A 144,179-nucleotide genomic window follows, 5' to 3' on the forward strand; every position below is an offset into this window, starting at 1 on the left:
AGGCTTCAAGTTATCTTTCTAGCCACATCCATGACAACCTTGATTCAAGTGACCTATGCTCCAGAAAAGATGACTAATGCAGTGGTTTCCCTAAGACCCCCTGTTTTCCTCTTTACCTATATCCATGCTATCCTCTGTGAACCGAAACCCAATATTCTTCAAAGCCCAGACTAACAGCTACCTCCCAGAGTCCTTTTCTCAATTATCCCATGAAGTATTCGTTTTTTAAAAAATTCTTTCTACTCATTTATTTTACTATTTACTACGTGCTGCCTATGAGATAGCTATTTGAATATGTAGCTTTTCAGAAAAACATGCCAGAGGGGTAAATTTATTAAAAACCAACACTGTGATGTATGTTATTAGCAGTAGAGTTGTCTAGGAGTCTAAGGGGGAGAGAATCATTCTATTCTGCAAACTACCTTGAAGAATCAGTTTTGAAAATAGAATAAAAACCAAACTGGCATGTGGGTAGGAATTGGAAGTTATTAATTAATTTAATTAATATTGAAATATAGTTGACATTGAAGATGTGGAAGCTATTTTAATCAGAGTTTTCTTTTACCAGAAGTCAAGAAGAACTCCATGTCCTTGTATTAACACCACTTCTTTGCAGAAACCAAAGGCAGAAGCCAACAAAGTGCTCATGGACTCACAATGTGAGTGCCATACTATTGGCTCTGAGGCTTTTTGCAGCAGAGGTCAAGAGGGAGCTTATGTGCTAAGAGTGATAACACCTCTGCAGGACTCTGCCTATCTATCATCAGTGATCAAGTGAGTGCCCCAGAATTCCACCTGCTCCTGGCAAGGCCCCTTGCCTCAGTGCCTTTCCTACAGGCTTGTCACCTCTTTCTGCCTTGTGATTATCATGGTTAAATTTCATCCTGCCTTCTCTTCAATTAAAGGTGTCGGGAAACTGGATATCCCTGTGCAAAAGAATAAAATTAGACCCTTATCTTATACCACACATGAAAATAAACTCAAAATTGATTAAAGATTTAAATAGAGGACATGAAACTATAAAACTCCTGGAAGAAAGCACAGGAGAAAAACTTCATAACATTGGTCTTGGCAAAGATTCTTTTGTATGTGGCACCAAAAGCACAGGCATCAGAAGCAAAAATAGAAAAGTAGGACTACATCAAACTAAAAATCTTCTGCACAGCTAAAGAAACAAAAAAATTAAAGGAAACCTGCAGAATGGGAGAAAATATTTGCAAGTCATATATCTCATGAGGGGTTAATATCCAAAATATATAAGTGATTCATATAACTCAATAACAAACAAACAAAAAGCAAAAATTTAAAAATCTAATTTTAAAATGACCAAAGGACCTGAGTAAACATTTTCCAAAGGAGACATACAAATGACCAACAGGTACATGAAAAATTGCTTAATATGACTAGTCATCTGGAAAATGCAAATCAAAACCACAATGAGATACCACATCACACTTGTTAGAATGGCTAGTATCAAAAGGACAACAGTTAACAAATGCTGGTGAGAATATGGTGAAAAGGTAACCCTCGTGTGCTGTTGGTGAGAATGTGAGTTAGTATAGCCATTGTGGGAAACAATATGGAGGTTCTTCAAAAATTAAAATAGAGCTATCATATGATCCAGCAATTCTATTTCTGGGTATATATCTGTAAATTCTGATCTTGAAGAGATATCTGAACTCCCATGTTTATTGCAACATTATTCACAATAGCCAAGATATGGAAATACCTTTGTTTGTCAATAGATGAATGGATTAGGAAGATGTTTCATATATAAATATTTTCATATATGTTACATATATCAATTGTATGTGTTATATATGTTTTATATGTGATATATTTATATTTATGTTGTATACTTGTTATATATATGTTGCCCTTATAATGGAATATCATTCAGCCATCAGAAAGATGGGAATCCTGTGATTTGCAACAACATGGGTGGAACTCGAGGGCATTATTCTAAGTAAAGTAAGTCAGAGAAAGACAAATACTGTATGATATCATTTATATGTACAATATAAGAATCCAGAACTCATGGAAACAGAGCGGAGTGGTGGTTGCTATGGGTTAGAGGAGTGGGAAATGGGGAGTTGTTGGTCAAAGTTTATAAACTTCAGGTATAAGATTAACAAGTTCTCAAAATCTAATGTAGAGTATAGTGATAATAGTTAATAGTATTGCACTATATACTTGAAAGCTACTAAGAGAATAGAATTTACAACATGGGTGAACTTCAAGGGTGTTATGCTAAGTGGAATAAGACAGAGAAAGACAATACTGAAAGATCTTTCTTACTTGTAGAATCTAAACAAACAAATAAGCCAAGCTCATCAATACAGAGAAGATTGATCCTGTCAGAGACATGGCAGGGGGATAAGAAAAATAGAGATACATTTATCTCTATAATAACAGGTTATATAATTCTTTTAAAATACATTTTGCATAGTTCCAAAATGATGCATTATTAGAAAAAAAATGTTTTCTGATGAGAACCTGAACTGTTATGATAAGAACATTTATAGCTTTATTTTATTCTCATATATTTTGGTCCTAAGGACATTTTCCCTATGATTTAAGATCCATTATAAACATTGAACTATTTGTGTTAGGATCTCTATAAACAAAGCCCCTTCCCAAATATTGGGCCAAATGCCTGAACTATTCTGATTCTTATATAAAGCCCAGCATTGGAAGAGATTATATCTCTACTGGAAGAAAGGGAGATTTATCAGAAATCAGCAAATGTTCATTAAATCCTAAAAGATTAAACACACAGGCTGGGGCTTGGTAGTTGTGCTTGGTCATTTTCCCGTTTGCTTTCAGAAACATTCTTCATTCAAATATAGCATCATCATTCCTGTAACAAGAACAATGCCATTTCCTGAAGTTATCCTGAAAGTCAAAGGCAAAATTGGGTTATAAACTTGGCCCAGCTTTTTCTTAGCCATGTGATATTCACAAGTCACGGACCTCTCTAAGACTCAGTTTCCTTATATAAAATATTTTTAAATACTTAATATAATTGTCAAGAGGATATTTATAAATAACACAAAAGACTGTTGAGTAACATGTAAGGTATTAACGCTCTCCAGTGTAGTTCCATGAAAACAAGAGTTTTTCTTTCTTGTGCTTGCTGATGTAAGTACCCAGTAGAATACATGGCATAAAGGAGGTATTCAATAAATATTTCTTGGATGAATTGATTAATTTGACTTTATTTTATCTGGCTTTTAAAATCCTTCAAATTGCATGCTAAATAAAAAGCAAAAAATAAGACATGTGGAAAAATATTTACATCAAGAAAAATGGACAAAAATACTTCATAGAGGCCATGAGATCACAATAAATCTAGTTGTTGAATGGGAAACATCAAATCGGAACAAGTAGAAAATCTTGAAATACAAATGAGGTGAAACTCCCCATGCCATAAATTCTAGTCATCTCGATTTTAAAATGAGCTTACAGTAAGAAACAAAAATAAAAACAAAATAATCTTTTACCAGGAGGTAGGATTTTTTTTTTTTTAACAATTCTTTTTATGCGTTCTTGGGAGTGTTTTCCAAATTCTGTATTTTCTTCCATTGCTTTCATAAGCTAAGAAACTGGTTTTGCCATTATCAAGTATTTCTTACCTCTCAACTCTACCACCTGTGATTACTATGCAGCAGATGGTTTTTAATTTGGGAGGCTTAGGTACTGGGGAATTTTTTCATTAGTGAATGTTGCAAATGGGCCTATTTTTAAATTATCTGTATATCAGACTGGAGATAATCAACACCATTTTATAAAGATCTTTTACTTTTCATAAATTTGTTTTCCCTTGCTTTTGTTTAAATGTTGACTGCCTGTCCTTCTTAACAGGTTTATCTGTTTCAGTGGTTCAGATAGGTTTCCCTGAATTCATTTTAATTTTTCCTCTTCCATTGAAGTATACTACATTTTCTCAGTGTCACTTTGTTTTATAGACAAATTGGTGTATTTAGACCATTTATATTTAAAGTGATTATTGTTACATTTGATTAATGCCTACGATGTTTGTAACTGTTTTTATTAATTGCACTGGTTTTTGTTGCTTCTCCCCTTTCCCATCTTGTTCTCCCTTCTCTGGTTTTATATGATTCCATTCTCTCTCCTCTCGTACCATACCAATTGTACTTTTAAAAAATTGTTTTAGTTTTTGCTCGAGAGTTTACAGTATAAATTTATGACTGATCCAAGTCAACTTTCAAATACCATTCTATCACGTATGGATAGTGAAGGTCACATAATAGAATGTTCTCAATTTCTCCCTCCTGGCCCTGATAACATTTGCTGCCTTTTATTTCACTTATCCATATGCTCTAATTACCTAATATGTTGATGGATTATCACTTTGGACAGTCATAAAACAGATCAATTAAGAATAAGAAGAATAAGAAGGCGGTTAATCCATTCCAAACCATGTGAATGCTATATAGTTGGGAACAGGTCAAATTTATGCTACAGCAGCAACTACAACATTCAATGCTTAGACAAAATGCCAAAAGCTTTTCATAGGTAAAAAGTTGTAAATAAGGAAAAGGCAAACACAAAATGAGAAACAGCAACAGATGTAATCAAGACCTTCACCAAAGAATAAATACCAGTGATCAACATCAATAAAATATGAAAAAATATTTTCCCTCACTAGTAATCAAATATACATATTTTAAGGTGAGATTACTTTTTCACACATCATATTTGCAAACATCAGTACTACTGCTCCTATAAAAGGTTGGCAAGTACGTGAGGAAAATGGCATTCTTTTCTATTTTCAGGCAGACTATGAATTGGCGATAAAAGCTCTTCTGAAAGGCAGTTGCCAATTGATATAAAAAACCTTAAAAGGAACATATATTTTTTGCTTAACATTTTAACTTTGAGGCATTTAATCTAAAAACATTACCGCAGCAGCATTGTTCATAATAGCAACGATTGTAAAGACAACTAAAAATTCACAATTAAACATATTATTAAGGGTTTTTTTAAGGTTCTAGATGCTGCTAGATGTTAGGGACGCTGCAATGAAATAGAAATGCATGATACTTATCCTCACGAAACTTGCATCCTCTATGGGGTTGTAAACAATCTGAATGCTATAGCAATCATTAGAAAAAATGACGGATATATATTTTTTGACATGGAAATAGTTTCCCAAAATATTTTATGGAAGAAAGGACTTCAATACAGCATGTAGAGTTTGATTCAACTTCGAGGAAATAAAAATGTACATTCATTGATGTATATGGACCCATCTAATTGTAAATAGTATCTACATTATAAACATTTAGGGTAGAAAAATAAATACCAAAATATTAACAGTACATACTTCTGAGATGGCATTATCAGCACTTTCTAATTTTATTATTTAAAGCTTTTGTTGCATTTCCAGATTATTTTGCACCGAGTACAGGTTTACATTTAGAAAACATTAATAAAGCTATTTCCAAGCAGAGTAATACAGCCATTAAATTCACATATTCCTGGTGTCCCTTCAAGTTCTGACCTCCTTATATCTGCAGGGCCCCCCTCCCCTCCGATTCCCCCATCCTACCTTAGACTGTAGTCCTATTCTACACATGTCCTCCCGAACACCCAGAGTTTTCTTGGGACTCAGTGCCTTTGCGAACTCTCCCCGCCTCCTCTTGTCTGAAAATCACTTTCCCACCCTTTCACTCGTGTACCTGCTTCTGGCGGTTGAGGAGTCACCTCAGCTGTCTTTCCTTAAAAGCACCGCTCCCCTATCTCCTTGCCTTCGGACTATGACAAATGCCTCTTCTCTTTACTACCACAGCACAGCACACTTGTGTACTGTGGACCAATTCATCATGTAAATGGAAAAATAAATTTAATATTACTTTCCTCCTTTTCCTGCCTGCTGTCTCTCACCAGCAGCTCCTCTCGTTCTAGTCTCCTCCTCACTCACCTGCATCCATTAGCACCAGCCGCAGAAGGGCACAGACAGTACCAATTTAGGGCTTTTGTCCTGGCTGTTCCTTCCGCCTAGAATTTATGCCCCAAGATACCAGTCTATGCCTGTTGGCTTCTGTTGTGTCCCCTGCAGCCACAACAGTACCTGAAACACATTAGGGGTTTAATTAATTTCTGTTAAATAGGAATAAACATTAAACCACAGAATTCCTGTTCATTTTTACTGCCAAGTAAAAACATCTAGATTTATGTTAGAAGGAGCTTTATTCGAAAAGACCACAGTTATAGAGAGAATGCTCTGGTCGCAAGTTCTGCAGGTGTCTCATAATTGAACGGAGAAAGGTGTTTTTTAACTTTGAATACAAAGTTGTTCCTGTGTGTTATTATTGCTACAGTTTCACTCACATATACTGATTACGACATTCACCCACAGTAACTTTTATTTTAGACAAAACTGGGAGGAGGATAATTGTGAACTGTCATACACCAGTATTTTGTAGCAAATCACCAGAGCTTATGAATATATACCTCTTACAATTTTTACAGTCATAACTATCTCTTATAGCACAACTCTTCAGTGAGGCAAAAATGAATACGTTCATTAATAGACCCAAAGATATAGCTTTAAAAGTATGCTTAGTAATTAGCATTTAAATATTTATCTTATTTAAAAATGATCTGTTTATTTAATAAATATTTATTAATTAATTTAGCATAAGTCTGAGGTTTTAATTTACCAGAAGATTTTGAAAACTGTTTTCAAGTTGACATATTACAAAACACAATTAGTGTTAAAATAAGGTTTGTTAGGATAATGATTTAATTTGGTTAAACACAAATTTCCATTTTTTATAATCTTAAATATTTATGTAGCGTTAGTCTATTCAATCAGTAAACCTGAATAAGTTTAGGAAGAATATTCCAAATAGAATTTTAAATGTCTGCTTACATTTTACCTAAACTTGATAACTCAGAAAACATACCTGATGTTATTAAACCAATAATATTAAACTAGTCTTGTTTGTCAAGATTTATTTGTGTGAACTTGAGTTTTAAAAATATCTGGGTTGGGGTGCCTGGGTGGCTCAGTCAGTTAAGTGTCTGACTCTTGATTTCAGCTCAGGTCATGATCTCAGGGTCGTGGGATTGAGATCTGTGGAAGGCTCCAGGCTGGCTGTGGACCCTGCCTAGGATTCTCTCTCTATCTCTCTCTGCCTCTCCCTCAAGCCCCACCCCATATGTGTGCATGTGTGCTTTCTCTCTCTCTCTCTCTCAAACAAATAAATAAAAATAAAAATATTTGGGTTAGCACCTGGTATTGTATGCAAGTGTTGAATTACTATGTTGTACAGTTGAAACAAATATTCCGCATGTTAAATAACTGGAATTTAAATAAAAAATTTAAAAATATTTGAGTTAGTTTTCATAAGAGTATTTTAAAAAATCCTAGATGTTAAAGTTCTTTAATTTTTGAGAATTGTAGGAATATTTTTTTAATATAATTTTTTATTTTTTATAAACATATATTTTTATCCCCAGGGGTACAGGTCTGTGAATCACCAGGTTTACACACTTCACAGCACTCACCAAAGCACATACCCTCCCCAATGTCCATAATCCCACCCCCTTCTCCCAAACCCCCTCCGCCCAGCAACCCTCAGTTTGTTTTGTGAGATTAAGAGTCACTTATGGTTTGTCTCCCTCCCAATCCCATTTTCTTTCATTTATTCTTCTCGTACCCACTTAAGCCCCCATGTTGCATCACCACTTCCTCATATCAGGGAGATCATATGATAGTTGTCTTTCTCCGCTTGACTTATTTCGCTAAGCATGATACGCTCTAGTTCCGGAATATTTAATTTAGAGACGTGCTTATTTATCTTTAAGCCAATTATAATAGAGTCCTTTAAGGCATTTTATAATCTAATATGTTAGTACTATCTGGGTGTAGGAAAAGAACATACGTAAATATATATACAGCCAGACACAAAGAGAGAATTAATAGCTTTAATTTAAAATGTTTAACTCATTGGTTAAGAAGAGTTGGCTCTTGCCCCTGGACACCTTTACATTTTTATAAAACTCAGGACTGCATTTCTGGTAGATCGGGCAAGTGGAAGTTATCTACTCATAATGAGAGCTGAAGCATTCCTGACAATATTCGTGGAGGAAAACCCGTAAAATTTTCTTTGCCCTGATATGTAATCTCACAGAGGCTGTGGATTAAAATCTTGGGCAAGGGACTGAGGAGATGCCAAGTGACCATCTGGGTGTCTAAAGCTCATCCGACTTGATAAAACATCTAGCGTCTTGCCAGTTAGCTTTTTCAGCATTAGGTGTCTGCTGAATCCCTCAAGAACTCCTAAGAGGGAGGGGGGGCATAAAGCTTAAGCGACTATAGGATGTCGAAGGGCCCAAGGGGGATGGGAAAAATTTGGCAGACGTGGATAGAGGGATGGAGGAGGTAGGAGTGTTAACGAGGGGCAGACCAAGGGATTCAAGGGAGCGGAAGGAAAAGTTGAAGGTCATGACACAGAGGAAGGAGGATGGGGAGAGGATGGGGGATAAGGAATTGGTGAGCCAGGATGCAGAGATGACATGTTTCCCAAAGAGGCCACTGAAATTCTAAATGGACTATAGGGAAATTTGCCATTTTTGAAGATATTGAACTGAGTTAATGCCACCATGGTGGGGAAGATAGTCAGCAGGGAAAATAGAGGGAGAGTCACCCATAGCATTAGTCAGTGAAATCAGAGATAAGACCTTAAAGAAGCCAAGAGTCCTGCTTGATTATTCCCCTGGTACAGTTCTGAAGGGCCAAGAAAATTCCCTACCCCAGTTCCCAAAGAAAATGAAGGAGTCCTCACACAAAAGAGTAGGGAAGGTTTCTTCTCAAGAGTTAGGGAATGAGGGGCGCCTGAATACAGGGTGCCTGGGTGGCTCAGTGGGTTAAGCCTCTGCCTTCAGCTCAGGTCATGATCCCAGGGTCCTGGGATCGAGCCCCGCATCGGGCTCTCTGCTCAGCTTCCTCCTTTCTCTCTGTGATCTCTGTCTGTTAAAAAAAAAAAAAAAAAGTTAGGGAATGAGACCTCAAAACGCTGAAGAAAAAATTCTTTGCCCAAACAGTCAAAGTAACTCCTTATTGAGCATAGACATGATGCCCAGAGCACTGGCTTGAGAACTGAACTTACCAAAGGATTCCCAAAATCATGAACGAGAGAGGAGTTCAAAGAATTTGCAAGGTGCCATTAGATATTGGACAGGTAGACAGGGGGAAAGTGAAGTCCAGTCTTGTGTTGAGTCATAGCACTATAAAACTGTCAAACAATAAATCAAATCCAGAGTTAGGTAAAGAAAGAATTTATTTGAAAAGACTGTTGCAAGAGGGAGAATGCTCTGACCACAAGATCCACAGGCACCTCAAAATAGAAGAGGAAAAATGGTTTTTCTGTTTTTTGTTTTTGTTTTTAAATAGGGAAGGGTAAGCAGGGCTAGCAGGAACTTTGCCAGGGGCTGTGGGGGTGAGTGGCCTGCGTGATTTGGTGGGGATGGGAGTGAGGGGTTCATGGAAAATGTTTCTCTTGAGGACAGCCCCGAATGAGCTGCATCTCAGTGCCTGCTTAAGCTTCAGAGTGAGACAAAATGTAGGGATCTGTGGGAGAAGGGAAGTTATCAAGTCAATGGAAACAAAACAAAGAAAAAAAATCCAGTGGGCTACTTATGAGTAATTGAGTGAGTACTTGGTCTTTATCATTCTGAAGACTCCCTGACTTTGCCCTTTGCCTCTCTCAAGTTGGTATTGCTCAGTGTTCTCAAGAATGATTTAAAATATCATACTTTAGGGGGAGCCTGTGTGGCCCCTTTGGTTAAGTGACTGGCTCTTGGGTTCGAATCAGGTCGTGATCTTAAAGGTGGTGAGATTGAGCCTCACCTCAGCTTCTGTGCTCAGAACAGAGTCTGGTTGAGTTTCTCTCTCCCTCGCCCTCTGCCCTTCCCCCAACCCCCCCCCCCTTTCTCACTCAAATAAATAAATAAAACCTTAAAAAAATCATACTTAAGAAAGTCAAAGCCTCAGAGTAACCAAGTTTTCACTGCGCCCATGTCTTCAGCTTCTCAGACTTCTGTGTTCCCTGGTCAAACTAAATGAGATCCCAGACTTTTCATATGTCAGAGATATGTTTATCTAGAGCTATTTCTGCCACTCTCTTAGCATAATTATTATTAGTAGCTATAAGTAAGTAGATATTTCACAACTTTTTCTGAGATAACCTCAACTCCCTTGCAGACCCTGTCACTGAGATTTCAAGTGAAATTATAACCACTTCCCAGCAAGAAGAGGAAATCATGGTGTCCCAAACTTTGGGACCAGGAATCTAGCAGGAATTGGTGGAGCCAGGATCATAGTCCCCTTCAAAATGGTTCAAAGGAAAGGGAGAATTTATTGGAAGGGAATGGGGAGATACAGCAGAAGCCAAGGGCAGAATGTCCAGGGTTCAGATGGCCCCTTTTCCACACCTGCTGACCGTGACCACAGCAGCTACTATCTCTCCAGGAGATGGCTCTGGGTAAGTCACTTTTTTTCCATGTAGGTGTCATATGTGTAAAATGACTTGGATATATATCACGATATGGAATAAGACATATCTGGAAAAAATTTCTAACTATACAGGCGGGGGAGATTTTTTTTTTTTCCTGAGGGAACTAGAGGCTGGAGCCACCCTTGTCTACCTGCTTCAGGACCCCTTGGCATGCCTCCTCCATCTTGGCAACCATGGTCCTGTCTGAAGTCTTTTCTCTTTGTCCCTGAGAATACTGTATTGAGTGAGTTCACGTTTATTAGCGCCCAGACTCTTGGCCTTTGCCTGGAGCTGGGGAACTACATCACCCAGAAGGCTCTCCTCCATGAGCGGCGGCGTCGCTGGCCAATGAAGAAGCCGGAGAGGGACGAAACCGTGCCCTACGCGCCGTGTCGGGGCGGGACTTCTGGCATTGTCCCCGCGGCGGTGATTTTATTTGTGCCGGGCGCCGGAGCCCCGCGTCCGGCCCAAGGTGACGGAAGAGAAACTGCTGTCCTCACTGCACAGACCCGGGTCCGAGGCTCGGCAGTGTCGCTTCCCCGGATCCCCCGCCGCGGGGGCCGAGCTGGGGACCACGGAGTTCGGGTCCCCGCCCGTGTCTCCCGGCCTCGGTCCGCCCGCAGGCTCTGCCGGCGGCGGCCGCGCTGTCGGACCGGGCGCAGGTGGGGGCCAGGGGGTCGCCCGCCCGACGCCCGCCCGACGCCGCCTCCCGATCCTAAAGCTCCGAATGAGGGCGCCTGCTGAGGTCGCTGCAGCCCGGGCGGACAGTGGGGTGCCCCGAGGGACGTCGCCATTTCTGACGGCCAGTGGGAGCCGGCGTGGCGGGTGTTCCCGGCAGAAGGACGAGCGTGCGCCGAGGCTTGGGTGTGCCACTGGGTAGGGGGCGCTTGGGGGACTTCGAGGGAAGCCGAGCCTCCGCGCGCTGTCTGCCCGGACTGGAGCGCGAGGGCCGGCTCGCCCCTGGAAAGGCACCCGGACAGCTGGACCTTTCTACCTGGGGCGCTACCCGCCACGGAGAGTTGTGAATTCAGCCGGGACACGATCTGCTTTAGGATTTTAAGTTTCCCCAAAGGTTGCCCAGGGGAGATTGGGGGGAGCGGGGAGACTAAGGAAGAGGCTGCTGCAGTGGAGTCCAGCGGCATCAGGATGGGGTCCAGACCCGTGATGGCGGCAGAGGAGGGCCACGTACCCCGAGGACAGATCGAGCGTTTAGGGATAGAGCCCTCTTCCTGCTGCATCAGAGGCTGTGAGGGAAAGGAGGGAGTGAAGGCCCACCCCAAGGTTTCTTTCTGAACATCTGGGAGAATGGAGAAGACCATGGGTGGAGGGTGCAGGTTGCCCCGGGGGTGGGCAGGCAGATCAGAGGTTCCATTTTGGACTTAGTGATTCTGAGATGTTCCAGAAGAGTGTTGGGGAGGGGGTGGAGAAAGAAAGAGAAAGAGATGGACAGAGGGACAAGCAAGTCTGAAGTTCCAGGAGGAGTCTACACGGGGGAAGTCGAAGGGAGTTTTAGATCTGGACCAGGACATAGCCCGGGGAGTGCATTTAGGAGAGGCAAGCTTAAGGTCGTTCTTTGAAAGTGAGAGGTGGAAGTGCTGGAGGGTACGCGCAGGGTTGGACATCCCCGAGGCCGCCTCCAAAGAGGAGGGAGCCTTTAGTCCCATTGGGTTCGGGCTGTTATCTGAGGGAGAGGAGGCCACGGTTAAGGTGTAGTGGGTGAAGAGCTGGACAGGGTTAGAGACAGAGCTGTGGGGTGGTGTCGGTCCAGTGCCGCGTGGGCTCCGCAGGACCTTGTGTCTAATCCCTGGGAGCAAGGGAAGAGTTAGCTAGGCCAGTGGAACAGCCTAGACCAGACTAGGGCACGGGTTCATCAGCTTCTCCAGCTCTTTTAGCCTCTCAGCAGGAGGGTTGGTCCATTATTCTAATGGACATTTCTTGAGCAGGTTCTCCTCCAGACCACGTGGTACACACAGGCTGCATTGTCTGCTTAGACCCCTCCCCCCCAAGAATTTATTTACTTATTTAGTAAATGACTGCTTCTTTAAATAGTTCTCTAAATAGAAACACACAACAGAAGTTTAAAGTTACAGATTTAACTAGTTAAATTCACATAAATTCCTACTAATTGTTTGAAAAGTATACCTCTAAACATTTGATTAAAATAAAGTATTAGCTATCACACCCTCTTAAACGCTTAAAAGCAAGAAAGCCACCCACATTTTCAAAGGCTCATCGCCTCATTGCACCAAGGTGTTAATCCTGTAGACAGTAAAAGCTGATATGCCGCTCTTGACATGTACTAAAGTGTTTGATATCAACAGCAGCCCTATGGGATAGGTACCACTGTGCCCGTTTGACAGATCAGGACATTGAGGCACAGGGAGGTTGAGTCCTTCTGTAAGTTTGTGCAGTTGGTACGAGGCAGTGCTGTAGTTTGAACCCAGTTTTCGTTTATGGTTTGGATGTAAACATACGCTGGGCCCGTTCATTCCTCTAGCGGACATCCTGTTTACTCTCATCACAGCCCTGCTGGCTGTCAGGTCTTGCCTTCTTTTTCCCTTTGCTGTCACATGACTCGATCCAAACCCTCACTTCATTGCAAGCTTGACCCAGTGTCCCCTCCTTCAAGATGACTTCCTTGGTTGCCCCATGGAAAGTTGCCCCCAGTTTCTTGTTTCCTTACTCTTTTGTTGTCTTTAGGACTTTCTTGATCTTTTGTTTAGTTCCTTGTGGATGATCTGTCTCCAACCCTGGAATGTAAGCTTCTCCTTGTGCTCTACCCCAGGCCTAGAGCAGTGCTGGTTTGTAACAGGTGCTCGGTAAAGGAGTAAATGAGCGTACGATGCTACCCTTCACGGACTCCCTACCATGCCTTGGGAAGTTCCATGCTTGGAGGCGATCTTGCCCCCTTCTGTTCTTCCCTTGCTCACTGCCATCCAGCCAGGCCAACCTGAATATGCCAAACTCTTTCCCACTTCCTCCCAGCTTTGACCTTCGGAGTTGCCTCTGATGGGGACACTGTTGCCAGATCTTTCCTTGGCGGCCCTTTCACATCCTTCCAGGCTCTGCTCAAATATCACCTCTTTAATGAGGCTTTTCCTGGCAGTTCTAGCTAAAACAGCCCCTGTCCCAGTCTGCTCTCATTTTGGCATTTTTGTGCAGGGGACATGGCACAGTTACAAAAGCAAAGATGCGCGTTAGGTTGAGCTTTTCCAGGTTGTGCTGAGGGAGTAAATAGGAAAAATAGTAGTAACAAAACAACCGTGAAGTGTTGGCCTTCATCAAGCCCTTGATATGCACTGAGGGACAATTATTATGTACCACCTCATTTAAGTCTTACCTCCTTAGAATTTGCTTCTGGGGGCGCCTGGGTGGCTCAGTGGGTTATGCTTCTGCTTTCAGCTCAGGTCAGGATCCCAGGGTCCTAGGATCGAGCCCTGCATCGGGCTCTCTGCTCAGCAGGGAGCCTGCTTCCTCCTCTCTCTCTGCCTGCCTCTCTGCCTGCTTGTGATCTCTGTCTGTCAAATAAATAAATAAATAAAATCTTTAAAAGAAAAAAAAAAAGAATTTGCTTCTGTTCTTATCCTTACTTCACAGAAAGGAAACTTGAGGCTCAGAGAAGTCAATTTCCCAGCCCAAGGTCACCCAGCCCTTAAGTAGCTGAAGCTCCAACTCAGTATGCCAACCCCCAGAGCCTCCACTCCTAAGCACAACAGTACCCATCGCGGGCTGGGGAGGCCTGGAGATGACACCTGAAATCTACTTTGCAGAATGGGTGTAGGCTTCCTAATGAGGAAGGCATAAGGAGCAAGAAGGGACATGGATTGGTCAAGAAGGCACGAGGGGGCTGGTGTGGTTGCTGAGGGCCCCTTCCAGCTGCTGAGACCCGTCCCATTGGGCAAGACTGTGCTATTGGAATTGCTGCATGTTCATCTCACTCTCACTGTAGTGGTGGAGGGGTATGGGGGTTATACACATAGACCCTGAGCCAGAGGGACCTGGGTTCAGGTGTCCGCTTTTTAGATGTGACTCTGCTTGACTTGCTGGATCTCCCTGAGCCTCAGCACACTGGCTGTGACGTGGAGATGTTGACAGTGTTGACCTGGGCTGTGGGAAGATGAACACAAGTAGTAAAAACATAGCAGGCACAGGTGTGGGCCAGGCATTCCAGTGTCTGCCTTATGAACATTTTTCTCTTGCATTCTGACAACAGCCTGCTGAAGCGGGGAAGGTTAGTACTAATGCAGAACTCACTGCTCAGAGGAATGAAGTGACTTCCCCAAGGTCACACAGCAGGCAAGCCCTCAGCACAGAGCCAGGTGCACAGCGAGGACCGATGAGACTCAGCAGCTGCTGCTGTCACCATCACTGGTGGGATGATTGCTCTTATTATTTCCTCCTGTGACATCCTCTAGACATACTCTCTGCTCCTCTCAGGCCACCGAGGCGTGTTATTGTCTTGTGCCATTCTCCCCTGGCTTCCCCCCCCAGCAGACTTCTGTGTCAGACCCTGACAAAATTGCATTCTGGGCCAAGGCAGCATCTACCACCGCCCTTGAGCCCAGCACAGAGCGAGGCCCTCAGGAGGTGCCTAGTGATTCAGACCTTGGGTACCCGCTGGATCTTTTCCAGTGGTGGAGTGACAGTCTCTAATCCCTGCCTCTCTTTGACTTCCTAGGGATCAGCGACCTTTGAGGATGTGGCCATGACCTTCCCTTGGCGGTCCTAGCTCCACACATTGAGCCCAAAGGCCACTGTACCAGGAGGTGATGCTGCAGACCTGGATGCCCTTCTCTCACCGGGTAGGTTTTCACTTAAGCTGTCTCCTGGGGGGACATTCTGCCCTTGCACTTCAGGCCTGCCTAGGCCAAATGGTATGGGGACCTTCCGTCTCTCTTCCCCACAGCTCCTGCTGTGCTTGTGTCTCACATCCTGCCTGGTCTCCCTGTGTGTCTAGCAGGGATTGGTGGGGCCAGGATCACAGCCCCCTTCAAAATGGTTCAAAAGAAATGGAGAATTGATTGGAAGGGAATGGGGAGATACAGCAGAAGCCAAGGGCAGAACGTCCGGCTGCGGCCCATGAGAGACTGCAGTCAAGAACCGGAAGGAACATGATACACCTTGGCCTCTGTGTGTCTCTTGTCATGGCTTCTGTGTGTCTTCTCTGTGCAGCTGATTAGCTCTTTCTGGTGCAGATCACTCTCTGAGGACCCTAGATTCCTTGCCTCTACTTTTGTCCACGAGTTCCACATTCTTGTTTTCAGTTTCTCTCTGTAGTTGGGCTTTTCTGCATGGACGTCCTGGAGGCATGAAAGGGCTACCTCAGCCTCTATTTCCCTCAGCTTCTCACCCCAGTGCCCTTCATAGGCTGGCCTCAATCTGAGATCCTCATCCCAGACTTCCACAAGAAGGAAGCTGGCTGGCCCAGGGGTCAAGGGGTCCTCAGAGCCCCCACAGCAGGGGCCCTTGGTGATGAGCTATTTTCCAAGGAGAAAGGTGAGTTGACGTTCAGAGGCATTTACCATCACTGTTACCTGGTACCCTTTGGAGGAAAACACAGTCTCAGTTAAAGGTTTAAAGCTCTGTCGTTCCCAGAGGCCTACCTTGAGGGCTGTTGCTCGTTTCCTAAGGTATGGACCAAGCGTCTCCAGTTACACAAGAGAGTGCACAGACCACTCATTAAATGACACTGGCATCTGGAAAAAATGGTTCCTTTTCCCTCCGTCTCTTGTGGGTCAGTGTCAAGAGAAGCAGCTACCATTGTGCGAGTGTCACCCACTGTCACCCACGTGTCACCCCTGCCCCACTCATTTTATTTCCCTAGACTCTCGGGCTTTGGCAAGCAAGGAAAAGTTGGGCAGTAGAGTGAGTCCCAATTTAGAGATGGCCCTTGACTTTGAGATGATATCCACTCATTCCCAATCTGCACTTCAAGGAGCAGTTTTCACTCTAGTCGCTCTGTCCGCTGCCTGAGTCTATCTTCCTGGATTTCCCTTTAAAGATGTCAGAGATCCAAGGATCAGAAAAGAAAGAAATTGCAAACAGAGGTTTCAGAAATGTCGAAACACAGCAGGCACAGAGACACTATTTTCATCTTCATTTCCCCCTGAAGTGGTAATTTTGCTGCTTCTCTGTCTGTCTCCTAATAGCTGGCTTTTATATACAAGATCCCCTTTTGGCGACCGAGCAAAACCTGACACAACAGAGCCTACCACCAAGGAGCCTTGCTCCATGGACAATTGACTTTGGGAGCCTCAGGGGGTGTCCAGAGTGGGCTGAGGCAGGGATCAGCACGGAAGGGCCTTCAGAAGTGCAGGAAAGGTGCTTGAGTGCATGGCCAGTCCTCCAGGAGACTCCCTGGAAGAAGAGCCTCGAATGCACAGTCTGCGGACAGGTGATAGCACGCGCTTAAGAGCTTTACGGCAGAAGTTCTCTCCGGGAGTTTTGGCCTACGAACAGGGTTCATCCCCACCAAGGGAAGACCCCAGGCTTCATCCAGGGAAGAATTCTTAAAAGTTCAAGGACTTCAGGGAAGGGGATAAGGGGAATTTCCTCTACAAGATCGGGAGACTGACTCCAGAAACACGACCTGGCCGCACAACGAGCCCCACAGAGTTTCTCAACAGAGTGCACCGCATTTGACCCGGTCCATAGTACGGAGAAGCCCAATGAGGGGAGTGAATGTGGAGAAGCCTTCACCTGCCACACTGCTTGCATCCAGCGTAAAGGAATGCACGCCAGAGAAGAGCCCTTTGGGTAGAGGGAATGCAGAAAAGCCTTTTGTCTCAGCTTTTCCTTAGTTTCTTACCCAAGGAGGACACTGGGAAGCCTCTGGAAGCATCGAGTGGGGCACAGCCTCTATCCACGAGTCGCACCCCATGCGGCACGAGCACATTCACGCTGGGGAGAAGCGCTATGGCTGTCAGGACAGCTCTCCCAGCCGGCACGACACTGTCCACACTGGGGAAAGCAGCAAGCGTGGAAAGGCCTTCGAGGTAGATCGCGCGTCACGCAGCACCAGTGGAGTCCACTACACCTGCACATGAACCCCGGGAGCACGAAGAACGTAGCGAGGCCTTCACCCAACGCTTCAGTTTCCTCCTGCGTAACAACTCCGGGACGAAAACCCTCTGAGGGCAGAGAAGGCAGGAGGGCCACAGGGAGCCACACTGCTGAGAAGCCCGAGGAGCACATGGTGTTAGGAAGCATTTGGCTTCAGCTTAGCCCTCACCAAGCACTAGAGGGTTCGTGCCTGGGATGGTGAAGGGAAGAGACGCGGGAAGGCCTCGTGCTGGTGAGCCCTCCGTGCCTGACATGACATGACTCACACTAGGGGAAGAATTTTGGAATGTAACTACCACGGAAAGTCTTTGGGCCTGTGAATCCTCTTGCTTGGCATCGGAACATTCATGCTGAAGGGCAGTCCCCTTAAACTGTCATTGCCATGAGACAACTTCTTGTGACAGATCATTGCTTACTTTTAATAACTTCTGTTAGGAAAGGACCCAGCCTGGAGCCTTTCTATCTACGAATTCGTCCAGGAGAGAAACTTAGTGGTTGTTGTGAGCTGGGAAAAACCTTCATAGTTTGATCTCTAGGTTGCCCCGGAAAGCTCTCTTTAGAATATTAAACGACAAAGGAGAAAGAGATGTTGACAATAAAGAAGAAGAAATGCACACATGACTTCTCCCTGACATGGGTGCCGTGCCTTGGATGATTTATCGTTGCTTACTTTTTTGAGAGAGCATGCTAGGCAAACAGTGGCCACCGGTGTGTGTGTGTGTGTGTGTGTGTGTGTGTGTGTGTGTGTCTTAATCCCTGGAACCCGTGACTAGGTTTACCTTACATGGCGAAGGAGGATCAAGGCTGCCGATGGAATTAAGGCTGACCGTCAGCCAGGGAGGTTGTCCTGGATAATGTAGGTAGGCCTGATACAATCCTAAGGGGCCTTAAAAATGGAGCCAGAAGAGCAAATGTCAGAGTGACGTCAGGTGGGAAAAACTCAACAGGCCACTGCAGGCTCGAAAACAAGTTGGTCCTTACAAGCCTTCGGAAAGGAACCCCGTCCTGCTGACAGCTTCAACCCTGTGACCCCCGTGTTGGGCTTCTGGCCCACGGAACTGTATCACAATAAATGTGTGTTGTTTTCAGCCAATAAAGGTGTGCAACAATAGGAAACTAGTATTGAGGGTGGGGTCGGGGTGGTTGGGAGGCCAAAAGGGCCGGTTTCCCTCTATCTTTTAGAAGCGTGTACTGCCGTCCAGTGTCTGGTGTGCTACCTGAAGGCAGCTCGACAAACATTTCCTGAAAGGCTTCTTTCTTCCAAAACGTTGTCTGTACCCTTGAGGAGCATAACTCTTTGTAAGGAATATGAAGTCCTGACTTTTGAAATTTGAAACTTGTACAAAATTAGAATACTAAGTATGGTGTTTTATGAAGAGAGCTTATTGTAGTTCGGGAGGTGAGGATCCCTGGCACAAATCAGCACATTATACTACAGCACCGAACACAGTTGAGGGCTTTAATTTAAAAAAAAAATCAACTGTCACTTTCTTTATGTGATTTGGAATGCCCGTCACTCACTCTCTTTTGCTCCTGGTCCACTTGTTTGACCATCTCTTGTGTGGCATGGGGGTGATTGTGTCACCGTGTGGGCTTCCCTGTTGATCGCCAAGTCTTTCTGCTGACCGGTGTCACTCAGCTTCCTTAATCCCCTGTGGGGGGGCTTCTCTATGCCCGACTCAGCAGTTATTTAGGGGTGGAATTAGAACTAAAACAAAATACTACAGCCAAGTTGAACTTGTGATCAACTCAGCAAAGACACTGAGAAGAAATCTCATTATTTGATCCGGTAAAGAACTATGAGTGTCACTGTAAAGTGACTAGAAATTTTTAAATTGTTTTTTAAAGTCTCTATTTTAATTCCAGTTGGGGATCATACCGTATTGTATTAGTTTCAGGCATACGATATAGAAATCCAACACTTCCATGCATCACCCGGTGCTTATCAGGACAAATGCCTTCCTTACTTCCCATCACCTGTTTCATCCATCCCCCCCACCCGCTTTCCTTCTGGTAACCGTGAACTTCTCTGTAGTTAAATGTCTGTTTCTTGGTTTGCCCAGCCCCCCTTTTTCCTTTGTTCGCTTTGTTTGTTTGTTTGTTTTTTAAAATCTATGTATGAGTGAAACCCTATGGTATTTACCTTTCTCTGACTGACTGACTTCACTTAGCATTATACGCTCTAGCTCTATTCATGTCATTGCAAGTGGCAAGTTTTCATTCTTTTTTATGGCTGAGTAATATTCCATTATGTGTGTGTGTATATGTAATATATAATTTATATATAATATATAATATGTATCTTCATTCATTCATCAACTGAGGGACACTTGGGCTGCTTCCATATCTTGGCTCTTGTAAATAATGCTGTAAATGCAGGGCTGCATGTCTCCCTTTAAATTGGTGTTCTTGTACTCTTTGGGTAAATGCCCAGTAATGCAATTTGCTGGGTCATAGGGCACTTCTATTTTTGAGGACCCTCCATACTGTTTTCTACAGTGGCTGCGCCAGTTTACATTCCCACCAACAGTTCACGGGGGTTCCTTCTTCTCCACCCCCTCACCAACACCTGTTGTTTCTTATCTTGTTTATTTTAGCCGTTCTGACCAGTGTGAGGTGGTATCTCATTGTAGTTTTGATTTGTATTTCCCTGATTATGAGTGATGTTGAGCATCGTTTCATGTATCTGTTGGCCATCGTGATGTCTTCTTTGCAGAAATGTCTGCTTATGTCTTCTGCCTATTTTTTAATTGGATTATTTGGTTTTTGCATGTTGAGTTTCGTGAGTTCTTTATATATTTTGGACACTAACCCTTTATTGTATATGTCGTTTGTGTATATCTTCTCCCATTCCATAGTTTGCTCTTTACTTTTGTTGATTGTTTCCTTCACTGTGCAGAGCTTTTTTTGCTTCTGTTTCCCTTTCCTCAGGAGATAGAGCTAGAAAAAAGTTGCAACGGCCTATGTCAGATAAGTTACTGCCTGTGTTCTCCTCTAGGACTTTATGGTTTTAGGTCTCACATTTAGGCCTTTCATCCATTTTGAATTTATTTTAGTGTCTGGTGTGAGAAAGTGGTCCAGTTTCATTCTTCTTCATGTAGCTGTCCATTTTCCCAACACCAGTTTTTGAAGAGATTTTTCCTATTGCATATTCTTTTCTGCTTTGTTGAAGATTAATTGATCATGTAATTGTGGATCTGCTTCTGGATTTTCCATTCTGTTCCATTAGTCTATGTGTCTATTTTTGTGTCAGTACCACGTTTACAACAACTTGGTAATATCAGCTGAGGTCAAGGATTATGATGCCTCCAGGTTTGCTTTTCTTTTTCAAGATTGCTTTGGGGGGTGTGGTGTCTGGGTGTCACAGTCGATTGAGCATCTGACTCTTGGTTTTGGGTCAGGTCATGATCTCAGGGTTGTGGGATCAAGCCCTGCATTACATTGGGCTTTGAGCTCAGCAGGGCATCTGCTTGAGATTCTCTTTCCCTCTGCCCCTCCTGCTCATGTTCTCTCTCTCTCAAATAAATAAATCTTAAAAAAAAAAAAAGATTGCTTTGGCTATTTGGGGTCTTTTGTGGTTCCATACAAATTTTAGGATTATTCTAGTTCTGTGAAAAATGTTGTTCATATTTTGATAGGGATTGCATTGAATGTATAGATTGCTTTGGGTAATATAGACATTTTAACAGCATTTTTTCTTCCAATCCATGAGCATGGAACATTTCGTTGCATTTCTTTGTGTTGAAGCGATGAGCACGTTCATAAATGGACCAGAATGAATACGCACAGCTCTGTGTTGGCTTCACAGTTATCATCATGGGTTTTCTCCGATGCTGCTCTCACTGGTTAGGGTGTTTTGGAATTTCTTTTTGTGATTAACTTGAGGCTAACTTTCAGACTATTGAGCCCTCTTCAGAGCTGGTTCAAGGATCACACAGTAGCTTGATTAAGTGACCAGAGCGGACACATGCTGTTCCTGTGTACTTTATCCACCTATCATTTTGTCTGTACGTGTATAATTTTGTAAAAACTCGGTGCCAAGTTTTCTCTTCATGGACGACGATCAGTGCCTCTTTGGGCCTCTGGCCCTGCCCAGCTCGCCCAGGAGTGCCTCTGTGCTGTGGCTGTGGCTGTGCTTGTAGCAGACCACCTTGGGCCGGGGAAGAGTTGGAGGCTGTCTCTCTCCTGAAACACTTCATTCTCGCAGAGTATCCCTTCCAAGGAGGAGCTGGTCCAGAGCTTCCTTCCTTCTAGCCTATAGAAGAAGGAGAAGGGGAAGGGAAAGGGGAAGGACTATCATGCCAGAGTCTGGGCTTCCTACCCCTTTGGAGGGACTGCAGGAGGAACAGGTGCTGTGCTGTTCTGGAAGGTTCTGGTGGGAAGGCTGCCCTTCAAGACGCCTCACACAGTGAAACCCACAGGCATGTCCTCTGAGAGCATGGACGTACCTGAAGCATTTATCGGGGAGTTGCTCTAGGACAGTTGCTGGGTTTGAGTCATCTGAATGCAACCAGCGGGGGCCTGCATGGTCATGAGCAGAGGTCTGAGTGGGATCAGGGAACAGGGAGACACAGATGGAAGGAAACTATCAGACTTGTCTGCTTCTTCCTGAGACCCCATCAGTAGCTTTTTCATTTCTTCCAGCAGTGCTTTACCCAGACTCTGGCCTCAAGATTGTTCAGAGCCACATCCTCAGAGCAGCTGCCCCTGGTGAGGGGGGGTAGGACATCCCTGAGTCTGGGCTTACTTCATCAGGGTAGTGGCCCCTGGACTCAAATTGCTTTTTGAGCCCTATATGTCCGGTTCTTTGTGATTCCGCAGGGAGCTGCTCTGGTTCTGCTACCTCATCTGTTAGGTTCTCGTTTATTGAAAACTATTTAATAAAACTGTTTGCATTTTGTATTGGTGCATGTGGATGTGTTTGTGTCCCCAAGTAGAGTCACTGCTTATATAGGAAGTTGTTTCCTGTGAAGATTAGAGATGGTTGTTCACTCTGGTTCCCAGGCCAGCTCCCTTTATGGCTCTCCTTGACACCATGGCTAATATTCAGCGGGGAGATTGTACTGTTCATTAGTTACTGGCCTTACTGTGCCAACTGAGAGATATACTCATTATCAGCCACTTTACAAACCCTTTCTAGTCTCTGTTTCCATTTTTCCAAGTCAACATTCATCCCTGGAACAACACAACTGTATTTTATTTAATCTTTTTTCACTTTTTCCTACCAGGTGTTTCCTAAGGCCCCAGGGGCTGCTGGCCAAGGTCATGTCTGGCTTGTTACTCTGCACTCAACTATGACAAGTCTTAGGTAGGAAATTGTCCTTTCTAATATTGCCCTTGAACTTTTTCTCTCCTGTTCCTATTTGCTCTCACATGAACACTAGAAACTACATTGTCAGACTCCTTTAATTCCCACCTCCATTCGATGCCCAGAATCCTTGTAGCTCATAAAACCCTTGTAAGCTTATGCCACAAGCTACCACTTCCGTGGTATTATTGACATCTTGCTCAAAATTCCTTCTTCAGTGGAGTCCTGGACTCTTGGCTCATGGCCCCTCCCTTCTCCCTTATTCCTGTTACCACCTGCCATGTCTTAAACATCGTTGGTGGGCAACCCAACCAAAACTCTATAACCTCAGTTCCTCACCCTCTTTACTTCTAATGATCTTTTTTCCCATTCCTATTCTGCTGTAGCCAAGACATCGGGTTCGACTCTGGATGTTGCCGTTATGACATGTTGTCAGTGTGAACCTCCAAAGCATGCCTCCTTCTCTCATTACTTCCACTTAGTTGTTCATGCTTTTAGCTTTGTGCCTCTATACTTTCAGATATTTTATAATCTAAACTTCTAAAATTTTAAAAAGTTTTATTTAAGTAATTGCTACACTCAACGTAGGGCTCAAACTCACAACCCCAAGATCAAGATTTGCATGCTTTTATGACTGGGCCAGCTAGGTGCCCCTATAAATCTAAACTCCTAAGCCATTATATCCTTATTTTCAGTGACTTCCTTTCCTCTATAGAAATCATAGATTGCGTGTTTTGTTATTATTGCAAGTCCCTTAAAAACATGATTGTATAATGCATTGTCCAAAATAGAAGACGCATGTTGCTACTGAGCAATTGAAATGAGGCCGTTATGACTGAAGTTTTTATCTTTTTGACAAATAAAAATTAATATATATATATTTAAGGCATACAAAGTGATGCTTTGATATATGTACACATTGTAAAATGACTTTCACAATCAAATTAACAAACACATCATCACAAAACATAGTTGCCTTTTTCTTGGTGTGGTGAGAACACTTAGTATCTACTCTTTTAGCAAATTTCAAGTATATAATACAATATAAATTAAATATAATTACCCTCTTACATATCATATATCCAGAAATTATTCATTGTATAGTCTTGCAGTTAATTTAATTTTTTCTTTTTCATTTTTTTTTCTTTTTTTTCTCGCCTTCGGGTAAAATTTTTTTTTTAACTGTTACCTTTTTCTTTTTTAACGATTTTTTACTAGTTTATCTAATATATATATATATTTTTTTACATTTTTCTTAGGTGTTTTCTTTTTTTAAAAATTCTTTTCTTTTCTTTTCTTTTTTTTTCTTTTTCCTTTCTTTTTGTTTTTTTCTTTCTTTCTTCCTTTTTGAACCTCTTTTTATCCCCTTTCTCCCCACTCACGATTTTGGATCTCTTCTAATTTGGTTAAAGCATATTTTCCTGGGGTTGTTGCCACCCTTTTAGTATTTTACTTGCCCCTTCATTTACTCTTATCTGGACAAAATGACAAGACGTAAAAATTCAACACAAAAAAAAGAACAAGAGGCAGTACCGAAGGCTAGGGACCTAATCAATACAGACATCGGTAATATGTCAGATCTAGAGTTCAGAATGACAATTCTCAAGGTTCTAGCCGGGCTCGAAAAAGGCATGGAAGATATTAGAGAAACCCTCTCGAGAGATATAAAAGCCCTTTCTGGAGAAATAAAAGAACTAAAATCTAACCAAGGTATATCACATTTTCTTTATCCATCTGTTGACAGACAAGTTGTTTCCATATCTTGGCTATTGTGACTAAAGCTGCAGTGAACATGGGAGTGCAGATATCTCCTTGAGATCCTGTACCAATGTTCATTTCCACCAATAGTGATACAAGGGTTTCCCTTTTCTCCACATCTTCACCAACACTTGTTTTTGCTTGTCTTTTTCATACTAGCCATTATAATATGTATGAAGAGATTTCTCACTGTGGTTTTGATTTCCATTTCCCTGATAATTAATGATGTTGAGCACCTTTTTTTTTGTATTTGTGGCTATTTGTATGTCTTTGATAAAATGTCTATTCAGGTACTTTGTCCATTTTTTAAATTGGGTTGTTTGTTTTTTGATTTGTTTTTTGCTAAGTTGTGTGACTTTCTTATGTATTTTGGATATTAAACCATTTTTGGAGATACGGTTTGCAAATATAATTTCCCTATTCTTCATGTTGTCTTTTCATTTTGTTGAAAGTTTCCTTCACTGTTCAGAAGCTTTTTAGTTTGATGTAGTCCTACTTGTTTATTTTTTGCTTTCACCATCTGCACTTTGGTGTCAAATCCTCCCCATGCCCCCCAAAATTGCCAGGAACAATGTCAAGGAGCTTTTTCTCTGTCCCCTCTCCCACTGCCATGGGAGTTTTAAGTTTTAAGTCTTTAATGCCTTTTAGTTTCTGTGGATGGTCTAAGAGAAGGGTCCAATATCATTCTTTTTCATATGATTATCCAGTTTTCCCAACACTGTTTCTTGAAGAGACTCTTATTTCTCCATTGTGTATTCTCCATTGTCATAGACTGGTTGACCACATATGTGTGGGTTTATTTCCAGTCTCTCTCTTCTGCTCCATTGGTCTATGTTTTTATGCCAGTACTATACTGTTTTGATTATTATAGTTTTGTAATATGGTTTGAAATCAGAAAGTGTGAGGCCTCCACCTATGTCTTCCTTCTCAAGATTGCTTGGCCTACTCGAGTCTTTTGTGGTTCCATATGAACTTTAGGATTATGTTTCCTATTTCTATAAAAAATGCCATTGGAATTTTGATAGAGATTACACTGGGTCTGTCGATAATTTAGGGCAGTATGGACATTTTAATAATGTTAATTCCTCCAATCCATGAACACAGATATCTTTCCATTTAACTTGTATCTTCTTCAATTTTTTTCATCAACATCTTATAATTTTCAGTGTATAGATCTTTTACCTCAGTTAAATTTATTCTTATGGATTTTATTCTTTATCATGCTATTGTAAATGGGATTGCATTCTTTCTTTTTCATAGAATTCGCTGTTGGTGTATAGAAACACAATGGATTCTTATACATTGATTTTGTGTCTTGCACATTTACTGAATTCATTTATTCTAAGAGTTTCTTTATAGAGTCTTTGGGGTTTACTACATATAAGATCATGTTGTCTTCAACCAGAGACAGTTTAACTTGCTCCTTTTCAGTCTGGATCCCTTTTATTTCTTTTGCTTAGACGATATTTAGATTATACTTTATGATAGATATGAATCCTTGGTAATGGCTTCAAGCTCTAAGCAACTAGTTTCTTTTTTTTACTTTTATTTTTTAAAATAATTTTTTTAAAGATTTTATTTATTTGACACAGAGAGAGAGATCACAAGTACGCAGAGAGGCAGGTGGAGGGGGAGGAAGCAGGCTCCCCACTGAGCAGAGAGCCCGATGCGGGGCTCTACCCCAGGACCCTGAGACTGTGACCTGAGCCAAAGGCAGAGGCTTAACCCACTGAGCCACCCAGGCGCCCCAGGAACTAGTTTCTTCACAGGCAAAATAAAGTGAATGAAAGATTAAAAAACATAGTGTAGTATAGGCATTGGGATGAACACCTAGGAACCTGGGCTCTGATTAACTACCAATCTGTTGCTCAGCAAGAAATTTTATGGTTTTGTCCCTCTTTCTCTAGTTACTTGATAAATGAGTAAAGTGTATTACATATATTTGGTATACTTTCAAACTCAGTTTTACTTTCTATTTTTTTGAAAATATCCAAATTCTTCTTTGTTAAAATTGCTCACTAATAAATGCTATTGACCTAATAGGTTATGATCTAAAGCAAGATTAAAAGAACAGACATACCTAAGGCAAATTTCATATTTTTACTTGCTAATCCTTCAAATCAACCCTACTTAATATAATCAATGTAATCTTTCATAAATAGAATGTTTATTCTAACTCTACCCTTTTCCTTAAAATAGTTCAAACTTTTGCAAGAATGGTTTTAGTCCTGACATATTTGGCTAATTTTCTGTGAAAAGGTTTTGTAGTTTAAAAATAGATGTCAAGAGGTCCTAAGAACTGGTCCTGATGAGGGATGCTACACTTGGGAAATTGTTATTTCAGTCACCTTAACTCTGACTAAATAGGAGGAGGGCAGAGAGAGAGAGTGAGAAAGAGATTGCGTGTGTGTATATGTGTGTATGTTTTGTTAGTTGCTGGTACCCAGTGAATGGGCAGGTGTGGCTTGTGTTCAATCATCAGAATACTTGGTAAGAACTGGGAGTTTATATAGAGCCTTTCTGAGATCAGGATGGGGTAAGACACTTCTGCCAGTGGAATCTTCCTTATGTATAAGAACTATCATTGCCTCCTGCACATCTCAGTCCCCTCAGAGATGTTTCTTGGCCTCCTTTCAATTATAGGACTGTTCTCAGCTGTTGACTGTGCAGGAGGAATCTTCCCTCTATTGATAAAGACCTCAGTTCCTCAAATAATCAGTAACAAAATGCTGAATTTCTTTCCCAAAGTTCAAAATTAGTTAGATGAATGCTAAGCATATCTGATTCTTTATTTCAATTTGTCAAGAGAGGAAAAAAAAAATACTCATTAGCACTATGCCTCTACACTCTACCCTTGATCACCCTTTCACATTCAGGAGGACATTCCCCAACTTCCTGATTGCATCTCTTAACCTCAACTCTTTGTCAATTGAAGGTACAGCTTTGATAATTCAAACATGCATTGACTAGTCCCTTAGCAACCATTGAACTCACTGGGTTAGGTACTAAACTGTAATGTGGCAGATAATGTCTCCTGAAAAGAAAAGCTTTGAATTACACAATCTAAACTTATTGGAAGCTAAATCAAAATATGCCACATTTAATTGGTGTAAGAAGGTTTTTCAAACAGATGGAATGTAGTGTCACTACAACCTCCAGTAAGCTTAAAGTGGAAAATTCCTCCTTCTTTTCTTCACCTAAACTAAACCAGATTTGTCGTTCAATGTCTCTTTGCTCTACTTGAAATCGCCTTGCTTCTTTCAGCTCCGCTAGGGAAGTGTACACAACAGGCACTCCACCACTTAAGAATTCATTATTAAGGCAAGCAGAATCAGAAAGTCAACAGTGCTCTGAAATTCAGGGAAAAAGCACAATTACTCTAGCATTTTGAGGATTTCCCCTTACATTTGTGAGACTGAAAATCCAGTAAAGAGAGCTATTTAATTGGCATTCTACACCCGGGAAGGCTTTGGTTGTCTTTTCTGTCCTGGAGCACAAACCCCAAAAAGGTGGCTGCTACACTTTAATGTGCAAAGGTGCATGTTTTCATTTAAAATACAGATTCCTGGGGTGCCTGGGTGGCTCAGTGGGTTAAGCTGCTGCCTTTGGCTCAGGTCATGATCCCAGGGTCCTGGGATCAAGCTCCCCGTATCGGGCTCTCTGCTCAGCAGGGAGACTGCTTCTCCCCTTATCTCTCTCTGCCTGCCTCTCTGCCTACTTGTGATCTCTGTCAAATAAATAAAGTCTTTAAAAAAAATACAGATTCCTCAGAGCCATATATATTTTAGTTGGTCTGGCCTAGGGTGGCAGGAATAGGCCTTTTTGAACAAGCATCCCAGGTGACTTGGTACAAGTCGTACTTAGATTACAACGTAAGCAAAACTGACCTAGACGACTTCCTAGAGTTTGGAAAAATGAGCTGATGCCAATAGGCCCCATCCTGCTATAAACACAGAAATACTGGATAAGATTTAATAGAAACTGGGGCATCTGCATGGCTCAGTTGTTGGGCCTCTGCCTCCGGCTTGGGTCATGATCCCAGGGTCTTGGGATCGGCTGGTGTTGGGCTCCCTGCCCAGCAGGGAGTCCCTTCTACCTCTGACCCTCCCCATTCTCAAACTCTTTCTCTCTTTTTCAAATAAATAAATAAATCTTAAAAAAATAAATTTTAAGAAAATGACTTTGTCAGCAATTTATATACACAAGATCAAGGCACCAAAAATGTTTCTATATAACCACCACAGCCAATTAAACAAGGTAATAATGATTTAACAATTCACAGTAGCAACCAAAACTATGGGTGGATGATGCTTCATTTTATGTCTCACTTTCCCTGGGCCACAAGGTGGCCAGACATTTGACCAAACAGAATTCTGGGTATGTCTCTGAGGGTGTACCTTGATTAGATGAACATTGAATTGGTAGACTGAGTAGAGCAATTTGCCCTCCATAATGTTGGGCCTCGTCCAATCAATTGAAGACTGTGATAGAACAAAAAAGGCCAAGTAAAAGGAAACTCCTCCTGCCTGATTATTCAGCTAGGACACTGGTCTTTACTGGTCTTTAGACTCAGACTGAAACCAGCTCTTCTTGGGTCTCCAGCCTGCTGACTGTTTGAATGGAATTTACAACATTGACTCTCCTGGTTCTCAGGTCTTTGGACTCAGACTGGAAACTGCATATCAGCTCACCCGTGTCTCTGGCTTATGGACTGCAGATATTGGGACTCCTTAGCTTCCATAATTGTCTCAGACAATTGCTTATAATGAACGGCTCTCTCTTTTTCTCCCGATGAATATATACACACATATACACACATCCTACTGGGTCTGTTTCTCTGGAGAACACTTGACTAATATGGTGTGTCCAGGCATTACTAAAATAACGTAGAAGACCTGCTCATGTATAGGAAGAAATTATATTGCTAGCTCTTCAAGGCTGAACCCACTGTACCTGCAGGCTCAAGCGCATAATCATCTTCTGTTTGAATCCTGAATAAAACCGGAAGTATATCTATACCCTCTATTTTGCTCTCTCCAGCCCCCATATATGAGGGCGGTGTTTCTCAAAGTACAGCGCATGGACCAGCAGCATAAGGATCAGCATCATATGAGAACTTACTAGAAATCCTTGACCTCAGGTGTATTAAATTATAAACACAAAATTAGATGTCCAAAATCTGTTTTTTAATATATTAAAATGCAGATGCTGTTCAATAGGTCTGGGGTAGGCCTGACAATCTGCATTTCTGGTAAGCTCCTTTGTGATGCTGCTGCTCCAGGCCTTCAGTAAAATAGGTCTGGGATTTACAATTAAATCATCCTCCCATATCTGAGGTTCCAGTTAAGCTGGTTAGATTCTCGTATGGCTTCCTCAGTGTTGACAACCAGACTTACCTTAGGGCATCAGTCTTCAGAGACATTCCTAATCCCTTCTCCCCCTTTTATCCCCAAAGTCACATTTCTTCCTCCCTATAATCAAAATACTTCTCTTCTTAAAAAGAAAAAAATTATGTAGAGAGAGAGAATGCACAAGCTTTGGGAGGAGCAGAGGGAGAGAGAGCATCCCAAGCAGGCTCCACACCCAGTGCAGAGACTGATGCCATAACCTGGAGACCACCACCTGAGCCAAAATAAGTCAAATGCTTAACCAACTGAGCCACCCAGGCACCCCTCAAAATACTTCTTTGTACAAGTGTGTGTGCACGGGTGCACATGCATATCCTCACTCACTAACCCAGGCACCCCAGGGGGCAGGAAGTGGTGATTGTACATCACTACTCTCAGACTTTTGACCAAAGTACCTATCCGGTGGGCCATGCCTGCAGGATACTGTAAGTCTACTGTGAATTTAAGTCTGGCACATAATATCCCATTTTTATCATTTATTCAAAATAGTCCTTCATCCTAGGCCAGGTAAGTGTTTTATAAACTTGGCAAGTTAACTCAATTCCCAGGAGCCTGTGGATCATAATTTGAGAAAAAGTGCAAGAGAATATAAAAGATGTTACTTTAGGTTAAAGGTCATTTAGTGTGCCCTTTAAACACAAATGGAAATGCAGGCGCTCTGGTACATGGGCAGAACTCTTTCAAAGGTAATAATCAAATAATTCATAATATGCTTTTATTAACATTTTAAAATTATTAACATGGAAATAAAGTATTTAATCCTCATAGAGATCTCAGTATTAAAAAAAAAAAAAAAAAACACTGGCCTAGAGCAGTCCCTTTAGTCCCAGTATGGTGGGTCAGTACATCCAGAGGATGGCTACTCTAATGTCTGTATCATGAGATATACTACAGTATAATGGTTAAGATTGTTATTTGTCACAGAACTACAACAAAAAACTCTTAAAATTTATATAGGACCACACAAAAAACCCCAAATAGCCAAAGCAATTCCGAAAAAGAAAAAGCAAAGCTGGAGGTATCACAATTCCAGACTTAAAGCTATGTTACAAAGCTGTAGTAATCAAAACAGTATGGTACTGGTACAAAAATAGACACATAGACTAATGGAGCAGATGGAAAATCCAGAAGTAAACCCACAATTATGTGGTCAACTAATCTTCAATAAAACAGGAAAGAATATGCAATGGGAAAAAGATGGTCTCTTCAAAAACTGGTGTTGGGAAAACTGGACAGCTACATGCAAAAGACTGAAACTGGACCACTTTCTTTTTCCATATACAAAAATAAACTCAAAATGGACTAAAGACCTAAATGTGAGATCCGAAGCCATAATAATCCTAAAAGAGAATACAAGCAGTAATTTCTCTGACACTGGCTATAGCAACTTTTTTCTAGATCTGTCTCCTGCGGCAAGGGAAACAGAAGCAAAAATAAACTATTGGGACTTCATCAAAACAAAAAGCTTTTGCACAGTTGAGGGAAACAACAAAATAAAAGGCAACCTATGGAATAGGAGAAGATATTTGCACATGGCATATCCAATAGTGTTAGTATCCAAAACATATAAAGGACATATAAAACTCAACACGCGGAAAACAAATAATCCAATTAAAAAATGGGCAGAACACATGAAGAGATGTTTCTCCAAAGAAGACATCCTGATAGCCAACAGATGCATGAAAAGATACTCAACATCACTCATCATTAGGAAGATACAAATCAAAACCACAATGAGCTATTACCTCACATCTGTCAGAATGGCTAAAATCAACAACACAAGAAACAACAGGTGTTCGCGAAGATTTGGAGAAAAAGGAACACTAGTGCATTGGTGGGAATACAGACTGGTGCGGCTATTGTGGAAAATAGCATGGCATTTCCTCAAAACGTTAAAAATAGAACTAGCCCTACAACCTAGTAATTGTACTACTAGGTATTGACCCAAAGAATACAAACACACTAATTCAAAGGGATGCAAGCACCCTTATGCTTATGGCGGTATTATTTACAATAGCCAAGATGCAGATACAGCCCAAGTGTTCCATCAATTGATGAATGGATAAAGAAGATGTGATTATATCTATATCGATATCGATATAGATATATCACAGCCATAAAAAAGAATGAACTCTTGCCATTTGCAACAACATGGATGGACCTAAAGAGTATAATGCTAAGAGAAGTCAGTCATTCAGAGAAAGACAAATACCATATGATTTCACTCATATGTGGAACTTAAGAAACAAAACAGTTGAACAAAGGGAAAAAGAGAGGGGCAAACCAAGAAACAGACTCCTAACTATATATAGAGAACACACTGATGGTTGCCAGAGGAGGGGGGTTAGGGGGATGGGTGAAATAGGTAATGGAGATTAAGGATGGCACTTGTCATGATGAGCACTGGGTGATTTATGGAAGTATTGAATCACTGTATTGCACACCGGAAACTACCATAACATTGCAGGTTAATTATCCTGGAATTTAAAATAAAATTAAATTTAAAAACCTATAGGCTGTTGAGCCAAACTACCTGCATTTGCTTCCTGTTACTTTTTTTAAAGTAAGCTCTATGCCCAGCTCTGGGGCTTGATTTGCATGCTCTACTGACTGATCCAGCCAGGCATACCTCCTATTTTTAAGTTATATCTCTTTCGGTTACTAGCTGCCTGACCTTGGGCAAGTTATTTAATTGGATGTGGTGATCACTGAGTAAACATCATTTTATGCATACATGTGTATATGTACACACACATATATATAAGGTCATTATGTGAGAGTGAAGAGGTTTAGATGCTTTCTAGACTGTTCCGCGAGAGGGTAGATTTCCGTATTGGGGATTACTAATAATGTCAGTATGATGAGGAAGTTGATTTGGCTTATGTTCTTTTCTCCCCCCATCAGGGATGAAACTTTTGTACCATGTAACAGCAGCTGAATGCACAGCAGTGAACCCAGCAAGCTGCAGAGGGGTCCATTACTGTGTATTATGGGCCAAATTTTGTCCCCTCCCCCCCCCAAAATATATGTTGAAGTCTTAACCCCCAATAGCTTACAATGTGAAACTTACTTGCAGAGTTTTTTTTTTTTTAAAGATTTTATTTATTTATTTGACAGACAGAGATCACAAGTAGGCAGAGAGGCAGGCAGAGAGAGAGAGAGAGAAAGAGAGAGAGAGAGAGAGGGAAGCAGGCTTCCTGCGGAGCAGGGAGCCCGATGCGGGGCTCGATCCCAGGACCCTGAGATCATGACTCAAGCCGAAGGCAGCAGCCCAAACCACTGAGCCACCCAGGCGCCCCATGAGTTTTTATAGCAGTAATAAAGTAAGGTCATTCATTAGGGTGGACCCTAATCCAATACGACTGATATCCTTATAAAAAGAGGAAATCTGGAGACACACACACACACACACACACATAGAGGGAAGATGATAGAAACAGGCACAGGGAGAATGCAGCTATCTGCAAGCCAAAGAGAGAGACCTGGAATTAAATCCCACAGAGTCCTCAGAAACAACCAATGCTGTGACACCTTGCTTTGGACTTCTAACCTTCAGAACTGAGAGATAATAAAATCCTGTTTAAGCCTCCATGTTTGTAGCACTCTGTTATGGAAGCCCTACGAAACTAACACACTGTACACTATGTCCATTCCCTGCCTGCTCTTCCTAATGGCTTGGACAACCTGCTCCACTTAGAAGTGCTTATCAGCCCATTCTCTCAGATCTGTGTGCATTTTACCTTTGTTCACATAACTCAGCAGTTCTAACCATTCCACTGCCTTCCATCAAGTTACCTTTAACCCTTCTGGGTGAGATTAAAGTATATATCTAATATAATGTCCTTTTATTGTCAGTAATTTACCCTATCTTTTAAAATTTCTCAGGATTTTGTTAGTTTTTATTTGTGATTTGTGTGTACTTTTATATTCTATGCATTAATTCACCAACTGTGAGGTTTTCCAGGAACACATATATTGCATCAAGTTAGTTTTCCTATTGTTGTCTGAGAAATTGGCACAAATGTGGTGTCTTGGGTTCTGTGGACCAGGGTTGGGTCCTCTCTTTCAGAGTCTCACAAAGCTGCACAAACAATGTTTGCTGAAGCCGAGAAATCTGGAGTCTTGCCTGGGGAATCTTCAGAATTCACTTTCTTGAAATTATACTATTAAGAGCCCTGGATATTTACTATTAGCTAGAGGCTGTCTCTAGATCCTAGAGGCCAACTCTAGTTCTTTCCCACATGGGCTTCTTCAACATAGCTGCTTACTTTGTGTCCACAAGGAGTCTCATTGAAGTCTTTTAAAATGGAGTCTTACATAATGTAACAATAACAGTTGTGACATCCCATCACCTTTGCCATAATCTGTTGGTTAGAAGCAAGTCACAGGTTCTGCCCACCTTCAAGGGATTATACAAATGCACGAATACCAGGAGGTGGGAGTCATCAGAAGTATGGCAGGATTACATTTAACGTAAAAGACTCTTGTACCCCACCCCTGCATAGTGGGCCACTTAGACCTCAGGGATCAGTGGTACCCAGACCAGCCAACCTTGGTGAACTGATGTCCAGGCAGGTCTCAACTCTGTTTTCTTCCAGGCCTATACATGTTTCAGGATTTAGGCATATATTCTAATATTCAAAAATTCATACCCAATATCTAACAGAAAAACTGCATGAATCCTATAAAACCAATGCTCCTTCCCATTTTCTTTCCTAGGCTTAATTTCTCTTCTCTTTTCCTAATGGAAGTTGGAGTTCCTAATTTCAGAAACAGGGATGGAAAAAGGGAGGTCTGACACCTGCTTCTTCATTCAGTGTTTCTGTTTTTGTTTTGTTTTGAACCTCCCCTGCCCTGAATATTTTCCCGGACCCAATAGTTTGACACTCCAAATATGGACTAGCCAGATTGCTCATTGTCTTAAACTGTGTACATTGATTTTTTTTCATGTCCTAAGGTGTTTACAATGAAGGACTCCCACATGATGCTTGTAAAAGCAGCATCTTGAAAGACGTGTCTAGGAAAACGGAAATTGATTTCTTCATAACATTTTATACAATATGACATTCTAAAAGTACCCGTTTTCAGAAAAGTCCTGCTGTTCCTCACAAAAGGAAAAGCTGTGGCCTATACAAATAAAACATTCAGCCTCTCGTTTAGTCATCCTTTTTAATTATCTAGTCTCGAATAGCTTTCCCATATGTCAAATTATTTTTAATGTTCAATGTATTAGTAAAATGGCTCAGTACTAACCACTTGGGTATTTTCAAATAGGAGAAGTATGGTTGAATCTCCCAAATTGCATTTACAATGAAAGATGCTTCATGCCAGTGACTCAGATCTTGACAAACGAGGCACGGCATTCATTAGTTTAATGTTTTTCCCCTATTGTGATAGAAATACATAATGACACTGCCTAAGTAATGTGAAATTATTCAGCAATGTAAGAAAAATTTCAATAAGCACTGTCTACCAGTTACAGTTCTTAAGCTCATCTTCAGATTTCTTCAGTAGAAAATTACTTAGGAGATTCTGGAAAACTCACTACCTTTTCTATTACAATCTTAGGTAAAATCATTATCCCTTATTTATCTTTCTCAGTTTTTCTCAAAATAGTAAAATTAATACAGTGAATTCTTAGCATCCATAAGCCTTTAGGATAAAGGATACAAAGAGTCATGAGGAGGCTAGGATAGCTTATTGTGGTAAGCATTTCACAATGTATACAGATATCAAATCATCACATTATATACCTTAAATATATAAGTTTTTTTATCATTTACACCTCACTAAATCTGGGATAAAAGAGGCTAAGATGATAATGTTACTAGATATTAGTGTGTATAATCTTGTAGCAGGTATTTTAGAATCAGGGAATGTATCTTAAAAGAAAAAAGGCAATGTCAGGAGGTCATCTGTCCAATCATCTTGGCATTAGGTGGGACTACATCTAAACCCTCTGAAATTGCATGGTGTTATATAAAGACCTTTGCTCTAGTTCAGGCTGTGCTTTATAGTTTCTAAAAGATCTCAGTCTCTTCATTTTAAAAGTAAGTAATTGGACTTCTCTAGTCATTCAATTATAACAAAGTACATTTTAAATAAATTTGCCTTACCCGGATATATTCATCAGGGAGTTGTTTTAGTTTATTTTATATCATTCATATATTTTTCCATCTAAATACTATTTCTTCCTTAATCATGAAGCCAAACACTTGATTACTATTGTGTAGAGTTATACATCTACTTCCCTGATACATAGGTATTATTTGATCTATCAAATTGTGTTGTTCAGCTCTGACTTAAAGCGAGGATTCTCTGTGCTACAATATAGTAAGCACAGAAATTGTCATCATTTAACCAGGGTTCAACCTCTAGCTCCACGCATTTGTACGTTTATGACATTGGGTGCATCCTTCACCTTCTATGAGACTCTATTCATCTGTAAAGTGGACAATCATTATAATCCTTCCCATGCACACACTCACAATTGCCTTGTTCCTCTCTCAACTTATTATACTTCTTCAGCAAATCTACCTCTGGTTGAACAAAACTCTCAGGCTATTCCATGTGTGTATGGTGGACCTGAACATGGCTAGAAACAGAACAAATTTGTTAGCTAATCTCACTTGAAATTCCTAATCTCAAACCTCAAGTGGGCCTTCAATGCCGTCTAAAGCCATACATTTTTCCCCATTCAGTTTTACTTTCCCATTCTTTTACCTGACTATATTTTACCTTCTTTTACCTAATGCCCTTCAGCCGTCTTGCCTTAACTCTTAGGTGAGAAGTGTTCAGGTAGGAGTGGCCATGTGACTGAGGTTGAGCTTTTGGAATGGGAGTGGAAATCATGTGCTTGATTTCTGGATCATCTCAAAGAAAACAAACTTCCATGGCTATTTTTTTCTACCCATGAACTAGAACACAGACATAGCAGCAACCTTGCTTTGCCCATGCAGTTGAAGACAACTTTAGGGACTGTCAGAGCGAAAAGAACATATAAATATTGTTCCCTGAGTGACTACTTTGAGCAGAGTATCTCCTCCAGTTCAGAACAACTGAACTGTTACATGAGAAAAAATAAACTTTAGCTTTATGTAAGCCAATATATGTTGGTATTTCTTTGTTATATAGCCTCAACTATAAGAATATATATTTAATGATTGAGGCTTAAATTATATACAATCAATTGTATAGATCTGAAGTTTTCAATGCTTGTTAAAGTTTAGAGTCACATATAATCCCACCCCCCTGAAAATATATACAGAATATTTCTTTCATCCCAGAAATTTCCCTTGTCTTTTTTTCCCATCAATCCCCATAGGCAACCATTTTCTAATTTCTGTCCGTATAAATTAGATTTGTCTCAAGGGCTTGATACAAATGGAAAAACACACTATGTACTGTTTGGTATGTGGCTTCACTAAGCATGTTTCTGAGATTCATCCATGTTACATGGAATGGTTTATTCTTACTTATTGTGGTTGTAATTTTAAATATTAATATACCACAATTTGTTTATATATTTCCCAACTGGTTAGCATTTGAGTTGTTCTCTATTTTTGACAGATACGAATAATGACACTATGATCATTCTTACAGAACTCTGTCTTCATCCTGAACAGTTTCTTGTACTGTGTCCAGCCCGTTATTAATTCCATGGGATAAGTTCTCCACTTCTGATTTTGTATTTTCCAATCCTAGCATTTTGAAGGTTTTTTTAATACTTTCCATCACTTTCATAAAATTCTTCATCTGTTGTTGTATGTTGTTCACCATTTCAAATAAATATTCTATGCATTTATCATAGACATTGTAAAGCTCCTACTTGATAACTTCAACTTATAACCATCTCTGCATATGCTCCCTTTGACTATTTCCTCTCTTGATCATGGGTTTTAACTTATTTTTTTAAACATTTCTCATAATTTTTTGTGTTCTGGATATTGCAAATAAAAGGACACAGTAGAAGAGTGCCTGGGTGGCTTAGTTGGTTAAGCATCTTACTCTTGATCTCAGCTCAGGTCTTGATCTCAGGGCTATAAGTTCAAGCCCTATGTTGGGGTCCACAATGGGCATAGAGTGTGGAGCCTATGGTAAAAAAAAAAAAAAAAAAAAAAAAAAAAAAAAAAAAAAAAAAAAAAAAAAAAAAAAAAAAAAGAATGCAGTAGACTCTAAATTAGATAATATTTTTCCCAGGAAGAGATTATATCTCTTCTTCTGTTGAGTCACTAAATGTATTAGAGGTAGGGAATTAAGTCTTTCTAATCTAAAGTTGACATGAGTGTAAGCTTTTTCTTCAATTTCAGTTAGATTTATGTCACCATGAATTTCAAATATTTCAAAGGTAGGGTCATAAACTCCCTTCAAAGAATATGAAAGTATCAGCAAGCACTAGGGAACACTTTATGGTTAATACTGCAGTCACCAGCTTTCCAGTCCATGGTGGAAAATCACTCTGCCTTACAGAGTGGCTTGGTGGACAATGACTGGGTTGTCTTAGAATTCTCTATCTTCTTCAATCTTGTCTTGGGATTTCAGGCCCTTGGGTGATCTCTTCTGAGTTGCCTTGCCTTAAGCTTTTGGAAGGCCGCTGCACTGACCTTGATGAAAAGCCAGCTCTACTGTCATATCTTCAGACTTTGGCTTTTCACTGAATGCTCAATGTGTGCCTCAGTGGGGGGTCTATCTTTCTCAGCTCTCCTGCCTCCACGTAGTCTTTCCTGGACTACTCCTGTGATCTTGTTGAAGACCCATAAAAAAGAGTTGGCAGGCAAATATAGACTTGCTTGGAGGTGGGAGCTCTTAAGAAGTCTAAAAAAAAAAAAAAAGGAAGTCTATTCTGGGGGCCCTGGGGTGGGTCAGTCTGTTAAGCATCCAACTCTTGATTCAGTTCAGGTCATGATCTCAGGGTCAAGAGATTGAACCCTGTGTCAGGCCCTATGCTGAGTGTGGAGCCAGCTTAAGAGCCTCTCTCCCTTACTCTCTGCGCCCCACCCCCTGACTCATGCACACACACTCTCTCTCTCAAAATGAATAAATGAATGAATGAATGAATAAAATAAATTCTATTCCATAACTCCAGGTCACCTGTAACAATTGTTTATTAAAAGTTTTGCTCGTTTCTCCTAACCCCCATATATAAGGTATTTTTTCTACCTCTTCCCACTTTGTCATAGATGGAAGCAGCAACAGTTATCGTATCGCCTAGAAAGGGCTTGAAATCTATGTATTTTGTTCTCTGAGACATTTCCAGCTCTTTCATGGGTTTTTAAAACTTATGACTTTGCATATTATCTAGGTTTTTCTAATTGATAGGGTAAGAAGGACAATATCTTTTGACTTCCTATAACCTAACTGGAATTGAACTAATAAAATTTTTATTCATTATCAAACAGATTAGAACACAGAACACATCAAAGTTATTTTATAAAAATATTTATTTATTTTAGAAAAAGAGAGCATGCAGGGGGAGGGGCAGAGAGAGAGAGAGAGAGAGAGAGAGAGAATCCTGAAGCAGACCCCCTGTTAAGCATGGAAGCCAGTGTGGGGCTCAATCCCATGACTCCACGATCATGACCTGAACCTAAACCAAGAGTCAGATGCTTAACCAACTGTACCACCCAGGCGCCCCAGAGCACATTGAAGTTCTGAGTATCTTAGCCAATACTATAAAATAAAAAATGAGTGATAAATATGAAAGGAAGGTTTGAAGTTATCATCATTATAGGTAATATTTTCATCTGCATAGAAAATAGATGTGAATATACTAACAAATAATTAGAACTAGTGGGGGATAACAATAAAATGACATTCAAGGTAGCAGCAAGAAAAACACAAAAATTAGGAGCTTTCCTGTATACCTGCAACATTATCTCTTCCACAAAAACCTTATTAACCATCCTATACAACATTAGAGCTAAGTGGTTCTTTCTGCACTGATAAAATTTCTTATACATTTAAACAACAAAATAACCTATTTTGAGTACTTTATATGTATCTCTGTCCCCAAATAGACTTTGAAAGCTTGAGGAAAAGGATAGTCCTATTAATATCTGCATCATGAGCCTTTAGCACAAATTCAGCAAGTAGAAGGAGTCCAATAAGTAATGAACATTTGAATGAGTGAAAGACATTGAACTAAAAGATGCCTAAGGTCTCTTCCCAGTATAATACTTCTAAAAATTATCTTTTTAAGGGTCTAACAAATATGAAATATTCACCCCCCAAATAATACTGCACATACTTAAACCTTTCGGTATGCTGTGGTTTTTGCAATTACAATACTTAAAAGTAATAGATGGTAAATCATTAAGTTAGTCAATGTTTCAGAGAAAGAGGGAACAAATGAGTAATGTGATCAAGCTTTGCACATTGAGTGACCCTAAGAACTGACACTTCATTTGGTTGTTTGCTATTTCTTTAATGAACCGGAGCAGTTTTCTTAATTAGCCGGGCCCATCTGTTTCAAGAACAAATGACATTTAGTATAACAAAGGCTGAAACAACAAGACAGCTTAATTTTAGAGTGCAAACGGCAATACCAAGTGACATAATTACTAGTTTGTGTTTTCCAGATATGGTTTAGTAGGTCTTCTAGACTAGAGGTCGATCTGGCCATCTTGTCCTCTAAATAATTGATAATGCACTGATTGTTATTTCTTTATAGAGGAGCAATACTATCTGTTAAAGGAAAAAATTATGTATTTATGAAATAGCTAGTTTCTTCTTTGGGTTTATAATTTGACATATACAATAAGGCTATTATTTTTGAGGCAAATATATTACTTGTAAATTGTTTTCAAGATTAGAGGTTTTCATAGGAGGAAGAGCTATATTTTTATTTCTGTAAAATTTTCATTACATTTACTATCTAATGAATATTTTATGGTCCTTTACATGCTTATAATTCTTTTATGCACTTACCAAATTCAAAGGTGATGCCCTTCTTTGGTTAGATCTAATTCTGATCCCTTCAAAATAAGCAATGAGATAGAAATTTCAGGAACCAAAACCTTTTGTGTCTCTCACCCATCTCTCCACTCTTTGTAGGAAGCATAGAACTATATAGACAATAAGAAAATAGAAAAATCTCACAAGGACAGGGCCCCAGCCATCTGAATAATAGTATAGCATCTGAATGCTATTTATTATTATTTAAGGTAGAAGATAAAGGAGAAGAAAAATATTTAATGAGTTTAAATGTCTTGATTCCTGTAATTTCTAACTCATTGCATATTTTGAAGGGACCCATAATGATTTCTCCTCAGGCAGAAATGATTGGCTACAGTAACAGCCAATCATAATTCAATTGTCTGGTTTGCCTCTTTTCTACTAACACTAGTAAAATAGCAAACAAAAGAATGAGCAAATTGTGTTTCTTACAGAAACTATAAGAGCATTTCATGTGATACGATTCAGTTATTAATTCAACTGAAATTTATTCAAAATCTACTGTGAACCAAGCATTGTGCTACACAATGGAAATATAGCAGTGAAAGAAAAAGAAAAAAATCCCTGCCCTCAGGGGCCTTACATTCTAGTGAGGGGAGACAAACAATAAATAAAATAAATAGGTAATGATATAATGAGATTTCACATAATACTAAGTTTCTGAATTAACAAAGTAGGATAAGGGAAGAGAAAATGACAGCAACAGGGCTTCCCTTATCAGATGCTACTTAGTGGAGGAAATGAGTGGTTTATCTGTATGGAGATAGGGGTCTCAGGCAGAACAACCAGCTAAAGTAAAAATGATATTGAATCAGGATTAATGTGTTTGAGGAACAACAATTCAGCACATGTAGTTGGAGTTCTGTGAATGAATTGGAAAGTGGTGGAGTATGAGGTTGAAGAGGTAAGACAGATCAGGCAGCTGGAAGGTCCAGTAAGATGACAACTAAAAAATGACAACTGGAAGGGTGCCTGGGTGGCTCAGTGGGTTAAGTGGCTGCCTTCGCTTGGGTCGTGATCCCAGGGTCCTGGGATCGAGCCCCACGTGGGGCTCTCTGCTCAGCAGGGAGCCTGCTTCCCTCCCTCTCTCTGCCTGCCTCTCTGCCTACTTGTGGCCTCTTTCTGTCAAATAAATAAATAAAAAATCTTTTTAAAAAATGACAACCGGATTTGGCAACTCAGAATGCATTGGCAACCTTGACAAATGTGTTTATAGTGTAGTGTTTCAGTATAGTGTTGATGACGAGTGATAATTTTATTTAAGAGAGAATGAGAGATGAAGAAGTGAAGACAATGAGTATAGCCCTCTCTTCCAATAAGGCTTGTTGTTAAAAAAAAAAAAACACATAATGTTAATTCATCATTTTTTGGTAAAAGAAACAGCAAAATGTGATGGATAGGTACTGTGCAATACTATGGAGTAGTGAGAAGCAATGGACTAGGTAAACATATCAATATGGATATCTTTAAATATTGTATAGTTGAGGGGTGCCTAGGTGGCTCAGTTGGTTAAGTGTCTGCCTTTGGCTCAGGTCATGATCCCAAAGTCCTTGGATCAAGCCCTGCATCAGGCTCCCTGCTCAGTAGGGAATCTCTTTTTCCCTCTGCCTCTTCCCCAGCCCCTCTCTATCTCTCATGAATAAATAAATAAATAAAACCGTTAAAAAATTGTATAGTTTCTCCCTGATATGAGGAAGTGGTGTTGCAACATGGGGGCTTAAGTGGGTAGGAGAAGAATCAATGAAACAAGATGGGATTGGGAGGGAGACAAACCATAAGTGACTCTTAATCTCACAAAACAAACTGAGGGTTGCCGGGGGGAGGGGGTTGGGGAGAAGGGGGTGGGATTATGGACATTGGGGAGGGTATGTGCTTTGGTGAGTGCTGTGAAGTGTGTAAACCTGGTAATTCACAGACCTGTACCCCTGGGGATAAAAATATATGTTTATAAAAAATAAAAAATTTTTTAAAAAATGGTAAAGACAGACAAATCCCAATAAAGGAACATTTTACCAAAAAAAAATTGTATAGTTGAGTGACAGAATGAAGATGATGGAATTTATACATAATACCATTTACATAAATTTAAAATTTTTTTGGAAACAGGTATGGGAGGGACAGAGGAAGAGAGAAAGAAAGAGTCTCAAGCAGACTCCACAGTCAGCACTGAGCCTGACACAGGGCTCAATCTCACAACCCTGAGATCATGATCTGAGCCAAAATCAAGTTGGACACTTAACCATCTGAGCCACCCAGGCACCCCTACATGAATTAAAATATTGATAGAGAACAGATGTTACAAGGGTGCCTAGCTGGCTCAGTAAGTGGAGCATGTGACTCTTAATGTTGGGATTGTGAGTTTGAGCCCCATGTTGGGTGTAGAGATTACCTAAACACAAAATCTTTAGAAAAAGAAAAAAGAAAAGAAGTTACATATTTCAGAAGCAAACATATGTTAAAGGACCTCTAGCAACCACAGTACCAAGGTAATGAGTAAGAGCTGCTGCTCTAGCTGAGGTGAGTGAAGATTACTGCTGCAGTGGTAGTAATCATTATAGTAGCAGTAGTAAATTTACAAAAACAAATATATCCACAATTTAATAAAGTTTTCAGAGTTTACAGACAAAAGATGCAGACAATGATTTCTGAGAATTGCCATAAATAAATAAATGAGAAAGTCCAGATTGTCAGGATCAGGTCAATAAGGGTAGAGAGGATATTACTGGGAGCAACTGTGAAAGTAAAATGATCTAAAGAGGCTAATTGAGAGACAAGTTTGGGGTGGGTTTCCAAAGGGATAATGATCAACTTCCCAAGGCTCCAACTTTTGATGTCTTTGATCTGTAATGGGCTCATTAATACATTTTTTTTTCAATTACCCAGGAACATGTTGAGTGAAAGACTCAAATATTGGCAAGCCAGCCCAGCCAGAGCTCAGTAGCAGGCCAAGGAAGTGTATCAGTTTGAGACATTCATCCCAGCTTGACAAATAAGCTATTAGATTAAAGTTGTTGAGGCACAGGGGTCCTGGTATAATGAATTCAATGCTGAATTAGAATGACTTTTGAGGATAAAAAAGTACTAACATGGCTAAGAGAGATAATGGCATAGGGTACGTTAGCCAAGTTATTCCACTATGAAGCGAGGAAAATTTGAGACACTGGAGGATACTGTTACTATGAAATGATGGTTACAGGAATCCTAAAGCAGAAGCTGGAAAAAAGCACGCTAAGTGATACGCACTTTGTATCCGTCAGAGCCAGAAAAGAGCTGACTGCTAATTTTAAGAGAAGTGGCCTTGAAAGATAGAGGGAAGAAAGAAAGCCATTTTGAAAAATCTGTTTTGATCAAATAGATTATATTTCACTCCAGGCATTGAGTTTAGGTCAACTAATCCCAATCCCGCTGGATCTTTTCAACACCAAACTGTATCAAACCAGACTTCCCTTCTCCTATACCTGTGTACAATGGGCTTTTTAAATGGAAATACAAACCATCCCTGTTAAACATTTCTCTAGTTTGTTAGACACCATTATTTGGCCTGTTTGAAATATCAGAGTATAATATTTGACAGCGACCTCAGACAGATATGTATCTGTCTCAATGACTCTGCTTCCTGTACATACATTTTCAGTAGAACTGTGGCTCATGGTTATTGCTTCCATTTTCATAACTTCATATATGGCTTCTGGGTGATATTATCAGCATCTCTGTCTGAAACCACCACGTATTATTGATGCTTTTGTAAGAACCATCTCAATCCCAGAATTCTCTCCTGAGTTCCAGAATGATATTTCCAATTGCTCACTAACCAGCTCTTCTAGACTTTCCCACAAGTACAACAAACTGCAAATTTCAAACTGAATTCATAACATGTAGAGTGAGATTGAAGGCAGAAGGTAACAGTGGTTTGCCAGCACAGACTGTAGTACTTGGGTCATGGAGAGCTCCTAACAGAAGCCAGAGTTGTAGAGTAGCCATGGCTGCGTGTAGGCTTAGGCCAATGTGTCTGAGCCTGCCTCACATACTTATCTGAAGACACTCAAGGTCCCAGGGTAGATCCCCAGGGTTCAGTGATTAGAGATCATGGCAGGACCATAACCATCAGCATTAGAGAGTAAATTACAATGAAACTGACAGAAGAATATGCAGTATATCTCAGAGGAAGCCAGTGTAGACTTCTGATTATTGTAGACCAGATGGCCCAGCCCCCTCTGATTTCAAGACAAAAATATCTTCCAACCTCCTAGGGAGAAGGGAAGGGGAAAGGGAAAGGGGAAACTCCTGAACTGATTATGCGAAAGAAACTAAGGTAGAAGATGGAGGTGACAAAGTTTATTGTGAATCACCTTCATAGTTCTACCACCATTGAATCCCAATGGAACCTTCAGTTACAAACAATATTACTTTTTGTACATCAGAGGACACGTCTGTGAAATGTAACTACATTAATTCAAACACATTCAGTAAGGAACATAGAATTTAATGTTTGTATATTTTACGATCACAATCTTAGAAAATTTCTTTAATAAAGAAGTAAAGGCTATCGAACAAGAAGAGTAAGTATGTGCTAGCTTTATAATGGGAAATCTGGACACATTCAAAAATAAACAAAGGCAGTATCCACCATTGATTGAGCTGGGACATGCTGTACTAGTAATGATTAAGAGCATTTACTTTAGAATTGGGCAGATGTGGTTTCTGTGCTTGGCTACACAACTCATTTGCCTTCTGATGTGGGCAAGATATTTAACCTCTCTAAGCCTTAGTTTTTTTAATTTGAAATTGAGGATAACTGTGTCACTAAAGTAAGAAAGTTGTATATGTTAAATGAGATATTCCCCATAAAGCACTTAACTTAGGATCTGACATAATAATTCAATAAATATTAGATTTTGAAGAAATTGAACCCATTGTTTCTCCTTCCACAATGTTCTCTGTCTTGGTTAATCTTCTATCATCCATCTAGTGGCCCAAGTCAGAAATTTGGCAGTGCTCCTAGATTTTTCTCCCTCTTGTTCCCAACTACAACTATGACATTTATGCCATATGTCTTAAATCCGACCCTTTGTCCCCAGACCCTTATCACATCTGTCCTAGAAATATTACAAGAGCCACCTAATTAGACTCCTGGAAGTCTTTTTTAGATTTCATATTCCCTATCAGGGGATCTGATAGTAGACCCTTTTCCAGAAATATCTGAATATCCTTTCCCTAAAACTCAGACTATGTGTCTCACCACCAATATGTGCCATTGTTTCAATTTTATAGATGATAAAAGAGGTTTACAGGAGACTAACATACCCAAGGTCATACAGTTATTAAGTTGCAATGGAAGTATCATTAAGATGCTGTAGAAAATAAGAAAATTAAAGCAAAGTAATTATTTAGAGGAAATGTAATTTTGGAAAACAAATTTCTAAAGAGTTAAAAAAAAATGACAGCAGCCATCTGTTTGTTTGAGTTATGGGGTTTCAGTATAAAACTACCACTCATATTTCAATAATCATGCTTTTAAATTATAGAGAAGAGCTAAGACAGGTGTCACAAGGCTTGCAGTAATATTAATCCAGATACACATGATACAAGTTCCTTTAATATAAGTAAAAGCTACAACAAATGAACTGACCTAAAATGGCTACGTACAGAAAGAGATGGAGCGGCATTTCTCCAGTTGGAGGTGCAGCTCTTCTGGCCCCACACAAGGCCACACAATTGTCAGTGATACTGTGTGATCAGGATTAGGATTCCATCAAGTCTTCCAAGAAGACAAGCCTAAGCACCCTCCCCATCATCTTTCTGTTGTTGTTTGGGAGAGGTCTTATTCCCCTGTGGCAACTTCTTTTTTTTTTTTATAAACATATATTTTTATCCCCAGGGGTACAGGTCTGTGAATCACCAGGTTTACACACTTCCCAGCACTCACCAAAGCACATACCCTCCCCAATGTCCATAATCCCACCCCCTTCTCCCAACCCCCCTCCCCCCAGCAACCCTCAGTTTGTTTTGTGAGATTAAAAGTCACAGACCTGTACCCCTGGGGATAAAAATATATGTTTATAAAAAATAAAAAATTAAAAAAAAAAAAAAAAAAAGTCACTTATGGTTTGTCTCCCCCTGTGGCAACTTCTAATTGTTCTGAGAGGCATGAAGAAATTCTGATTTCCATGCCAGCCTGCTGGCTTGATGCAACCATGTATAAATCAATTGCATTAGGGTATTAATGCGCCTTATCCATGAATGTTCATGTCCACTCACTTGTCTTGTAAGTAAGAGAGCTAGTACAAGACATAGGGGCCTGGATGAAATCAGAAGCCAGTTCCAGGCATCTACCTCATTGGACGTAGGCTTCAGACCTGCCTGAAGTTTCAGCTTCGTGTTCATAAAGAAAAGAGAACAGAAGAATGTAAAAGATGAAATATGAATTAGTTTGATTTCTATGTAACTAATGTGTGGCAATTTTATTCTCTATGAAACAAAAATAAACATTGTCAAGTAGAATTTTAAGCATGTCTAATTTAATTCAACACTTAACAAACACCTGCATTTAAAAGAAAGAGTAGACACCATGGAAGATTAGAGATAAGAAGAGCAGATTTGGGGCGCCTGGGTGGCTCAGTGGATTAAGGCCTCAGCCTTCAGCTCAGGTCATGATCCCAGGGTCATGGGATCGAGCCCCACATCGGGCTCTGTGCTCAGCGGCGAGCCTGCTTCTCCCCTCACACTCTGCCTGCCTCTCTGCCTACTTGTGATCTCTCTCTGTCAAATAAATAAATAAAATCTTAAAAAAAAAAAAAGAAGAGCAGATTTGCTGCTACTAAGAACTGAGAGGCTAATATAGGATAGGGGGAGTATTTTGGTAACTGATGAAAGGAATCTATAGGCCAGTTAGGCTTGAGTGCTTCATTAGTGGGAAATGACACTATGGGATGTTTTGTGCTAGATAACTTTAGTAAAATTAAATTGACCTTTTACATTGCCTACCTATACACATGAGAACATTAAATAAGATACATGAGGTTGTCATTGGCATTTTAAAAGATTCAATAAATTGGAAATGATGGATAATTCTATGATGAGTTCTTTCAAGTCAACATTGTAATGAACACATTTTATGAAGGAGAAACTCTTTAAAGTCTCCAAACCACATATTACACACCATATCCAAGAGTAAAAGTTCCAGAATTGTTCTATTTTGCTGAAGTTTTAAATTTTTTAAAAAAATTTTTTTAAAGATTTTATTTATTTATTTGACAGAGAGAGATCACAAGTAAGCAGAGAGGCAGGCAGAGAGAGAGAGAGAGAGAGAGAGGAGGAAGCAGGCTCCCCACTGAGCAGAGAACCCGATGTGGGGCTCGATCCCAGGACCCCAAGATCATGACCTGAGCTGAAAGCAGAGGTTTTAACCCACTGAGTCAGCCAGGTGCCCCCAATTTTTTTTTTAATTTTAAAAAAGATTTTATTTATTTATTTGACAGAGAGAGAGAGAGAGAGATCACAAGTAGGCAGAGGGAGAGGGGGAAGCAGTCTTCCCACTGAACAGAGAGCCCAATTCGGGGCTTGATCCCAGGACCCTGAGATCATGACCTGAGCCAAAGGCAGAGGCTTAACCCACTGAGCCACCCAGGCACCCCTTTTTAAAAATTTTAAAAGATATTATTTATTTATCTGGGAGAGAGCGAGCACAAGAGGGGGAAGGTCAGAGGAAGAAGCAGACCCCCTCCTGAGCAGGGAGCCCTATGCCGGACTCAATCCTGGGATTCCAAGATCATCACCCAAGCTGAAGGCAGTCACTCAAACAACTGAGCCACCCAGGCGCCCTATTTTGCTGAAGTTTTAAAATCACTTTTTGTTTCTTTACTATCACTCTTAACAGAACTCTGTCAGGTAAAAAGGAGGGGCAATTTCTTGTTTTATACTCATAAGCTACAGCTCAGCCATCAGTCAATCAACACAAGGATGTGAGAAGAGCCACTGGGAAGATACAGAGCACACACGAGACAACGATGGGCTCCCTGGATGAGACAGGGAAATATAGAAAGAAATTACTGAATTGTTTTTGCTTCAGAGGCAATTTGCTGGGTAACTTAGACTCAAATAAGAAAAAAAATGAGTGAAAATGTAACTCCGGGGTTGTTATTAGCACAGGTGAATTCTCCTTGTTTTGGTAACTCTGAAAGGTGCTTCTTCAAATAAAGAAGACATATCACACCATAAATATCAGAAAACTGTCCCAGACACCAGTTTCAAGGTTAAGCCTGTGTTTACGTCCACATCCTGGGCAGGACGCTTTGACATTTATGACCTCTGATGCCATCTCCATATGCTGAGGGGCAGCGCTGGTTTGGTTACCTGTCAAGTCTTTGGTTTTCTTAACTGTCACTGAGTTTATTGTTCACTTTCTGGTCCAAATGACAAAGTAATAGCAGTGAAAATCCCAATTGGTTTATGTTTCTAGCTATGCCAGAGGCAGGAATTGCACATAATATATATCAAAATCTAGAAAATATCAGGAAAGCAGGAAATAGATCAGATGTGAATTACTGAGCATCATACGGTTATACCTAGAAAAATGCTGGTTATTTTCTCAATTGGTTCCAACATCTATCTTTCAATTTACATTTTAAAATCGTAATGATACATATTTTAGAGTGTTGTATGCTTTTATAATTAGAGAGATCATATCTGCTAAATAATCTTTAGTGAAGACATTATATGTACTAATTTAGGTTTGAAGGAAACAAGGTAGATGGATTTATATGACTGAGTAAAAGAGAGTACAGACTTCAAGTTCCAACAATATGGCAGACTAGATATTCTGAAAACCCTTCAGCTAAACAGAAATCCACTCCAAAACCCACCAAGAAATGCTGGATAAAATAAGACATCATTTTAAATTAATATCTGAACTCACAATAAAATTAAGGAATTCCTCAGGGAACAAAATGAAGAGAGAGAACAGAAATTCATAGCAATTAGTTGCTTTGGGGTAATTTTCTTCTCTTAATTAGCAAAAAGCTTGTATGTAAAAGGTCATATGACAAGAGGAAAACTGGAACTCAGAAAATAGGGATTTATATTTGAAATGCTTTTTTAAAATTTATTAACCAATGAGTTAGTTGGTAATATATATTTTATTGTCTAAATATGGTAAGTGTATTTTTAATTAAATTCTAATGTAATTGAAGTAAAATCTGAGATCATAGTTTGTATGACACCCAGTCTTTGAAGTTTATTGAGGCTTTCTGTATGGCATGGCTTGGTACAATTTAATGTTCCATATGTACAGGGAAAATGTGGATTTTCTAACAGCTGGAAGACTATCATCTATTATCCATTGACTACCTATATATGTACATACAGATATCCTAATTTCCACTATGCAGTATCCTAATATCCATTATACAGTATCTGAATATTCATTAGGTGAAGATTGTTAATCATATTCATCTTTTATATACCCTTTTCCCTGATTCAGCTATGAATTGAGAGCTGTGTTGGAATTTTCAAAAGGAAGATGGTTTCCTTCAACTTTTGGGAGTTCTACAAATTCTACTTCATGAATTTTAAGGCTGTTTTAGTAGGTGCCTACACATTTAACCATGTTTGATCTTGAATGTAGACATTTATAATGTGGTGACCTTTATCATCCCTAAGTAATGGTTTTGTGCATGTGTGTTAATGCCTATTGTCTCTGATATTAACACAGCTGCATATTAATATAGCTAAGCAAGCTATAACTTTCTTAGAATTTATAGTTGTTTCACAGGTCTTTTTCCATCACTTTACATTGAATTTTTCCATATATTTAGATGTAGTTCTAGTAAACTGCATATATTTGCATTTTCCCACAATTAGTCCATCTGTTTTCAGTAGCCAGTTTAATCTATTTGCATTTATTCTAATTACAGATATATTTAGAACTATTTCTATCATACTAATTTATTACTTCTGTTTGTCCCATAATTTTTGTTTTATCTTTATCCTTTGTTACTTTAAAAAAAAATGCTATCTGTCTTACCTCTTTAATAAGACAAATATTTTATTAGGATCACACATGTGTTGGTTTTCCTTACTCCCAAATTCTATCATGTAAATATTATCTACAAGGATTAATTACAAGTAACTACAAATATATGTTCTCTTTTTCTTTACTCTTAGATTTTTAAATGATATCAATATATTTTACCAAGATATTTGATAACCTTAATTTTCTTCATCTCTTCCTCTTTATTGTCTCTTATTTAAGCATGTCATAGAAACTTTATGATGTGAGGCCTCATGTGGCATAATTCTGGTGGCCTTCTATATTTAAGGATATTTTTATGAGTATATATTTGAAAGGCAGTTACGTCCCTTCTGTACTTCAAAAATTCTATTCCATTGTTTTTGTAGTTCCAGTTTTTTAAATTATGTTAGTCACCATAAAATACATCATTAGTTTTTGATGCAGTGTTCCAAGATTCATTGTTTATGCACCACACCCAGTGCTCCATGCAATACATGCCCTCCGCAATACCCACCACCAGGCTCACCTGTCCTCCCACCCCCCTCCCCTCCAAAACCCTCAGTTTTGTTTCTCAGAGTCCACAGTCTCTCATGGTTTGTCTCCCCCTTCAATCCCCTCCATTCACTTCTCCTCTCCATCTCCCAATGTCCTCTGTGTTATTCCTTATGCTCCACAAGTAAGTGAAACCCTATGATAATTGACTCTCTCTGCTTCCAGTTTTACTGTTGAAAAAAAATCTGTCAATTTGATTTTTGTGCTTCTATATATGATCTTTTCTTTCTTAAAGATAAACCCACTACTAGATTTATCCTTTATTTTTCTATTTTCTGCTTTCTGTTAATATTTTCCCCTCTAGATATGTCTAGGTGTATTTTTTTCCCCTATTCTTCCATGTTGGCCCCCTAGGGGGACTTTCACTCTGAGATCTTTCTTATAGATTTTGGGCAAATTTATCTCTGTTATTGCTTCAGATTTTTCTACTATTTTTTTTCTGATATCCTGACTATGTCCATCTTCCATATTTCTTAGCTTTTCTTTTATAGTTCTTACTTCTTGTTTTTCTTCCTTCTATGAGATGTCTTCAATCTGCTCTATAAATTTCTCAATTTCTTCTTCAGTTTTATCTATCTGCTCTTTATCTCATGTATTGCATAGTTAATTTCAATTATTAGATACATTATATAACCTAAATTATTATTAAAGTAAATAATAAATTTATTTATAACTATTAGTAAATATAATTTAATGTTAATAAATTTATAATAAAATGTACAAAAATAAAAATAAATATAATGATAATTATTAATAATGATAAATTACTTAAAGGGATTTTTTTCATCTTCTTATGTTCTTCTTTTGTATTGCTTATATCTTCCATTATCCATTTTAGTAGGTTTATTATGCTATATACTATTGCCTCCCTTTTTCCTTCATGGAATCTGTACCTAGAATGCTAGTTTTTTTTAAATTTATGCTTCTTAAATACAGTGTTATCTTTGCCTGTTTGCTCCTTTCCCCTTGGAGTATTGGCTCTGCTGTTAAGTAATGTCATGTCCCTTTGAAACACTCCTTGGAACCCAGCTGCCAAGCTGGGAGGAAGCCCAAGCAACCTTTTGGGAATGCCCATGTGGGAGAAAAAAGGCCCCTGGCCAACATCTCCAGCTGTGTTCCTAGACATTGGCCAACTATATGAATGAATCCACTTTGGACATTCCAGCTGCTACAGTGCCCCAGCTGCCATCACCACATTAAGCAGAAGGACCAGCTAGCCAACTCATAAAATGGTGAGAAATAGGAAGTTTTTTTAAGCTATTAAATTTGGGGATGTTTTGTTACACAGCAACAGATAACCAAAACACAAGTCTTTTCCATGTGTCTTTTCACAATGTGGTAGCTGGGTTCCCAGAAGGAATGTTCCAAGAGGGCAAACCTAATTGCTAGTGCTTATCAAGGTCCAACTTAAATCATAATTGCTAATGTTCCATTGTCACATGCACGAGCCCAGAGTTAATATAGTAGGGATATTAGGGAAGGGAATGAATAAAGGGAATTGTAGTTCATTGACAGCCACCAAAGTAACAGTCTACCTTGATATATTTCAGAGAATACAGACCTCATTCTCTGGCCATTAATAAGAAAAAGATAAATTTTAAAAATCCAAAGATTTGGAATTTTAAAAGACCGTATCTACAAAAACTCATGAAACAAAGAACACATAAAAATGGAAATCAAGAAACGTTTAGAACTGAGTGGTAGTGAAAATAATCATATCAGAACTCATGGGATTCTACTGTCATGCTTAAAATGAAAAATGTAGCACTTAATCCTATATTTAAAAGAAAGAAGGACTAAAAGTTAATGATCTATGCCTTTAACTTGAGAAGTAAGAAAAAGAGTGGAAGAAATAGCTCTTTAAAAATGCAAGCAACTTAAAATTGCCTTGAGTTATATTTTCTGAAGGAACTTTCACATACATAATCTCATTTTATTCATATATCTTTTATTTACAGCCTGTTTGGCATGAAAACCCAGTGGGTAGTCAGAGAAGGTATTATTAAAGCCAATTTTAGAGATCATAGTATTGAGGTTCAGAGAACTTCGTGACTTATTGAATAACACATGGCTTGTAAGTCATAGAGCAGTGATTCAAAACAAGATTTAAGAACCTGAGTCTAGAGTTCGTTTCAATATATTATAATGTTAACTTATATTATTGGAGAATATATCAAATAGATAAATATTATGGCCACTATTGAGCAGTTTTGGGTGAATCACAGTATAGGATGCACCATATGTAATAACCAATGTGGCTTAAGCTTAAGAGAGAGTTCTAGGAAACTGCCATTGTATCAGAGTGCGTTCTTCAGTAAGAAACTACAAGAATAATTCAGTGCTAAAACTAAAGGTGCTATCAAGCCATGAAAGACCCAGAAAAACCTTAAGTGCATCCTACTAAGGGAAAAAGTCAATCTGTAAAGTCTCCATACTCTATGGTTCCAACTATATGACGTTCTGGAAAAGGCAATACTACAGGGACAATAAAAAGATCAGTGTTTGCCAGGGATTGGGGTAGAGGGAAGGGATGAATAGGTGGAGAACACAGGATTTTTAGGGCAGTTAAAATACTCTGTATGACACTATAATTATGGATATATATCATTATACCTTTATCCATATCCCTAGAATGTACAACACTGTGAGTGAACCCTAAATTTAACTATGGGTTTAAGGAGTACGGGGAAGACACAACATTCATTATTCACTGAGTATTTGTGATATGTCAAGGTAGGCTCATCAGTTGTAACAACTGTTCCACTCCAGTGGGGAATGTTGTTAATGGGAGAAGCTATGCCTTTTCTGGGAAGGGGTACATGGGAAATTTCTGTATCTTCCCCTCAGTTTTACAGTAAATCTAAAACTACTCTAAAAATTAAGTCTTAAAAAGAAACTATAAGAAAAAAAACTATAAGAGTGAGGCACGCTGGATATCTTACATTTGTCCCTTTAAGTACTACCCTTCACCCTGCCCTATCCAGCTCTATGCCTATAGGTAGGCTGACCTATATGGATTCATTGCACCAGTGATTTCCCTTGACCTTTGGGTCTGATTGTGATCTGACACAACAAGGACAGAAGGAGAGAAATGAAGGCAGGGCTTTTATATTCATGTTTCTCACCCTTTCGGGTCACCATGGTTGAGTCCATCTGTGGAAGCCCACAGCTCCTGCCCAGCAGCCTTCTCCATACATCTACCTACTAGGGTTTCATTAAATGGTCCCTCCCTTTGTACTGTCAGGTGTAAGGTTCATAAGAGCTACCTGTTGGTGTTAGTCCTTGGATACCACATTCTCTGTCATTGGTTTTCATAAACTCTGAACACACCTGTATTAATAGTCCCTTTACCAATTTATTTTCATATTACTCACTTTGAGCATGCCATAAATTTCTTCCCAGGGCACTAAAAAGATTTAAAAAAATGTTAAATAAAAGTGCTGCAACCAATGGTTGTTCACATGAAAATCTAGAATTAAAGATTTATCAAGGAGCTCCTTTCTGACTTTAGCCAGTGTTATTGGGACTTCTGAAATTTCTATAATCATGAATTTTGCTGGACTGAAGCAGCAGTTTTCTGCTGAAGCCTATTTCTAAAATTAATATAGGTATGCTGGTTGGGTAATCATGCACTATATTGGTTTGAATAGGGTTATTTGGGAGGAGCTGGTGGAATTGAGAGAACCCAGAAACTTAAGGCCTCTCCAAAACACCTCTTGAACTACCTCTACTAAATAAAAATAATTGATAAGTGGTGTTGGAAGCCAACATTACATTCTAAGGGAGATTAGAGAGGTCTCTCAACTCAACATACCAGGCTAATGGTTTTCTCACTCTTTTTTTTTTAAAGATTTTATTTATTTATTTGACAGAGAGAGATCACAAGTAGGCAGACGGGCAGGCAGAGAGAGAGGGAGAAGCAAGCTCCCTGCTGAGCAGAGAGCCCAATGTGGGGCTCGATCCCAGGACCCTGGGATCATGACCTGAGCTGAAGGCAGAGGCTTTAACCCATTGAGCTACCTAGGTGCCCCCAGGCTAATGGTTTTCTTATCCAAACTTTGAGACCAGGCCATTAAGCAGGGAGCAAGAGAAAAAAAGCTTTGCATACAGGAGAAAAGAGAAAGGGGGTTAGCACATCCTTGGTTTTTCTATTTTCTCATCAGGGATTCAAACAGCATGACCCAATGGTGCTATGGGCATTAGTTGCTATTAAGAATTCTCCAGAATGAATTTTGGGGCAGTCAACTGAAGTTTTACTCGATAAATAATTCTAGAAAAAAAAAAAAACTTGGTGGTGACTTATGGTTGCTCAGCCTCTCAATCAATCCTAGATCCCCAAGGCCAGCACCAGGAAGTGATGTTTATCTGTTAGCAGAAACTCCCACCCTGGTCCATCCATGGGGAAACCTTTACTAATTTGTCAGTGGAATTGAGGGAAAGGTTAAATCTGAACAGGCAGGTGGTTGGACTGGCCATATAAGGAACTCACTTCTTGTCCAGGAGATGCTCCTGAGAGTCACTGATTCAGTCACTGAACATTCCATTCCTATCCATAATACAATCACTCTTTGTACCAGTGAATAATGAACGTGATATCTTCCCCCACAGTCTTAAAAAGCTTTCCATAAATATTTACTGATGACTATGACAAAAGAACTTGCATATGATTTACTACTGAATATATGCATAGGATTCTGGTTTTATTTTGAAGTTTTATTACAAAAATTTCAGACATACAAAACATGGAAGGTATAATATTATGAATACTTGCATTCCCATGACCATAGTAAAAGACAAAGTATTAAAAGAAAACCAAAAAACAACTCTAACTCATACTAACAAATAGAATGGTGGTTACCAGGGGGACGTGAATGGCTGTCATTTGAGTCTCTTGCTCTTGGTTTCAGCTCAGGTCTTGGTCTCCGGGTCCTGGGATTGGCCCATGTCAGGCTTTGCACTCAGTACAGAGTCTGCTTGTCCCTCTCCCTCCCCTTCCTCTCCTACCCCTGCTCCTCTCTCTGTCTCTCAAATAGATAAATAAAATGTTTAAAAAAAAAAAAAGACTGGTGGTTACCAGAGGCTGGGGATGGTGGCTGGAGAAAAGGGAAGATACTGATTGAATGGTATAAACTTGCAGCAATAAGATGAATAAATTCTAGGAAACTAATTCACAGCATGTAACTATAGGTAATAGTAATTGTAGTTAATAATAGATACTTGAAATTTGCTGAGCTCTCAAGTGTTCTCACCATATATGCACATGCACATACACACACACACACAAATGGTAACTATAAGAGGAGATGGATCTGTTCATTAGTTTGATTCTGGTAATTATTTTAGTGTATACATATACCAAAATATCATGCTGTGTACCTTAAATACATACAATTTTTACTTGTTCAAAATAAAAATAAAAAAGAATAAAGCATTACAAATGCAAGTCTACTGACTTTTCACCTTCTCTATGCTGACCACTATCCTGAATTTGGTATTTATCACACACACACGTCTTAATAAGTTCACTAATATGTAAGATTCCTAAATAATACATATTTAATATATCATGTAAAATACAACCTTATGCAACTTGTTTTTCACTATGCAATATGCTTTTAAGATGTATACACATTGATACTTCTCTAATCCATTTACTTCTCCTGATGGAAATATTCCATTGTATGAATATATTATAGCTCATATATTATTATAATTACTTGCTTTCTCATTAGACTCTAAGATTAATGAGAATATGGTGTGTCGTATTTATATCCATCACTAAAGCCCAGATTCCTAGCACAAGTCCCAGTAAATATTAGGCATTCAATAAACACTTGTTAACAAAAAGATCGCTTTCATAAATGTTGACTCTGCTCTTTTAGCTCATCTTCCCTAAAGGTGCAGTTCTGTGTAGCTATGTGATTGAATTCTAACTAAGGGAATGTAAGCCAAAATGAGTTGTGCACCTTAAAAAAGAAAACCCCCCTATCCATTCCTTTCTGCTCTTCTGTGTGGATGTGGATGACGTCTAGGAAAACCTTGAAAGCCAGAAATTCAATATAGCAGAACCTCTATTAGCCAGAGACTCCAAATGACTATGTGGAGGAGGACAGCACTATGAGCTGTTCACACTGCTGTACTTGAATGGAAGAGATATGTACACTTCTGTTGTTGTTTGGGCCATTATAGGTGTGCACAGTTGTTACAGTCATCAGCCTATTTGACCCAATAGATATTTCTGTATGAATTTACCTCTGATCTCTGATTGAGCTGGATCTTAAAGTTTCCTATATATAACATTTTCCTTGTTATTTCCTGAGATTCCAACATTTGAGTCGTGATTTGTCCTGTGAATCAAGTTATTTAAGGATTTAATTTTTTTATTGCATTTAATTTTCAGGGGGGGGATAAATATTTGCTTTCTTAGTTTGGTTATCAAGAAGTATTATTGTTCAGTTATAATGATCAGAAAAATATTCTAACTATTTAGAATATATTAATTTTTACTTATGGTTAGTGTTGCAAATGTTTTATGTGTACACAAATAGGGCATAGGGTTTAAGTTTTCAGTCCTTTATCCTTATCATGGGAGAAAGCATTTTCCAAAGACCGCAATAACAATGACTCTCATCCCCCATGCTCTCCTGCTATGACACTTGCTGCTCTCCCTTCAAAAGAGCCTGCTTCTCGAAGTAAGTCAGAGAAAGACAAATACCATATTATTTTCACTCATAGGTTGAATTGAAGAAATAAAATAAATGAGCAGGGGCACCTGGGTGGCTCAGTGGGTTAAGCCGCTGCCTTCGGCTCCGGTCATGATCTCAGGGTCCTGGGATCGAGTCCCGCATCGGGCTCTCTGCTCGGCAGGGAGCCTGCTTCCCTCTCTCTCTCTCTCTCTCTGCCTGCCTCTCCATCTACTTGTGATTTCTCTCTGTCAAATAAATAAATAAAATCTTAAAAAAAATAAAAATAAATGAGCAAAGGGAAAAAAAAGAGAGAGGAAGAGGCAAACCAAGAAACAGACTCTTACCTCTAGAGAACACACTGCTGGTTACCAGAGGGTAAGTGGGTGGGGGGTGGTGGAAGCAGGGGAGGGGCTTCAGGAGAGCACGTGTTGTGGTGGGCAAGGAAGCGCTGAATCACTACACCTGAAACTAATATTATACTGCATGTTCACTAACTGAAATTTAAATTAAAAAAAAAAGAGCCTGCCTCTTCAACCCCTTGAAACTGGGCAAGCCCTGTGACCGTTTTGACCAATAAAATATTACAGAAGTGGCAGTGTGCCAGTTCCAGGCACAGCACAGACCTGGCAGCTTCTACCTCCTGGCTCTTGGAAGCCAGACACCAGTAAGAAGCGTGACTAACTTGAGAACGGCTTGCTGTGAGGAAGCCCTAAAGCATGTAGAGAGAATGACGGCTCGCAGCTTTTTTAACCACCCCAGCCCATGAGCCAGACATGCCAGTAAAGAAGACTCCAATCGATTCTATCCATGGCATTTGATGGAAAGCTAGTGAGAACCACTCACCTTTGTTCAGTCAGCACTAAGAACTGTGAGAAATCATAAATTATTTTTCCAGCTTGAGGTAATGAGATGTTTTGTCATGCAGCAAAAGTGAAAAGCTCTTATTTGTTTATGTGCCATTTCAAGGGCAAAGAGAGATCCTTCTACCTACTGCATGCTCTGTTTTAAGTAGTCACTCTGCGGAAGTGGGATGGATCCTCTCACCCAGAAGTTGGCCCAAGCAACATGACACACACACCAAATGGGTTTGAAATGATTTACCACTCACATAATAAGGTTTCCCAGAGAGATATGGGTGGCTCCCAAGGAGGTCTACAAATGGCTTCATGGGACTGGGGAAGGAGACCGGCTGGGCCTTTTCATCTTGATTAGGGGTTGGGGCTGGGCCTGGAGTGGGGGTTCTCCCTTGTGTGGGCCAGGGCTTGATGATTTGAACTTTCCACCAGTACCAAGGACAGCGGCACCCACTGTTGTTAACCCCTTGCTCAGATGTAAGGCCAGAGGAGGAGGACTACTGGGGCCTGAAAACTCTCAGCAGATAAACAACAATGGAGTCAGACCCTGTAACGATACCTGTGGTAGGACCCTGTACACTTTGATGCTATGTGATTGGACACATAAAACTCATAACCTAAAATCCACATTGCTAATTACTCATATCTCATCATGAAGTATTTTTGTTGTATTATTTAATATTTTGTCTCTGAATTCAACATGTCTGATACCAATAGCATAACCTATTGTTTTTAGAATTTTTGTTTTTATTCAGTTAAAATTTATGTGGAGTGAAATGCACAGATTGTAAATGTCAATGTGGTGAATTTTAATCGACATATCTGTCCACCACCACATAGAGCATTTCCCTCATACCAGAATATTTCCTTTTGCCCCTTTCAGTCAATTCCCATTCCTCCTGTCAGTCACTAGTCTCATTTTTCTCCACATACTTTTCGCTGTTTTTGATCATCACAGAAATGGAATCTTATAGTATGTACCCTTCTGTGTCTGTATTCTTTCACACAGCAGGTTTTTAAACACTGTATTAAGAAGCATTTTAAACATATTAAAACGTTACAAGGGTTTGAATGTGAAAATCCGCATAGCCACAAAGCAGAGTCTACCGCTAAACTTTTACCATACTTGCTTTCTCACATATCTGTCTGTCATCAACACGTAGTAGATTTTGGTGCATACTAATGTCCGTTCACACATATTAATACGATGTTTTCTAAATACTTCAACATGCATATCTTTATAGTTGAACATGTTCATATAGTTCCTTTTTTTTTCTTTTAGTGGTATATTTCACATAAAATAAAATGTACAGATATTAGGAATATTCTTTGTTGAAATTTGACAAATGCATACATCTGTGTTGCCTAAACTTTCAAGGTATATAATATTGCCATCATTCCAGAAAGCTTCCTCATGCCTGTTTTTAGTCTAACCTTGCCTTTACTTTAGATTTCAAATTCCTGCTTTAGTTATATTCAACACAATTTTGATAAACTTTATTTTAGAATAGTTTTAGATTTACAGAACCATACAACAAATTTTGATAGGTTATATTTTATTACCACTCATTTCATTTTCAAGTGTTTCTTTTTTTAAAGAATTTTGTTTATTTATTTGGGAGAGAGAGCAGAGCCAAGGGAGGGGCAGAGAGAAACAGACTCCCAGCTGAGCAGGGAGCCTGATGTGGGGCTTAAACCCAGGACCCTGAGACCAAGACCTGAGCCGAAGGTAGACGCTCAACCAACTGAGCCACCCAGGTGCCCCTGTAGTGTTACTTTTGATCACAAAAGGCTTTGTTTGCTATGCTTCATGGATGCATATTGTTTTTCTTCTACTTTGGTATTTTATAGTATGAAGGTTCACATAATTTGTAGGCCTTAGAATGAATTCAGTGGACTGTAGCTGACTAGCATTTAAAAAATTACACAATATAAACCTGGCGATTCACAGACCTGTACCCCTGGGGATAAAAATACATGTTTATAAAAAATAAAAAATTAAAAAAAATTACACAATAGGTACCAAACAGAATGCAAGCATATAAGAAAGTTAGCTGTTGTTTTGTTACATTTTTGTTTCAATTTTGTGTGTGTGTGCACATGTGTGTGCATGCATACCTGTTTGCACACATGTGTGCCCAGCAGATTAATGTGCATACATGCATGTGTACATACACTGGGTCTTGATACATGAAGTATCTTTTCCTACAAAGTTGCCATGAAAAACACCGTAAAGCACTACTCTAGAAAATTAGGTCTCATGTAGGGGAATAATATGATTACATTTGCATTTTAGAAATACAACTCTGGTAGCAGTTTGTTGAATGGATTACAGGTGGGCAAATGTACATGTGAGGAGAACAGTTAAAACTTATTACAATAGTCCAGACAACAGATGGTTAGAGCCCAACTTAAACATTAGCTAGCTTTAGAAAGAAAAGGAGAGATGTACCAGATAAAGAGACTTCATAATTGATTGAAATTGGAGTTGAATGAGAAGGCTAGGATGACTCACATATTTCTTGGATGGCTGCATAATGCCATTAATCAGATTAGAACATAACAAAGAAGGAGCACAATTGCAAGGGAAAACGTATTAGGTTTTTGCTGTATGCAGTGCAAGACTTCTGTCTTAGTCTATTTGGGCTGCTATAACAAAAATACCCTAGACTGGGAGACTTAAAAACAACAGAAGTTTATGTCTCACAGTTCTGGAGGCTGAAAATTTCAAGATCAAGGTGCCAGCAGATTTGGTGTCTGGTAGCCAGCTTCCTGGTTCATAGATGGCCTTCTTCTTGCTTTGTCCTCACAGAGTAGAGAGAATGAGGGAGCTCCCTGGGATTTCTTTCATGAGGACTAATACCCTTATGATGGCTTCATTCCAATTACCTCATCACTTCCCAGAGCCCCCCACTCAATACCATCACATTGGGGATTTTGTTTCGATATGAATTTGGGGGGACACAAGCATTCAGTTTATGGCAGTTTGTAAAAGATAGCCACTTAAGGATATTTACACATTTGCCTATATAATGCTCAGAGAGATATCTAGGCCAGAAATACATATTTGCAAGTTATCAAAGTATAAATTGTTAAAACTTACTAGCAGATGACATGATTCTTTATATGAAAAACCCAAAAGACTCCACCCTCAAACTACTAGAACTCATACAACAATTCAGCAACGTGGCAGGATACAAAGTCAATGTACAGAAATCAGTGGCTTTCTTATACACTAACAATGAAAATACAGAAAGTGAAATTAGAGAATCGATTCCATTTACTATAGCACCAAGATCCATAAGATACCTGGGAATAAACCTAACCAAAGAGGTAAAGGATCTGTACTCGAGGAACTACAGAACACTCATGAAAGAAATTGAAGAAGACACAAAAAGGTGGAAGACCATTCCATGCTCTTGGATTGGAAGAATAAACATTGTTAAAATGAGAAGGGAGTTGGGGTAAATTGGAAGGGGAGGTGAACCATGAGAGACTATGGACTCTGAAAAACAATCTGAGGGTTTTGAAGGGGCGGGTGGGGAGTGGGAGGTCAAGGTACCAGGTGGTGGGTATGAGAGAGGGCACGGATTGCATGGAGCACTGGGTGTGGTGCAAAAATAATGAATACTGTTATGCTGAAAATAAATAAAAAATAAATTTAAAAAATGTCTATACTGCCTAGAGCAATCTATACTTTTAATGCCATTCCGATCAAAATTCCACTGGTATTTTTCAAAGAGCTGGAGCAAATAATCCAAAAATTTGTATGGAATCAGAAGAGACCCCAAATCGCTAAGGAAATGTTGAAAAACAAAAATAAAACTGGGGGCATCACGTTACCTGATTTCAAGCTTTACTACAAAGCTGTGATCACCAAGACAGCATGGTACTGGCATAAAAACAGATACACAGACCAGTGAAACAGAGTAGAGAGCCCAGATATGGACCCTCAACTCCATGGTCAAATAATCTTTGACAAAACAGGAAAAAATATACAGTGGAAAGAAGACAGTCTCCTCAATAAATGGTGCTGGGAAAACTGGACATCTATATGTAGAAGAATTAAACTCGACCATTCTCTTACACCGTACAAAAAGATAAACTCAAAATGGATAAAAGACCTCAACGTAAGACAGGAATCCATCAGAATCCTAGAGGAGAATATAGGCATATAACCTCTTCGATATCAGCCACAGCACAGCAACTTCTTTCAAGATATGTCTCCAAAGGCAAAGGAAACAAAAGCGAAAATGAACTTTGGAGACTTCATCAAAAGCAAAAGCTTCTGCACAGCAAAGGAAACAGTCAACAAAACAAAGAGGCAACCCACAGAATGGGAGAAGATATTTGCAAATGACAGTACAGTCAAAAGGTTGATATCCAGGATCTATAAAGAACTCCTCAAACTCAACACGCACAAAACAGAAAACCATATCAAAAAATGGGCAGAAGATATGAACAGACACTTCTCCAATGAAGACATACAAATGGCTATCAGACACATGAAAAAATGTTCATCATCACTAGCCCTCAGGGAGATTCAAATTAAAACCACATTGAGATACCACCTTACACCAGTTAGAATGGCCAAAATTAACAAGACAGGAAACAACATGTGTTGGAGAGGATGTGGAGAAAGGGGAACCCTCTTACACTGTTGGTGGGAATGCAAGTTGGTGCAGCCAGTTTGGAGGACAGTGTGGAGAGTCCTCAAGAAATTAAAAATAGAGCTTCCCTATGACCCTGCCATTGCACTCCTGGGTATTTACCCCAAAGATACAGATGTCGTGAAAAGAAGGGCCATCTGTACCCCAATGTTTATAGCAGCAATGGCCACGGTCGCCAAACTGTGGAAAGAACCAAGATGCCCTTCAACAGATGAATGGATAAGGAAGATGTGGTCCATATACACTATGGAGTATTGTGCCTCCATCAGAAAGGATGAATACCCAACTTTTGTAGCAACATGGACGGGACTGGAAGAGATTATGCTGAGTGAAATAAGTCAAGCAGAGAGAGTCCATTATCATATGGCTTCAGTTATTTGTGGAGCATAACAAATAGCATGGAGTACAAGGGGAGATGGAGAGGAGAAGGGAATTGAGGGAAATTGGAAAGGGAGGTGAACCATGAGAGACTATGGACTCTGAAAAACAATCTCAGGGGTTTGAAGTGGCGGGGGGTGGGAGGTTGGGGGAACCAGGTGGTGGGTTGGAGAGGGCACGGATTGCATGGAGCACTGGGTGTGGTGCAAAAACAATGAATACTGTTACGCTGAAAATAAAAGAAATTTTAAAAAAACCATACTAGTAGTTGAGATTAGTCAAAGAGTGAATATTATAAGAACAGAGACCTTAGAATAGAACTCCTTGGAATACCAATATTTTGGGTGTAGGAAATAGAAGAGACGTGAAAATGAGGGACTTAGATTGAACTATGATAAAAGCAAAGGAGGAGTAGTTTCTGGAAGCTAAGAATACTTCACACACAAAAAGAGTTGTTGAAGTGCCAAATGCTGAAAAGAAATCAATTAAAAAGAATTGAATTTAACGACTAGGAGTTGGTGACTTTGGCAAAAGCAGTCTCATTCAGTGTTGACAATATCATGACATTGAATGTTCTGGTGTTCTGAGAAATGCTTAACCAGTTCTCTCAAAAAAGTGTGGTATAAATATATTCTTAATGAATTTCAATGATATTAAAGATTGAACAGAATTCAATTTATAAATACTAATATAACACACAACACTCTATATTGTAAATTGTCAATGTTGTTTAGTTAAGTTATCATGACGGAATACTTTTGTTGATTTTTGCCTAACTCCTACATTCTGGCCACAACCGATGAATGAATGAATGAATGTAGTTCTGACATCCATGTTGGGTGCTATTTTCATTTATGCTAAGAAGATGAGAGTGAAACATTAAAGGTCAACGTTAAAACTTCACTCATTCTGCCTAGAACATGAGTGAATTTTTGCTAAATCGGATGACAGTTTTCTAACATTGGAAGAATATGTCATTTATTTCTGCTATTAACAACATAATGGTTACAGGTCTAGAACACTTCTATGTTTAATCTGCATTATTAACACTTTTTCTATCACTTTATTAAATCTAGAAAAGTACCAGAACAATAATCCAAGCTCTGGTTCGTAGCATTTACTAATTTCCAGGGTCTGAATACTCCCACTATGACTGATTTTAAGCTACCAACATGCCACTGGAAAGGGAGCTAGAAAGAGATACACAGGAGTACACCACTGTGTATTGTTCCTACTAAACAGATACAACAGGCATAAACACCTCAAGAATTCAGATAATAAAGTATAAGAAAAGAATTAGGACGTTATGAGTATTTATTACCTTATGAAATATACTTTATTTGCCTGGAGGTTTATATAATTTATTTTTTCATAATGGCTTGAAACATCCTGAAAATTTAACGATTGCCCCTTGCACTCCAGCAAGCCACTGATTGGAAGAAAAGGAGGATGGTCCCAGACACGGACCTGGTGACTGTGGTCTACCATTGGCTCCAGCAAGTGTGATTTTGATGAAGTAACTTTACTAGGTGGAGTCTCAATTTCCTCACCTTCAAATTAAGGATCTTAACATCTATTTTACATGTTATTAGGATCCTTAGAGGTAATGAATCTAATTCAAACATGTTAGACCCTCAGTATGTGGAAATCTTTATCATTCTTTTCATTACTGCTAAACACTGGTGATCAGAGTCCCATGGGAATTTGTTGTTGTTGTTACAGTATTTTTTAACTTTTCCATCTGATCTCCCTTGACCTGGGAGAGCCTAGTTGATTTTCAGAATATCTTTTCTTTTTAACTGAGGTGCCCATTAAAGCTTCTAATACTGTAAGAGCCTTTTAAAAATTAACATAATTCCCATGCTGCCTGACTAGTTAGGCATTTCCTTCTTTAAATTTCTAGCAGAAGAGTAAATGCGGGAGTCTGATGAAATTTCAGGAAGATCCTAGAAGTGCCATCTTATTAGGTGATGACTGATGTGAAGTAATATACCCAGCAATTATTCACATAGGCCTGGGGCATGGGGAAAGGGAGGAGATTCAACTATTCTAAGTCTCTAAACAAAAGCGAGTCTGTTCTCTAAAATAATCATCTTTCCCCTTTTCAGTTCTTTTTATTCTTTCCCACAGATGTGATACCCTTGACATCATCCAGAAATGGTTATATATACTGAGCATTGGAATGTCAGATGAATACTGCTTTTGAGTCTTGTATTTCATTTAATCTATTTATAAGTACTATTTTTCAAAGGAAAAATCTATTACCTCCTGAGGTCATATTAATAACTACTTATCTGTGTGTTTGCATGACATTATGACTAATGGTTTAAGATTACTTCATTCCCCTTAGTATTTGTGGTATCGAAATCAAGCTAGATAGCAATTTAGATTACTTCACAAATAAAAGAAACATTTGTTTCTCAAGCCCTAGTTTTTAATTTAATATCACAAAATGGCTATATTTTACCTTTTAAAAGTATTTTTATTGAAATAATTTCATAAAGAAACAAAAAAATATTTAAAGTGTCCAATTTGCTACATATCATTTCTATTTTCAACACAATTTAGTGTGGTTAATAGGAATAAAAGATGAATACAGATGTTTTATATTGGAAACCATTTTATATCATTAAAAAGACCTTGGACCTATAAAAATAATCATGAGTTTCCAAATAAGATGATTATAATGGTATTTTAGCTAGGTTTAAAAGCAACACTCATGTAAGAAAATTAATGTGAATGAAAACACTGGTAAAATGTGATCACGCTAAGAAAATGATTGCCAGTGGAAGAACTTATAAATTATTGGCATCATTATTTAAAATTTTTTTTTTTACTCTCTCTTTCCAGTTCCATGGGAAGGACTGCACTTCACGACCCCCTTATGGTTCTGTGAAGTCATGTACATGGCTAGTTTGCACTACTGTAACATGGCACAGTTGGGTCAGGGCATTTAAATACCAACATGAGCCCACCTAGAGCCCCTCTCCCCCTTGTCTTCCCATCCCTCATTCCATCCCGCTCTCCCTCTCCCCCTGTCCCTCTTGCCCCACTCTCTTTCCATGGGGGAAGTAGCCTCTAAAACCTTGGTCTTTTTCAGTGATGGAAGTGGCTTTGTTATTCATGTTGGGTCCCACATAATGCACTTGATAGGTTATGCTAATGAGGTGACTTGCATTGAGCCCCTAGATAAATTTTACTGAGGAAATAATTTATGATGGGGTTGGTCATGTCAGGAAGACCAATCATGTGATTAAAGTGTTGATGACAGCCAGCCTCTAGGGAGGGGAAGTTGAATTCAACCTCTTAACTAGTGGTTCAATCCATCATGTCTACACAATGAAACCTCAGTAAAAAACCCCAGGAAGTGTTGACACCAAAGCCTGGGTGAGCTTTCTGGGTTAACAATACTCTATGCTCGGAGGGTGACCCATCCTAACTCCATCAGGAGAAGGCTGCTGAACCCTCTCATTTGGGACACTCCCAGACCTTGCACTATGTCTCTTCTTTTGGCTGGTTCTGATTTGTTTCTATGTCTTTCAAAGCGTAGGAGCAAAGCTTCTTTTTCATTGACTTTTTTTTTCTTTGTGTCAATTTCTAACTCTACACCCCAAAATTGTTTTTGTCAGCCTTCTTCCAACATCTACTGTTTCAGTAGAATCAGAACCTCTTTGGCTTTTTCTCTGTCTCCTCTGTTGTTTCATCAACATCCTACACCCAAATGTAGCAATCTTCCAAATGTGTATTGTAGGTTTTCTCTGCTTCTGTTCTTGTGCTCTATTCTGGGACTTTATTGTCTCTATGCTTATTTTCGTTGCATTTTTGGATAACTCTCCTTTTCTATTAGGGTCCAAATTTCCATTTCTGACTGCCTAGTCTATATCCCATAGTCTAGAGCAGTATACAAACTTGACCTCAGCTTTCTCCTGGTCCTCCTCCTCTTTCTGCATCTGCTATGGCAGTGATTGGCCATTATGACAATTCTGTCATATGTCTCACTGGGACACTCAAAAGTTCCTTAAACCATGCTAACTCTGTTTATGTTTCCTTCTTAAAGTTTTTTCAAACACCCAATTGCTAATATGATAACTGGTACTCAAGACTTTCAAGAATTCCATCTCAAACCACCCTTCCAACCTTATATTCTATTTCTATCCTTCACACACTCAATGTTCCAGCCCAACTGATTTAATTGTTATTCTCCATTAACCTCCTCCATATGCCCCCTTTCTGCTTTTGCTAATATAGGAACAAATAACAAAGGTTCTTCTCATTCCAACTCTGTATATTCAGTCTTACCACTCTTCCAGGCCCAACTTGAATCTTAAGCACGGATTTTGGATTCATGCTGACTACAGCCACAGATGTAGGTTGAGGTGTTCTTGCTGCGGCCCTGGCCCAAGGACGACCCCTAGTGGTTACACCTGCCCAGAGCACTTCTGGTGAGGGTAATAGCTTCGAATCAGCGAAACAAAAAATTAAATCAGAGGATAATTTTCTCACTTGTGTAGTAAGAAATTATATATGCAAATATACATTCAAGTAAGGTAACATATTGACTGAGACCATACATTATGGTTTTCTAAGGGATACAAATAAACTGTGAATTACTTGGTGTATAAAGACTCCTATAGCCATGAGAAATATTTTCCTAGATAGAGCAGCCCCTAAAAACATTAAAAAACTTGTTTTGGATTGTACTAATTTATATTGGCTTCCTTAACTAAATAAGCTTTCTCTTTTATCATCTCTCTTAGCCCTGTGCATCTCCTGCATCAGAGTTACAGAATTGTAGTTAAATTTTAAAAAATTGTCAATTGTTTTACTGTCTGACTCACTCCTCTAACCTATGAGCTCCCTCAAGTTTGGGCTTTGTCTGACCTGTTGACTTAGTGTAGTGCCTGCTACATAGTAGCAACTCACATATTTATGGCATGACTGACTTCTCCCCATATAAGTAGGAACTCATATATTTGCTAAAGGAAAAGACTTCCCTGCAAAGATTTTGCTCACATTTATCAATGTTAGAAAGGAAATTCACATTTGTGTTCTATGTTGATGTGGTACTACCGTACTATGCAATTCCACTCCTCTTGCCTGGGCCTCAGTTTCCCCCACCTGGGCCATCTGAGAAGGCTTCCAGCTAATTGTGACTCCTATTATAGAAGTAAATATGATTTACAGAAAACCTCACACCTTCTAGTCTCTCACTTTTCTTCAATTAATACAGCTCAGATTTTTGTGAGTTAGGCTGGCAGCTTCTGAACAAATTCCATCACTTAGGTGCAAGCTCACTGTCCACAACATGCCTTTCTAATGATGAAGACACAAGCTGCAATAGGAAATGCTAAGTCATTCCTCTGAAATATGACTATGTTTTGAGGCATGCAGAATGTAATTAAATCAATCTAAATTTGAGAATGAAGAAGTACTTTCTCATAATTTTCCATTAGCTTATTTTGTTTTGGTCTTAATTCACATGAAAAATTAGGAGAGAAATCTTCAATGACTCCCCATTATCTATGAAAGAAAGCACAGGGGCTTCTTATTCTGGTATTAAGATCGACCACAATTGTTACGGTGGTTTGAATAATTACCCTGAATGGATCAAACTGGCACACACAAGCATTGGCCCCAAGATGATTATCACATATAGCTATTACTTACTGAGAGTTAAGATTAGGCATTTTAAGTTATTCTGAATCCTTACAGTGATCCTCAGGTAGGTATTATACCCTTTTCACAGATTAGGAAACAGGCTCATAAATGAAGAACAAAATAAAAGAAATCATAGCAGTTTCTGAGCTACGATTCAGCCCCAACTGTGTCTGACTCCAAAGCCTGTATTTTTTTCACTAAGGTATGTTGCTCCAAAATTATACTGTTTAATAAAAAATCAGACTCTAGGGCATCTGGGTGGCTCAGTCAGTTAAGCGGTTGCCTTTGATCAGGTCATGATCCCAGGGTTTTGGGATGGAGTCCCGCATCCTGCTTCCTGCTCAGCAGGGAGTCTGCTTCTCCCTCTGCCCCTCCACTCAGGTACTCTCTCTCTCTCATGCTCTCTCACATGCCCCCTCTCTCTCCCCATCTCAAATTAAAAAATCTCTTTAAAAAATCAGAGTCTATACGCCATGAAGACTGAGGCAGATTCCAAGTCTCTTGCGTGTCTTGGGTCACATGCCCACACTAGCTCTGCCACAACCATCCCTCTAGAATCTTCAAGTGTATTTCAAGGCTCTGTTTACTGTCAGCATAGTTTCTTTTTCTTAGTTGGCTGCTATTAATTTTGCCTATCCTAAAAGAGGGGTAGGGACACATTTCAAAATCCCATTTCTCCTCTCACCACTTCCTGTCATCCTGTATACAGGGGCTTAGAAACACAGGATATCCTAGGTGATTATGTCTCACTTAGGGATTCAGCCTCAGCCATGTAGCCCCAGTCCCCCGGGGAGCTGGGATAAACTCACTGAACCCATCTATTTTCCAGGCTTCACCCTAGTCTTTTGTATCAGGATATTGCTGTTCTAGGATCACTTACACTGAAAGCCCAACCTTCTGTCTCCACAGTCCGGTTTATCACGGTGCATCCTATGAGAGCAGAGAGAATTCTTCAGTGCTGGGTAAAGTGAGGGAAAAGGGCTTGAACTCTGCTTGAGCACAAGTCTTAGAACTGGAATCTGGCCAGTATGCGAAATTTTTATGTGAATCCTAGCATATACGTATTCAAAAACACTCGAGGGGGAAGGATCTGCTGCTTTCATCAGATTCTCAATGTGATCTTTGGACCCTCCCCCCAAACTGAGAACCACTGCCCTAAAGTTAGGGGTAGCTACCAGCCAGCTGGTGGTCAAACAAGTATATGGCTATCAATCTGGGTGGGGTGGTATTAATGGAATCCTAATAGCAAATACGCACTTTAGAACAGCTCATAAGGTTGAAAAAACACGTAGAAATGTGTGAATAAGTCCTAGGAAGTAACAAGGTGTTGGGTTATGTATCATGGACACCTAGTAATCTCTGCAGAGCACCAGATGAAGAAGTAAGAAATCTTGGTCTTGGTTGAATAATCACAAATAGTAGATTGACTGTCATCTGGGAAAGAAATATCCCCAGGAGAATTAACCCCTCTTTCTGAAGACCAAACTCTCTTCTCTGAAGCACTATAATCTCATGCAAATATCTAAAGACCCCCTCCTTCAGTGTGTGCTGGGAGCTCTTCTGAACATCGTAAAATACAGTATGGTGTTTGTAGAACACTACACACTAAAGAGAAGAACATAGACTTTTTTTTTAATTTTTAATTTTTTATAAACATATATTTTTATCTCCAGGGGTACAGGTCTGTGCATCACCAGGTTTACACACTTCACAGCACTCACCAAAGCACATACCCTCCCCAATGTCCATAATCCCACCCCCTTCTCCCAAACCCCCTCCGCCCAGCAACCCTCAGTTTGTTTTGTGAGATTAAGAGTCACTTATGGTTTGTCTCCCTCCCAACACAGACTTTTCATCCTGTAATTTTCTTTTGTCTTGGCAGTAATATTATAAAAGCATATTTATGTGATAAATGGGATACAATGGGTGAGTGAGGAAACGCGATTCCCTGAAATTGTATGAATGTACCAGTAGGATACAGTTAATACACTTAATCCGAGTCTACTCCTTAATAATACTGTGTATGCTCAAATTCCTATCACAAAGCTCTTAGCACTCATGTCTTATTGTGCTATTACTAGTTTCCACTTCACTTCATACCATAATACGTTTCATTTAAATCCTAGTCTATCAAATTCATCTTCACATTTATAATGCCACTTACTGCCTCATCTCTCTAGCTCAGAGGTTGCTTTTGTGCAGCTTACTATAGTGCTGTGTTCTCATAGAAGACATTCAGAATGTGGAATGCTCAACTGAAATTCACTAGCTTGCTTACACACACACACACACACAATTTATTTAAAAAAATAAGACAGTGGGTTTACAAATAACCATGGCAAATTCAATCATGATTATTTTGTTGACTTCTCTGTTATTATAAGAAAGACAATGAGATTTCACTAAAGGACCACACCAATGAGATGAAGGTAAAGAAACAGATGAGTGAAGGTCATGGAACATTTGTAATCATTTTCATTTGTAATTGTAAAGAATATTCTCTCAAGGTAGATAATTTGGAAAAATGTACATAAATATATATACCCGGGGCACCTGGGTGGCTCAGTGGGTTAAAGCCTCTGCCTTCAGCTCAGGTCAGGATCCCAGGGTCCTGGGATCAAGCTCTGCATCAGGCTCTCTGCTCTGTGGGGAGCCTGCTTCCCCCACCCCGCCCGCCTGCCTCTCTGCTTACTTGTGCTGTCTGTCAAATAAATAAATAAAATCTAAAAAATTAAAAAATTTAAAAAATAAATACACCTGTACATATATATATACCCGCAGCCCACATAGGTATATCTATATAAAGAAAAGGAAATGACCCATCTTTTTTTTTTTTTTAAACATTTTGGTGCATTTCATTCTAGTTATCTTTCCCACATATTACATGCATACACACATGAATTCATGAATCATGGCCCTATTATTATTAGTTGTGTGATAATAATCAAATCATGCAATTTCAGTAAGTCTCAGATTCCTCATTTTTAAAATGGGGAAAATAACTATCCCTGACTCAGAGGGGAATTGTGAGATTTAAGTAATTAAGTGTAAAGCCCCTGGCACAGTTCCTGGCACAGAGTAAGTGCTCAATAAATATGAGTCGTGATTGCTCTTATTGTTACTATAACTGCCCTTTACATACAATAGGCTTTCTAAGTGTATCTTTTGTCTAAAACTCAAAAATACTCAAGGATGCACTGTGATTTATCTGTCCCCTCTTTTGAGTTATTTAGGTGCTTTATAAATCTTTATATCTGACACTGTGATGAATATCTTTTTACAAACACTTTTTTGCTGCATTTCCATTTACTTAGACCAGATTCATAGAGGTGGAATTCTTGAGTCTTAGACGGTGACAAATATTGGTTACCGTATTGGGTTTACTTTATTTTCCTCTTATCTGATTTGTTGCTATTTTTCTGGAAAGTTTTCTTTTATGAAGAAACCCTTCTTGGGATTGATCATCTTGTTATCTTAGTATGTCATTTAATACACACAGGATGTATATCATACCAGGATGACAAATAACAGCTCTCTCTTACATTATTCTCCCTGGCACTCAATATTAATTATTACTGAATATATTATTACTTCCCTACTCTTTTCTCTTAACAAATATTAATAATTTGTATCAGAGAGAGAAGGAGGAAGAACAAGAGTGAGTGTGCAAGCCAGAGGAGGGGCATAGGGAGAGGGAGAGAGAATCGCAAGCAGGCTTCTCTGCTGAGCGTGGAGCCTGAGATTTCATGACCCTGAGATCATGACCTGAGCTGAAACCAAGAGCTGGACACTTAACCAACTGAGCCACCCAGGTTCCCCTCTTCCATTCCTTTCTTAATTCCATAATTCTCCATAGATATTAAAGGCATGAGTGATATTACATGCATTTGTACCCATAGCTTAGTCTAAAAGATGCTTACTCCTGGGATAAATAATTACTATTTTAATAGATTCGACCCTTAATTGTTGGTCATAGTTTCCTGATCTTTAACAAAAATTGTAAAAAAATGATTTTTTTTTAAAAGAAAACGTCTATATTAAACTTCTGGTCAATATGTCTCAGTGAGTTCATTTTCACCTTCACACATATTTTCCAATCTAACAAATCAAAACAAAAAAATAGCCATGTCCATTCTCAAAAATATGATACATATCTTTGAAGACCAGACATACAATAGAATCACAAAGCCATAAGCTTCCAGTGTTCTAAAACCAAAGACAGCATTGGAGGCCTGATAGAAGTTTGGAAGGATAAGCGAAAGTAAGTATTCCACTTTGTAGAAAATAATACCACAGAAAGAGAACAACAAACAAAACCCAAAATAAAATTCAAATAAGCCTCAATAGTTTTAGTAATGATATGTACTGAGTAGGTGAGGAGAAAGTCCAAACTTATATGATCTTTTTCACAGGACAGAAGAAGAGGGGGAGGAGAAAGGAGAGATGGAAAATTTATCAATGATAGCAATAATGACAATAGAGGAGTAATAAAATAGATCCTAAAAGAATCAGGATATGTTATTTACAAATCATTATTTTCAGGAGCACTTGGGTAGCTGGGTTGATTGAGTATCTCCCTTTTGCTTTTCTTGGGTAATGATCTTAGGGTTGTGGGATGGAGTCCTGTGTCAGTCTCCATGCTCAGCAGGGAGTCTGCTTGGGATTCTTTTCCTGTTTCTCTGCCCCTCGTTCCCCCTCTCTCTAAAATAAATCTTTAAAATGTTGTTATTTTCATAGAGAGAAAAGCCATTAAATAGAGTTGGGAACCCCCCAAAAGACACAAAAATACATGAAAATGATATATAAAAGAGAGGTCAGGAAGTCAGTGGAGAAAAAATGAGCTATTCAATAAATGGTTCTGGGCAACTGGTTAACCATCTAAAATTAGATTTTCTCATCTATTACAGAAATTAATTATATATGGATTAGGGATGTAAATGATAAAAACAGGTTTTTAAAATTATTAAATAATCAAGACAATGAGATCTTGAGGTAAAGAATGGGTTCTTTTTTTATTTTTTATTTTTTATAAACATATATTTTTATCCCCAGGGGTACAGGTCTGTGAATCACCAGGTTTACACACTTCACAGCACTCACCAAAGCACATACCCTCCCCAATGTCCATAATTCCACCCCCTTCTCCCAACCCCCCTCCCCCCAGCACCCCTCAGTTTGTTTTGTGAGATTAAGAGTCACTTATGAATGGATCAAGAAGATGTGGTATATATATACAATGGAATACTATGCAGCCATCAAAAGAAATGAAATCTTGCCATTTGCGACAACATGGATGGAACTAGAGCGTATCATGCTTAGCGAAATAAGTCAAGCAGAGAAAGACAACTATCATATGATCTCCCTGATATGAGGAAGTGGAGATGCAACATGGGGGCTTAAGTGGGTAGAAGAAGAATCAATGAAACAAGATGGAATTGGGAGGAAGAATGGGTTCTTAAAGAAGATAAAGAAGATACAAAAAGATACAAAGAAACATATGAATATATGATGATAGTAATAAATTTATCTTCAATAAACTAACATTTTTATATGACAAAAGCATAAAAATAGAGGCAAAGAACATCAGTGTCATGGTGAAATGAAGTGTTCCCAGTTTTTATTCTCTCCCCCAACAAAAATAATTTGGCATCCGTCCACAGACAAAAGTGGCTTTGTGGGAACTGTGGGATCCAGCAACATATACCAAGGGATTCTGGAGGAGTTTTGCCCACTTGTGCATCAAATAATAGGCATAAAGACTTTGGTCCTGACTGTTGTCCCTGCAGTGGTGAACCAGCTCCTGTATCTCTCAGCCAGTCTGGAAAATCCTGTCTTAGACAGTCACCTGCAAAAGGAGAACCCTTGTAGAGGTTTAGGTTTACAGAAGAAAAGTTGCAGCACACCACTGGAACAAAAATAGGAGTTTGGAAATATTGAAGAGGGTGAAAGGAACAGCTTGACTTTACTCCATCACCCCTCCTCCAAGGCAGCACAGCTTAGGGCATAGAGAGACATACTTGACTTAGGATTTCTCTCCCAGGGAAAAGTGAGAGCGTGAATGCCCAGCATCCTCAGCTATAAGGGATGCTTAACAAAGAGTTTGATTACTCTCTCATCCCATCCAGAATACGGAATTGAGAGCTGCATAAGTAGAGAAGAGGAAGAGGCTGGGACTCTCAAAGACATTAAAGAGATGCAGATCCTGGGGTGCCTGGGTGGCTCAGTCCTTTAAGTGTCTAGCTCTTTGTTTTGGCTCTGGTCATGATCTCAGGGTCATGGAATCAAACCCCACATGGAGCTCTCATCAGGCTCAGGGCTCAGCAGGGAGTCTGCTTGAGATACTCTCTCTCTCTCCTTCTCCCTCTGCCTCTCCACCACTCACACACACTCTCTCTAAAATAAATAAATCAATCTTTACAAAAATAAAAGAGAGATGCAGATCCTACTAATTACATCACAGACTCCATCAAGAAGACTGCCCAAGAGATTAAGGAGTGAATTTGTTGTAACGAGCACTGGGTGATGTATGAAATTGTTGAAACATTGTGCTATATACCTATAACTAATGTAACACTGTATGTTAACCTACTGGACTTAAAAACTTTAAAAAAAGAAGCCTTCCTAGGAGTTGCTGGGAATACCTCACCCAAAGACCCCTCCAGTAGGCTCATGAGCACCCCCAGTACGAAGAATGCCTCACCCACAAACACCCTTACCCTGTAGCTAGCTCCCTGTACACATTTCCAACTGCAGCAGTGACAGAGTGTTTTGGTAAATGACTAGTGTGAATGCATAGAAAGCTGGCCCAAATCTGCAGGCCAATGAGAAACCATAAGCTTCAGCTTCAGGACCACTTTTATGAAAACAAAAGTGAAGCTGTCAGCAACCAGCTTGGTGCATTGCAAGATCTAGAGTATGAACTTAAGATTTCTACTTCAAGAGGTAGCAAGAAGCAGGGAGCAGGTCTGAGAAGAAGAAAGCCTGAGAAAGCCTCCAAATCACTAGCAAGGCTGACAGAAAGTATTCTTTCCTAGAGGCAGTAAAAACTGAAAGAGGTGATTACGACTTCAAATGTAGAGATAGCAACACAAAACTTCAAGGAGTAGGAGAAATCAAGGAATCTTACACCACCAAAGGATCATAATAATCTTCCAGTAGCCAATCCCAAAGACATGAAGATCTGCGATTTACCTGATAAAGAAGTCAAAATAGCTGTTTTAAGGAAATTCAGTGAGCTATAAGAAAACACAGAAAGACAGTTCAAAGAAATAAAGAGAAGAATTTGTGAACAAAATGAGAACTTTAACAAAGGTACAGAAATCATAAAAAAGAACCTAACATAAATTCCACAATAGAGAGCAACAACAGCAGAACTGATTTAAAGAAAAAAGAATCTGAAACAGAAGTAAGGAACTTTGAAATTATCCAGCAGATTTCAAAATCCCCATTCATTCTCCCTACCGCACTACCTCTCCTGAAGCCAGAAACATATGAATATATGATGATAGTAATAAATTTATCTTCAATAAACTAACATTTTTATATGACAAAAGCATAAAAATAGAGGCAAAGAACATCAGTGTCATGGTGAAATGAAGTGTTGATACATAGTTGATACATACATCCTCTTCATGTAATGCTCTGATCTCATAATTTCCTCAGCAAGCTGGGGTTCTGAGAGTCCCAGCCCCCACACCCAGGGTTGAACACTTTCAGGTATTGTTCTGGTGATTTTTGCCACTGCTAATGATTCTTTTTTTTCTTTTTAAGATTTTATTCTTAAGCAATCAATGCACCCAGTGTCGGGCTGGAACTCAAAACCCAAGATCAAGAGTCACAGGCTCTTTTGACTGAGCCAGCCAGGTGTCCTGCTGATGATTCTTGATGAATTCCTTTCATTATAGTGTCTGATAGTCATGTTCACACCATTTGCCAGTTGTCTCTTAAGTGAAAGTCATTGTTAAAAAAAAAGGCAGGGGAAGTTCACCTCTTACTAAAACTGATTAGCTTAAAAAAGAAAAGAAAAGAAATCCAGCAGAGTGGGCAAAGAAAAAAGAATGGAAAAAAGTAAAAACAAACAAACAAACAAAAAACAAAATAAAACAACCTACTTCATGTATAGAATACCATCATAATAACCAATTTGTGAGTTATTCAAGTTTAAAAAGGAGAGGAGGAGAACGAGTGAGAAAGCTTATTTAAGGAAATAATGGCTGAGCACACCCAAATATGCAGAGAGATTTGGATATCCAAGTTAATGAGTCTCATAGGTCACCAAACAAACTCAACATAAAATGATCCTCTTTAAGATACATTATAATAAAATTATTGGAAACAAAGAGAGATTTTAAGAAGCTTAAAACTTACAAGGGAAGCCCTGAGATTGAGAATGGATTTCTCAGCAGACACCTTGCAGCCCAGGAAAGAATTGGTTGATATAGTAGAGCTGAAAGAAAAAAATTGCCAAGCAAGAATACTCTATCTGGCTAAGTCATCTTTCAGAAATGAAGGAGAAATAAGGACTTTCCCAGACAAACAAAAGCTGAGGCAATCTATCACAACTGGATCTGCTTCATAAGAAATATCAAAAGGAGTTATTCAAATTGAAATGAAAGGTTGTTAGTTAGTACCATGAAAACACATGGAAATATACAACACACTGTTAGAGGTAAGTATATAATTAAATTCAGAATACTCTAATACTGCAATATGGTGGTATATTAACCACTTAACTCTAGTATAAAGATTAAAGGACAGCAGTATTAAATTTAACTATATCTACAGTTATTTATTAATGAATATACAATTTAAAAAGAGATAAATTGTGAAATCAAAAACAAAAAAAGAGAGAGTAAAAGGGCATAGTTTTGTATCAACTGAAATTAAGTTGTTATCAGCATAAAATAAATTACTATATATATATTTCTGGTAAGCCTTATGGTACCTACAAAGCAAAAACCTATGGTAGATTCACAGAAGATAAAAGAAAGGAATCTAGACATACCACTAGGGAAAATCATCAACTCAAAAAGGAAGGTAGCAAGAGATGAAGAAATGAATAAAGGAACTATAAAACATACAGAAAAAAATAATATAATGACATTAGTAAGTCTTTACCTTTACCAAAGGAAAATGCATTAAATTCTTCTAACCAATAGATAGTGTGGATGGATGAAAAAAGAAAGAAAACTCAACTATATGCTTCCTATGAGGGTCTCAATTCAGCTTGAGGAACAAATAAGCACAAAATGAAGGGATGGGAAAAGATATTCCATGTAAATAGAAACCAAAAGACAGCAGACAAAACACACTTTAAGGCTAAAACAGAAACAAGAAAAAAAGAGTATTATATAATGATAAAGGAATCAATTCATCAAGGAGATGTAATAATCATAAATGTATTTGCATACAAATTGGAGCACCTGAATATATTAACCAAATACTAACAGATCTGAAGGGAGACAGAGACAACACTACAATAATAGGAATGGATAAGTCATTCAGACAATACTACAGTAAGAGCAATGGATAGGTCATCAAACAGAAAGTCAACAAGGAAACTTTGGACTTGAACTATACTTTGGACCTGTACTATAACTTAGACTATAGGAACCTAACAGACTTATACAGCCTGTTCCATCTAATAGCTTCAGAGTACATTCTCTTGAGCACACATGGAACATTCTCCAAGATACATCATATCAGAGGTCACAAAACAAGTCTTAGCAAATTTCAGAAGATTAAAATTATATCAACTATCCTCATAGACCACAATGGTATGGAACTAGAAATAAGTAACATGAGAAAAGCAGGAAAATTCACAAGTATGTGAAAGTTAAACAATATAATCCTGAACAACTATTGGGTCAAAGAAGAAATCAAAAGACAAAAGATATCTTGATACAAGTTAAATTGGAAATGCAATATACTAAAACCTGTGGGATGAAGCAAAAGCAATCCTAAGGGGAATATTTAGAGTGATGAATGTCTATATTAAAAACAAAAAACAACAAAACAAAACAAAACATCTCCCCCAAACCCAAACCAAAACCAAAGAAAGATCTCAAATAAACAACCTAACTTCAAACCTCAATGAACTAAGAAAGCTGAGAACAAACTAAGCCCAAAGTGAACATAAAGAAAGAAATAACAAAGATAAGAACATAAATAAATAAAATAGGCAGAAAAAAAATATCAATAAGACCTGGCTAAGAACTGGTTTTTTAAAGATATAAAAATTTGACAAATCAATAGCTAGACTAACAAAGCCAAGACTAAAATAAATAAAATCAGAAACAGAAGACAAAATACATCCTTTCAAAAAAAACCTCTCAGCACATTGTGTATAGAGGGAACAAACCTCAACATATTAAAGGGCATGTATGACAAACACAGAGCTGATATCATACTAAATGGTGAAAGACTGAAAGCTTTCCCTCTAAGATCAGGAACAAGATAAGGGTTCCAACTCTGACCACTCATATTCAACATGGTACTGGGAGTCCTAGCTAGAGCAACTGGGCAAGAAAAAGGAATAAAAGCATCTGAATTAGAAAGGAAGAATTGAAATTGTCTCTGTTTGCAGATGTTATGATCCTATAGAGAAGAAATCCTAATGAACCCACCAAAAAAGTAATCAACAAATTTTGTAAAGTTGTAGGATAGAAAACCAACAGATAAAATATGGTTGTTTCTATACACTAACAACAAAACATCTAAAATAGAAATAAAGAAACAATCCCATTTGTAAGAACACCAGAAAAAAATAAAATACTTAGGAATGAATTTAACCAAGGAAATGAAAGATCTGTACACAGAAAATGACAAGACTTTGACAAAAGAAACTGAAAAAGCCACGAATGGATATTCCAAGTTCATAGACTGGAAGAATTAATTTGTTAAGGTGTCCATACTATGAAAAGTCATCTATAAATTCAGTAAAATCCTTTTCAAAATTTCAATAGTATTTTTCACAGTAATAGGAAAAAAAAACTATCCTAAACTTTGTATAAAACCCCAAAAGATACTGAATAGCCTAAGCAATCCTGAGAAAGAACAGAGCTGGAGACCTTAGACTTGCTGATTTCAAACTATACTACAAAACCAAAGTCATCAAAACCGTATGGTTCTGGCATAAAGGTAGACACATAGACCAATGTAACAGAATCAAGAGCCTATAATGAAACTCTTACATTATACATCCAACTAATATTTTACAAGAGAGTTAAGAATACTTAATGGGGAGGGGTATCTGGGGGGCTCAGTTGGTTAAGTGTCTGACTTCAGCTCAGGTCATGATCCCAGGTTCCTGGATTGAGATCCTCATGGGACTCCCTGCTCAGAGAGGAGTCTGTTTCTCCTTCTGTACCTCCCCCACCTGCTTGTGCTTGCTCTTGCTTGCTCTCTCAAATAAATAAATAACATCTTTTAAAAAAGAATACTTAATGGGGAAAGAATATTACCTTCTATAAATGATGTTGAAAAATTGGATAACCAAATGCAGAAGAATGAAAACAACCCCTATCTTTCATCACTCATGATAATTAAATAGAAATAAATTAAAGACTTAAACATAAGACCTGAAATCATACACAACTTCTAGAAGAAAACTTCCTTGACATTGATCTTAGGCAATGACTTTTTTGAATATGAGACCAAAAACACAAGCAACAAAAGCAAAAATTAATGTTAGACTATAACAAAATAAAAAGTTTTTGTGGAGCAAGAGAAACAATCAACAAAATAAAAAGACAACCTACTTAATAGAAGAATATATTTGTGAACCGTGTATCTGATAATGAATTAATACTAAAAAATATAAATAACTCACTTAATAGCCAAAAAAGCTCCCACAATCTGATTTAAAAATGAGCAAAGAAAATGAATATACATTTTTCCAAAGGAGGCATGTAAATGGCCAAAGGTTCATGAAGAGGTGCTTGATGTTACTAATCATCAGGGAAATGTTAGGATGGCAATCATCAAAAAGAAATGATAACAGGTGCTGGCGAGGATGTGGAGAAAAGGGAACATTTGTGCATTGTTGGTGGGAATATAAATTGGTATAGCCACTATGGAAAACACTGTGGAAATTCTTCAAAATTTTTTTAAAAAATCCACACTATAATCCAGAAATTCTACTTTTGGTTACATATTCAAAGGAAACAAAGACCTCAAAGAGATAGCTGCATCCCATGTTTACTGCAGCATTACTTATAATAGCCAAGATATGGAAACGACCTATGTGTCCATATATGGATGAACGGATAAAGAATATGTGATATATGTATTCAATGGAATATTATTCAGCTACAAGAAAGAGAAAATCCTAGCTTTCATGACAACACAGATGGATCTCGAGGACATTATACAAAGTGGAGTAACTCAAACAGAGAAAGATGAATACTGAATGATCTCACTTAAGTGTGGAATCTAGAAAGCTTAACTCTTAAGAGAGTTCCCAGAATAGGAGCATCCTCAGCTCAGCTCAGCTCAAGCATACACCTAGATAACACCCACATCAGTGTAAATAACAGAGAAAATGAGATGGAGACTTGCAATACAGATTTTCCACAGCTAAATGTAGAGAAGAGGCCACAACAAAAAGGGTAAAGACACAGTCAGAAACCAAACTAATCTGCAAGACTGTCCACAGGAGGAAGGTACACCACAGGCAGGAAGAAAGGAAAGAAGACCCCACACCGGGCACCCCAGGCATGGGGACTCACACCGGGAGGACAAATCCTCATCATATTTGGCTTTGAAAACCATAGAGGCCCCACATCACGAGTTCTTAAAATCACTGGGGCTTCTTACCCAGAACTTTAAAAAGCGGTGCTTAGCTCAGGGAGAGCTGGAGGGCTATAGGAAACTGAGTTCCTACACTTGAAACTGAGTTCCCACAGCATAACACAGCCCCACAGAAATGCAGCAGAGGCAAAGGTATGCACTTTGAAAAATGCCTGGAGTACACAGGAGGATTTATTTATTAAACTTAGAATGTGTACTGAAGGGGCAGGGATCCTTAGGAGACTTCTCCAAGAACAAAAGAGCTGGCAGGCGCCATTCCCCCCCCACCACCACCACCTTCCAGCCTAGATAACAGACACCTGCAGGAACCAAAGCAGCTTGAACACTCTCCTTTGAGCTTGCTAACAACACTTACTGCCTCCCAAAATCTTCTCTTGGCTTGCCTCCCTCAAATAGCCTTCATCAGTTCCTCAAAGCTGCTATAGATCTCTTCCAAAACAGACGTGCACAAACCTTGCTGACATCACATGCCCCACTCCCACATTCTCCTACGGACCTGCCCCATTCAACACACCCTTAGCAGAGGTCCCTCCAAAGCAGTGCCATAAACATAGGAATGTGTAAGCAGCCCCATCAGGGGCCAGCACCACTCCAAAGTTGACTCCTGACCTGGGGAGGGGGAAGATGATCACACACACAGTGAGACTGCAGCCCCAGCAGTAGGTGGGGGGCAGAAATCTGGTCTGAATGCAGGCCCTGTCTACCAATGAAAGCCTCCCAGAGGACACTAGGAGAGTACCCTATAGTTTCAGTTCTATTACAGCTATGGTAAATGCCTGGTCTGACACAACTCCAGCCCAAGGTGGCCCTAGAATGGCTCACTAACTGCATAGGGACCAAACCTTGCCCATGACAGGCAAAGAGAGCCATTGTAGTCAACTGGACTGAAGGCAAACATGGCTCAGCCACAACAGTAAGGCACACATGACACACATACACAACATTTCTGAAGTGTCAGGTCCTGCTGAAGAGGGGATGTTGCACTACAGGGCACTACAAGACCTCTTCTTCACAAGGCCACCACTTTCAAGAGCAGGAGATGTAGCTAACCTTCCTAAGACAAAGCGATATACACAGAGAGTTACACAAAAAGAGAAGAGAAATGAAAGAACAAGACAAAATCACAGCAAGATTTACTGTGATTGAGCAAAATCCAGCAAAATGGATATAAGTAATATGCTTGATAGAAAATTTAAAACAATGGTCATAAATATACTCACTGGACTTGCAAAAGGAGTGGAGGATCTCAGTGACACCCTCAAAAAAGAGATAGAAAACATAAAACAAACAAACAAACAAACATAAAAAGAACCAATCAGAGACAAAGAACTCGATAACTGAAATAAAAATTACATTAGAGAGAGTAAGAGGTAGACTAGAGGGAACAGAATAGACAGTGACCTGGAGGACAGAGTAATGGAAAGCAATCAAGCTGAACAGCAGAGAGAAAAATAGTAATAAAAAATGAGAATAGATTAAGGGAAATAAGTGACACCATCAAGCATAATAACATTTATAGTACAGGGACCCCAGGAGCAGAAGAGAGAGAAAAGGTAGAAGAAAATTTATTTAAAGAAATAATAGCTGGGGCACCTGGGTGGCTCAGTGGGTTAAAGCCTCTGCCTTCGGCTCAGGTCATGATCCCAGGGTCCTGGGATCGAGCCCCACATCGGGCTTTCTGCTCAGTGGGGAGCCTGCCTCCCCCTCTCTCTGCCTGCCTCTCTGCCTACCTGTGGTAACTGATGGTTACCAGAAGGGAGGGTTATGGGGGATGGGTGAAATAGATAAAAGGGATTAAGGAGTGCACTTATCCTGCAGAGCACAGGGTGTTCTATGGAAGTGCTGGATCACTGTATTGTACACTTAACACTAAACACTTAAATTAAACATTTAAAACATAAAAAATTAAATTAAACACTTAAAACACTGTAAAGTAATTAATTGGAATTAAAATTAAAACTTTAAAAAATGCAAGATGGTGCTGTAGAGATAGGAAAGCATTTGGATGTCCTAGGCATCAAGCAAGTGTTAATATTCTCATGCTCTATCACATCATATTTTGTCATGTTGTGTTATTCTATATTATGTTATATTATAACATGTTATTTAGTTGTATGTCAAAATGCGATATGACAACATTTGACAGATTTGGCTACCTTAAAATTTAAAACTTCTATTATATCAAAAGTTGGGAGAAATATTAACATTGCATAAAATAGGAAAAGGGTAATATTTCTAGTATACAAAGAAAATTCAATCAAGAGTAAAGAAAGACCAAAAACAGTAGAAAAAAATTTTAATATGTGAATGATTAATTCACAAAGAAAGATAAATCTAGTATTTAATAAACCTAAGTATTCTATCCTATGAAAAGGGATCTTTGTCATTTTGTTTTTGTCATGTCACTCAATAAATATTTCTTGCATGAATGAACAAATAAATGAAAAGATGCTTGGTGTCACTAGCAGTCAGGACCATGCAAATTAAATAACAATGAAATACAATTATCCTTAGTGGTACTGCACAGGTGAAGAGATCAATGAAATACAATATAATAGGATGAGGATAATGGGTGCTCTGATACACGGCTCATAGGAATCTGAACTCATTGATGTTGTGTCAAAAACCAAAGGAGAAAGGAAAATTTATTCAAGAAAGGAAACTGAAAACATTAATTGGCAACTTGGGATATAGTAAAATCATACTCCTATCAATATAAATTTTTACATGGAGTCTAATATTGGTAATTACAAAATAAAAGAATACAGAAACAAATGGTTTTCAAATCTATGGAGTGAGAAACAAAAAAATCACTAAAACATTAAATCCCTATATTTAACTAATTAAAAAGTAAGGCAAACAACAGAATACCACATGTAATGTAACTGATATGAATCCATAATAATAGTCCATCTCCACTAGGCTATGAATCAATAAAAGGAAAAATATCTCATTAACAAAGCAATGGGGAAAATCTTGTCATTACTAATAAAAAATACATATGAAAGTAACAATTTTATTTTTCAAAATACTTATGATTACTGCTGATGATAGTGAAAGCTGGTAACAGAACATGGGTTATAGTGTGAACTTTTACAGACCTTTGGAAAATAATATGATGCTACATTATAGCTTGAAATATCCATATCTATTTGTTGGGGAATTCACAGAGCATCCAGAAAGAAGTTGCAATTCAGGGAGAGGAATATGACTAGCGGACAGCCTTTTGTCCCCGCACCTTGATGATCTGCTGCATTGTTTGATCCAAGGCCATGCATGCTCTTCCCTCGCAGTTGATATCATAGGGTATGGGTACCAGGCTTGGCCATTTCTGCCTAACATAGGACACTTCTATGAACAATCACCACAATTCCTCTTTTGGGCCAGGAAAGACTCTCAGAGTCGCACCACAGTCCGAGAATCTTCCCAAGCCTTCTATCCTTTCACAGGCGTTTGATTTATATTGTGATCTGAGGCTCTCCTTGCCTACTGCTCTGTCCTCTACTGTGTATCTTTCACAGCTATTTCCCTCAATAAATCTCTTGCATTTCTGTCTCTTGACATCTGGTTCTCACAAGATCTAAACTAACAAAACCATTGATTTTACTTTGGGGAATTTATACCAAGGAAGCATCCTCAAATATGGAACAAAGCTCTATACATAAATGTCCTCATATAGCTTTATAAATATAAAAAAAATATGAGGAAAACCCAATAATTTCAACAACTGGAAAATGGTTAAGGAAAAAAATTCAGAACATTTTGTAGCTGTTAAATTCATACATATGGACTATTTGTAGCAATATGGAGAGGGTTTGTTATGTGAAATGGATAAGAAAATACAATTGTACATATACTATTACCACAATTACAGAAGTAATTAAACCAAAAAGGAACTGAAACAAAATCACATTGAAAAGTGACCCAACCTGATCTTGGAAGCTAAGCAGGGTCGGGCCTGGTTAGTACTTGGAAGGGAGAAAAGTGACCCAACATCCAGTGCCTGGGAGGTACAGTTGGTTAAGCATCTGTCTTCAGCTCAGGTCATAATCCCAGCGTCCTGGGATCAAGCCTTGCACTGGGCTCCCTGCTCAGGAGAGAGTCTGTTTCTCCCTCTTCCTCTGCCTGCTGCTCCCCCTGCTTGTGCTCTCTTTCTCTCTCAATCTGTCAAATAAATAAATAAAATCTTTTAAAAAGGGGGAAAAAAAGAAAATTTACCCAACATATGTTTCGACATTCCAAATGTGAATAGTTAATAATAAAAAGTTATAGCATTTTAGGTATTTATTGATAAACTGTATTTTAAAGACAGCAATATTATCTTTCCAAGAGCTAACAATTAGTGACTCTAGTGTTTGAATTTCGTGACAATTAATGTAATATAGTCCCTGTGAATAAATATAGCATATAGATGTCAAGAATCTATCCCTGAGGGGCGCCTGGATGACTCAGTGGGTTAGGGCCTCTGCCTTCGGCTCAGGTAATGATCCCAGGGTCCTGGGATCAAGCCCCACATTGGGCTCTCTGCTCAGCGGGGAGCCTGCTTCCTCCTCTCTCTCTGCCTGCCTCTCTGCCTAGTTGTGATTTCTCTCTATCAAATAAATAAAATATTAAAAAAAAGAATCAATGAAACAAGATGGGATTGGGAGGAAGACAAACCATAAGTGACTCTTAATCTTACAAAACAAACTGAGGGTTGCTGGGGGGAGGGGGATTGGGAGAAGGGGAGGTGGGGTTATGGATATTGGGGAGGGTATGTGCTTTGGTGAGTGCTGATTCACAGACCTGTACCCCTGGGGATAAAAATACATGTTTATAAAAAATTAAAAATTAAAAAAAAAAAAGAATCTATCCCTGAGACCAACTGATGGTTACTGAAAAGGAAATAGGAAATTCTTTTGAAAATGAAAGCACTGGATGTTATATGCAACTGACAAATCATTGAACACTAGATCTGAAACAATGATGTACTATATGTTGGGTAACTGAATTTAAATAAAAAATGAAAGGCAAATTTTTATCACATTATATGGGAGGCATGCATTGATTAAGACCAGTAGATAAAGTTATCACAGGGCTTACAGTTGTAATATAGATCTCCTATCCACTGAGCCTCCATATTGATGTAGCTTTTTGATTATGTGTTTCCAATGTTTCTATTTGAGGAGTCCTGGGACATTTTATATGTCTCCTTTCCAACTACTCTCTTTCTTCATTGCACTTTCCTCATTTTTGGTATCATCTTAAAACTTTACTTTCGCCTTCTAGTATATTTAATCTGTTCTAATGTCATACTATCATCATTTCTTCAACAATGTCTCAGAGTAGTCCACAACATTGGCCACTGGAATTTTAAACATTTTAGTAACTAAACAAATGTTCAAAAAGGATAAAGTTACCTGATTAAAGAATAAATCCAGGAATTCATGCCATTCTTATGAAGGTGTTTATATACCAGAATCCATTCACAGTAACTGAAATATTTTTAAAGTTATGTTTTTTTAGATGTTTATACATTCTCGATATATTCCCTGATGCCCTTTTAAAACTCAACCCTGGGGAGGGTATGTGCTTTGGTGAGTTCTGTGAAGTGTGTAAACCTGGCGATTCACAGACCTGTACCCCTGGGGATAAAAATATTTGTTCATAAAAAATAAAAAAAAATACATAAAAAAAAAACTCAACCCATAGAACAAAGGGTTCACATACATGACATGACATGATATAACATAACAAAACATATGCTACAATGACCTCGAGGAGTTGCTAAACTATGGATTTCTGGACACTGTCCCCAGAGTTAATGATCTGGGGTGGGGGGGGGAGCAGAGAATTTGCACTTTTAATAAGTTCCCATGTGTTGCTGATGTTGCTACCCTGGGAACCACACTTGAAGACCAGTGCTCTAGAATCTTATTTTCCAACCCTATTGCTTCACTGAAATTTAGGTGCTAAGGTCAAGCAGCCCATCCCCATATAGCCAAATCTAATGAGCGCCTCTGTTGACATCTAACTTTCTCAGCTTGGCTTCTTGAAATAGTCACCTCTGTTGATTTTTACATACTACCCTTAATAAATGAAATAGATATATTCTTATTCTTCCCCACTGGCCATTTTCCTCCTCATTTTCATGTTTGGAGTTTCTCAAGTCTTTGTTCTAGGCCTTCCTTTCTTCTCTACATCTTATTCCGATGTGGGCTCATCTAGACAGATATATTTAAATGCAATGGTTATGGTGATGATCATGAATTAATATCTCTACCCTTTGCTCTGAGTTTAAGACTCATTTTCCTCAACCACCTACTTGTTTCCATTTGGAGATTTCATAAACATCACAAGCCTAACTTGTCTGTTATAGAACACTTTTCTCTCCTAGACCTGTTTCCCATAATATTCCCTATGTCAATAAAGGAGATCTAAATTGATTAAATTCTCAAGCTAGAAACTAAGTCATCTTTGAGTCCTCCTTTTTCTTCTCTCTCCCTTCCTTATCACTTTTTATTCTACATCCAGTCAATAAGAATCATTGCTTCAAACTCCAAAATAGATCTCGAATCTTTTCTCCCCATCATTGCTGCCATCACCTTGTTCCAATTTCAATACCTGTTGACTCTATTATTGTAGCAATCTGCTGACAAAAACTTATATCATCCCCTGCAAAACATTTTCTTCACTATAATTGGATCACATTAACCCCCTTGTGTAAAGTTCACAGTGGCCTCTAATTATAATTAGAATAAATGCCAATTTCTTTCCATGCCCAGTGAAATTCTTGACATGCTGTCCTCGGTCTACTTCTTCAGTTTCATTTGATACCACTCTCCCCTGTATTTCCTAAGTTCCAGCCAGGTCAATATTCTTTCAGTTTCTTTGCAAAGCACAGTAAGTACTTTTCCACATTAGAGTCTTTGCAATTTTTTCCCCTTTTGCTTGAGGTGCTTTCCCCCAACTTTGTATGATTTTATTTCAAATATTCTCAATTCAGAGAGGTTTTTCCTGACTATTCTGCCTAAAGAAGGATCACCTCTGTTATTCACCATATCAAGACCATTGTTATTGCCCTCAGAGCACAATATATACTCCCTGTATGTTTCTACTTACTTGATTACTGTCAATTTCTCTTTTAGAATTTCTGAGAGAAGAGACTTTATCTATTTCATTCCTTACCATATCCCTAGAGTCTAGTTCAGTGCCTGGAAATTAGTAGGCATTCAACAGTTATTAGGTTTGTAAATAATTTTTAAAGTAAGTAATAAAACACTTATAAATGTATCTTATAAAATTACTACCTTGCCATCCCAATGTGTACTTATTTGTAGATTAATAAACATAGTTTTCGCATAATCACTAGATACCTCAGTATTCATTTATTAGAGTAGTGAAGTGAAATCCTCTCCATGATGAAATTTTAAGAGTTCATATCTAAATTACACACACGCGCATGCACGCACACACACACACACACACACACACACACTACACATACAAAAATGGGCACACACAGAGGTTGACCTTGCATATTGAGAGGATGAGTAACTTTTCCCATCATTTTCTGTATCTTTTAAATAGTCATATACGATAATGGCTAACATGTTTCTGTGTACTAGATATTTTGCAAAGTGTTTCTTATGCATTACCTTATTTAACCATCCCCTAAACTCATGAGGTTGGCAAAGTTATTTTTTTTATTTTAAAGATTTATTATTTATTTGAGAGAGAGAGAACATGCGGGACAGAGGTAGAGAGAATCTTAAGCAGACTCTGTGCTGAGCATGGAGACCAGTGTGGGGCTGGATCTCATGGTGCTGAGATCGTGACCTGAGCTGAAACCAAGAATCTGATGTTCAATCAACTGCACAATCCAGGCACCCCTATTTTTGTTACATCATACATCAATGAAACTAAGGCACAGAGAAGTGATTAATATTCCAAAGGTCATACAATGATCATCATACGCCAGAGATGAGGCTGACCTGACTTCAAAACCTATGCTCCCAAATTCTACATTATACTTTCTTTCTAAATAACACACGTTAAAAAACACACACACACACACACATGCACACAAACTACTGCAACAACTAATAAACCCGTTCCAATGCATACATTTTATACATTGGTAGAATCTCATTTACATTTCTGAATATTGATCAGAGAATATAGCTTTGACTGGACTTCTCAACAGGGATGAAATCATTTACATTTTATAAACAATGTAAAAAAGGGCTGTTTATTTGTGTCCAATGAATATCTCTATGATAAATGAGAGGAAACTTGAAGCACAGATGGATCTGGGAGAAAGAGTCTAAAGTAGGACACAAAAAAGTAAGAGGTTTCTTTTATGTATTCTATTTTAACATTCATGTGCATTTTAAAAATTATTTTAAGTTTTTATTTTAACTCCAGTGAGTTAACATACAGTGTTGTATTAGTTTCAGGTATACATTATGGTGATTCAACAATTCCATATATCACCTGGTACTCATCATGGTCATGTGCATTTTTTATTCCACAAAAATCTGCACCTTTTGAAATCCAAATATAATTTAAATTACCCATGAAATTGCTTTAAAACACCTCCCTCCTGAAATATTCAAGCAAACTGACTCAAAGAATGACATCATGTGTATCCTACTGATTTGCAGTACACAATGTATTTGCAATGTACATGGCACAGATTCTAAAGAAAAGAAAAAATGAAAAAAGTGGCTGAAAAGATTCCTAAACAGGGTGTGGTGCATAAACAATGAATCTTGGAACACTGAATGAATGAGTGAATGAATGAATGAATAAATAAAATAAAATAAAAGATTCCTAAACTTTCCATTCTTCTATGCTAAGTAAAATGATTATCTGCTTTTAGGGAAGCCTACTCAGGGAGGGGGCCGAAATGGTGAGAGCAAACCCTCAGGCTCAATGATGAGCAACCTTATAAAACTTTTGTTAATTTTATAATAAAGAAATTGCTTGCCTTGTGGAAAAACGCCATGGTCTTTTTTTCTATGTTTAACCTTTGTTGTTGAAGTTGTCACTTTTCCTGTTGGGAAGTATGATTAAATTTTCATTTTGCTAATAATTACATCTCCAGATCATTTGTTTCATTTATCTCCTTTTTTCCCCTATAATCTCTAAGCCCTCTTAGATGTTTATCCTAAGTTATCTGCTGTTTTTTAAAATTGACTATCTCCCCTTTGATATTTGGAAGTGCGTAGATTATAATAATGAGACAAAACAAACACTTCAGAGCTATTTAAAAAACCTGAATGCCTACCATGTACTTCTATAAATTGCTGGTGAACTCTGGGACCACAGAGGGATTAAACTCAACTAGTGCCTGGATCATTTTCATTTGGGAAATCCTCACTTCAATTTCAATCTAGTTTTGCTTGCAATAGTTTTCTATATGAATGAAAAGGAAGTGCTTCTACTCTAAGAAGTTCACTGCATTTGGAATCATTACATACTACAAGCTTCAGAAATGAGAAAGATTTTTTATTCTGACCTTTCTGGGCATGTGTATAGCTTGGTTTTATGAGTTGTTCTTGAAGAGCTCACAATCTGGAACCTATTTGCCTATGTGCCTAATTTTAAGCCAGACTCATAGAAAAACAAAAATTTCCATTTAGTTTGAAGATATTCAAGTTATACTGCATTGTTTTAACAGGTTTACTATTCCTGAAATGGTGACCATGTAGAATGATTTAAGATAATGGATGAAGGTTTGTTGATTAGCCATTCTGTTTTTTCCTCTCTGTGTGGTATAGAAAAGAAGAGCAAAGATACTGGACCTTGGGGCACCTGGGTGGCTCAGTGGGTTAAATAAAGCCTCTGCCTTCGGCTCTGGTCATGATCACAGGGTCCTGGGATAGAGCCCCACATCAGGCTCTCTGCTCTGCAGGGAGCCTGCTTCCTCCACTCTCTCTTCCTGCCTCTCTGCCTACTTGTGATCTCTGTCTGCAAATAAATAAATAAAATCTTAAAAAGAATAAAAGATACTGGACCTTGACAAATTTCTAGGCATCTGACAATAAAAACTCTGTATCACCATGTCAACAGACAGAATAAACTTGTCTGCCCCACTGAACCCCTAGCACTAAGAAGCTAGTTTGATTCTGATAATACCAGACATCTCTTGTTTGTAGAGAAAGTTCATTTTACTATCAACAAGGATATTGAATGGGGCCATTCTTCTATGTGCTAATGCATTTAATACAGAGCTCTGCATTTTAACAATTTCTATCTTAGGAAGATCAATTGAATGATAAAGGTAATAGTCTACAATAAGATAAGATAAGATGTGAATTATACTCAATAACCTCTCTATTAAGTATTTTGATTTCTCTAAAACCATAAAGTTATTAAAGTTGTTTTTATAATCAGAATCTAAGTTTTTCTGATCACCAATTCCCTTTGCTAAAGCACAAGAATACATTGAATTAAAGCCCGATACTCCATGGTTTTCCATTTACTATAGTTTTGTCAGTAAGGATAGCCCAGTAAGAGGACCCTCTAGGGTTCCACTATACTTCCTTTCCTTTAACACCACCCCAGCCCCAGCCATATTACTTACATGTTGAAAAAGCTGTGTTTGATTAGTGGTGACTATTTCTAATTGATGAGTTGAGGTTATACACTTTTTCTTCTTTGGTGTTAGTTTGAAGAACATATCACTAGATGTATAAATGAAGAGTGCTATAGGTAAGAAGTAAGGATAGAAGCATTGTCAGGAAGGTTATCTGGTTAGATTTACTTCTTTATTTTTTAAGATAACGTATATGGTAAAATAAAATGATGAGTCACTTCAATTTTCTATTTAAAATTTTTCCTGTCTTGTTTATATGTACAGAAAAATGCCAAAAATTGCTTGGACTAAATGTTTCTATTATTCTATATACCAGTCAGTGTTCTAAATGCTAGGGAGACAGTTGTAAATAAAACACATAAGAATCTTTATATTTGTGAATCTTATATTGTAGTAGAAGATATAGAAAATGGAGGATATAAATAAAATATATAGTATACTAAATAATGATAAATAATCAGAGAGAAAAATAAAAAAAGGAATATGAAAGAGTGGGCACGTTTTAATTAGGTTGGCCAGGGATATCTTTACTGAAAAGGTGAAATGTGTGTAAAGACCTAAAAGAAGTGAGGGATTAAGCCATGCACATATTTAAGGGAAGATCATTTCAAGCAAGAGAAATAGTAAGTGCAAACATTGATGCAGGATTATGCATTTTCCAGGAACAACCAACCAGTAGGGCAGTATGTCTATAGCAAAGTGAATGAGGGGCATAGTAGGAGTTCAAGTCAGTGAGAAAATGGGGGAAGAATCTGGGTCTTGAGGGATAGTGTATGGATTTGAACTATACTCTGAATGAAATCAGAAGGATTAGAGCAGGGTAATAATATGATCTGACCTATATTCTCACAGAATTACTCAAGTGTTATATTGATAAGACTGAAGAGGTTAGGGAAGAGATTTGTGAAATCAATTGGGAGACCATGGCAAAGGTCCTGGTGAAAGATGATGGCTGTCTGAAACCAAGCTATAGGAGTGGGAGTGTGGGAAGTGGTAGGATTCTGGATATATTTTGACAAGTATTTCTGATGACATGGTATATGAGAGGAGGAGAGGAGTCAAGAATGACCCCACATATGTATCCTGAGGTACTGAAAGAATGGATTTTCCATTTGTTGAGATATGAAAGACTGTGTGAATGGTTGGTTCAAGGGAAAGAAATCAAGATTTGGGTACTGAGATATGTTAAGTTCAACTGCCTATGAGACACCTGAGTAAAGATGCTGAATAGGTAGTTGAGCACGAGTGTGGAGTTTCTGAGAATGGTTTGGATTAGAAAAATGAATTTTATGATTGTAAACATAAAGACAGTATTTAGATGCATGAGACTGGAAGAGATCAACAAACTGAGTGAGTAATGAAGATAGAGGACTGAGTGTTAAGGTACTGTTTCATTAAAGGTCTGAAGAGAAGTGGAAGATCCAACATAGGAGATTATGAAAGAGCATCATTTATCATTATCTAGCACCCAGTTATATAAGAGGAAGACCAAGTGTGTGGCATATTGGAACCCAAGTGAAGATAGTGTATCAAAAAACGAGGGAGTGATAAACTGAGTCAAACACTGGTGATGGGCCAAGTAAGGTGAAGACTGAGACATGATCAGTGCTTTTAGAAATGTTAAGATTGTTAGGGTTGTTGATGAGAGTCCTTTTGGTGAAGTGATTCTAAGGGAGAACAGGGAATGGGAATGTTGAAAACAGTAAATATAGACTCTGGTTCGATATGAAGCCATTGTAGGATACTAATCATAGAAGTGACAGAATTTGGCTCATTTTTTGCTCTTATTTTAATATGAAGATAACTATGGTTGCTGTGTAGAAAATGGACTAAGGAGAGGCAAAGAGATTGAAATAGGAAGACAGATTTAGAGGCTTACTAAGAATTGAGGTAAGAGAAGATGGTGGTTCCAACCAGGATGGTAGCAATGGAAGTGGTGAGACGTGGTTGGATTTTGGATGTATTTTGAAAGTAGAAACCCCACAGTTTGCTGATGGATTGGGTGAAGAGTATGAGAGAAATAGAGGAGCTGATGGGATTTATGGAGTAACTTAGCTGTGAGAAGATTTAGGCAGAGAGTTGTGGGGAAGGGTCAATATAAGTGTAAACACAATGAGCTGAGGTATGGATGTGAGAAATACAAAGACTGTACAGGGAATTATAAGTACTAGTGGTAGTATAGGGTAGTAACAAAGAATGATTTTTCAGAGTGACAAGACAAAACTGGATTCAAATTTCAAAGAAAGAAAAGAGCAGACACTGTAAGGACCTGAGCAAGAGTGTGCCTGTTAGTGTACCACAGAGTGGCTAGTGTCTTAGTGGAAAATCCTGGAAGCCTGTGTTAATGGAGCAAAGTGAGCAAGAGCAAAAGGAGTAGAAGATGCAATCAAAAAGGTAATGAGCAGTCTTTCTACGAAGACACAAGGTTCAAGTTGACTGGTACAGCTGCAGTATAAGAAAAGTCTAGGGAAGGATATGGTGATATTCTGAAGTCTATACGTAATTAATAGCTACCAGAAGTCTTTAGAGGAACCACAAAACTCAGTTTGCTGTTTTAGGATGATCATTCTGACATCACTGGAAAGGATAAGGTAGGGGTAAGAATAAATTCCAAGGGTCCATACCTAGATTTGACAAGTATTGATATATATGACAGTATTTTCCTATACTCACTTAATCTTTGCACTCTATCTTCAAGTTATTTGCTCTATTTCCCTTTTATGTAACAGATGGTAAAACTATATTTTGGTAAAAAAAAAACACACTAAATCTTATACTCTATTTTTTCAGTAAAAGTCTTTCTTAACTGCTTCAGAACCAAATTCATCACTTATTCCTTACCCTGCCTGCCATAATTCCAGATTCCAGACATTCTATGAGCATTCCATGCAGTTATGCCTCTGTGCTTTCATGTATGCTATTGCTACTTTAAAATGTACCTGAGATTTGTTTTAGGTATAATAAGACACAGACATGGAAATGATTGTCATGAAGGGAGAGTTTACTCATAGTTCCCTAGAAACAGGAGGTATAGTATATATACCATGTAGTACCATGTGGGGAAGCATCAGGGCCAATTAGGAATTAGAGAGAGGAGGGAAAACATACACAAGGATTTTATTGTTGTTCCTGTGGAAAAGGCAAGACAAAGCAGGGTAATAAAGCTTAAAATTGTCTAGTTTGAATAATTGTAGTGGACTCTGGTGTATAATGTTGTCCCTGTTTGTCTGGTACCTGGCCCTGGAGTGAGTAGGACAAATGGACAGTGACCTAGAGTTCAAGAACTAGATAAAGGATGTAGTTGGGGAGTCTAGGCTTGGTCCTGGTTGGTTTGCAGATAAAGTGTGAGCTCTTTGCTAGCTGTAGGAATTAGCTAATGCAAAAAGAGTAGTCTCTCCCCAGTTGGTCAGCATGGCCCCAGATACCACAGTTTCAAGCATACAGAAAAGAAGGAAATACGGTTAATCATATTTCTTCAGCCACTCTTTCTTTACTGTGAATGAATCACCTAAAGATTCAAGGTTCAATTCAAATGTGTCTGCTTCTACCAAGTCCTTCCCAATTCTTAAAGACAAAATTAATCATTCTCCTTTCTTCACTGCGAAAGTCTTTCGTTTAGAGTTCTTTTTAAGTGCATACAATAGTTCTGATCTACTAATAAAGGTGTGTATGGGTTAGTATTCCCCACTCTAAAAAATTGAAAAGGTATTTTAGGTAACAAATATTTATAGTAAGGACCTAAACAACATAATGTATCATTATGAAGTCCACAAAGAGTATTAAAGTAGCCTCAGAATGAGGAAGAATTGGGCGCCTGGGTGGCTCAGTGGGTTAAGCCTTCCTTCGGCTCAAGTCATGATCCCAGGGTCCTGGGATCGAGCCCCACATCGGGCTCTCTGCTCAGTGGGGAGCCTGCTTCCCTCTTTCTCTCTCTGCCTGCCTCTCTGTCTACTTGTGATCTCTGTCTGTCAAATAAATAAATAAAATATTAAAAAAAAGAATGAGGAAGAATTACTGGCAGTTTCTTATCAATAAAACAAGATACTGAGTTTATACATAAAGAATTGAGTTTCTTTATATCTGTAAGTAGTAAATGGGAAAATATAAGCAAATAATGATAGAGTCAAGAAAATGTCTAATTGAAAGTACAGGGGCACCTGGGTGGCTCAGTTGGTTAAGCATCTGCCTTTGGCTCAGGTCATGATCCCAGGACCCCAGGACTGAGCCCCACATCAGACTCCCTGCTCATTGGGGAGCCTGCTTCTCTCTCTCCCTCTGCTTCTCCCCCTGCTTGTGCTCTCTCCCTCTCTCTGTCAAATAAATAAATAAAATCTTTTTTAAAAAAGAAAGAAAGTACAATGCCTACTTAGAAATAAAAATTTAACTAAATAAATTTTTCCAGTACTTATGACCTCCAACTACTGGCTTGACTGTTTTATTTGTGTGCTTGTTAATTACTGAACTGAGTGATTTTGGCATTATAGGCATAATCTTACCTGTGGACCACACTACACTTGAGATATCATCAACCGTTGAAGCAATGAATTGAACATCCTAGTAAATTCAATTTAAAGAATTCTAAAAGGGTGCACCTGGGTGGCTCAGTCAGTTAAGTGTCCAAATCTTGGTTTCAGCTCAGGTCTCAGGGCCCTAGATTCAAGCTCTCTGTCAGGCTCGCACTCAACAGGGAGTCAATTTGAGGATTTTCTCTCTCTTTCCCTCTGTCCCTTCCCCACCTCTCTCAAAATAAATACATAAATCTTTTTTTAAAAAGAACTCTAATAGTATTTACTAGCTGTGATTCTGATCAAGGATTACAGCTATTTGTATACTCCTGAATAAAGAACATTCCTTCATGATGTGGGAAACCTGTCCTCTTTGATAACAAGGCTTCAGAAGGGATGTACACAGAATAAATCTCACTAGTGCGGCACATGAGGAAGACATCACCCTACCCAATATTTGACCAATGTTTTCTGATGAACCAATATATAAGACCAAAATAAAATAGTAAGTTCCCCATACATCAATCTTGTCAGTTTTAAGAACAGAAACTTTCTATGAATAAATATTTATTGGATGATGAGTCAAACTCTGTATCTTTTATATACGATCTAAAATTAATACAAGCAGTTTATATTTATAATGCAGTTTTTAACTTTAATAATCTTTTTCACTACCTATTATCTTCCTTTTCAGTTGGCTACAGATAACAGTTTAAGATTCATGCCAATTAACCATGGTCCATATGGATGTCTTAATGCTCTGTGTTTGTGAATAAGTAGGGATCATGCATGATACACTGCAAGACATTTAATGCTAAATATGATCTGCCATTATAGCAATGGTTTCTTCTTGGTCAGAAGATAGGTAGGTAGATTATTCTTTCCTAATTCAAGGTGGTACAAAGGAGGCTACTGCCAAGGGACAGACTTCGCATGAGTACACGTGCTAGAGAAACAAAAATCTATATGATATGATTGGGGTTTTTTTGTGGATTAAAAACACAAGTGATTCTTGGCCTGAAGGTGAGTCACAGATGGACAGGGCTCAGATGGCACATGAGGATACAGAAGTGAGTAAGATTCCCTAGTGAGAACTGAAAGTGCATCTTGGCAAAAGATGAATTTGTCCCCTATATAGTGGGGTCATTACACACAACCCTTGCTCATCCTTCCATCTGGTTTCTATGTCAAATAGCATTAATCCAGTTTTTAGTGGTCTGATTCTCAATCAGTTCAAACACAGCAAATATCCCAGACATATACTGAAAGGTACATGTATTTGGTTCTACTTGCATGTAATTGAGTGTATGTAAGGAGTAATGCTCACATCAATGAAAAGAATAAATATGTATAAAAAGAAATCTTATTCTTTAGAACTTTTCCCAATATCCTTATTATTTTATCTTGAACACAGAACTCTTATCATTGAAAAAGAATCACCTGCTTTAGTGAAATAGTGCCTACATGAAAAGGAGAAATTCAGAAGTGATTCAGTGTTTTAAAAAACATGACTGATGAATCACTGCTTAGGGGAACAATAGTTGACTTCCCTCTAAGGGAAAAACCACCCAGAATGTAACAGTGACCATACTTTCTATCCTCTAGATTGAGAGTTGATATATAGCCCTACTTAACCAAGTAATAATATCAAGGTCATGTTATCAATATTATTCCTAGATCATTAAAAAATAGAAGGTGATTAACCCAAAGGGATGTACTTTATTGAGTTGTTTTCAGTTTCTGCTTATCTTTATGCTTCACTGTTGGATCAATTTAGAATGAGGCACAAATCCACTGAAAGTCTACTTGGACACAGATTTGTCCCCCCAAAATAAGCAGCTGCTTTAAAGTTAGCTTTATATGCTGATCAAACCGAAGGGGAAAATCAGGTCAAGATTTTGTATGTTTTATTAGTCAATTTGAAATTTTGGAGACAACCTAATAATTGCAAGCTATTATTACAGTATCAATTAATTGACTATAGAATGATGTTCTCTGATAGCATCTCAGCGACCTAAGTAAATTGTCTCCCTCTCCTCACAAACCATATCAGTTGCACTCAGAAGCTAATATGCTGGGGAAAATTGGCTGACAGAATGCATTATTTCACAATATGTGAATATACATGGGCTGCCAGGCATGAGCGTTTGTTGAGTTCCTATTATATGGAAAGTCTGTGTGAGTTACTATGGGGTGATACACGAAGTAGAAAATGTACTTCCTCTTCTTGACATGTTGAGTCTCATTGAGTTTCATAAGAGCTCATATTTATGGGAAAAATAGACCTTGGAATTAATATCAAACAAAATATTAATAAACAGGAAAGAAATAGCCCTCAATGAGAAGGAAAATGGCAAGACATAAAGTAAGGAATGATCAAGAATGACTCAGCTTTTACTGAAAGACTTTGGTACCTGTACAGGAACTAAACCCTAAGTGGAGTATACTATAGCTCCATCAATACTTTTGAGCAAATGGAAAGGAACAGCAGAAAGCTATGCTGGCAGTCCTTCAAATGAAAATATGCTCACTGATGACATGGTCCACCTCATATCTAATGTGAACAGATTGTGGAAGGTCAGAGGAAAATAAAAAGGATGCACAGAGATAGAACCAGCTAGAGACCTTAATTAAAGCAATTCTACTTGGCTTTCTATTAAAAAGAAAACAAAAAGAAAAGCTGCCTAAGAGAAAAAAATATTTCTATAATATGGATTCCTTTAAAAAATAATGACTTTACCAAGAACGTAATCTAACATTAGCCTAATGACATAGAATTTTGTCATACAAAAGTACAACAATAATAGCAGTTTTACTGAGAAACATGCTGATTTTTTGCTAACCCAATACAAATAATCACAAGCATAATGTCCTTCTAGAGTTGGTGCTGTGTTAAATAAATGCACTTGGTCAGTCATTTTCCCTTGTTAGTGTCATCCTTTTGAACATAGACAATTGAGAATGGATGTAACTACAAACTATTCACATAGACTAACTCTATAGAACTATTTTTAAGCATTCATATTTCAATCAATAGTGCAGAAGGGAACTATGGTTGAAATATTTTCTATTCTGACTATATTAGCATATTTGTGTCAGTGGCTTGATTCAAACCAATTAGACTACAGTTATCTATGAAAACCATATGGTGCACAAATAAAGCATACAAGACCAGTTAAACATCAAAAGTGTATCATTTGCATAGTTAGAAAGCAACACTGACAAGGAATATATTTATTATTCAAGGACTATACTATCTAATAGAAAGTACAATCTTTATATTTTAAATCTATATGTACTGAAGCAAATGATTACTCTTCAAATATTTGTCAGTGTTGTACTAACCTGGGGCAAAGAGCACAGAAAATGAGTGATGTGAGGAACACGACTCAAACAACTGTTTAAATAAGCTTGTGCAAATGGTATTCTTCATAAGTAAATCAATGACAGAATGACCTTCTAACATTCTATTGGAATTTCCAATTTAAACTCTTCTAGTTGGACTATTCTTATCAATATATAAGGATGTAATCATCACTAATTTATTTAATTATTCTCATGACATTTTACTTCTTAGAAAAGTTTGACCTAAAATAAACATATAGAACATCTTATAACTTTTATTACTTTGATGGACTGTTTTCTTTTTAAACATGCACATACACACAACTACTACATTTAGGTCATCTTGGGCTGATGTGGTAGAATAATAGTCCCCAAAGATGTCTATGTCCTAATCCTCAAAACTTGTGACTATGTTAATTTACATGGTAAAAGAACCTACAGATGTGATTAGGGTTCAGGATCTCAAAGAGGTGAAATTAACCTGGATTATGTGGGTGGGCCCAGTGTAATCACTGGGGTCCTTTAATAAAGAGACTGGAGTCTCTGGAGTCCAGAGTAGGAGATAGGATGATGGAAGCAGAGGGGTGGTCTGTGTATGGGGTGGAGAGAGAGATGGAGGGAGAAAGAAGAAGGAAGAGTTGAGAGAGAGAGACAGGGGAAAGGGGGAGAGAGATTTAAGGATGTTATCCTGATGTCTTCGAATTTAGAAGAAGGGGTCATGAGTCAAGGAATGTGGGCAGCCTCTAGTAGCTGGAAAATGCAAGGAAAGGGATTCTTCCCTCAAGCCCCCAGAAAGAAGACAGCCCAGCTGACTCATTTTAAATTTCTGACTTCCTTAACTGTAAGATAACAAATTTGTGTTATTTTAAGTTAGTAAGTTTGCATCAGTAGAAACTAATACAGAATCTCTTCCCATGACGGTTCTAAACTACCACTTAAGACTCTTCTTGCCTCTTTAAATTGTACCCCTTTCAACAGACATACCATCAAGGGAGTGACATGGTAACTTACACAACACTTTAACCTTGAGTATCCGGTACATCTATATGTCCTCTGGTCCTACTGAGATAGTCATGCCTATTATTCAAATAACTCTTTTTAATTTGCAATGTGTGCCACAGTATACTGGACACACAAATATCATTCAAGACATGATTGTGTTCAAATATTTCAGAATTTTGTTTTGCTTATGCCATAGTATGAGACAGATCATTTTATATGCATCTGGTTCAAGTAATGTTCATTAAAATATGTGTATATAATCAGACTTGTAAATTTGAATGTGATCTAGCTTTGAGTGGAGCTATATTTGGAGTTAAATTCATCTTTTAAAATATGGTTCTTCAATAACCAATGATAAATGTTCAAACAGTATTCTCCATCTCCCACAGTCTGGAGCACATAGCAGAACTCATTAAATATTGGTTATAAATAATCAATGAAGTAATCTTGGAAACACAAATGGAAGAATTTTAAAAATCAAGGCTTAGCCTCTTCAGAATCATTTGGTGATCAAACTGCTTGTAAAATGTAAATAATACATAAAAAATCCAACAGCCATCATTTTTACCTTTAACTATACTATATTAATTTATAAAAAGTTCCTCTATTGTTCCTAAATTCATATAAAGCTTAATCTTTCAATGTACTATTTGTATAAATGATGCTCACTAGCATTCTTGATGAACTTAGCTTTGGGGACTGAGTTCTGTCTTTGTACGATTGGTTAGTGTGGACCTTCTTCCAATATTATTATGTATGGGATGTCTAGTGCCTCACAAAGAATTAAGTCAGTGAGCTCTCTTATCACTGAAAGGGGTGAAGCAAAGGCTGCATATCAACCTGTCAACCATTTTGAAAAAGGATTTCTGAATTAGAAAGGAGACCGAATTAGAAATGGCCTTGTAGGTCCCTTCTATACTTGAAGAGTCTATGATTTTACTTTCTAACTAAAGGATGGCCATCCATGTATATGATAGCATAGTCAGCTTAAATTGCTGTGCTTATTGTCACTAATCACCATGGCTGAGCTATTTCTAACCTTATCATCATATTCATGTAGGGTTAGGTTGTAATTCAGCATTACAAAACACTATGGTGTATGTAAACTCGGCTGTCATTCCCCCCAGCCTCTATTCTAGCTCACAGGTACATTCCTTAAAGAACATGTCATTTCATAAAAAAAATACATCATTCTGTAATCACTGAATCAGAGAAAGTTAATGAACATTATCGTGGATCAAAACAATATAGCATTTCTCTTTTGTGGTGGAAGTTCTCAGTAGAAAAACTATTCACAAAGGAGGGTGTGTTCTGAATTTGGAAAAGATATTATTGTACAAAGTATCCTCATTTGTGGCCAAGTCCAGAGGGCAGTTTAGGAAGAAGCTATAACCAAAGGTTGTCCTATGTCTGAACTCAAAACAGTTTCAGATGTCTTTGAGTTTTACAATTTTAATGTAATTTATTTATCCTCAGTATAGAACTGTCAAAAATGTTTGAATTAATCGATGTACCAAAACCCCAAGTATTTCTCAGTTAATTACACTGATACAACAAAAACCTGGGTTTTGTTAATATCCTGTCAATTTCCCCCAAAGCTGTCCAGGCTTTTGCCTCGTGAAAGGTTGTATTTCTCACTGGAAAACAAAAACCTATTTAAAACAAAATAACGGAAACCTCTTTAGAGTTATTTGAGCAGTGAGATAGTATTAACTAAAATCCCTCTAATTCCAACTCTGGGGAAGCTATCACTTAAATGTTTGGTTTGCTCTAATATATTATTTATATTATATCATATCATATTAATTATTGTTGTAATTATCAGGGTTCCCAAGTGCCCTGTCATTTTATATTGTTAGTGCAGCTTTATTTTACCTTTCATTGCTGATACCAACTTACATATATAAACTAGATATTAATATTAAATGCACTTAGCTTTGTAATGGGGACTTTTCCTATGCAAATTCAAATTGAAATAACCAGTCTGGGATAAAGAAGGAACGAGAGTCTATTAGGTTCTTAAACCATTAGCCATTTCTCTACTAGGCTAAAGAAGGTTTGAGAACCCCTATCCTGCCAGTAATGTATTATTGGCAGAGGTGGAAGCTAGCAGGTTGGGCCAGGTCTGATTGAGAAAGTCAGGGTTGAGGTAAAAATTAGTGATTTCACAATCCAACAATATTTTACATATGAATATATACATATATTCTTTCAGCTTACTTCCATTTCAATAATTTCTTTATTATCCATATTCTCATGTAATCAGGTACACTGGTGAGTAGCAGAATTAACATTTGAACAGAAGACATTCCGATTTAAAAATCTGCAGTACTCAAAACAGCACACCACCCATCGAGGGCCAGTTCAAGTTTTTAGTTGTCTTTGAATTTGCATAGAGTAAGAGTCATCTTTTGGTGTGTAAGTTTTGACAAACACATAGAGCCATGTCAGCACCACCAAAAACATAGGAACGGCTCTACAGCTCCCCTCAAATCCCCTCAACATGCCTCCTTGGAGAGAAACCTTTCGCCCATCCTAATCATGCAGAAAGAAAGAGAGAAACAGAAAAAGGAAGGAAGAAGCAAAGGAAGGAAGATTCTACTCCATTCCCCAGTTCTCAGGCGAATCTTTTCCTTGGTCCTCTGGCCACAAAGAGATTTCTTTTGGAGTTTTCCATCTGTGGATTTCTACGACTTGGGCCAAAGCCAGGAGATCAAAGAGGAAAACAGCAAACTACCAAAAAACAAAACAAAGAAAAAAACCCCAGGAAACAGCCATGGTGCTTGTCCTGGTCATTTGGACTTCCCTCTCCAGACAGCCTGTTATTTCTACTTTTCAAAGTCCTCAGGTAGTTGCTTTTTATATTCAGCCCCTATTTTTTTAGTAGTAACCAGTAGGAAGAAGGGGCTGTAATGGGCTTCCTCAAAGTTGACCAGCCTGAGAAGTTCAGTTTGAATTTAAGAAGGGAATATAGATTCTTTGGTGGCATAGTTGAACCGTAAGGGACAAAATAAGTTCTATTACCATTTTGCTTAGAATAGCATACAGAGATGCTCTGTTAGTGATACTTAAGGTAATAAGGATATAAACCTGAGCAGGTTAACCTTTATCCTGCAGCTGAATTTTAACAAGGATTATAAAGCTAAGATTAGTTTTGACATATCTTGCCAGTAACGAATGAGAGATATCTTGGATTTGTCACTTTTTCTGAGGCAGGAAGTTCAATGAATAAAAAACCAGGCTTCTAACATACGCAAGGAGATAGGATATCCTCCGGATGCCTAAGACCCCTGTTGTTCGACACTGAACTCCACAGTTTTGGTCTACTCAATTATTTCTGCAGATTAATTTGTTATCTGTATAGCCATACCTTTTAAATACCATATTAAAAAGAAAACTGAACTTCAGAGGCTACGATTGCCCTCTAGTGGGGGCCACCCGAACTGCAGACCACAAAGACTGGTCTCCAGGAGGCTCTGAGAAAGAACCTGCCAAAACCAACTATAATGTTAACATCAACAACTCTATTTGTGTTCAGCCTAATGAGGCAGAATTTTGCTGGATGTTTCATTTTTCTGTGGTCCATTATTTATGCTACAAATATATATTAGTGACTTTCTTCAGCGTTCCTCCTTCCAAATAGCGAGCACAGTATATTTACAATAAGAAAATAGTGATTGAGAGAGGCAGCCGGAGGCAGAGGGGCAGCGGGGACAGGCAGGGCTGGGCTGGGTGGGGGGCCGGCCATCAGCTGTGCACCGCTGGGGTGCAGGCCTGCAGCTTCTGCTTGCTTCGGAGCAGGGGCCTCTGGAGCCAGCGTGGTGGCCGTGGATAAAATTGAGCCAGGGATTTGGTGAAGAGTCAGTTCCCAAAAGCCCACAAGCACCTGGGGCCCCCCGGGGTTTTTTACAGGTTAAGTGGCTCTGTCCTCAGGGTGGGCAGAGTCACTAAACTTGTTCTAGTTCTTTCCAGTGTGTTTTTGATTCCCCAGGCATCATCTTAGATGGAGAGCTTTACTCTGAGCCTAGTTGGTGCCAAGAGACGTGCTAAGGACATGGCTACCTGGGTCCACTCCAGTGACAGGCCCCTGATAAAGAGCAGGTCTCTGGAGGCTAAGTTGCATGGGCCTTGTCACCCCCCGCCAGGAAGCCTCTCATGCCACCGTGCCCTGGGGCCTCCCACAGCCTGGGCAACTTAGCTGGCAAATAAATTTAGTGAGAGATGTGATGCCAGTTTCCCGCAGAAAGCATAAGGGGTTTGTTTTTCATTTCCATGAATGTCTTCTGCAGCTTTACCTGAGCAACCACTGTTCCTTTGAAGAAGCCACTTGTGTTCTGAAAAGAGCCAACTCCTGTCTCCTCCCCTGCCTGGCCAAGGCAGGGCCAAAGATAGGAGAGATGGAGCCAAGTCAGCCTTCTGCTGGTTCGTATGGTTGAATGCATGGCTTTTTGCATAGCCCAGTGTGGGGGTATAGCTTTAGGATGACTGCTTACAAAGCTCTGTTTAGTTAGTATTGGCATTGATTTTCGATATAGCCATATATGCGTATACAAACCCATGGGACTAAAGCTCTACCTTAGCAGAGCGATGGATACATATACACATACACCTGTGTGCTGAAGGGCCTAACTGGCTTTGGGAGTATCAACTGGTCACTTCTCCCTCCAGGCTAACTCTTTCTGTTCATTAACCAAGTTGTCCAGTTTGTCCTTTATGTTAAGTAAGACTACAGAGTAAAGGCAGGGAGGGGGCCAGACTCTGATCTTCACACTGTCCTGAAAAAACTTTTGTTTTTATGGCGATGGAAAGTGTTCAAGTGATGGAATTGTTCAAGTGAACAGAATGATTGGCTTGCTGCTGAACCCTTATGGACAAGGGATGGCTTTGACCTGACAGCATGTGGGTGATCTTGTCTCCAGGGAGTTCTGTGGTGGTGAACATTTACTACTTTCTGACAACTTATCCTGATGTATGTCTCAAGGATTTGGATTTTACAAATGTAGCTTGAAATTTCAATAAACTTTGCTTTTTTTCCTAAAAATCAAACCAAAAGAAAACAAAAAAACAAGAAAGAAAATAGGGATCTAAAGAATTCAGAAAGTATTCTGAAAGTTTCTCCAAAGGTTGGAGCTGTGATTAGTGTCTTTTCTTCCAGAAACATAAAGGTATATCACCTTAATTCATATTTACATTGAACATAATAACTTGTATTTTGTTGTTGAGACTAACTCAACAAATATTTATTGGGAGCTTGTACTATCCCATAAAGATAAAAGGAATGATGTATCACTTGTATATGTAACAATTATAAAATAATATTATGAAGTATAAAGTAAAAATTATATATGTGAATGCACCTAATAACAGAGCTTTGAAAAACATGGAGGAAAAAAACCAACATAATTAGAAAGAGAAACAGACAAATTCACAAAGAGAGAGTTTAACAAGATGGGATTGGGAGGGAGACAAACCATAAGTGACTCTTAATCTCACAAAACAAACTGAGGGTTGCTGGGGGGAGGGGGGTTGGGAGAACGGGCTGGGTTATGGACTTTGGGGAGGGTATGTGCTTTGGTGAGTGCTGTGAAGTGTGTAAACCTGGCGATTCACAGACCTGTACCCCTGGGAATAAAAATACATGTTTATAAAAAAAATTTAAAAAAAAAGAGAGAGTTTAAGATTCTTCCCTAAGTAACTGGTAGAACAGTTGGAAAAAGAAAGAGCTGGAGATGTAATTGAAGTACCAGCTCACAGACACCATCCTTTAGGCCAAAGTATATAAACTGAATCAGGAACTTTATCTAACACTGTGTCCATGTGGCCAGCTGAATAGTACCTCTCACAACATGTCCATGCCCTAATCCCCAGAACCTGTGAACCTGTGTTATGTCATATAGCAAAAGGGTATTGCAGATATGATTAAAGATCTTAAGATGGGGACATTGATGCTAAATTTTCCAGGTGCACCCTGAATGCAATCACAAGTGTTCTTATAAGAGGAAGGTAGAGGGAAATTTGACTATAGAAGCAATCAAGCTGATGCGATGACAGTAGCAGAGAATGGAGTGATGTCCTTTGACAATGGAGGAAGAAGCCACAAGCCAATGGACAAAGGTGACCCTAGAAGCAAAAAAAAGCAAGGAAATGGGAACAAAAATGGAGCCTCCATAAGGAAACAGTTCTGTCAGCACCTTGACTTTTGCCAAGTGAAACTGATTTCTGATTTCTGATTCCTAGTACTGTATAAGGGAATAAATTTGTGTTCTTTTAAGCTTCTGAGCAGTATGGTAATTTGTTACAAGAGTAGTAGGGCACTAATATAATCTACAGCAGTAAGAAGACATGGGTTTGGGGAAAAAGGGGGTGGAATTAAGGGTAACAATAATGACCATTACTCCTAATAACTAACTAAAGGAGACTAAAGTGATATGTTAACTTAATACAATGCCTGATTATTTTTTTTCTTAAGATTTATTTATTTATTTGAAAGAGAGAAAGAAAAAAAAAAAAGAAAGAGAGAAAGAGAGAGAACACCACCAGGAGGGACAGAGGGAGAGGGAGAGGGAATCCCAAGCAGACTCTGCACTGAGTGAAGAGCACCACAAGGGGCTTGATCCCATGACCTTGAGATCACAACCTAAGCTGAAACCAAGATTTGGGTGCCCAATCAACTGCACCATCCAGGCACCCCTGCCTGATTCTTTTATTTTATTTATTTATTTTTAAAGATTTTATTTATTTGACAGAGAGAGATCACAAGTAGGCAGAGAGGCAGGCAGAGAGAGAGGGGGAAGAAAGCTCCCTGCTGAGCAGAGAGCCCGATGCGGGGCTCGATCCCAGGACCCTGAGATCATGACCTGAGCCGAAGGCAGAGGCTTAACCCACTGAGTCACCCAGGCGCCCCTGCCCGATTCTTTTAAAAATATCATTAGATTATTTTATTGTTTTCCACCTTTATTGAGACCTAACTGACCTATAACATTGTGTAAGTTTAAGATATATATAATATAATGATTTTGATATTGTGAAATGATTACTATAGTAAAGTTAGTTAACATCTCCATAACCATACATAATTACCATTTCCTTTTTAGGGTGAGAACATTTAAAATCTACTCTCTTAGCAACTTTGAATTATATAGTACAGTACTGTTAACTATAGTGACCAGGTTGTTTGGTAGATCCCCAGAACTTATTCATCTTATAAATGGAAGTTTGTACCCTTCGACTGACATTTTCCCAACCTTCTGCAACCGCTGCTCTAACTCTGTTTCTATGACTTAGGTGATTTTACATTCCATATATAAGGTCATACATAATTTTTCTTTCTCTAACTTATCACACAGCGTAATACCCTCTAGCTCCAGCCACATCTTCACAAAAGTCAGAATCCCCTTCTTTCCCATGGCTGAATAACATTCCATTGTATGCATGTACGTATATATATGTGCATATGTATATATACCTAATTATAGATGTGCATATGTGTGTGTGTATCACATCTCTTTCCTCTATTCATCTAGACATGGACACTTAGGTTGTTTCAATATCTTGGCTATTGTGAATAATGTTGCAATGAACATGGGAGTGTAGATAGCTCTTTGAAATCCTGATTTAATTTCCTTTGGATATATACACCCAGAAGTGGAATTCCTAGATCATATGGTAGTTCTATTTTTAATTTTATTAATTAACATATAGTGTATTATTAGTTTCAGGGGTAAAGTTTAGTGATTCATCAGTTGCATATTACAACCCAGTGCTCATTACATCATGTGCCCCCTTAATGCCCATCACCTACTTACCCCATTATCTACCCCCAAGCAACCTTCAGTTTGTTTCCTATAGTTAAGAGTCTCTCATTAGGGCACCTGGGTTGCTCAGTGGGTTAAGCCTCCGCCTTTGGCTCAGGTCATGATCTCAGGGTCCTGGGATCTCAGGGTCCTGAGATGGAGTCCCAAATCAGGCTCTCTGCTCAGCAGGGAGCCTGCTTCCCCCTCCCTGCCACCTGCCTCTCTGCCTACTTGTGATCTCTCTGTCAGATAAATAGATAAAATCTTAAAAAGAAAAAAGTCTTTCATGGTTTGTCTTCCTGATCTTAGAGGAAACATTTCTCATCTTTCACTACTAAGTATGATATAGGCTGTCGCCTTGTCATATATGGCTTTATTATGTAGATGTTCATTTCTTCTATATCCAATTTATTGATTTTTTTATCATGAAAGGATATTGTGTTTTATGAAATACTTTCTCTGCATGTATTGAGATGATCATGATTTTTATCTTTCAATTAGTGTGGTTTCACTAATTTCTATATGTTAAAACATCCCTGCTTGCCAGAAATAAATGCCAATCAATCCCAAGGTATAATCTTTTAATGTATTGTAGAATTTGGTATGCTAGTATTTTGTTAAAATTTCCGCACTTACATTCATCAGCAATATTGGCCTGTGGTTTTCTTTATATTGTAGTGTCCTTCAGTGACTTTGATAGCAGGGTAATTCTGGCCCTGTAAAATGAGTTTGGACTTGTTCCCTCCTCTTCCATATTTTGGAAGAGTATGAGAAGGATTGGTGTTAATTATTTTTGCATGTTTGGTACAATTCACCAGGGAAACCATCTGGTCCTGGGTTCTCTTTGTTGGGACATTTTTGATTACTGATTCAATTTCCTTACTCATCATTGGTCTATTCTGAGTTTCAGTTTCTTCATGATTCAGTCTTGGTAGATGCTGTGTTTTCAGGAATTTTTGGTTCTTGTAGATTATCCAGTTTGTTGGGTGTATTATTGTTCATAGTAGTCCCTATGATCCTATGTGTTTCTATATGTTCAGTTGTAATGCCTCCTCTTTCATTTCTTATTTTGAGTCCTTTCTCTTTTCTTTCTTAGCTAGTCTACCTAAAGTTTTATCAATTGTTTACAGTTTTTAAAAACCTGCTTGTCATCTTTTCTATTGATTTTCTAAGTTTCTATTTCATTCATTTCTGCTCTGATCTTTGTGATCTTTATTTTGTGACCTATTGTGGTCTCTCTTGGAGAATGTTCTGCATGTGCTTCAGAATAAAGTATAGTCTGCTGGCATTGGATAGAATATTCTGTATATGTCTATTGGGTCCATATGGTCTAAACTGTGATTCAAATCCAAAGTTTTCTTGTTGATTTTCTGTCTGATCAATCCATTGCTGCAAGTGGGATATTGAAACACCACACTGCATTGTTGTCTATTTCTCCCTACAGATCTGTTTGTATTTACTTGATATAGTTAGGTGCTCTAATTTGGGATGCAAATGTATTTATGGTTGTTATATCTTTTTTTTAGTTTTTAATTTTTTTTTTCATTTTTAAAAAATTTTATTGTATTAAATTAGTCACCATACAGTACATCATTAATTTCTGATGTAGTGTTCCGTGAGTCATTGTTTGCATATAAAAGCCAGTGTTCCATGCAATATGTGCCCTCTTTAATACTCAACTGGGCTAAGACTTCCCCCACCCCCTCCCCTCTGAAATCCACAGTTTGTTTCTTAGACACCATAGTCTCTCATGGTTCGTCTCCCCCAATTCCCCCCTTTCATTTTTCCCTTCCTTCTCCTAATGTCCTCTGTGCTATGTCTTATATTCCACATATAAGTGAAACCATATAATAAGTATCTTTCTCTACTTGACTTATTTCACTTACCATAATTCCCTCCAGTTCCATCCATGTCTACGCAAATGGCAGGTATTCATCCGTTCTGATGGCTGAGTAATATTCCTTTGTATATATATGGACCACATCTTTATCCATTCATCTGTTGAAAGTCATTTCCGCTCCTGCCACAGTTTGGCCATTGTGGACATTGCTGCTATGAACACTAAGGTGCATGTGCTCCTTCTTTTCACTACCTCTGTATCTTTGGGGAAAATACCTAGTAGTGTATTGCTGGGTCATAGGGTAGCTCTATTCTTAACAACTTGAGGAACCTCCATACTGTTTTCCAGAGTGACCTTATCAGCTTGCATTTACCATCAACAGTGTAAGAGGGTTCCCCTTTCTCCACCACCTTTCCAACATCAGTTGATTCATGTTTTGTTAATTTTGGCCATTCTAACTGGAGTAAGGTGGTATCTCAATGTGGTTTTGATTTGAAGCTCCCTGATGGCTAGTAATGATTAACATTTTTTCATGTGTCTGTCAGCTATTTGCATGTCTTCTTTGGGGATGTGTCTGTTCATGCCTTCTGCCCCTTTTCTGACTGGGTTATTAGTTTTTTGAGTGTTAAGTTTGAGAAGTTCTTTATAGATCTTGACTATCAGCCCTTTATCTGTAATGTCATTTGCAAGTATCTTCTCCCATTCTGTGGGATGCTCTTAGTTTCATTGACTATTTCCTATGCTGTGCAGAAGCTTTTATCTTGAGGAAATCCCAAAAGTTCATTTTTGCTTTTGTTTCACTTGCCTTTGAAGATGTGTCTTCAAAGAAGTTACTGTGGCTGGTGTTAAAGAGGTTAGTGCCTATGTTCTCCTCTAGGATTTTGACGGATTTCTGTCTCACACTGGGGTCTTTCATCCATTTTGAGTTTATCTTTGTGTATGGTGTAAGGGAATGCTCCAGTTTCATTATTCTATATGTAGCCAGCCAACTTTCCCAGCACCACTTCTTAAAGAGACTGCTTTTTTTTTCCATTGGATATTTCCTGATTTGCCAAAGATTAGTTGACTGTAGAGTTGAGGGTCCATTTCTGGAGTCTCTATTCTGTTCCATTTGTCTATGTGTCTGTTTTTGTGCCAATACCATGCTATCTTGGTAGCTTTGTAATATAGTTTTGTAATACAGCTTGAAATGAGGTAACATGATATCCCCAGCTTTATTTTTCTTTTTCATCATTCTATGGTGATTTGAGGTCTTTTCTGAGTCCATACAAATTTTAGGATTTTTTGTTCCAGCTCTTTGAAAAATACCAATGGTATTTTAATAACTCTATTAAATTACTCTGGGCAGGATAGACATTTTAACACTGTTTATTATTCGAATCCATGAGCATGGAATATTTTTCCACCTTTTTGTGTCTTCCTCAATTTCTTTCATGAGCATTCTATAGTTTCTAGAGTATAGATCATTTACCTCTTTAGTTAGCTTTATTCTAGGTATCTTATGGTTTTTGCTGTTATTGTGAATGGAACTGATTCCTTAATTTCTCTTTCTACAGTTATGTTGTTAGTATACAGCAAAGCAACAGATTTCTGTGCATTGCTTTTGTATCCTGCTACATTCCTGATTTGTTGTATGAGTTCTAGTAATTTGGGGGTGGAGTCTTTTTGATTTTCCACATAAAGTATCTTGTCATCTCTGAAGAGGGAGGGTTTGACTTCTTTGCCAATTTGGATGCCTTTTATTTCTTTTAGTACTTTAGTACTTTTAGTACTGTGTTGAACAATAGTGGTGAGAATGGGCATCCCTGTCATGTTCCTGATCTTAAGGAAAAAGTTCTCAGTTTTTCCCAATTGATAATGATATTAGCTGTAGGTTTTTCATAGATGGTTTTTACGATGTTGAGGAATGTTCCCTCTATCCCTGTACTCCGAAGAGTTTTAATCAGGAATGGGTGTTGTATTTTGTCAAGTGTTTTTTATGCATCCACTGAGAGGATCATATGGTTCTTGTCTTTTCTTTTGTTGATGTGGTCTACCACAATGATTGATTTGTGAATGTTGAACCAACCTTTCATCCCAGGCATAAAATTCACTTGGTCATGATGAATAATCTTTTTAATGTACCATTGGATCCTACTAGCTAGGATCTTGTTGAGTATTTTGGCATCCGTGTTCTTCAGGGGTATTGGTTTATAACTCTCCTTTTTAATGGGGTCTTTGCCAGGTTTTGGGATCAGGGTAATGCTGGCTTCATAGGAGGAATCTGGGAGTTTTCCTTCCATTTCTATTTTTTGGAACAGCTTCAGTAGAATCAGTGTTATTTATTCTTTAAATGTTTGGTAGAATTCCCCTGGGAAGCCATCTGGCCCTGGACTTTTGTTTTTTGGGAGGTTTTTGATTACTGATTCAATTTTGGTACTGGTTATTGGTCTTTTCAAATTGTCAATTTCTTCCTGTTTCAGTCTTGGTAGTTTGTAAGTTTCCAGGAAGGCATCCATTTCTTCCAGGTTGCTTAATTTGTTCATATAGTTGTTGGTAATAATTTCTAATAATTGTTTCTATTTTCTTGATGTTATTCATGATCTCTCCCCTTTCATTCATGATTTTATTAATTTGGGTCCTTTCTCTTTTCTTTTGAATAAATTTGGCCAGTGGTTTTTCAGTCTTATTAATTCTTTCAAAGAACCAGCTCCTAGTTTCGTTGATTTGTTCTACTGTTCTTTTGGTTTTTATTTCATTGATTTCTGCTCTGATCTTTATTATTTCTCTTCTCCTGCTGGGTTTAGGCTTTCTTTTTTGTTCTTTCTCCAGCTCCGTTAGGTGTAGGGTTAGCTCAGGCATTTGGGATTTTTCTAATTTTTTGAGAGAGGCTTGGATGACAATGTATTTCCCCCTTCAGACCACCTTTACAGTATTGCATATGTTTTGGACCAATGTGTTTTTGTTCTCATTAGTTTCTATGAATTGTTTAAGTTCTTCTTTAATTTCCTGGTTGACCTATTCATTCTTTAGCAGGATGCTCTTTAACTTCCAAGTGTTTGAATTCCTTCCAAATTTTTTCTTGTGATTGAATTCCAGTGTCAAGGCGTTGTGGTCTGATATCATCAGGGAATAATATCAGTCTTTTGGTATTGGCTGAGACCTGATGTGTGATCCAGTATGTGGTCTATTTTATTGTTGTTTTAGGGTGGAATGTTTTGTATATATCTATGAAGTCCATCTGGCCCAATGTGTCATTCAAAGTTCTTATTTCTTTGCTGATGTTCTGTTTGGATGATCTGTCCAGTGCTGAGAGTGGAGTGTTGAAATTTCCTGCTATTGAAATATTATTGTCAATCTGATTCTTTATTTTGGTTAATAGTTGTGATATGTAGTTGACTGCTCCCATGCTGGAATCATAGATATTTACAATTGTTACATTTTCCTGTTGGATAGACTCTTTAAGAATGATATAGTGTCCCTCTGGATCTGTTGCTACAGTCTTTGGTTTAAATCCTAATTTGTCTGATATAAGAATTTCTATCCAAGGGCACTTGGGTGGCTTAATTGGTTAAGCAACTGCCTTTGGCTCAGGTCAGGATCCCAGAGTCCTGGGATTGAGTCCAGTGTCAGGCTTCCAGCTCCATGGAGAGTCTGTTTCTCCCTCGGACCTTCTCCCCTCTGATGCTCTCTCTCACTTTCTTCCTCTCAAATAAATGAAGAAAATATAAAAAAAAAAAAGAATAGCTATCCTAGCTTTCTTTTGAGGTCCATTGGCATGAAAAATGGTTCTCCATCCCTTCACTTTCAGTCTGGAGGTGTTTTTAGTTTCAAAATGAGTCTCTTATAGACAACACATGGATGAGTCCTGTATTTGTATCCAATCTGCAATCCTGTGCCATTTTATGGGAGCATTTAGGCCATTAACATTGAGAGTTACTACTGAAAGATATGTGTTTATTGTCATCCCATTGACTGTTTAGTTCCTGCTTCTATGGATTGTTTCTTTAAATTTCTGGTCCATATTACTCTTGGGGTCTTTCTTCTTTTATAGAACCCCCCCTTAGTATTTCTTGCAGGCCTGACTTAGTGGATACATATTCTTTCAGATTCTTCCAGTCCTGGAAATTCTTTATCTCCATCCATTCTGAATGAAAGCCTTACCAGATAAAGTATTCTTGGTGGCATGTTTTTCTCAGTTAATACACTGAATATGTCTTGCCAGCCTTTTCTGGCTTTCCAGGCCTCTGTGGACAGGTCTTATGTTATTCTGATATTTCTCTCTTTGTACTTAAGGAATCTCTTCCCCCTAACTGCCCTTAGGATGGCTTTTTCGGTTCTAAGATTTGTGAGTTTTACTATTACATGCTGGGGCCTTGGTCTGTTTCCCTTGATCTTGGGAGAGGTCCTCTCTGCCTCTAGGACAGGAATGTTTGTTTCATTCCCCATTAGAGAAGTTCTCAGCTACAATTTTCTAAAATATATCTTCTAGTCTCCTCTCTCTCTCTCTCTCTCCACCCCTCAGGGACCCCAATAATTCTGACATTGGAATATTTCATGGTGTCATTGATTTATATAAGTCTGTTTTCATAGATTTTAAGCTGTTTGTTCCAGGCCTTCTCCTGTTCCTTCTTTTCTATCAGTTTATCTCCTAGATCACTAATTCATTCTTCTGCCTCATTTACCCTAGCTGTTAAAATATGTAATTTAGACTGCATCTCATTCATAGCATTTTTTAGTTGGGCCTGATTAGCTCTCATTTCTGCCCTTAGAGAACCTATGTTGTTGTTAATGGTTTTCTCAAGCAAAGCTATTGTCTTCATAATTGTTACCCTGAAGTCTATTTCTGACATCTTGGTTATATCCATATCCATTATGTCTGTGGGAGAGGCCATTGTCTCTGGTTCTTTTCTTTTTTAGGAGTTCCCCCTAGTCATTCTGTTGAGGGGTAGTTGAGGGAATGTACAGAGTCAAAGATATCAACCAAAATCCAAGCAAAGTGGACCCCGGGAAAGTTCAGAGTGATTGGAAGCCCCCACCAAAAAAGCCCAGCCAAAATGAAACTCAAGAATAAGATTTATAAAGTTAAAAAAAAGTGGGGTGAGGGGAAGGGGGGCTATAATCTCTCAGTGTGGGTGAGGTAGGGCATTTCAATTTTTCCTGGGTATATTTTGTTCTCTTTGTTAGCGAACACTACTTCCCAAAGTTACAGGGAAATTAAAACTGGTATATATATGAAGGCAGTATCGAATAGAGAAGAAAGGACTACATTAAAGTTTATATCCATATATATATATCCATATATATATTTATATCCATATTTATATATTTATATCCATATATATATATATATTTATATCCATATATATATATAAAGTATAGGTGTGAAAAAGTACTAGTTAAAAATTACCATGGAATACATTGTTTTAAACATGTAGTTGAAATGATAAGTATGTAAAAAGAAAAAACAGAGAAGAAACATGAGAACAAATTAAAAAAAAAAACAGTTGTATCTAAGAATCACACAGGCCATGAGGCAACACCAGGAACTTAATATCCTATTTTCCCCTGGTGTTGAGGTTTTACAATTTTATGGAGACCCTCAGGTTGTTGTCCTCTTTCTTTCAGCTTGTCTTCTGGGGGAAGGGCCTGACACAATGTTTTTCAGTTAATCTGCTTGGGCAGAGTTGCCCTGCCCCGTAGCAAGGGGCTCTGTGGAAACCAGATTTTTGGGCTTTTGTTTTCTAATGGCTTTTTGCGCCTTTTTGGAGGGTCAGAGCAAAGTAAACTGTCTGCACCCAGACCTCCGCCTCAGAGAGAAGCCACAGTCTGCTTCTCTCTGAATGGTCCAGAAAATAGTCTCCCCCTCTGTAAGAGCAGCAGAAAACTGCAGCCTCCTACAGGCAGTGCATGCACCCAGCAATCCTCTCAGCAGTAGGCTCCGGTGCTCACTAGTCTCTGCCCACTGTGCCTCCCAAACCACAAGCGATCCCAGCCTGGGTGGGTGTGAACAGCACCTGTGGCTGTGGTGATGGGCAGCACCCTGGGTCCACGGACTCAGGTCCGTGCCTCTGGCCGCCCAGTCCCAGCATTTGCCCCTTAGGCCCCTGTGTTCTGTTTGAACGCTGTTATCAGTCCCTTCCCATCCCACTGCCACTGCTCTCCAAGCCATCACTGGTCCCCAGGTACAGGGCACTTTTGCACTGGGGTATTACTTTCCAATGGCTAGCTTCCGGTGGTCTTCTCCCCGTTTCGTTTATCCTCCAACATCTGTTCACACAATCACAACTCCACCCTTCATATCTCTTGACTAATGATCCTCTGCTCCTGTAGAGATCCAGACATATAATCTTATATATTAGGCTGATTTAGGTGGGTGTTCAGAGTGGCTTGGTAGATAACTAGCCAAACTGGTTGAAATCTAGCCAAACTGGTTGAAACAGAGTTCCCCACTCCTCTGCCATCTTGCCCCCTAACTCTGATTGTTATATCTTCTTGATGAATCAATGGATTTATCATTATAATGATCATCTTTGTCTCTTGTTACAGCTTTTGGCTTAAAATCTAGCTGTCTGATATAAGTATAGCTATCTCTACTCTCTTTTGGTCTCCACTTTTATGAAATATCTTTTTCTATCCTTGCAGTTTGAATTATGTGAGTCCCTAAAGCTGAAGTGATTCTGCTGTAGGTAGCATATAATTTGGTCTTGTTTTTTTCTACATCCAGCCACCCTAAGTTTTCTAAGTAGAGAATCTAATCAATGTATACTGAGGGCAATTTTTAATGGGTATGGACTTACTAACATCATCTTACTGTGTTCTGGTTTGTTTGTAGTTTCCTTGTTCCTTCCTCTCTCTGTTGCTGCCTTTCCTTTGTGTATTGATGATTTTCTCTAGTGCAGTGCTTTCTCTTTATCTATTGTGTATCAACTGCAGATTTTCACTTTGTTGTTTCCATGAGGATTGCATAAAACATCTTATACATATGAGTTTATTTTAAGCTGATAAATCTAAACTTTGATCGCATATGGAAATTCTACCTTTTTTATTCCTTCCTACTTCCATGTTTAGATGTCACAATTACATTTTATATGGTACATTTATTAACAAGTTGCTATAGCTAGAGCTATTTTTAACACTTTCATCCTTTACCTTTCTAGAGTTAAGTGATAAATACACCATCATATTACAGTATTATTCTAAATTTGACAACATACTACCCTCACGAGTGAGTTGTGTATTTTTATATACTTACATGTGATCAGTATCCCTTAACTTCTGTGTTAAGAATTATTTTCAGCATTGTTTTTGTAAGGTAGGTATAGTGTTGATAAACTCCCTCAGGTTTTGTTTGGGAAGTCTTTATATCTCCTCCATTTCTAAAAGAAATCTTTGTCAGAGTATTCTTGGGTAACAGTTTTTTCCCCCCCCCATCACATTGTAAGTATCATCCCACTCTCTCCTGGACTGCACAATTTCTACTAAGTGATCTGCTGATAGCCTTATTGGGATTCCTTTTTAACTTACAAGATTTTCTTTTGCTGCTTTTCAGGTTCTCCTTTTGTCTTTCATTTTTTGAAAGTTTTCTTGTAATACATCTTAAAGACTTTTTTTGAGTTTGGTGACTTATAAAGTTTATGAACTTGGATATCCAAATCTCACTAGGTTAGGGATGTTCCCAGACATTCTTTCTTTAAATTAATTTTCTGACCATTTCTCCCTCTTTCTCCTTCTGGAAGTCCAATAATTCACAAATTATATATTTTGGTGGTATCCCACAAATCAAATAGATTTTGTGAATGATGTAAGAAAGTGGTTCAGAAGCACTTTTTTCCCAATTTTTAAATTTTGTTCTTCTCTGTTAGATTATCTCAAAGGCCTATTTTTTACTTACATGTTCTTTTTTTTCTGTGGATTTATTCTGATGTTGATGCTTTCTGGTACATTTTTTTCCCATTGAATTCATTGAATTCTTCAGCTCCAGAACTTCTGTGTATTTTTTTTTATGATTTGTATCTCTTTGTTAAACTTCTCAGTTAGTCTTATATTGTTTTCATCCTGTCTCCCTGAAATGACATTCTTTATATTCTTGTAGTTTACTGACCTTCATTAAAACAGATATTTTGAATTCCATTTAAGATAAATACATGGCCTTTGGGATAGGCTACTAGAAGTTTATTGTGATCTTTTGATAGTGTTATGTTTCCTTGATTTTTCATGTTCTCAGTACTATTTCACATTTGAAGTAGCAACTGCCTTCTCCAGTCTTTACTAACTGCCTTCAGGAGAGGAAAACCCCTCATTTTTATACACCAATAATGGAGCATCAGAATAAGAAATTAAGGTATCAATCCCATATACAAATGTACCAAGAGCAATAATATACCTAGGAATAAACCTAAACAAAGAGGTAAAAGATCTGTATTCTGAAAACTAAAGAACATTTATGAAATAAATTGAAGAAGACACAAATAAATGGAAAAGCATTCCATGCTCATGGATTGGAAGAAAAAAGATTGTTAAGATGTCTATATTACCCAAAGCAATCTACACATTTTATGAAATCCCTATCAAAATACCAACAACATTTTTCACAGAACTAGATCAAACAATTCTAAAACTTGTATGGAACCATAGAAGACCCTAAATAGCCAAAGCAATCCTGATAAAGAACAGCAAAACTGGAAGCTTCCCAATTCCAGACTTCAAGCTATATTAAAAAGCTGTAGTCTTCAAGACAGCATGATACTGGCAAAAAACAAAACAAAACAAAACAAACAAACCAACAAAAACCAACAACAACAACAACAACAAAACCCCACAGACATATACATCAATGGAACAGAAGAGAGAACCCAAAAATGAACCTACAAGTACATGGTCAACTAATCATTGACAAAACAGGAGAATATCCAATGGAAAAAGAAAGTCTCTTCAACAAATGGTGTTGGAAAAACTGGATAGCGGGGCGCCTGGGTGGCTCAGTTGTTAAACATCTGCCTTCAGCTCAGGTCATGATCCCGGGGTTCTGGAATCAAGCCTGCATCAGACTCCCTGTTCAGTGGGAAGACTGCTTCTCCCTCTCCCACTCCCCCTGCTTGTGTTCCCTGTCTTGCTGTGTCTCTCTCTGTCAAATAAATTTTAAAAATCTTTTTAAAAAAGCTGGATAGCAACATGCATTAAGAATGAACTGGACCGGGGCGCCTGGGTGGCTCAGTGGTTTAAGCCGCTGCCTTCGGCTTAGGTTATGATCTCAGGGTGCTGGGATCGAGTCCCGCATCGGGCTCTCTGCTCAGCGGGGAGCCTGCTTCCCTCTGTCTCTCTCTGTCTGCCTCTCCATCTACTTGTGATTTCTCTCTGTCAAATAAATAAATAAATAAATAAAATCTTTAAAAAAGTAAAAAAAAAAAAAAAGAATGAACTGGACCACTTTTTAAAAAAATTTTATTTATTCATGAGACAGAGAGAGAGCAAGAGTGAGAGAACACAGCAGGGGGAGGGGGGAGGGATAGAGAGAAGCAAGCTCCCTTCTAGGGAGCCTGACGTGGGGCCTGATCTCAGGATCCTGGGGTCATGACCCAAACTGAAGGCAGACACTTAACCAGCTGAGTCCCCCAGGTGCCCCTGAACCATTCTCTTATACCATACACAAAAATAAAACCAAAATGAATGAAAGGACTAAATGTGAGATAGGAAACCATCAAAATCCTAAAAGGAGAATATGGGTGGTGACCTCTTTGACCTTAGCTGTAGAAGCTTCTTTACTAGACATGTCTCCAGAGGGAAGGACAACAAAAGCAAAAATGCATAGTTCAGACTTGGTCAAGATAAAAACCTTCTGTGCAGCAAAGGAAACAATCAAAACTAAAAAGCAACTGAAGGAATGGGAGAAGATATTTGCAAATGACATATCTGATAAAAGTTTAGTATCCAAAATCTACAAATAACTTACCAAACTCAACACCCAAAGGACAAATAATCCAGTTAAGAAATGGACATAAGATATGAATAGACACTTTTCAAGGAAGACATCCAGATGGCTAAGAGACACATGAAAAGATGCTCAACATCATTCATCACCAGGGAAATACAAATCAAAACACCAATGAGATACCACTTCATGCCTATCAGAATGGCTAAAATTAAGAACACAAGAAACAACAGGTGTTGGTGAGAATGAGGAGCAAGGGGAATCCTCTTGCACTGTTGGTAGGAATGCATACATGCAGCCACTGTAGCAAACAGTATGAAGGTTCCTCAAAAAGTTAAGAACAGAACTACTCTGATCCAGCAATTGCACTACGAGGAATTTAGCCAAAGGATACAAAAACACAGGTTCAAAGGGAGTATATGCACCCAATGTTTATAGCAGCATTATCAGCAATAGCCAAACTATGAAAAGAGCCCAATGTCTACAGACTGATGAATGGATAGAGATGTGGTACATACATACAATGGAATATTACTCAGCCATCAAAAAGAGTGAAATCTTACCATTTGCAATGATGTGGCTAGAGCTAGGGTATATTATGCTAAGCAAAATAAGTCAGTCAGAGAAAGACAAGTACCATACGATTTCACCCGTATGTGGAATTTAAGAAACAAAACAGATGAACATATGGCAGGGCAAATAAGAGAGGGAAAGAAATCATAAGAGATTCTTAACAATAGAGAACAAACTAAGGGATGATGGAGGGATGTGGGCGGGGAAGATGGGCTAAATGGGTGATAAGTATTAAGGAGGGCACTTGATAGGATGAGCACTGGCTGTCACATGTAAGTGATGAACCACTGAATTCTACTCTTGAAAACAATATTGTACTGTATGTTAACTAACTATAATTTAAATAAAAATAAATATGTATATATAGAGAGAGAGACTGTCTGTCAGCCATCTAGAGATTTTGAGGCTTTTTCAGACCTATGGATACATCTGATCTATACTTCCTTCCCCCTCTTGTAGCAGAATTCCCAAGCTTGTATTTCTTTTGATCCTGCAAATGCACTAGGCCGAGAACTAACAGCCTCCCTTTGGTGTCTCTAAAGTGGAACTGAAGTCCAAGCTTGTAGTCTCTCTTTGGCATCCATCTTTAGTCTGGCTTTTTGTGTATGCTCACTAGCCACCTGCGAAAGTTCACTTTTGTTTCCACTGAGAGCATGCACAAGGAGTTGACCATAGGATGTGGGGGTGCATGTATAAGGCATGCCAAGCACTGGGTGTGCCCATAGGCCAGTTGGAGGGATATGCATGTGAAGGGTCCCCCGTAACTCCTGGGCAAGCTTCTGGATGGAGTCCATGATGCAGTGAGTAGAACCTTCATCCCCTTTCTGCAATTCACCTAGCCTCCCACCGTACCCCCAAGTCATGTAGCTCCTGACTCAGTACAACTCTCTAATGCATTTGAACTTTTTTTTTTCCCCCTCAAATGGTATTCTGGGGCTTCTCTACTAGAAACCTTGACTTCCACAAAACTCTCTCATCCGTGGGTGATTAGCTAAGACAGTATTCTCCAGGGGCTCCCATAATGCAGCCAAGAGAGGCTGGAGCTGGTTCTTGGGTCACTGCAGAGTCCACAGCTAGGACTGAGGTCTGTATGCTATTACCCAATGCACAGGCAGGGAAGACTCCTCTAGGGTTCCTTGGTATATGGCCCTGGATCCCACAGTTCCCACAAAGGCACTTTTATCTATGGATGGATGCCAGATTGTTGTTATGGAGGGACAAAATGAAGGACATATTATTCAGCCATGTTGCTGATGTAAAATGCCTGATTCTTGTCTGTCTCATGCACTAGATGATAAACACCTATAAATGGCATCATTGAGACATTTGACACTTGAATTCCTCTGTGAATTAGATAATAATATTGTATCAGTGTTGAATGTCCTTATTTTGATAACTCCATTGTGGTTATGGTAGTTAAGTAAGAGATGTCTTAGGGAAAAGACTCCTAAATAGTTAGACGCAAATGAGCACGTGTTTAACTAATTCTCACATGATGGGGGGCAGGAAAAGTAAAAGAGAAACTGAGGGAGAGGGAAAGAGACAGAGAGAGTGTGCAAGTGATGGGATGAATGGTAAACAACTAGCAAAAGTGGATAAAACATACTCTGGATTTATTGTACAATGCCTGTAAATATTTTTTGCAAATTTGAAATTATATAAAAATAAAGTAGGCAGTGCACCTAGTGGTCCTGTGGATGTGTCTTGTGCTTTGAAATTGTTGGGATGGAACACCCCCAGAGACTCCCCTTCCTCCACCTTCCAACCATTCTCTAACCTTCTCTGCAGTTACTGCTTCTGGGGCCATCCCCTTGTCTATCGTCTGCTTCTGGGACCAGCCAAAACTGGTTTTTTTTTGTGTGTGTGGTTAGTTTATTATTACCAACCATGAGCTTCCAGACTTGTCAGAATTATTCCACCGAGGTGGAGGCTGCCATCAACTTCATGGTCAGCCTGCATCTGTTGGCCTCCTCCCACTTGCTGGGCTTCTATTTAGATGAAAACCACATGGCCATAAAAAGTGTGGGCTACTTCTTCTGCAAGATGACCCAGGAAAATGGAAGTGTATTGAGTGTCTCTTGAAGATACCAAACCAGTGCAGCAACTGTGCCCTCTTCCAGGACAGGCAGAAACTCTCCCAAGACAACTAAAGTGGCAGCCTAAATGGAAGCTGCCACAGTCCTGAGGAAGTACATGAACCAGGCCATTTTAGGTTTATATATCCTGAGTTCTGCCCTCACATAACTCATCTCTGTGACTTCCTGGAAAATGGCTGCCTAGATGAGGAGGTAAAACTCATCAAGAAGATGAGTGACCACTTGTCTAATCTTAACAGGATAGTCAGTTCCTAAGCTAGGAGCCCTCCAAGGGCACACCTAGGAGCCCCTGGAGCCCAGCAACCTTTGACAGGCCCTTCTTGTCCTGCTGTCATCAAGGATTCTGCCTAAGCCTCTCTCTCCAGCCACCAGGCAGCTTTTCAACCACCTGGATCACTATCCCAGGCCATGGGCCAAATGCATACAATAACACTTTTTGCAGCACAAAATAGAAAAAAAGAACAGAAAAGAGAGTAAAATATTACATGCGAATATACATGGTGCTATGAAAGCACACGATATAGGAATCTAACCTCGTTTGTAGGGTTAAGAAAAAATTAAAAAAAAAAAAAAAAGACCTTTCCTGAAGAATTATTCATGATGTGGTCCCTTCAGGGAAGTCATCAGTCTTAGGTATCCACAACCTCACTTTTGTGTTTCTAAGATATTTCCTGAATTAATTGCACTTTTGGAATTTTGTAACTCTTGAGGTGTCAATGCAGAATGCATGGTCATAGCTAAAAAAAAAAAAAAAAAAAAAAAAAGGAAGGGATTTAATGAAAGTAAAATGACACTATTTCTATGGAAGTAAAATTTTACCTTAAAGATTCCTACTGGGCCACAGCATAATCAATATTTTTTTAAAAATTTGATGGATTCCTGTCTCATGTTGAGGTCTTTTATCCATTTTGAGTTTATCTTTGTGTACGGTGTAAGAGAATGGTCAAGTTTCATTCTTCTACATATAGCTGCCCAGTTTTCCCAGCACCATTTATTGAAGAGACTGTCTTTTTTCCACTGTATATTTTTTCCTGTTTTGTAGAAGATTAATTGACCATAGAGTTGAGGGTCCATATCTGGGCTCTCTACTCTGTTCCACTGGTCTATGTGTCTGTTCTTATGCCAGTACCATGCTGTCTTGGTGACCACAGCTTTGAAATACAGCTTGAAATCAGGTAACGTGATGCCCCCAGCTTTATTTTTGTTTCTCAACATTTCCTTAGTGATTCGGGGTCTCTTCTGATTCCATACAAATTTCTGGATTATTTGCTCTAGCTCTTTGAAGAATATTGGTGGAATTTTGATCGGAATGGCATTAAAAGTATATATTGCTCTAGGCAGTATAGACATTTTAACAATGTTTATTCTTCTGATCCAAGAGCATGGAATGGTCTTCCATCTTTTTGTGTCTTCTTCAATTTTCTTCATGAGTGTTCTGTAGTTCCTCAAGTACAGATCCTTTACCTCTTTGGTTAGGTTTATTCCCAGGTATCTTATGGTTCTTGGTGCTATAGTAAATGGATATTTGCAAATGACAGTACAGACAAAAGGTTGATATCCAGGATCTAAAATGAACTCCTCAAACTCAACACACACAAAACATAATAATATAAAAAAATGGTCATAAGATATGAACAGACACTTCTCCAATGAAGACATACAAATGGCTATCAGACACATGAAAAAATGTTCTTCATCACTAGCCATCAGGGAGATTCAAATTAAAACCACATTGAGATATCACCTTACACCAGTTAGAATGACCAAAATTAACAAGACAGGAAACAACATGCGTTGGAGGGGATGTGGAGAACGGGGAACCCTCTTACACTGTTGGTGGGAATGCAGGTTGGTGCAGCCTGTTTGGAGAATGGTGTGGAGATTTCTCAAGAAATTAAAAATAGAACTTCCCCATGACCCTGCAATTGCACTCCTGGGTATTTACCCCAAAGATACAGATGTAGTGAAAAGAAGGGCCATCTGTACCCCAATGTTTATAGCAGCAGTATCCAAAATAGCCAAACTGTGGAAAATGCTGAGATGCCCTTCAACAGACGAATGGATAAGGAAGATGTGGTCCATATACACTATGGAGTATTATGCCTCCATCAGAAAGGATGAATATCCAACTTTTGTAGCAACATGGACAGGACTGGAAGAGATTATGCTGAGTGAAATAGGTCAAGCAGAGAGAGTCCATTATCATATGGTTTCACTTATTTGTGGAGCATAACAAATAGCATGGAGGACATGGGGAGTTAGAGAGGAGAAGGGAGTTGGGGGAAATTGGAAGAGGAGGTGAATCATGAGAGACTATGGAAAACAATCTGAGGGGTTTGAAGTAGCAGGGGGTGGGATGTTGGGGTACCAGCTGGTGGGTATTATAGAGGGCACAGATTGCATGGAGCACTGGATGTGGTGAAAAAATAATGAATACTGTTATGCTGAAAATAAATAAATTTAATTTAAAAAAAAAAAGAGTTGCATGCTCTTCCAACTGACCCAGCCAGGTGCCCCAGAAGCACTTTATTTTATATATCTAAAATATTTATACTATTCCATGTAAGGAGACATTTATAGTCCGAGATCATCTGAAAAGGGAAACAAATTTGGGTAGTGGGAGGAATAGTATCAGCACCTGAGAAGAAATTAAAAATTACCTCCTGGCTTACTTTAACAATATTTTAATGTTGTAATAGTTTAAAGATTGATTTATTTGAGAGAGAGAAAGAGAGAGTGAGAGAGCAAGTATGTGCTTGAGTGGGGGTGGGGAGCAGGGCAGAGGGAGAGAAGCAGACTCCCCACTGAACACAGAGTCCAATGAAGGGCTCCACTTTACTATCCTGAGATCATGACCTGCGCCTGAGCCAAAATCATGAGTCAGATGCTTAACTGATTGAGCCACCCAGGTATCCCTAATGTTATAGTAGTTTAAATAATTTATGTTCTTTTTCAAGTCTTTCTTACTAATATCAGCAAAGGAGTCAGAGCCACGGTCGCCAAACTGTGGAAAGAACCAAGATGCTCTTCAACGGATGAATGGATAAGGAAGATGTGGTCCATATACACTATGGAGTATTATGCCTCCATCAGAAAGGATGAATACCCAACTTTTGTAGCAACATGGACGGGACTGGAAGAGATTATGCTGAGTGAAATAAGTCAAGCAGAGAGAGTCAATTATCATATGGTTTCACTTATTTGTGGAGCATAACAAATAGCATGGAGGACATGGGGAGTTAGAGAGGAGAAGGGAGTTGGGGGAAATTGGAAGGGGAGGTGAATCATGAGAGACTATGGACTCTGAGAAACAATCTGAGGGGTTTGAAGCAGCGGGGGGTGGGAGGTTGGGGGAACCAGGTGGTGGGTATTAGAGAGGGCACGGATTGCATGGAGCATTGGGTGTGGTGCAAAAATAATGAATACTGTTGTGCTGAAAATAAAAAAAAAATTTTTAAAAATCAGAGTAAATATTTCAGAAATTAACACTTCTCCCAAATTCTAAACAAAACCATAAATAATCCTTCAAGAATATTTTGTCAAAAGTATGATATGTTCTAAGATGAAATCCTAATAAAATATTCTAAATACTAAGGTGCTGATATACATTATTATATAAAAAATCAGAAAATGCAAACCAAGAGATATCCCATTCATTTATTTTGCATTCAGCTTTAAATTAAATAAAAATAACTATGACAGAGGTCTTAATAAATGATACTGTATATACATCAAAAAAACCCTCTGAGGTTGTAGTATATTTTCCATTATACAGATAAAGAAACTGATGCACAAAGTGGATGATAAATAACTTCTCAGCATCACCTAACATATAAAATGTATGTACATATAGGACCTCTTATGAAAATAATGTTTAGATAATGAAATAAATATCCTTTTCAGATTTCTCAACAGAGGAGACTGACTTCATTTTTAGCCTCCAATTTTTCTTTTAGAATAGTATAAACACAAAATAGAATATAATAGAAAGTGCCTAATTATTTTTCCTACATTCATTTATTTTTGAATCATGCCATTTTATTTACTCAATAAATATCCTCTAACTTATTTTTCATCTTTTTACATATATTCTTGGAACTCCCCTTTTTTGAAATTTATTTTAAGCCCCTGAAATGACAAATTGTATTCTGGGTCATTGAAAGAACTTTCAGACAAGAGTTTTAAAGCACTCTCCTTAATCACTAAGACATCATGAAGAATGAAAGAGTTGATGAAAAAATTATGATAAGCAAACCACATCATAGTTTTCATAAGGAATTAGTTAAGAAAGCATATTCTCTAGACTATCATCCAATGTATTTGACGGTAATACTGGACACATGTTTACTGGACTGTAGAGAGATGTCTTGCGAGCATTTGGAAAGATATGTAGGAGCACTCGTGAACACTTGCAATAAACCATGTCAGAAAAACTAATTTCCTTTGTTGGAAAGATCACTGCAGTGGTGGACAAGGGGGTGGCTGCAAAGAATAGAGCATAAGTCTCACTGTTAATATCCCTCCTTCTGTATTCCTCCTATTCTGTGTAGTGCTGCCAAATGAAACGTCCAGTTTTAAATGATGAGAATTTGCATAATTTCAGTATTCATGAAAAATTGGGAAAGAAACAGAGTATTAAAATTATACCCCAAATGAGAAACTGTCAACATCAACTTCAAAGGATTTTTTTAACTTGTTCCTTTGCTCTAGGTAGAATACTGGCCAGCATTAATTTAACAAGGTTTTTTAAAAATTGTTTTTCAAGATAATTTAGGGATTTATTGACTCATGAAACTGTGATAAGTTTTATCAGGAAAACCCTGCATCTATGTGATCTATAATTGCTTTTCAAACTTCCATAGCATTTCTAAACCAAGCCCTGGTTGTTAATTAACATGTGGAAATGGGAAGATATCATTATTCTCTCTATATCCAAATTGTTTCCATTGTAGTCTGTGTTGCAATTCTACTTGAGAAGGGATTTGAAACATTCATGAATGTCTTTAAGGCTTGTAAGCAACTCATTATTTTCATACTGTATGGGAATGGTAATGTAAAAATCCTAAATCTGTAACTTCAGTTTTAGGACCTTGCCAAGTTCCCCCCGAGACATTATAGAATTACTGACAAATCCCTATGAAAGCAATTTCTATTACTGCAGCATTAAAGTATTCTACTGGCAGTGAACCCCATTACAAAACTAGCATTGAATGTTGGGGGACAGGATCAGCATACCCTTATAACAGCCCAGGTTTTTCTATATGTGATTTCTACTTCAAAAAAAAATTTAAATATATAACTTTTACCTGTGATTAATAGAGAACAAACTGTTAGTTTGCCAGAGGGGAGGCAGGAAGGAAATTGGTGAAATAGGTGAAGGGATTAAGAGGTACAAAGTTCCAGTTATAAAATAAATAGAGATGAAAATTGCAGCATAGAGAATATTGGTGTGAATACCATAGTTAACATTGTATGGTCACGATGCTTATCTTGATAAGCACAGAGTAATGTATAGAATTACCAAATCATTGTATTGTACACCTGAGACTAATGCAACATTACATGTCAATTATACTTGAATAATAACAGAGAAAAATGCCGAGAAAACATGTAAAACTGAGAAAAATACTCCAGGAAAACACCTATAGTTTAATGATCCAAGGATGGAAACTAACATGATTGTATGTTTTCCATATTTTCTCTACTTGAATGTAGTGCATGCCTACAGTTTACCCACAGATTGGAATCTTACTCTATAAGTTCCAACTTTATAGATTTTTTTCCACTTAACAATACACCATCACCATTTCCCCATGATATTAGATGTTCTTCAAAGTATTATTCTCATAGGTACATAGTTGCTGTATGTTTAAGGCCATAGCTTAGATATAGTGGGAATTGCATGCTTTATTTTGATTGTTTAACTCATATGCTATAGTTTAATCTTTTAAAGAAGATTTGTGTTTTCAGTTAACTGAATCTAAAGGATTTTCCCAAAATATCCCTTTCTAAATAGCTCATAATTTATATGTGTTTTACCTCTCATCCCTTGTAACACTAACATACAAAAGACTTTAAAGTAGATAAATTATTTCAGAGAATTTTTTCAAGTGTAGTGTAGTTTTTTACCCAAATATACGACAGAAAATATATACAAAACAAGCATCCCTGGATGGTCTGTGAAGTTTTCTCTGGAGAAACAGCAAAATTCAAGTATGTGAGATTTACTTTTAATGAATTAGTCTATTTTCATTGCACAAGTAGCAAAGAAGGAGTTTTCTATTCATCATTATCCATAAAATTCTTGTGTATTCTGAAGTATAAACACCATGGGGGCGCCTGGGTGGCTCAGTTGGTTAAGCGTCTGCCTTCAGTTCAGGTTATGAGCCTGTTTCTCCCTCTGCCTCTGCCCCTCGTCCTGCTCCTGCTCTGTTTCAGTTGCTCTCTCTCTCAAATAAATAAACAAAATCTTTAAAAAAATCTATTTGAAAATAGTATAAGCAACATGATTAGAAAAGCCATGAGTAAATGAATAAGAGACAAGAACAGACTTGTTTCTGAAATACTCAGTATAATTTGAAATACATTCATCTTGTCTGTTTCTTTATAATTAGTTCAAAAGCATGGAATATCCTTAATTCTCAAAGTTGAATTTGTTTTGTCAATACTTTAATGAGTATATGCAGTAATTTGTTTTGTCAATACTTTAATTTAATGAGTATATGCAGTAATTTCTTAAAGTTAAAAGAAATAAGATTCAAGGAAATGAATTCCTAAAATATTTAACATTTTTTATCCAGTCATTATTGTAAACAATACCAAGTTTTACAAAGACACCAATTTGTCAAACACTTTGCCCAATATTTGCATGAATGTGTATGTGTGCATGAGCAATGCATACAAATGTGGTTTTAAATCTTTCAACACAGAACAGAGGAGCTTGACCAACAAGCTAAATGGCATTCAGACAAGAGTCTACTGACATTTTCAAGGAATATATTCAGAAGCTCCCAACAATCTCTCCAGAATAACACTATAATAACACTATGCTATACAGTTTTATTCAACATTTCCTACCAGCAATAAAAATTACAACTAGCATTTACTCAACTAACCAGGTGCTTAGCACAGTGTGAGGTACTTTATGTAGCTTTAACCTCACAATAAGCCCATCTGGTAAGAGCTATGATCATGACAAAATTTTAAAAAAGAATAAAAGTATCTCGGTGGGAGCTGTGTGACTTGGGACTCTGGGCCAAGGGGCCTGGGAGGAGCCTCACCTACTTCTGCATTGGGTATTAGGCAGACAGACCACAGCATTGGCTGCATAACCAGCCAAACTAGACCAGAGTTGGGGGAAAACCCCACAAATGCTGACTTGGGCATACACCATGGATGAGAGAGCTTTTGCAAAAATTCAGCATTCTTAAGAAGAGATTCCAGCACTTTGATAGAGGGAGAAAAAACCCCAAACACCCACAAATAAAAAGCTAGTTTGGATGCAGTGGAGAAGTAAGAAGAACTTGGCCAGCACTGTCCCTTCTCAAGGGCAGCAGAATGCAGGAACCACTAGAGGACAGCGAATGCTCTTATGGGGCTAAGGGAGAGAAGTGAGTGCCTGGGTGCTCCAGCTGTGTGTGAAGCTGCTGGAGAAGCCCGTTTCTCTCCAGGAACACCAAGTATTGAAGCAGGGGGACCTCCAGGACTGGGGTAAGGTGAGGGGTCAGAAAAGAGGCTGATAAGAATATCAAAGGGTATTAAAGAGACGCAATTCTTGCTCACTGCTTTCAAGACTCCAGTGGGAGGCCCACCCATTAGACAATGGGAGAACCTCACCCAAGGATCCTATCACCTGGCCCATGGACACCCCCAAGGCCTCAAGTTCTAAAGTCACACCACCACCACACCAGCACCACCACAACCAGCCTTCGGCCTGCCCGTGGTTGGCTCCTTGATGCAACAGTGAGAGTGAACTCCAATAAAACAGGCCAGGGGCTCTGGGGTTGAGAAAAACCACAGATCTGAGCTGTGGTGCCACCTTCTAGAAAACAAAAGAGAGGCTTCTGACAACCAGCTTGGTGATCTGCAAGCACCAGAGAAGACATATAAGCTTAAGAATGCTGCCACAAGAGGGAGTACGAAGTGTCCGTCAGGTGCAAGTACAGGTATACGCGATTATCAGTGAAAAAAATCTCCCACCTGAAGACAACAGGAAGGATTTCAGAAGGATTTTATTTCTAATACTTCTAATATAAAACAGCAGAGCTCAGCAAAGTGATCCTTCAGATATGAAGGGGCGGCGGAATAAAGACTTTTCCTGAAAAACAAAAGCTAAGTGAGTTCATCGCCACGATACCTGCCGTGCAAGAAAAGCTGAAAGGAGTGCTTCAAGGTAAAGTGAAAAGAGGTGAATCCGTAACGTAAAAAACATACGAAAATGTACAACACTCCGGTAAAGGTAAATATACACCCAGTCAAATTTCGAAAATTCTCAATCTGTAATAGGAGGGTGTATTAACCATTTAATTATAGTAAACAGGTTAAAGAAAAAAATATCAAAAATAACAGTAGCTACAATAATCTGTTAAAGCGTACACACTATAAAAAGAGGTAATTGTGATATCAAAACCAGAAAAGGGGGAATAAATGTAGAGCATTTGTATGTGATCAAAGTTAAGTTGCTATCGTCTTAAAGTGGACTGTTTTATCTCTGAGGTGTTTTATGTTTGCCTCAGCGTTACTACAAAGGAAGTGCTCAGACTACACTTCCAAAAGAGAAAGAGAAAGAGAAAGCAGAGCACATAACCATGGAAAATGACCAATTCATAAAGATAGACAAGAAGAGAAGGGGAAGAAAACCAACGGGAACTGCAAAACAGATATAATACAATGAATAAGTTGGGATCAGTAACTCCTTACTTATCAATAATAACTCTGCACATAAATAGATTGAACTCACCAATCAAAAGGCACACAGTGGCTGGATGGATGAAAATAAGACTGAACTATAGGCTGCCTGCAAAAGACTCCCTTCAGATTAAAGACCTGCATAGACTCAAAGAGAAGGGATGGAAAATGATAGTCAATGCAAGTGGAAACCAAAAGGAACAAGAGATAGCTATACTTTTATCAGATAAAATAGACTTTAAGCCAAAAAAGGTAACAAGAGGCAAAGAAGATTATTATATAATGATAAAGGGGTCAATTCGTCAGGAAAACATTGCAGTCATAATTATAGGCACACCCAACACTGGAGCACCTAAATATATTAAGCAAATACTAACAGATCTGAAGGGAGAAGCAGACAATACAGTAATAATAGGGGACATCAATGCCCCACTTTCAGCAATGGATAAAGAATCCAGATAGAAAATCAACAAGAGGGGCGCCTGGGTGGCTCAGTGGGTTAAGCCATTGCCTTCGGCTCAGGTCATGATCTCGGGTCCTGGGATCGAGTCCCGCATCAGGCTCTCTGCTCAGCAGGGAGCCTGCTTCCTCCTCTCTGCCTGCCTCTCTGCCTACTTGTAATCTCTGTCTGCCAAATAAATAAATAAGATCTTTAAAAAAAAAAAAAGAAAAGAAAATCAACAAGAACACACAGAACTTGAACAACACATTGGACGAAGTGGATTTAACAGACATGTACATAACATTTGATTCAACAGCAGCAGAATACACATAATTATCAAGTGCACATGGCATATTCTCCAGGAGAGACAGATCAGTTTTCCAATTTAGATATAATAGGCCATGAAGAACATTCTCCAGGATCGATTGTATGATAGGCCACAAAACAAGTCAGCAAACTCAAGAAGATTGAAATCATACCAAGTGTCTTTTCCTACCAGAATGATAAAAAACTAGAAATCAACAAGAGGAAAACTGGAAAATGTGCAAGTATATGGATACTAAAAAATATACTGCTGAATGAGCACACTATGTAAAAGAAGAAATCAAAAGTGAAATCAGAAAATCTGTCAAAACAAATGAAAATGAAAATACACCCAAATGTATGGGATGCTTCAAAAGCAGTTCTTAGAAGGATGTTTATAGTGATAAAGTCATATATTAGGAAAACAGAAAGCTCTCAAATAAACAACCAAACTTTACAGTTCAAGGAACTAGAAAAAACAAACTAAGCCCAACATTTGCAGAAAGAAGTAAACAAAGATCAGAATGGAAATAAATAAGAGACCAGAAAAACAGGAACTGGTTTTCTGAAATGATAAACACAATTGGCAAAACTTTAGTTAGACTAAGAAAATAAGAGAGAAGACTCAAATAAATAAAATTAGAAATGATAGAGGACACATTATAACTGATACTACAGTACTGCAAGGATTATAAGAGACTCCTATGAACAATTATACACCAACAAAATGGATAACGTAAAATAAATGCATACATTTCAAACAACGAAGAGTAGGCCACACTCCCAAACTTATTTTATGCGGTCAACATTACCCTGATACCAAAGCCAAGGAAGGACCCTCAAAGCAAAGAAACCATATGCCAATATCTCTGAAAAATACAGATGCAAAAATTCTCAACAACATATTAGTAAACTTCACTTTACCCCTTACTACTGCATCTGAATTCTAGGCTTCATGGTATTTGGATTCAGATTATCAGTGGGCTCCTTACCTCAAATCCAAAGACATTTTCCACGCCTTCCCTTACTCATCCTCATTTCTGCATTTGACACTGTGGATTCTCCTTATTTCTTGAGACGTTCTACTCTCTTGGCCTTAATGCCGCACGTTGATTTCATACCAGCCTTCTAGTTCTTCTTCCTTCCTTCACTCCTTAAATGCAGGTGCTTAAAAACATTTTAGTTGTTCAATGTACTTTTTATTTTACTGTCTATAGGCAATCCCACCAACTCTTTGGCTTCAACTACAACTTTGACCTGTTGGATGTTTCTACCTTTATCAAACTTTTATTCCTGCTCTTATTTCCATATCCACTGGTGCTGACTAGGCCTCCAAACTCATACTTCCTTCTCACTCACCATCTGTTAGTCACCAATTTATGAACAATCTGTCTTCTAAATATTTCTAGATCTGCATCCTCTTCTTTATCCCTATCAATGCCATCCTGTTTCATGATCTCATTGTCTCTTTCCTAGACATGAACAGAGCCCCAAATGATCTTTCATTGACAATGCTGTCATTGGAGCTTAATCATGTATATAGTCCATGTGAAGCCAATGAAATGTTTTCAAAAGGAAAATAGATGTGATAAAAATAGCATTAAAGAACGAGAAATATTATACCTACAGCGTGGAGAATAAAGGCTTAAGGGTGGGAGGAGTGGCTGAGAGGTTATTGTAGTAACCTAGAGGAGAGAGAAGAACCTAAACTAAAGGGGACAGATTAAAAATATATCCAGGAGACAAATAGTTAGGAAACAGTGACTTATACAAGACATGAAATAAAGCAATATTCATTTTGCTAATTTTTCAGGGAATTAACCTTTATGCTATCTTATTTTTTGTGCATTTCTAGTATATATCATATACTCGCCAATATGAGCCCACCCTGCCTTTCATATTTATGGATCAGTTTTCCCATTTAGATATAATCAACTCAATACCTCCCTCTTCAAGCACAACCTCACTTCGCCTCAACTATGCATATTAAATCTGCTATTTAAATTTCCCTTTTAGCAGCATCTCTGTGGCTCAGTTGGTTAAGCATCTGACTCTTGATTTCTGCTCAGGTCATGATCTCAGTGTGCCGAGAGCAAGTCCCGCCATGGGGCTCCACACTCAGCAAGGAGTCTGCTTGTCCCTCTCCCTACTACTCTGATACTCCCTGTGCTCACACCTTTGTGCTCGAGCTCTTTCTCTCTCTAAAGTAAACAAAATCTTTAAAATAAGAGATTTCCCTTTCAATAGGAATTGAACATCTAACATACAGTCAGTGATTTGGAGGATAAAAGAAACGTTAGTTTTACCTCTCAGCAACTAGAAGTTACAAGTGTGGGCATGAATCACTTTACACCACAGACCTCTCTCTTCTCTCAGGCCATCATTTTCCTCTGACCATGCTGAATTCTCTCCATACCTTTATTTGCTGTTTTCCTAATCACCCTACAAAGAAACTACCACCATGAATGCTATCCTATTCCTTTTCTGTGTGTACACCAAAACAACACCCTCTCTTGAGCATTTCTGCTATGCCTGGCACAAGTGTTTTATATGTGTTATTTTAATGAAAACATAAAAACCGTACAAGATGGGTATTATTTTCCCCCATTTGAAAAAAAATGTGTTAATCAAAGTACATTAGAGTTTAATTGCCAAAGTCCTGTAACTGTGATTTCTGAAAAATAATGTTCATTGCTTCCATCTACTTACTCCAAGTGGTTAAATGAGTTTTTTATTTGTGGCTTACAGGGTGGATAAAAATGTGGGGGCAGATTTGAGAAATAGAATTGCTGTATTAAGATGTGATCACTTCCAACATTTTGAGGAACCTCCATGCTGTTTTCCTCAAAATGTTGAAAATAGAACTGCCCTATGACCCAGCAATTGCACTATTGGGTATTTACCCTAAAGATACAAATGTAGTGATCCAAAGGGACACATGCACCCGAATGTTTATAGCAGCAATGTCCACAATAGCCAAACTATGGAAAGAACCTAGATGTCCATCAACAGATGAATGGATCAAGAAGATGTGGTATATATACACAATGGAATACTATGCAGCCATCAAAAGAAATGAAATCTTGCCATTTGCAACAACATGGATGGAACTAGAGCGTATCATGCTTAGCGAAATAAGTCAAGCAGAGAAAGACAACTATCATATGATCTCCCTGATATGAGGAAGTGGTGATGCAACATGGAGGCTTAAGTGGGTAGAAGAAGAATAAATGAAACAAGATGGGATTGGGAGGGAGACAAACCATAAGTGACTCTTAATCTCACAAAACAAACTGAGGGTTGCCGGGGGGAGGGGGTTTGGGAGAAGGGGGTGGGATTATGGACATTGGGGAGGGTATGTGCTTTGGTGAGTGCTGTGAAGTGTGTAAACCTGGTGATTCACAGACCTGTACCCCTGGGGATAAAAATATATGTTTATAAAAAATAAAAAAATTAAAAAAAAAAAAAAAAAAAAAGATGTGATCACTTCCAATTAAGATGTGACCACTTCCAAGTCTACACTGGATTGCTTTAGAATACCAAGTAATTAGAATACATTATACTTCTAATAAATATTGTCTTAATTTTGTTTCTTGGAACTAAACAGTTTTATAATTTCTATACCAAAATAAACACATTTGTGGTTTTGTTTTTCTTTCTATTTTTTCCCAATTAGTTAAGGGATGTCCAATTCTTTCAAGGAAACCTAAATATTTACAAGTTTCCAATTGTTCCACTTCAACAGTGAACTTTTTTAGGCACAATGAACATGTCTGTTCTTTCACATTTTATGTTGATTTGCATTATAAAAACCAAGCTCTGTCTTAACATAATTGCTAAATATCTGCCAATTGCTGGTAGTATATGAACCTAATTTCAGAACTGACATTTTTATTGATTATTGTCATTATCTTTAATAACAGGTTAATTGCTCTTGGGACACACATGATATTTTGATATATGCACATTTCACAGAATTAAACTATCATTACATATTAAAGTTTGAAAAAGCCTTATAGGTCAATGAACCAAATTTAACTTTTAAATCCTTTAAATAATCCCTATTCAAAACATATAGCTGTGACCCAGACCACTCAGCAAAACATAAAATGAAAGATATTTGCCAGTAGCAGCCATGAGAGGAAAAATGATCATTTAAAAAAATTTTAGGTAAAAACCAAATCACCATCTCAGTGAGCTTAGTAATGGGTACTTACTACATGCCAAGGATTGTTCTAAGTGCTTACATGTATGTACTCATACAATCCTGGATGAAGACTAAGATATTATTCTTAAATATGATCCATTTTGTAGACACTGAGACTGAGGTGTGGGGAGGAAAAGTAAATCTATTCAAGGACATGAAACATGAAACTAGTTAATGACAGAGCTAGGTTTTAGATTCATGTTGTGTGTGTGACTCTAGGGCCCAGGCATTTAACAGTTGCACTATGATTTCTTCTTGAGTTTGGTAAAAAAGCATTAGAATGATTGTTCACTGATGGAGTTTAGCCTTTTTACATTGATTTTCATCCTTTCTGTATTTTTGACAGACTATTTGGATTATACTAGGGAGTCCACAGAGCTTTGTTGCCAAATTATTCTAATTGGCCAGGATGGAAAGTACCGGATGCCCATTATGTACTCAGAGAACATCTATGTGCTACACTCTGTTGGAGCTTTTGTTTTTCAAGAATTTATTTATTCTTACCATTGGAAATGCGCAGCTTCAGCTGCGAGTGAAATCAACCTCAGTCATTCTGCTACATTCAGTGTTTGAAAAGAACATGCATCATTTCTTCAGTCAGCAGGATTTCTTTCCATAATGATATGCTGCACTGATTAGCTCTGAAAGTATTTATAACCCACCTCATTTTAATCGGACTATTAATACTCCTGATGTTTCAATTAATCTTTTCAGTGTGGACATATTGACACATGATTTGATATGTAGAAAAGGAAAATACAATCAAAGACAACCAAATTTCATCTTTCAGCTGCTCATAGAAGAAAATAATGTCAACATGATTTCAAATTTCAGAGAGGATTAACAACTATGCTGGTGAGACGTACCCAACCAAAACAGCCCGGTCATAAGTTAGCAGTAGATTCTGGCAATAAAACAAGATGCTCTGGTTAAGAGCATCATATCATCCCAGAATGAAGCATCAATCCTAAATTTGTGGTATTAAAGGCATAATTCTGAAGATTTCCTTCTCATATCGGTTTGGTTTGCATAGGTCATCGTATATTCTGACAGGGAGTCCCCTTGCCAAGATTTTGTAGGCTATGAGTAAAACAAATGATTGCCCCAGTGCTACAACTGTGATGACAATCTCTGGAATTGGGTTCACATTAATAGCATGACTAGATGACAGAAATGATAGACATTCATTTAATGTTATGAAACAAAAGCGCATTGTAAAATGTAATCAGAAAATATAACTTCACCTTTAATTACATATATATAAGAATTTACACATTTCTGTGCAAATCAAAGATACTAATTTTAATACATAGCAAGCCTTATCCATCCAATGAGTGTGTTGCTTCAAGATAGCACTTATCGGAGCGCCTGGCTGGCAGCCAGGAGACCATGCAACCCTTGATCTTGGGGTTGTGAGCTCAAGCCCCATGCTGGGTATAGAGATGACTTAAAAATAAAATCGTAAAAAAGATAATACATTCCAATACTACTGCTCATGTTCAGAACACGTTTGGAATTCATTTAGAATTCTCTTAGAAGCCAGCTGAAAACCACTTGAGAAACTTGTCTTATAATTATTTTGTTTCAGAAAAAAATTTTGTCAATTTTCCACTTAGTGGAGTAATTTCACACTACTTTTTAGTGTTTAGTTAAAACATTCTTATCCACTTGCAAATGATGAGAGCAATACCAAAATGGTGACTGGTGCATGGAGATGCTAAATTAATGTTTTGTGGGTAAATGAATAAGTGAGACACAGGCTCCAGAGATAATTCCAAGAAAGAAGCTTCATGAATTATTTGAGCAGTACCTTCACCACTGAAAGGAGTTTATGTTCTCCCATGTGTACTACTTAGAAGGGGATGACACTTCTATGGATGGATGAGTTCAAATCTTCACATTATAAAATCAATCACCTTATTTTTAAGTCACACTTGGTGTATTCAGAGTTTAACTTCTAGTCCAAGATTTTTCAGAATTTGAATTTATTCAAATGGATTTTATATTTTGTAAGGCAAATCAGAAGTTATCTACTGCCTTATAAATAATGCATAGGTAATAGAAATACATGTAGTAACATGAAGTTGGTTTATTAGGAGTGAAAAAATATTTAACACCGGTTCTTTTCAAATACAACTGAAAAACATGAGAAACTCTTCATATCCTTTGCCCTCTTTTTATGGAAGTTACCCCATTAGCAGGCTGCCACTATAGCAATGCTCCCATGAGGTTCTTCAACAGGTTTTTCTAATGCAATTAATCAAGGAAAAATTAGCAAGACTCACTAACTAATGGATTGACTTCAGTAAAATGGCCAGGAATTGTTGGTGGTCTATCTAATGTTGGGTAACGAGTTTGTGTGAATTTCTCCAATTTTCGGCCAATCATTTGGGTGCAATACACATTCGGTGAGGGCAAAACAAAACAGAGTAAGTGGACAAGGACTGGATTGAAGCCCTGGAATTCTGCCATTCCCAGGAGCACAGTGCAATAAAAAGATGACTATCCTAGGAGTTTCAACTACTAGGATATCCTGAGGCTAACCCATGTATTTTTAAGCCAGTTAGTGCTGCCATGGTTCCTTCTCCAAGGTACTCCAGAATTCCATGTGGACAGTAAATGGGTAAACTGCATCATCCTTTCTCTTGCTGTAATCAGAGATTACAATATAATCAACTTCCCATTTGTGCTTATAGTAAAGGCTTATCCTTAACATCAAATCTTTGGGATAGAAAGGACACCCTCCCTTTACAGAATCCATGGGATCTGTTGTCCTACTGGTAATTTTGAAAATGATTACTAAGTAGCTAATGAAACTCTTGATAGCATGCTGAATTACTTGCAATTTCTTTATGTCTGATTATTCTTTAATATTCAGACTTGTACTTGCAATCTAAAAAATGCATTTCCTTCTAGTTAGGTCAAAGAGAAACCAGGATTTTTTCTGATATGAACACCGTAAAATAGTCACACTTTATACAGTAGCTCTGCTCCAAGGCAGTTGCTAATTTGGCTAAGATTTATTTGTGTTTTGTCCTGAGAAGAAACAGCCATTATAATTTCCAACAATTTAGGATACATAGAGAGAAAAACATGAGGAAGGGATTTGTCCAAATTTAAGACCTGGAACTGGAACTAGGATGTATTTTGTCCTAACACAGAATTTTCTCTGGATGTTGAGAAGCATTGAATTAAAAATCAGAGGACTTGGGAATTTGTGTTCTGTACATTGTTTGATAAGGTGGAAGCATATCATGGTGAACAGAAGGTAAAATTCCTAAAGATGATAAAGTCTCAAAATTCTCCTGGATAAAGTATTACCCCAGCTACTGTCTTGATTTCAGTAGCACATTTTAAAAAACTGTTAAGAAGGCCTGCTTATTTGTACTTTTATACTCATCATTGAATTCCATCCTCACTGTCACCAAAATCATCTAGGCTGTTATCATTCTTACTTTGAGGATTAATGAGCATTTGAGGATTAAATGAATTAGTATACATAAGGTGCTTAGAACAGTATCTGGAACAGCATGATTCAACCAACTGAGTATCCACCATGTGCCCATTGGCATTATGGGAAACAAAGACATAAATTAAAAGTGGTTTAAGCCTTTTATGTATCCACAATTGAGTGGGCAAGTCAGAGACATAAGTATCTGCCTTATATGCTATACTATAACAAGTGCTATAATATAGAGGGATGAGAAAAGTTATCTTTGGGGCACCTGGGTGGCTCAGTGGGTTAAAGCCTCTGCCTTCGGCTCAGGTCATGGTCTCAGGGTCCTGGGATCGAGCCCCGCATCGGGCTCTCTGCTCAACGGGGAACCCGCTTCCTCTTCTCTCTGCCTGCCTCTCTGCCTACTTGTGATCTCTCTCTGTCAAATAAATAGCTAAAATGTAAAAAAAAAAAAAAAAAAGAAAGAAAGGAAGAAAAAGAAAGAAAGAAAGAAAAGGAAGTTATCTTTCTTATTATTCATTCATTCATTCGGGGATATAAATTAACTCATAATTTTCTCACAACCTTTTTAAGGTAAACTGGATAGATGCTCCTTTGAGCCCTTCCATAGCACCTTCTTCTGTACAAAGGGCTTGCCTGTGCACTGCCTCATTCATTGTAACCCTCACAACTGCTTTGTAAGCGTGAGATTAGCATTATTTTCAGTGCATAGAAAGGAAACAAGTTTGGAAAGAATGTTTTATATGGTTGGTCGAATGTCAGAGGTGTTGTGATGTCACAGCCAGGGTGAGGAAATGGAGTTAAAGGAAGATAGAGAGAGGCCCAAGGTCACAGGGCTAGTTAGTAGAAGTTCAATTTGGGAGTATATTTTGTAAAGGCATATTCTGGACAATAGGTCTATATCTCATCAGGAATGAAATGGTCAATGTAATGATTACCCCCACTCTCAGGTCCCTGGGATGTCTGTTAGTATCTATTAAAAAAAGAACCCTTTCTATATAGGACTTTTTGGAAGATGCACTAGTATTTGCCTTGAAGTGCTTTCTGGGCCTATCTTCATAGTATGAATCTTCTTTGGTATCCAGTATGACCCTCAGAAATAAGAAAAATGAAGACAGGGCACCTCGGTGGTGCAGTTCGTTAAGCATCCAACTCTTGATTTCTGCTCAGGTTGTGATCTCAGGGTTGTGGGTTTGGGCCCACGTCAGGCTCTCCGCTCATCAAGGAGTCTGCTTGAGAGTCTCTCTCCCTCCCTCTCTCTCTCTCCCTCTACCCCTCCCACTCATGGTCTCTCTCTCTTTAAATAAATAAATCTTTTTAAAAAATGATGACAGCAATTGACATTTTTAAAAAGATTTTATTTATTTATTTGACAGACAGAGATCACAAGCAGGCAGAGAGGCAGACAAAGAGAGAGGAGGAAGCAGGCTCCTCGGTGAGCAGAGAGCCCGATGTGGGGCTCCATCCCAGGACCCTGAGATCATGACCTGAGCCGAAGGCAGAGGCTTCAACTCACTGAGCCACCCAGGCACACTATGACTGACATTTTTAAAACTATTTTCAAGAAGAGATTAGCAAATAAGTCATTAATTTCAATCAGGAGGCTCACCCTTCCACATTTAGTATGTATGTGAAGAGTACATTCTTTCAGAGTGCATTGTTTTAATTTAACACCGAGGGACTATTTCAAGTTGGTCTCTTATGTGGACTCATTATTGCTAGAATGCCAGAAATATATTCACATACAGCATTGCTAATCAGAGTAAATTTGTCTGTTGCTTTTTTTGCTCTAAGTTCTACAGTATATGGGTAGACTGATAGAGGAATGATTAGGTAGATAAGGAATTTTTTTTTCCTCAAAGAGTCAAAAGAATTTGAATGAAAGAAATAGATTGGTGAAAATAATTAGGTATTATCCTGAACTTGCATCCCATTTATGATATTCCTCAGTTCTAATTTAAATCTTGTTTCTCAGTAAACTTGAAAGAGAAAATATACATATTACTGCTAAAATTGTAGGACCTGATCTCTGAATGTGATGTGACTATATAATATTTAGAAATGAAAGCTGGGATATATGGAGATTTTAGTTAAGGATTAAAAAGGATTTTGTAGAGAGGCAATATATTTATGAACAAAAAGTCAAGACTTTTAGAATACTGCTAATCTTTACCTGTCCATCAAAATTCAGGTCAAATATGCATAATACAAAAGCTATACACAAGCATTTTAACAATGCTTATCTGAACAGTGGTGCGGTAGACACTGCTCACAATTACTCCCTTCAAACCTCTGTTCTGCCTTCCATGCAAGCAGAAGATTCTCATCTGTCCCACTGATTTGGGGCTTAGCCATGAGGCTTTGCAATCTATGGAATAAGAATGAAAGTTACAGTATAACAGTTCCATGTGGAGGCTTTAAGAGTCATTACTTTTGATTACCCTCGTGGCTCATTCTCAAAATACTCCCATTTTTCAAGAGAAGAATGTGGGTCAGTGTGATTAGAGACATATTTGTAATCATAGAGTTTGTGAGTCTTCAAATCTATAGGGTTGGAAGTAACATTCTTCTTTTATATAAAT

The sequence above is a fragment of the Mustela putorius genome, unplaced genomic scaffold (assembly GCF_011764305.1).
Source record: "Mustela putorius furo isolate JIRA1106 unplaced genomic scaffold, ASM1176430v1.1 tig00003899_pilon_pilon_pilon, whole genome shotgun sequence".
Taxonomy (NCBI): domain Eukaryota; kingdom Metazoa; phylum Chordata; class Mammalia; order Carnivora; family Mustelidae; genus Mustela; species Mustela putorius.